The following is a 144179-nucleotide window of genomic DNA, read 5'->3' on the forward strand; positions in this document are numbered from 1 at the left end:
GATAGATAGATAGATAGATAGATAGAGGATATATGTAGCTCCATAATTGCATTATTTATTTATTTTGATAGCCTTAGGAGTACAAGTGGCTTTTGGTTACATGGATGAATTTGATAGTGGTTGTGATGGCTAATACTGAGTATCAATTTGATTGGATTGAAGAATGCAAAGTACTGATCCTGGGTGTATCTGTGAGATTATTATATATAGGATATATATCTATATTTCTTTCTTTCTATCTATCTATCTATTATCTATCTATCTATCTATCTATCTATCTATCTATCTATCTATCTATCTATCTATAGAGTTCTGACACTCTAGGGAACCCTGACTAATACAGTGGTGAAGTCTGGGATTTCAGTGAACAATGTACATAGTATGTAGTTTTTTTTTTTTTTTTTTTTTTTTTTTTTTTTTATCTCTCACCTCCTTTCCAGTCTTCCAGCTTTCCAGTCTTCCACTTCTGATTGTTCAGTGTCCAGTATACCAATCTGTATGCCTTTGTGTAACCATAACTTAGATACCACTTATAAGTAAGAATATGTAGTACTGGGTTTTTAATTTCTAAGGCACTTCATTTAGAATAATGGCTTGTAGTTCCATCAAAGTTGCTACAATATACATTATTTTATTCTTTCTTATGACTGAGTAGGATTCCATGGTGTTTATGTGTAATCAAAAACAATAAACAACAAAGATAATATGTTTAACAGAGAATATTAAAGTTATTTTTAAAAAAACAAACAGAAATTATGGAGGTAACTACATCACTAATCATGGAAATGCAAATTAAAATCACAGTGATATATCATATATATGTGTGAGTGTGTGTATGTGTATCACACTTTCTTTATCTACTCATCACTTGCTAGGCACTTGGGTTGATTTCATATATTTGAAATTGTGAATTGTGTTGTGATGAACATATGCATGCAGGTATCTTCTTGATATAGGGACTTCTTTTACTTTGGGTAGGTAGCCAGTTGTGGGATTACTGGATCAAATGATAGGTCTACTTTCAGTTCTTTGATAAATCTTCATGCTGTTTTCCATAGAGGTTGTACTGGTTTACACTCCTACCAGCAATATATAAGCATTTCCTTTTCACCACATTCATGTCAACATCTATTGTTTTCTGACTTTTAAATAATTCCTATTCTGGCTGGGATAAGGTGGTATATCATTGTGGTTTTATTTTGCATTTCTCTGATGATTAGTGATGTATGCAGTTAACTCCATAATTTCTGATTGATTTTTTTAAAACTTCAATATCTCTGTTAAACTTATTGTTTTGGCTGTTTATTGTTTTCCTGATTTCATGAAATTACTTTTTTTTATTTGTTTAAATTTTGTTGAATTTTCTTAGAACAATTATGTTGAAGTTTTTGTCAGGTAACTTATATAGTTTCCTTTCCTTGAGGTCTGTTATTGGGATATTACTGTGTTCTTCTGATTGTAGTATATCTCCTTGTTTTTTTTTATGTTTCTTGTTGTCTTACATTGATGTCTGTAGATACGAAGAAGTAGAAACGTTTTTCCACTCTTTGTGTACTGGTTTTGTCTGAGATAACTCTTGACCAGTCAACCCATTCAAAAATTCTGGGAAAGTCATCTGGAGTGTCCGGTATATAGCCTTGGTTTAGAGTCTCCAAGTAGTCTTCCCTGGTACCTAGGCCAGCAGATAGATGTGCCTGGCATCAAGGTTCATGGGGTTAGGCCTGGAGTATAAACTGACTGCTTTGGACCGGTTGGATCTGAGTAGGTGTAATAAGTCTGTGTAGATAGGAATAGAGCTTGTATTCATAGCCAGGGTTCACAGACAATGACCTATCATTGAGGTAGACCTTGAGCATGAATACACAGATGCTAACCAGATACTGGGATAGCCCTGGTGCCCACATCCTCTGTGATGGATTTAGAACATGAATCCCCAAGGGCAGGCCTGACATTGGGATGGGCCTGGAGCTTAGTCCATAGGGAAAGGCCTAAAGCCTGAGTTTGCAGGGATGGTCTTGTAGCCTCTTTCTGTGGAGGCTGGTGGAACCATGGGCTACAGGAATGGGTCTACATGCTGGCTCTGCTAGAGCAGGCGTGGACCTTGACTGTGACCCTGGGTTCACTAAACTAGGGGCCATATGGACCAGCCTGAAATTGTGAGGCCAGGCTGGTGCTAGGCAGACATTGTGGGAGCAGATTTGGAGACTGAGATTGCAGGTTGGACTAGAGCCTGAAGTCATGTGGCCTGGTCTAGGGCCTTGGGTTGTATGCACTGGAGCCTATGTCTTTAGGGGCCAATTCAGTGCTCAGGGACTACTGGGATGAGCCTGAATCTGGGTCTACTTGAAATGGAACAGCTGGGCCAGGCCTAGAAGGTGGGGCAGTCTTCCATGTAGCAGGACTATAACCTGTATCTATGGAACTGGCCTAGTGAGCAGACTTGGCTCTGGGTTGTCTTATAATGGCGGGGTGGGCCTAGAGTCTAAGGGATTACTTGTGGCTGGGTAGGCCTGAAGTGTGCATCCTCAGGGGCTGGCCAGGGATTAGGTCTGTGAGTGCTGGCCTCATGACTAGAAATTTGGGGCCAACCTGGTGGTAGGCCAGGCCTATGCAGCCAGCCTTGTGCTGTGAGTAGTTTGGAGCCTGGGGCAATGTGTGCTAACCTAGAGTCGGAATCCTGGGACTACCCCTGGGGCCTGAGTCTGTTGGGACTGGCCTGGTCCTGGGTTGGGACCAAAGTTCAGTGGCATTGGACTAGAGCTGACCTGAAGCTGAGGCCAGCCTGGAGCCCGGAGGCACTGGGGTTGGTCTGACTGAGGGCAGTCCTAGAGACAGAGACTGACAGACCTGATCTATTAGTCAGGGTTCTCTAGAGGTACAGAACTAATAGGATAGATGTATATATGAAGAGTTTATTAAGGATTATTGACTCACAGGATCACAAGGTAAAGTCCTACAATAGGTCATCTGAAAGCTGAGGAGCAAGGAAGCCAGTCCAAGTCTCAAAATCTCAAAAGTAGGGAAGCTGACAGTAAAGCCTTCAATCTGTGGCTGAAGTGAAGGTCTGAGAGCCCCTGCAAACCGCTGATGTAAGTTCAAGAGTCCAAAAGTTGAAGAACTTGGAGTCTGATGTTCCAGGGCAGGAAGCATTCAGCAAGGGAGAAAGATGAAGGGCAGGAGACTCAGCCAGTCTAGTCCTTCCACATTCTTCTGCCTGCTTTAGTCTAGCCATACTGGCAGCTTATTAGATGGTACCCACCCAAACTGAGTGTGGGCCTGCCTCTCCTAGTCCACTGACTCAAATGTTTATCTCCTTTGGCAGCACCCTCACAGACACACTCAGGGACAATAATTTACATCCTTCAATCCAATCAAGTTGACACTCAATATTAACTATCACACCGGGAGACTGGGCCTGTGGGATTCTGATTGGCACTGGATGGGCCTGGAGCTGTAGACTGTAGCCAGTCTCTGGGTCTGTGGGGGTCTTCCCAACACTAAGTTTTACTCGGGCAGACCTAGTGTGAGTGTCTGAGGTAAAAGTCGGTGCTCATTTTTCTCTCCTTTCCCACATGGAAGGTGTGTCTTTCTACATTTTGCCACCTGGGGTTGGGAGAATGGTAACAAAAATGTTAAATTATCCTACTGACTCCCTTTAATTTTTTTTTCTTATTTCTGTGCTACGGTAAGTTGCTGTAATTTCTCACTTTGTTTCCTTAGCTCCTGTAAGGTATTTCTGTGCATGGGTAATTTTTTAACTTGATGTTACTGCAAGGAGAAGAACACTGGGAAATCCTATTCCTCAGTCTTACTGATATCCAGCTCCTACTGAATACAACTCATTGACATCCCTGAAAGAGATGGGGGAAAAACACTGAACTTGGGAAATATATTTTAGGATATTGTCCATGAAAATTCCTCCAGCCTCATTAAGGTGGCCAACATTCTAAGGAAATGCAGAGAACTCAAAGATCCTACATAAGAAGATCATCCCCAAGACATATGATCATCAGATTCTCCAAGATCAAAGTAAAAGAAAAAAATGTTAAAGGCATCTAGAGAGAAGGGGCAAGTTACCTACAAAGAGAACCCCTGATATGAGGCTAACATCAGACCTTTTAGTAGGAAACCTATAAGCCAAAAGAGATTGGGAACCTACATTCAGCATTCTGTTTTTTGTTTTGTTTTGAGACAGAGCCTCACTCTGTCGTCCAGGCTGGAATACAGTGGTGCAATCTCAGCTCACTGAAAGCTCCGCCTCCTGGGTTCATGACATTCTCCTGCCTCAGCCTCCCAAGTAGCTGGAACTACAGGTGCCTGCCACCACGCCCAGCTATTTTTTTTTTTTTTTTTTTAGTGGAGATGGGGTTTCACCCTGTTAGCCAGGATGGTCTTCATCTCCTGACCTCGTGATCTGCCCACTTCAGCCTCCCAAAGTGCTGGGATTACAGGTGTGAGCCATGGCGCCCGGCTTCAAGATTCTAAATGTATATTTATCTCTTTTAACAGCATCATGTATGAGTAAAGTATTTTTTATATTGTATTCTTCTACCAGATTTTTAAATAATTAGAATGTTAGTTAGAAACAATCTATGTTGGATTTTAATTTATTCTTTTCTCCCGAATGCCCTTTATAAGCTCATGAAGATAATTAGTAAATATTAAGTAATTGACATATAGCCAATTTTTGCTATTTAGAAATACAGATAGATATGGATTTTACTTATATTAGTCCTAAATATGATAATCAAATATATAATTTACACATAAAGTTGCATTCAAATATTTTTGGTAATTGTTAATGCCCAGAGCTAAAAATACTTGTATAACTAACTTTATATTTTGTTGCAATGTAATGGTTATTTTGTTCCATGTGGTACCCGACTCCAGACCAAACATTTTTTGTTATTATACACTGAAAGAGAGGGATGAGGAGGTATTTTAAATTTTTTTCCATAATACATTTTAACATATTCGGCTTTGTTAGAAAGTGTTTGCATCCCGTGATTGAGACTCCAAAGCCAAGAATGCCATTGTTTGAGGTTATATTTTGTTCATTTGTTTTTGTTCTGCACACTTTTGAAGCCAGTGTTATCTATAGCTTTGAAAGTATTTTGCCTATATAATTCTTGCAGAAAGCCAATATATTTAAAAAATTATCTCTCACATGGCCTGCCTTGTCATTTTTGTCCATAATTAGTACCACAAATTACTTCCAATTACTTAAAGCTAAGCAAAATATCCTGCCTGGTGTGTTTATAAAAATACATTTAAGATTTATGTGACTTATTTCTATGTTGGAAGATATTAAAGAAGAAAAGGTAAATATTTATATAAAACAGTAAAATATAGACACTAAAATGCAAACTATATTATGGTCAGCAGTCAATAGTTGGTATGCTACTTATTAGCTTCTTTAACAATGTAATTACTAATTAGCTTCTTTTTTCTCTCTCTCTTTATCTTCTTAATTATTTGTTAAACTTTTATTTTAGATTTGGAGGTAGATGTGAAGGTTTGTTATATAGTTAAACATGTGTCAAGTGGGTTTGTTGTACATATTATTTCATCACCTAGGTATTAAACCTAGTAACCAACAGTTATCTTTTCTGCTTCCCTCCCTTCTCCCACCCTCCCATGTCAATAGACCCTAATAACGTCTGCTGTTTCCTTCTTCATGATAATAAGTTCTTATTATTTAGGTCCCACTTATTAGTGAGAACATGTGGTAGTTGATTTTTTGTTCTTGCCTTAGTCTGCTAAGGATAATAGTCTTTAGCTCTGATTTGACAGTTTCTAAACCAAAAAAGCATGTTGTCAAAAATAAATAAATACATACATACATACACACTTTTCTCAGCTCTTACCAGAACTGGTCAAATAATACTCACTAATTATCTACAATTGGTTTTATAAATTCAGTACAATTTCTGTTCAGAAATAAAGGTACAAATTCTTCAGACATTTGGATTAGTGCTTATATGGCTTGGAACCTTTTATTAGCTAATAATTCTGGGAGCTTAAAATACTTTAATGAGTCTTAAAATATAGACACTATTAATTTTTAGTACTTTGACATTTTGAAGATTATAATGCACATGATTAAGACTAATTCAATAAGATAATTACACATATAATTTGCTTAATTGAGATGGATGAGTGTTGGAAAAAGTTGGCTAAATATAGGGATCTCAAATTGAAGATTACGTCTGTTCAGTTGAAAATGTGACCCTCCTAATATGAAGCACAATTCTGTCATTTTAATCTAGGATTAAATTCTGCAACTGTTTCCTTTAGCTGTAATTTTCCATGTCAACAATTTTTTAGCAAATTAACAATGCATCTTTTTATATGTAATTATTATTAGTATTGTTGGCATTCATTATATTTAAACTGTTTATTAATATAAACATATTAGAAATGCCAAGTTTAATATCTTTAATTAATCTATAAATCATACATATATACTTCTTCATTTAATAATTAAGACATAGTTTTTAGAAGACACAGGACTGAGCTACTATGCTATTGTATGTATTTAGTTTAAAGTAAGTATCTTAGGCTGGGGATGGTGTCTCATGCCTGTAATCCCACCAAATTGATTGATAAGCTGAAGTGGGAGTATTGCTTGAGTTCAGGACTTTGAGACCAACATGGACAGCATAGCAATCCCCTGTCTCAACAATAAATAATTAAAAAACTAACTGAGTGCAGTGGCATGCACCTGTAGTCCTAGCTAATCAGGAGGCTGAGGTGGGAGAACTGCTTGAAACTAGGATTTCAAGGCTGCTGTTAACCATGATCGTGCAACTGCGCTCCAGCCTGGGCAACAGAGCGAGACTCAGTATCTAAAATAAAATAAATACTGATAAAATTTTTCTGGTAATTAAAAAATTATATTTTCATTATCTCTTCTATAACTTCTGTTTCTAATTCCTACAGAGTTGTAGACTACATTCAAAATTTGATTATCTGTTCACTGACAGATTGTCTAGCAGGTTTAAACGTGGAAGGTAACCACACAATTTTTCTATGACATACCCCAAATCTCACTATTAACTGAAAGAGAAATTTATCACATTTTCATTGTATAAATCAATATTGAATTATTATTGTTAGCTTCACTTCTAGACATAGTGGGATAATTATGCTAGGTTTACCTTATTATTGTAAACAATGACAGCACTGAATAGATATGAAAGACGACATATTTCAGGCTTTCTACTATAGTTAGCACAGGTCTTAGATTTTTGAGAGAAGGGAAATACATGTCTGAGCTTTCATCCTACAGCATTTTCTGACTGCAGAACAAGGGTGTGAAGGCCAAGTGGAAAACAGCTCTCTTGAGAAGCTGAGGAAATAGAAATAGAAGTTTCAGGATGGTGAATTTTGGAATTTGTCAAGCATTATACCAAAAAGGAGAGAGCTACACCCAGATAAATCTCCAAAATGTCTGTTGTTTCTTCTAGAGACCTCATTGAAAGCTTGGCTATGTGTTATGAGACTTAGAGAAAAAGAAAAAGAGTTACTGCAGTACCAACTGCTAAATAAATATACTAGAGATTTCGTGGTGTTGGAAATTCTAGACTTTCAATCCATATGGAGTAGAGATATTACCTTTGAGATACCCTATATTCTATTGAGAAAGCAAGTCTATGGTTTAGAAATATAGATTCACAGAGCTTTTACATAAAAGGCCAGCTAGCAATTATTTTAGGTTTTCATGGCCATATGATCTCCATACCAACTACTCGGCTTTGCAATTTTAGTGGCAAAGATGTTACTGATAATTCATAAGCAAATAGGCATTGGTGTGATGAAAAAATATATTTTAAAACAAAACCAAACATATAAAAACCAGATTATTTGGCCTGTGAACTTTAGTTTGCCTACCCTTGTTCTAGAGTATTTGCCAAATTCTAGGAGTGAGGACAAAATTAAAATAGAGTTGACCTAGCAAAACATAAAATCAAGTATGACATTACTAATAGAGGCCTCCACTATTTTAACTGTATCTCAAAACAAAATGCAATGCTTTTTAAAGGACAGTAACGTAATACCAGTTCACTACAATGTATAGTCCACAACAATTGGCATAAAATTAACCAGAAACATTATACATGCAATGAATCTGAAAGTATAACTCATAATTTAAAAAAAAAACCATACAAATAGACCCTGTGGTGACTCAGATGCTGTATTTTAAAAGTAACTTAAATCTGACAAATAAATATGTATCTGACAATTGAAAACAAAGGATGCGTGTCATCAATAAAGATATGTAAAAACAAAAGGAAAAGGACACATAAAAATAAAATAGGACTTTTTCACTGAAAATTATAAGATCTGAAATTCTAAAGGACATATATAAATTTCAGAAAATATTCTCTGATCACAGTGAAATTGAATTTGAAATCATTGTTAAATAAGATGGAAATTATTGGTAAATAAATATCAATGATCTCACTAAACATTTGGAATTTATTATTTTTGTTTTAACTTTTAGGTTGAGGGGTATAAGTACAGCTTTGTTACATAGGTAAAGATGTGTCTGGGGGTTTGTTGAACAGATTACTTCATCAACCAGTTATATACCATGGAATACTATGCAGTCATAAAAAGTATGAGATCATATCCTTTGCAGGGACCTGGATGGAGATGGAGGCCATTATCCTTAGCAAACTAATGCAGGAACAGAAAACCAAATTTCACATGTTCTGACTTATAAGTGAAAGCTAAATAGTGAGAACACATGATGGGAACAACACACACTGGAGCCTATCAGAGAGTGGAAGCTGAGAGGAGGGAGCAGATCAGGAAAAATAGCTAATGAATACATTTGGAACTTAATTAGCACATTTCTAAATAATTTTGGGATAAAAGAAGTCGTTATTAGATATTTAAAAATTGGATATATTTTGGACTTAATGATAATATGTAACATGTCAAAATGTATGTGATACAGGCAAAACCATGCTTAGTGTCATAATTTATAGTACATTTAAATGCTGTTAGAAAAGAAAAGATATTTAAAATTAATAATTGGAATTTCTACCCTAAAAACTAGAAAATAAAAGCTAATTAAGTAAATGGGAAAAAATATATAGAAATAATAAAATAAAAGCTAAGTAAAAGGAAGAAAAAATATAGAAATTATTTAAATAAATATAAATTTTAGTTTTCAAGGTATAAACTAGATTCAGTGTAAAAACAACAGCAAACTAAATCTTGGAACTAAAGTAATATTTTTTCTCAAATATTATGTATTAATTTTAATTGAATAATAGAATTATTCAATGACTGGCTATGATACAATAAGTTTAAATTTAATTTTAAATTGTATTATTTAAAAAGTTACTGTTTATGTAATAGATTAGGATATAGACAGGATATATTGGTCTCTAAGTTATTAAATTGTCTTGGATAATTTTATGTATAATTTTTTTCTCAGATTTTTATATTTTTTAAGTTTCTGCTAATTGAAAGAGCCAGAGAAATGTAGAATAATAAACAATAAAAATGGAGTGCATTAATTACAAAGGTAAGGACTGTGGTATCTAAGAAAGCAGGAGGTGAAATTATATGAAAGATGTAAAGCCTTTTCAAGTAAGTTTTGCTGATTCATTCTCTCTCTCTTTCTCATCATCATCGTCATCTATCCCATAATTCACTTGATAGGTGAGGACTGCCGGTTTAGTTACATATTAATGTTCTATTGCTGCTGTAAAACATTACTACCAATTTACTGCCATAAAACAACACAAATTTATTTTCTTACAGTTCTGAAGGTCAGAAGTTTGAAATCAGTTTTGCTGGACTAAAATCAAGTTTTCCACAAGCTGATGTTTCTGGAGTCTAAAGCAAGGGATCTACATCCTTGAGTTTTTCAGTCTCTAGAGAACAGGAGCATTCCTTAGCACATTGCTCCTTCCTCCATCTTTAAAACAAGCAGTGAAACGTCTTCTGTCTTCTCTTTAACTGGTCCCTTCTTCCACCCTTAAATTCTCTCTTTCTGACTTTAATACTTCTCTTATAAAGGCCCTTGTGATTATATTTAACCCCAAAATACAATCCAGGATAATCTTCCCATCTCAAGACCCTTACCATAATCACACCTGCAAAGACCTTTTTTTTTTTTAACTATGTAAGGTAAAATATTTACAGCTTCCAGGCATCAGAGTATGGATATTTTGGGGTGCCATTATTAAGCCTACCACAGGTCACATAATGTGAAGATTATTGGTGATCTAGAAAAAAACTAGGATGAAATTTGATGAGACAAAGTGTCCAGTCTGAAGGCAGATTAAGGAAGAAGGAGAGAAGAATTGTAGCCATTGGATATAGAAAATACTGTTCAGGACATTTGATGAAAACCACGGAAGGAATAATTGAGTACTCATTGGCAGAAGTGCCATTAATAACTTGTTTCCTCTTTTAATTTAAAATGTGAAAAATAACATATTTTGTTGATGGGCATAGGATAATAGTAAAAACACTGATGTAAAAGTAAAAGAAAATAGTTTCTGGAAAGATTTCCTTGATTGAGCAAATGGGGATTAAAGCATGAATAAGAACATGAAAAGTATATTTACGGAAACAGGAAAGTAGAATGTAAGAGACAGATGACAACACATGGATAGATACGAGGTTGACAGTTGAAAAAAGTCTTTGCCCAGTTCCGTCAGTGAAGTAGGACCTGAGTGTTGTTGAATTATTATAGTGGCATGTGAAATGTTTAAAACAGCAGTTCCCAAACTTTTTGGCACCAGGGACTGATTTCGTGGCAGACAATTTTTCTTTTGACAGGGTTGGGGGGATGTGTTGGGGATGCAACTGTTTCAACTCAGATCATCAAGCATTAGATTCTCATAAGGAGCTGTGCAACCTAGATCCCTCCTGTATGCAGCTCCTAATAGGATTTGTGCTCCCATGAGAATCTAATGTTCTTGCTGAACTGACAGGAGGTGGAGTTCAGGTAGTAATGTGAAATCTGTTGATGCAATTTTGACTTCTGAAGAGGATGTACATTACTCATGTGTGCATACTCCCTTTATCACTTATGGTGGGATGTACTAATTAATGCTACTATATTAAATGATCTGGGAATCTAGTATCTTATGTTTTGGGTCTGTATTTCTAATGCGGAAGTTACAAGAGAAATGTATGAAGTAATGGAGTTAAAATGGTAGAAGCAAAAGCATCATGGCATAGTTGAAGTAATGTGGATTTTTGTTGTTTCTGTGTTTGGAAAATCATCTACTATAACAAAGCATCTATGTTGTCATTTTAAAAATAAGAATAACATCTAACACATTGAATTTCTGTGAGAATTTATTGTGATAATCAGCTAACAGGACTATTACACAACTATACCAATCCATTCTCACACTGCTGATAAAGACATACCTGATACTAGGTAATTTGTAAAGAAAAAGAGGTTTAATGGACTCACAGTTCCATGTGGCTGGGGAGGCCTCACAGTCATGGCAGAACGCAAAAGGCACTCTTACATGGTGGCAGGCAGGAGATAATTTGTGCAGGGAAACTCCCCCTTATAAAACCATCAGCTGTCATGAGATGTTCATTATCACAAGAACAACACAAGAAAGACCTGCCCCCATGATTCAATTACCTCCCACCTGGCCCCTTTCACGATAGCTGGGAATTGTGGGAACTACAATTCAAGATTAGATTTGGGTGGGGATACAGCCAAACCATATCAACAACCATGCACAAAAATAAATACAATTAAAACAAACTCTTTTAATATCTGGTCCTTGTTACTGTTGTTGTAAATATGTTTATTTTGTTGTTACTCCTCTGGTGGTGGAAAATAGTAGGTTGGGAATACATACTGTACTAATTTCATATGTATTTTGAGATCAAATATGTATACAGCTATATAGAGATTATATAAATTTATGTATAATATACAAATATGCACGTGTACATGCACGCACATGTACACACACACACACACACGCATGTTCTGTTTCCTAGACTAAGGACTGCAGTTATATAACTTCATGCAGATCTTCGATCAAATTTGATTTTGAAATATTTTGCCCACATACCTTGGGAAGTTGTTTTGGACATCTTGAAACCTTTACTGATGATCTAATCATCTGATTAACCCCTATGACAGCAGTTTTGCTTTTATTTTTCAGCCCAGCTTCAAATCACTAATTAACACAATTAATATACGTATTTAAAAATATCAAATTAAAATTTAAAAATCTCTTTTTGTGTAAATAAGAGAAAATAGCTGGTATCATTGAGATACTTGTATAATTATTTTTATGATAAAATATATAATAAATACACAAATATATCTAATCAATATAAAGTATTTCTTTACAATAAGTGTAAAAATAGCAGCAGAATATTACCAGTTGTGATGGTAGTAATAAATTATGATAAACCACATGACTTCTGCCTTCTTCCTTATGAATAACATATAATCTAAATTATACTTGTTAGAAGTGCATGAAAGCAAGTAAATTTCTGTGTATGTCTGTACATATATACATATATATTGAAATCATATATACATATGGATAAGTAAAGAATAGCATCTTTGGAATAAAAAAGATTCATAGCTATAAACATTGATGAAATGGGCTGCACATTAGACTCTCAAAGGGAAACTCATGAAGCACTATCTTTGAGAGTCTAGTACATAGTCAATTTCATGAAACTTTGTAGTCAGTTACTAAAATACTTTTGTTATAATTTAATCATTTTCACTTTATAAAAATACAAAGGGAGTTGGTGGGACTCAACTGAATAATTGTTTCAATTGAAATCTAAACTCATTTATGTGCAAAATAATCTAAATAATTCCTCCCTAAAAATACACACTATCTATAGCCTCCATAACACAGCATGAGCCAAATAGATTTATTTTTATAGGTTTATCCCAGAATATTTCAAATGAAGAGTAAACTTCAGGGCAGCATGAACACTATGTGAATCAGGAATACACGTTACTCCATATAGTAAAAATAAAAAAAGAAAGTTAGTGAACAATAATATTAATAAGATTTCTTAGATTATTGATTTTTAACATAGTGCAGCTAAATGCTGTTGTTTTGGGAATGCATTTTTAATCAAGCAATTACATATTTTTGAATTTTTTTAACATTTTATAAACATTTCAACCAAAGACACTTAGGTTCTGTTAACAAAGAAATGTTCAGATTGTTTTTCCTCTAACAAACATGAAAACATGTGCGTGAATAAACTATTACTATTTTATGTCTACTTCTTCTTTGATGTTTTAAAATCAATGGTCCATTTTCTACTAAGATGAAAAATAAAACTGAATCAGCATGGAATTTAATTAAATATTTACAAGAGCTCATCTATGTATATTATTTTGTTTTATAAGAAAATAATGAATATTCTAGACAAATATGTTTACTTAAATCATCTTCAATTAAGTGGTGTTGTTATAAAGAAGTAATTTACTTAAAAATAGTTTACTGCTGTTGTGATTTCTAAGGGCACATAGAAATTATTCCTTCTGGAAAGTTTGGGTTTATTTTGAGAACAATATGAAGACATACCATTAAAAACATTGTAGGGAAGCATAGACTGAATTTTCAAAAGCATAACAAAGTGTGTAGGCTAGGTAAGAAATGGGAAGCACAAATCACAATTATAAAACAATGGACTAAGTTGATAGAAGTCTTAGGGGCTGATGGAATGTGAGGTAGAAAGGGAGTTTTTGGTTTGCTTTGATTTTGTGCCAAGGAAAAAATTCAGAAGGAATTTTTGTTTTCATGTAAAAATTCCAAGAGAGAATAAAACCAAAAGTACCTAATAATGCATTCAATTGGGTAAGCGACTAGGAAACGAAATCAGGAAGTTACTTGAAGTTGCATAGCACAGCCAGACTCAGAGTATATGCTCCAAAGGAAGGCTGCTGCTTGCACAGGCAGGGTCTGCCAGGGATACATCACTCTATGCCCCAGTTAGTAAAATGGAAATAACAATGTTAATTGATCATTGGGTTCTTTGAGGATTAACTAAGTTAACACTATTAAACACTTAGAACAGTACATGGCAGATTGAAAACTCTCCTCAAACCTTAACTTTTCAATCCAGAGCACATTGCTTTCTTGACTAATCTGCTGTCAAGCAGAGAAATCATGGGGAGTAGTAGGGGTGTTACTGAGTGCAAAGTCTACACACACAAAGTTCTAGGGATACAGAGCTTAAATTAAAGAAACCATAAAAAATGGCCATGCCAAGGGTGATAGATGGGCATGTGGCATTTGTAGAACATATTGGCCTACATATCTTCAGGAATACTGTTGGTAAAAACTTGTTACTTCAAATCAAAGTTTTAACCATTGCAAATAGATATTGAGAGAACCCCAAATGAAGAAATAAGTACTCTGATCCAAATTAGTAACAAGCAGGCAGAAATGATTTGACAGACATGAGTACATAATAAAATATCAAGAGAACTTTGAGAGTGAAAGAACAAGAGCAAAAAATAGAACAGATAGGCAACTGCATATACACAGGTATAAATCACACTTGTGTGTGTACATATACATACACATAGCATATACTACAATATATTTCCATACAAATAGCTCATAACCTGTTACTGTATTCAGTTAATCACATAGGTGGCTCTTAACCCATTATGGGTGCTGTTCGGTAAGGTTTTGCATATATATTTAAAAAGAAAAAAAAAACAAACAGAATAACCCAGAAAAAATGGTAAACATTTGAGCTCACACTCCATTGATGAGAATACGCAAATAATCAATAAATTATACAATCACTGTGTATTCAGTTAATCGCATTACTGTATTCAGTTAATCACATAGGTGGCTCTTAACCCATAGAAGTGATACGATATTTTGACTAAACTTTCTGCTGCCAGCATACAATACATAATATAGGCAACTCTAATTAATTAACACTGGTTATGGACTAAAGTTTTTGTTTGTCTGTTTTGGTTTAGAAACAAGGTCTCGCTCTGTTACTCTGGCTAGAGTACAGTGGTGTGGTCATAGTTCATTGCATCCTGGAGTTCCTGGGTTCAATGGATTCTTCCACCTCGCCTCCCAAGTAACTAGGGTTACAGGTGCTCACCATCATGCCCAGCTAATATTCTTAATTTTTAGTTGGTTTGTTCTGGTAAAGATGAGGTGTTGCTATATTGCTCAGGCTGGCCTCTAACTCAGCTCCAGTGACCCTCCTACCATGGCCTCCCAGACTGTTGAGATTACAGGTGTGAGCCGCTGCACTCAGACCATTTTTATGAAATAAAGTTTAAAGGGTAATACATATCCTACACATTAATACATACCAACAACCAGGTTATTGTAGAAAATAAATCATAGGTAAAATAATAAGGCAATTGTCTAATAGATCATATTTCCATACAATTATAAATAAGTATAAATATAGGAAGTATAGAAAAAGCTATTACTAACCACGCTGTTTGGTCACAATGATAAATTGGAAATGTTCATTAATGTTGTCTTCTGTGGTAAGTATCTGCTAAATTTCAATTATTTGTGTGATAGGTGAATGAATATTAGAGTTTGGGGCAAAAATACTAAAATTCCCAGATTTTGACAATCTGAGATTATTATTTTTCAAATATATTAAGAACAGAAACATGTCAAGGACATTTTTCAAAAGGTCAGACTCTAGCCTTAGTTTTTCAGAATATATTAATTGTAAAACATCACTAATGAATTCCCTGGTTGACTGAGCAACTGCTGGATATTCTATTGGACAGATGTCTTAGTCCCTGAGAGTTGTATCTGTCTCATGTAAACCTATAATGGGTAACACCCATTTTCTGAACTTCTATACCCAAAGGTAATTAAACGTCTTCCTTGTTTATAGTCTGTTTCCTAATCTAAAAGGCAAACTATCTGGCCAAACATGCAATACCACCTAAACTATCTTCTACCTTATTATTCTAATGACCCCCATGGTTTTTTCACAAAACACTACTTCGTATTTCTTTCATTTACATCTGCTCACCATTCAGTTCCCTAAGCCATAGTCATTGTACATATTTCACCTTAGGATGTATAAATTAGACCTTTTTAGAGTATGGTAATATAAAGGCATCAAAACAAATGAAAGCTAAGAGGTAAAAAGTGTGTGTGTGTGTGAGTGTGTGTGTGTGTTTTGGTATTTTGGAGATGATGTTGGGTTTCTTACAATGAGTCTGGGGTTCTAAAATGTATGAGAAAGTAAGAAATTGGGAGAACATATAAAAAACATAAACTCACAGAATTCTATTTTTTCCATTTGTACTTATTATTATATATTTTATACGGCATCTTTACAACAGCAATCCCTTCATATATCTAATAAGAGTTTATATATTTAAGGTCTGGCTTGCCCTTTCTCTTCACAAAAGAACTCTTCTTGAGAGAGAGGAAAAATGCCTTCTTCCAGTCATCTTCTGACCTTCTAAAGACTTCATCCTGGATTAAAATAACTGAACAGGACTTCCAAGATTTCTCTTACCTCCTTTCAACAGGTACCATACTTATCTTAGAATTGCTTAATGCAGAATGTTTTATAATGTGACCTAGTTATCAGAATCCTTATTTGAATTCTTAAGTACTTTTTATACCACAATAATAAGAGAAAAGTTATATTTGTAAGGGTATTGTGAATAAAAGAGTGGCTTTACCAATTCCCTCCACCCATCTCCACCCAATATCCCACAGTAGGGTGTTTTTACTGAGCTGACATCCTCGGAATGCATAGGTGCTAAGGCAAGAGTCTTCCTCAACATTAGTTGATTATGGCCCTATATTTCCTTTGTTTTCCTACATAATATAGAACTGTAAGGTATATGAAAAATTCCATGTTTAATTGCATAACAACTCAATTGATTTTCAGAAATGGAATGTACTCATGTAATTAGTAACCAGATCAAGGAATAGAAACTTAGCGCACAGAAGCTCACCTTTCTATCCATTTTTTTTTTTACTTGATATAAAAAAATACTAACATAATGTACTGTTTTGCATTTGGCGTTTTTCATTTAACAATGTATCATAAGATTTCACCACCTAACTATGTGTAATTATAGATCATTTATTCTCCTTGATAAACTGTATTTCTCTGTGTGACTAAAGCACAACACATTTATCATTCTTCTGTTGATGGACACTTGGGTATTTCCAGTTTTAATCCATTAAAAATAGTTTTGCTTTAAACAATATACTATATATCTTTTTCAAGAGACTTAATTTTCTTAGCGCATAGTATGCATCTCTAGGAAACTATGTGAACACATTTACTGGGGATGTATCCTATGGAATTGCTGGACCAGAGGATTTGCAAATGCTTACTTTTAGCGGATATCATTGAAAAGTTTTCTAAAGCATTTGCAGTGCATGAGAGTTCCAATTTCATCACAAATTCAAAATTTGATATGATTGTTTTTGTTTCATTTCAGCCATTTTGGTGGGTGGAAAATGATGTTGCGTTGCTGTTTTGCATTTCTTTTAATAATATCTGTTTAACTTGGGAATATTTTCAAATATTTATTGATTATTTGCGTATTCTCATCAATGGAATGTGAGCTCAAATGTTTACCATTTTTTCTGGGTTATTCTGTTTGTTTTTTTTTTTTTTTCTTTTTAAATATATATGCAAAACCTTACTGAACAGCACCCATAATTTCTTTGAAACTATATATTTAAGAAAACTGATTTTGTTAAAAAAAATTTTTTTCTCATCAGTGTTATAACAAAATTAACTTATTTGAGGTCCTGCTAGACTTCATTTCACTTAAAGTTACAGTTTCTAAGAACCTATCTACAATGTTAAGGGAAGACTTACAGTATATTATGTAAATCTCTTGCTGAAAAATTTATTAGAAGTATCTTCTCCCAATTCCTGGATGCCCTTTTACTCTGTTAAGAGTTTAGAGAGAAGTTTTTCATTTAAACATAGTATAATTTAGTTTAAGTTATCATTTTTTCTTATCATTGGTGCTGTCTGAGCCCCTTTCGGAAAGCTTGTCTACTCTATGTTCACAAAGACACTCCCATGTTTTTCCTTTATTGTCTTCGTATTAAGATCTTCAGTTCGTGTGTTTGTGTGTGTGTTTTAAGAGGGTAAAATAAAGATCCAGATACATATTATTTCACAGATAACTATACAATTGAGCCACTAACATATCTTAAATTCTATTTTTTTACAACTACACCACAGTGTCACCTTTGTTGTAAATCATCTATGTATATGTGCATCTGTTCCTCTACTTTATTCTGGGTACTTGGTCAGTATGACTATTCTTGCACCTACACTGTCTCAGTAACAGTAGATTATGCTCTCTGTTAGTTCAAATCCTTCAGCTTTGTTCTTTAAATAACCTTCTCTATTTTTGTGCTGATGGAATTTCATTTGTGATTATTTTAATCTGACATCTTTCCATGTTGAATTCTTCAAACTGTAGTCATTGTGTAACCCTCTCTTTCTTTGCCTTTTTATTTTACTTTTAAAAGTTATGCCTCAGTTGGGAGGTTTTGCACAATTTTTTTAAAAAAATGTTTCTAGATATTTTGTGATATTTCAATACTACTCAAAAGTTTATCTTTTTGTTATTATAAAATTAAAATTTGATTTATTGGTTATTTACTGTGTATCTAGTGATCTGCTCAAACTGGTACGTTCATTTATAAATTCATTTATAAACTTGTTTGTGGTTACTCAGATTATCTTTATTTACAATTCTATGACATACCTGATGATAGTTTTATTTATTCCTGTGTCTTTGTTGTATGTACTTGCATGTTTTCTTAAATTTATTTTTACCTTTACATCAGGTAAAGGCTGTTTGTATTATTTTAAATGGAAGTGTTAGTAGCAGTCATCTTTGTCTCCCTCCCAACCTCAGAGAAAAATATTTCAATAATTAACCATTAGGTATGATATTTGCTGTATTAATTTAATACTGCTTGTTTGCAAATACTCTAGTTTAGACTACTTAAAACAGAAATGTTTATTCTGCGCCTACTCAATCATGATTTTTCCTCTATTTTTACTTGATGTGCACATTGACTATTGAGTGCTTCATCAAAGTTGCTTTCTAGAATAAATCAATAGCATTCTATTTATATATCACTGAAACTAATTTACTAATGTGTTTGTTAGGATTGTTTGCTAATGTTTATGAAAGATTGATCTATCATTTTTCTTTGCATACTTTTTGTCACATGAAATAGTTACTGGTCGTATAAAATTAGATGGGACACATTTCTTCCTTTCCTCCTTCCACAAAATAAGTATGTGCAATTGATACTATTTCTTTCTTAGAATTTTGTGATAATTCAACAATGAAGTTAATTGAGGTTAGACTTTTCTTCATGAGATTTTTAAACTAGATGCAGTTTCTTTAAAATAAGGAGCTATTCTAAGTAATGTATTTCAATGAATTTGTGTCTTCCAAATATTTTGCCAATTATTTTTGGAGAAAAGTTTTATTCTTTTTCAAAATATACTGTCTTATTTACATATTTAGACTCTTTAATGTTTCCATTTTTGGCATTGGTGGATGCCTTCTTCTATATTTTTTCCTAGATCTGTCTTCCTAGAATTTTATTAATATTATTAGACTTCTCAAATAAATAATTTACATTGACAATTTTCTATATTTTGATGTTTGCTTTCTCTTTATCTTCTGTTGTATTTATTGGTCTCTTATATCTTTATTTAGGATTTATTTTCTGTTCCTTTTCCAGAAAAGTGAGATACCATCATTACGCTTTCTGTTACTATGGTTTGACTATTTTTAAATACTTTATATAAGTGAAGCCATGTAGTATTTGTCCTTCTGTGACTGACTGATTTTACATAGCATAATGTCACCTATGTTCATTCGTATTATCAAAAATGGTAGGACTTTTTCCCTATTAAAACTGAATGATATTCCATTGTTCATATATATCACATGTGCTTTGTCAATTAACCTATCAATGGGCGTATGATGGTTTCTACCTCTTGGCTATTGTGAATAATGCTGCAATAAAAAATGGGAGGTGCAGATAGCTCTTTGAGTTTCCCGTTTTAATCATTTTGGATATGTACTTACAAATGAGATTTCTGCATCATATGGTAAATCTTTTTTTAATTAATGAGGACCTTCCATATTTTTTTTCATAGTGGTTGCACTACTACACATTTCCACCAAAAGTGTATAAGGGTTTTATTCTCCCCACACCCTTGCCATCGAATATCTTTTTTTCATTTGATGACAGCTATCCTGAGAGGTATGAGGTGATAGTCATGATAGTTTTGATATACCTTTCTCTGACAGTTAGTTAGGTTGAGCACCCATTCATATACCTGGTGGCCATTTGTTTGTCTTCATTGGAAAAAATGTCTGTTTCAGCCCTTTATCCATTTTTAATAGATGATTTACGGCTTGAAGATATTTTCTCCTACTTAGTAGGTTGCCTTCTTACTCTGTCGATTATTTCTTTGGCTGTGCAGAAGCTTTTATTTTGATGTAGCCCACTTGTCTATTTTTGCTTTTGTTGCTTGTGCTTTTGGTGTCAAACCCAAGAAATCATTGCCAAGACCAGTGCCAAGATTTTTCTTTACGTTTTCTTCAAAGAGTTTACAGTTTCAGGTCTTATACTTAAATCTTTAATGCATTTTTAGTTTATCTTTGTGTATGGAGTAAAATGGGAGTCTAATTTCATTCTTACCCATATCCAGTTTTACCAACACCAATTGTTTAAGAGACTACCATTTTACAATTGTGTGTTTTTGACATCCTTGTCAAAGATCAGAAAACTAGTTTCATCCTGTTTTGTCACATCACATACCAAATTTGTAAGGTGTCTAAATGCAACTAAAAGTAATGTTAAAAAACTGTTGTTAGCTCTCACATGACATTCTCGCACTGACTGATTCTTCTGCATTGGCATTATTTTAATGATGCAGACATTTATTGGGCAAATTAACATACGTTCTTCCATCCATACTGAATTTATTAAAAACATATTTTCCTGTACTATTTTCAATGTGCCATGTTGAAAAAAATAAATTTATTTTAAACCTTTATTTTCTAAGCATTTAATTACATTTTCAATAAAAAATGTATTTTACATGGGATTGAAACATATTTTAGATTAATTTGAGATTTAAAATATTATGTTGTTTTGATGTGATTTCAGAGGACTGTCCTATTTTAGCTTAATAAAGTAATAATCTGTCATGTTTATATTCATAAGTGCCCTTGGTAAACAGGGGAAGTTCTCAGTATCTTGTAGATTCTCTGAGATAAGCGAGATGGGAGAAGAATCTGAGAGATTCAGACTCCTGATGCTGAGTATCTTGGCCATAGAAACATCTACTCAAAGAGGGGATGGAGAGGAAGAAAGGAAACACGAAGCAGAGACCTTAGACTATCCATAGTGTTACATAATGCACTGTGTTGGTGACGCAGGCACATACAGGATCCAGTGGTCTACCTAGTGATGACTCAATGACTAGGCTCTGCAAGATGAGAGATTGTCAGTAAGTGGGTACTTTCTGGATGTTCTTTGTTGTATCCTGACAATTTTCTTCTAAAGTTCTCCTTACTATGGTATATATTTGACTATTTCTGTACTCACAGTGATTTAAATACTAGACTTATAGCTTCAGTCAACATTATTGATATAAAAAGTATTGCTCTGAGGGTTACTTTGTTGAATTGCTTAAGTTGTCAATATGTTTAGCTTCCTTCTAGTCTCAGAATGGCAGAAGTAGTCTATTATTTTCAGAGACTCTTAATGACTAACTTCATTGTATACGTTCTTGATTTATTTAGATAAACTTCAGCTCACTAACTCTTCATTGAGATTTGAAGGATCACTCAAAAGTTAAATGATTGAAGAAACTAATAAATTAAGAAAAGAACTGATGTGGATATTAAACTCTTCATTGTTTAATATAAACTGTTTATTGTTTAATAAAGAGTTTAAATTATGGAAAAGACAGAGTATTTTTCTTTTGTTCTATAAGCCAGTAATTCCCTGGATGCATTTATTTTTCCTGGAGGATTTTATGTAACAAATTGACAACTGTTTTGTTTTGTTTTGTTTTGTTTTTCTCTGTGATTAGGCAACAAAAGTAATTTGGAATATTTGTGCATCCTTTCAAAGGAAAGGGAGGATAACAAAATGTTGCCATATAGTAAGACTACTCAAATTTTTAAAAAGCAAAGGTTTTAGGGAAAAATATATTGTAAATGATTATACTTTTTGATAATAAATAAAATGGAAACCTTAATTTAATAACAAAAATATCTAAAAAATGTTATGACATTTGTCCTCCTCACTCTCAAGGACACTTGGCCTTTTCTCTCTTATTACATGTTGATTAATTCGCTCAGAATCAGACTGAAAAATCACTTTTCCCATGAGTTAATTTCCCTAGTGGAATCCAAGGTCATATTTGAAATCAATTTTTTGTTACATTATGCTATGTGTTGATATAGCTTATATGTCACACTTTCATTCAATTATTTTCTTTACTTTTATGCATATATAATTGTCACATATTCATACCTTTTACAGTAGGGTATTTAACTTTTTTGCAACTATACAGATATAGGGATCAAAGATACAAAGTATAAATTTATGACAATCTAGAATGGTGCTAGTTACTTACATAAATCCAGGTAGTTCTTAAGTAGAGCTTTTGGCAATAATTTGAGTTTATTATTGGGACATAACTTTAGTTCAAGTCTCTATTTCTATGGTTGTTACCACATATGTGTTTATTATTGGGGAGCTTTCATAATCAACTTTCTTAATTTACTCAACTTAGAGAAAAGTAATTATAGAATAGAAAGGTGAGAGGACTTTCTTTGTAATGTAAGTGTTGTAAGTTTATTTTTAATGTAAGTGAAGGTTTATTTTTTTATAACAGACCTTATTTTTAAAGCAGCTTTATACTTATATAAGAATTGATGAGATAGTTTCCATATAGAAAATGCCCAAATATACTAGCACATAGTTTCCCCTACTGTTAACATCTTATAAGATACATTTGTCACAATTAACAAATGTTGATTCAGTATTGTTAACAATAGCTCACCTTTTATTCACATTTATTCTTTACCTAATATCGTTTTCTGTTCCAAAATGTAGTCTTTTAAAAAATTTACTTTTTGCACTTACTTTATATTAAAGCAAGGTATTTCAATCTCATCATGTATATTTCCTGCGTAAGTCCTAGAACCATCTTTTCTCCAAAGATCGCTTGTTTTCTTTATTAGATAATCATATTAACAACCAAGATTTTACACTAAGTGTGCTCATTGCCATTGAAGACTTACTCACTTACACAGCATATATACCTATACATATACATGTTGCATAAATATATATGTAAATACTAATCTATGTATTTACATATTTATAAATACTTCTATCTGTAACCACTTTTAATTTTATTATCCTAACCATGATTCCTTATTAATGTCTCAACTCTAAGCCATTAATAAATGTATCATTCTAGCCTCTTCCCCTTGATTATCTATAAATTTCCGGTCCAACAATGGGAAACCTGGTTTCACCCTGCATTATCCATTGACTTGATTATTCCTAATGGTATTTCAAGTGTGTTTAATATTATTTGATAATTTTAATTTTTTTCCTAATACCATATAAACCTTTTATTCTGAGACTATATGTTTTACTACCTAATCTTTTCAGCTGTTTTTCACTTCTTATCTTTTTATTAAATTTAAGGATTCAGTCTGACTCACACATCTATTGTTTAAGTTTCTATTCTTTTTGACGTTATTTTCTAAAATTATTTGTGTACACATTGAACTGCATCAGGTGATCTCTTACAATCAGTATGTATTCCAATATAATAGGACTTGGAGTAAAATACTTTGCAGAGCTTTGAGCAATTTACAATAATTCTACTATCTCATATATATTTTAGGTGTGTATGTGTGAATGTGTGTGTGTGTGCTATCATCTAACATCCATTTTTGTAAACTGCTGATTATACATTAAAACTCACCAGATATGATAACAACTCTTTGAAATTCAAAGAAAAATCTATCAAATTCCTAATATAGGTTCCTTTAACATGACTTTATGTAAAATATATTAAGAATAGGTAATTGATGGCATATTTTTGTTTGAGACAATATGACTCCTTTTATTACTCATTTTAGCATATACTTTCAGGGATGAGTTTTATTGAAAAATAGATTCTGCCTGTTTTGATTAGGCAATACTATAATGCACTGTAGATTTCGTACATGTCAGATGATTTCTTATTTGAAGACAATAAATATGATCAATGATAGTAAAATCGGTGTTTAATCTTATTTTTTTCATTAGTAGGCAGAACTTCCTTTAGCTCCATTCATGCTTCATTGACCAGTAAGGGGATATTCACAAAGACTCTTGGCTTGATCAAACTTCAGTCATACTCCTGAATTTTCTCTTAGGTACATCTATGTACCTGCTTGTAAAATTTAGTTTGAAGAAGAACACTGCCAGGTCACTTTATCAAGAACTTCCCAACACTTGATATCTGCTCATCCTCCATATCTGATCAAGCATCTCATCCTTCAGTATCCCTCAGATGATGTCTCATTACCGTGGCTTATCTTCAGTACAGATCCTATTAGGTTGGTTCAACTAGAATCCCACTAACTCTTGAGGTTCATGTTTAGTAATTTCCCATGCACTGACATGCCTTACCACTCCCTGCTCCTTGATTGTAAATTTCCAATTCTGTATGCTGTATTCTGAGTTGAACCCAGTCTCTCCTCTACTGCAAAATCCAATGCTATGCAGTAGTCCTGATTAAAATTCACCTTACTACTTGCTTTAACAAGTGCCATTGAATAATTTTTCTTTAACAGTACAAAAAGCCTGATCATGGAACTGATTTGTAATCTGTGACCAAAAACTAGTGAAACTCTTACCAGTGCTTCAGAATCAGCAGACCCATTTAACTAGCTTCAGTACCAAAGTAGACATTTCAGTTGTGACTTATTTTGCATAGTTTCACACTTTCTCATTGCTGCATATTTTAAATTGTAAAAGTTATTTGTGTATTGATACTGTTAAAATATTTTGGAATAATACTGTCTAATATTTGTAAGATTCATATAATTTGCAGATCCATGGTCTAGTATATTTTGGTCACATTGGTATTCATTAGAATTGTCATGTTTTCTGTAGCTATTGTTTATCACAAAATTACCCTCTTCCTCTTTGTAATCTGAACTGAATTTGAGCAGTTGGTTTAAATGGAGGCTGACTTTTGAGAATGAGTCTGTTTATTGGGGTTCTACTGTGTCTTTTTGAATAAATTAATATATCTAAAAGTTACATGGAATTTATGTTATTTTGTACTAGTTTACATGTTATTCATATATTAACACATCTGATCTTCATAAGAACTCAAGGAGTTTGGTTCTATTATTTTATAGGTGAGGATACTGATTAATAGAAAGAACTTTAAAATTATTTAAGATTGCATAGCTAGACAGTGACAAACAAAATTTGACCTTACTTTGGACCTAAATATGAATTCTCTACTTAGTCACTATATTTGCTATATGTCACCTGAAATATGATCTCTTACCTTCTGGTCTATTTCATTTGAAGGATAACAGGAACTTAAAAAAAACCACTGTGAAATAATATCAGTAGATAAACCTGGATTTTTAGGATTTTCACTCATGGAAAAAGTGGTAGTATCGGTATTAGCAGCAAAATTTAGGTATTTCATCTTCACCTTGTTGGTGCCTTTACAAAGTTCTCAAAATATTAATGCTCCTGAAGCTCAGAGGTATTGGTAGTTAATTTTATTATGCAGACTTAAAAACAAATATAAGTAGGATAAAGTTTTGGTGCCAAACATAACTGAAATTTCATAGACTTCACTGGTGGGAGACAGAACATCTCCTTAGTTATGAGTTCTCATGGCACCGGCTTCTGGGCATATGTTTTAACTGAGGATAAATGACACAATTTAACCTAAATAGAAAACTAAGATATATTTAGTGAAGAGAGCTTCCATTGATTGTATGTGTTATATTGTACCATGACCCAAATACTGTTTTGGTTCTGTTTTATATTTCAATAAATTTATTTTTTGAATAATATGATATTTATGGAAAATTTTCAAAGACAATTCAGAATTACTGTACACATCTTGCCTAGTTTTCTCTATTATTAACAACTTGCATATCTATGGCACAGTTATAAAAACTAAGAAACTAATGCTGGTGCACTATTGATTAACCACACTCCAAGATGTATTTGATTTTTATTAATAATTACTTTTCAATTATTGTACTGTTTCTTATCTAGAATCCACTCTAGAGTATTGGGTTTATTTGCAGTTAGTTACTGTGTCTCCCCAGTTTCCTCTGGTTTGCGACAGTTTCTCAGTTGTATCCTTTTTATTTTTCCTTTTACTTTGATAGTCTTGGGGTAAAATGGCCAAGTATCCTATAGAATGTCTCAATCTGAGTTTCTTCAATGTTTTATTTGTTTGCTTATTTGTTTTTTATAATTAGACTGGGGTTATGAGGTCTTGGACAGAATACCACATAGGTGAAGTAATCTCATCATGGCCTATTATAATATCTACTTGATGGCCCCCATAATGTTTCATCACCTGGTTAAAAATAGTGCTTGCCAGGTATTTCTTCTTTAAGCTGCTATTTGTAGCTTTTCTAGCCTTCTCTTTGGAAGTGAATCATTAAGTTTACTCTAACATCAAAAGTGGACAGTGGGGAGATAGGAATTGTGTTCTACCTTCTGGAATAAGAAATATCTGCATATATTATTTGCAATTATTTTGTAAGAAAGATTTATCTCTTCTTTGCCATACATTTACCAAAGTATTCTTTAAACACTCAGATAAATTCATTTTTAAACCATCATATTAGCAATAATTTCTATCACTTGTTGCATTGGTTTCTCAATTTAACCAAGTTAAAAACAAATAATTGTGAACATGATTGCTTTTCATATATGATATATACTTAAGAACATTACTCCATTATTGTAAAATTGCCATTTGCAGTTTTCCCTGTAATTTATTTTGAGAGTGGTATGTGATAATAAAAATACAAAAAACTAGCCGGGCAAGGTGGCGGGCGCCTGTAGTCCCAGCTACACGGGAGGCTGAGGCGGGAGAATGGCGTAAACCCAGGAGGCGGAGCTTGCAGTGAGCTGAGATCTGGCCACTGCACTCCAGCTTGGGCAACAGAGCAAGACTCCGTCTCAAAAAAAAAAAAAAAAAAAAATTCAGTGAAAAGACATTTATAAAACACACAAATAGTATACCTAAAATACATATGACTGAACATACACTTGTGTACACATAACATTACAGTAAAGATATGCATTTTCAGGTGAGTTCTGTAGTGCTGATGCTTACAGATACCCTAATCTCCTCAGGTGGAAAATGTCTGCTTTGTATTACTTCTGATACTACCAAGGTAGAGTGGCGGTAAAATAAATGCTGCTAGAAAATTCAATGACTGTAAACAAACAAAGACCAGAATAAGTCTGGATTTGCTTTATTTTGCCCATGATTTTTGTTTAAACACTGTATATAGATTTCTTTCATTTAAGGATGTTTAGGCTCTATCATATTTGAGAAAGGCACTTAAGTTAAACTGATAAAAATGAAATTACTGTCTCAAAGGCACTGATGCAAGTTTAGCTAGTATATTTCTTGTGCTGATGGCCTTCAGTATAGGATTTTAAGAAATGATAAAGTCTTACTTCACAATCTCTGAAATTTTAGGGAAAGTTTTTATTATTTATCTATCTATGATAATAATACAAATGTGTAATTCTGAATTAGGCTTTGAAAAAATTACTCATTTGTATGTTTTCTTACATAGTTGGAACCTATATGACTTTCTGTTATATTCAGTCTTTAGATTTGTAACTAGAAAAGAGACTAAATAACATTCTTATAAAGAATCAGTTTTAACTAATTCTTCATTAGATAGATAAATAAAGAGTAAAAACCTTTCCCTAAAATTTCAGAGATTAATTGTGAAGTAAGACTTTTACCCAGTGGCCCTTATAAAGACAAAGTTGAGTCAATTCAATGCTCTTGTCTAAACACAGAAGGATGTACTTCTGTTGGTGAGGATAACAAATTATCTGGTCTTCAGATATACTCACATATTAAAATATTTTTAAACATAAAGACAATGAAAGTAAAATTTTTGAAAATTAACTAATTATATAAATGTATTTTGAATGGGCAAAGTCATCTTATTCTAACTTTTAAGTGATGAGAATCCGTTGATTCAAATTTCTTACTCAGAACTCCACTAATGTTTCACCTAATCCTCCCATTTTGCAGATAGGAAGTGCACTGAGAAATATTAAATTAATAACCTCAACTCACCTAAGCTCAGTTCACAAAATACAGTTTTACTTAGTTGAGTTTTAACTTTGGTTTAGAGCCCTAAATTTAATTCTGTGATAGTCTCTATTTGTCAGCCCTTACATGTGAAACGTCTAGGTAGGGTATAGATTGTACAAGCAATTTTACAGAGTAATTTTTGTGTGCGTCATGGGGTTACTGAACCAGTCAGGAATTATAAGACTGCTGCTACATAGAGAGAATCAATTAAAAACAAAAAGGAAGCAAAGCAATGTGAGATAAACAGAGTAGATGTGTATGACATTCTTAAAGGCATCTGTTTTAAGATATCCTGCTGGTAGAAAAATTAAATTAGATTCAAATATAATTGTGACATATTTTAGAATACGAAATGTCATTCTGTTTGTCAGTCAGGCTTATGTTACTTGCTTTCACAGCAATTATTATTTTTTTTGATTCAAGAGTGATCTAACAAATAGTCTGTCTTACCCCTAACACCAATGTTGAAATTTTAAATACTTGATAGAAAATATTAATCTTTATGAAGGTGTTTATATCCTTGGAATGGAAAATTTTTCTCCTCATAGACGAATGGCTGATTGTTTTTCTCTCCTATCTTTGGGGAAATGTGAGATTTAAATTTACTTTTATAATCATGATTTTTCAAATTTATCTGCCTTCTAAGGAAAAAATAATAGAAGAAACTGGGATTTTGGAAATAAATACAATAAAAGACCCATCAGCTAAAGAATGAATTATTAATAATGTGCATTTGAAACGCTGCATCATGTTTATTTGAAACGTAAATGATTCTGTCATAACAGATCATCTGAAAAACTGACAAAAATATGTATCCAAAGTAAGCCTATGTAAATATATTTATAAAATTTATAATGGAAATATATAAATATACTTATATGTATAACGGAGATATTTAGTCACATAATAATGTAAATATGAATTAATTAAAATATTTCAGAGTTGATAAAATATTTTAGGTTTTAAATTTTACTTTGAACCAGTATACATAGCTATCTTTTCAACATTTAAAGGGAAAATATCATTAGCTTAGCATTTTGCAGGTTTTCCAGCTCTACAAGGGGAGAAAAATGAAAACAAAACCAGCATAATTTTATATTTGGAAGTGCAGTGATTAGGACATAAATTATAATTATAAAATAATTAGGTTATATTACATCATATTATTGAAAGAAGGCTTCTAAACCAGCCTGATTGGTGATTGCTTCTTTTGTTTTAACAGTAACACATTTTCAAAACTATAAAAAATAAAATATTTAACATCTTACCGTCTAATTAATATGCTCGTCTTTAATATTTTGGAGACCTCTCACTTGTATTATAACAAACACTGAAGGTGAAGTGTCCAGAGTGAACCTTTTCATGTTGTTAGCTTCGCAACTGTTTCAGAGCACTAAGGCTGATGGCACTTTGCCATCTGACCATCAGTTTTACTTTGGGAGCAATGCAGTGATGGTACTGTTGTCATGAGAGCCTTTCATTTAGTGTTTTATAATTTTATGCTTATATTTTCCCCATACTAATGTATTTAAAATAATTTTAAAACTTTAGTATTGTAAAAATTTGGAGGATTTGTGTGTGTGTGTGTGTGAGTGCAAGAATTTGATATTATGTCAAAAATTGTACAGTCATCCCTGAAGTAGATGTCAATATTAATAGCTGAGTAAATTATTTCATAATATAGACTTATTTATAAAAGACAAAGTATTTCTAATATATGAAAACAGCATGATTATGAATGAAAAAGAGATAAAACATATGAAACTCTCTTCTTACTAAGGTATAATAAGACTTAAAAGAACAAAAATGCTGGCAAGACACACAAAGACAGATTTTCTCATTTCCTTCCTTGGCTTTAGGGAGAAAATGTACTGTACAGTGGAACCCTGGCTTTGGCTGGACCGAAGACCGTATGTTAAATTAATTAATGGAAATTATATTGCTTTTTTAGAAAAGCATATATTCCATTTCCCATCATTTAAACTTCTCAACTCATATATATACAGAGCATGGACAAAACTACACACTGTTTCCTGCTACTAATAATAAGCAACTAAAAGATAATCCCTTAGTAGATAAACTCATCCTTAAACAAATTTAACTCACATTAAGTGAGTAAACAGATGGAGCTGGCATAGTGCCTTAAAGGTCAGGAAATTCAGACTTGGTAGAGCTGATGAGGTGGGAAGGCAAGAATATACCAGAGTCAAGGATTGTCCTGAGAAAAACTCTTTGATTCTATCATCATCTTCAGTAACGATCTTGGATTCTTAATGGAAAGTTTTGAACAAAATCCATATTTCATGATGATATATGATGAAAAGAAGAGCCAAATCATAGAATACAAAAGGGACTGTGTTGATTAAACACCTGCAGTACTTAGTATTTATCTTCCTTACTTTACAAGGTTCTGCCTGTAAAGCCAGGAAAATGGATTAAAACCAGATTTATGAAATAGTTGATAGTATTACTTTGTAATTTTAACTATAGTGTATCATAAATAAAATATTTGGTATTTTAAATTTATTTTGGATTTGAAGAAAGCATATATAAAGTTATTAAAATTAGTGACCAACCTATCGGATTGAATTTTGTTTTAAGATTTCATGTTCTTGGAAACACAAAGTGTAAGTGTAAGGAGTTATTGGTTCTGAAATTGTAAATACAAAAAAGGCTCTTCCCTTTATTTGCTTTGATGTCTCTTTATTATGATTGAACCAATGATTAAAAGTGAAGCTATTGGCAAGAAAAGCAGATGGTTTTTACAGCAAATAATTATATTTCCCCATAAAACACATAGGAAATGGGGATTTGGTGGACAACCTCATGTATTTGGTTTAAAATATTCTGTTGTCAAATCCATTTTACTCAACTAACAGAATAGGATTTGTGTTAGCAATAAGATAATCATCATTCCTTTTCTCATTATTCATGTCCACAATTAGCAAATGCCTTTTTAATATGAGAAAATCAAAGAAGTAAGAAAAATAGTTGAGATGAAAATGTTAGTATTATTATGGGATCTTTGGGTGTTGCTTTTCTGGCCAGAAATCTCTGTGACCGATGGTGCGTTTTCCCAAGTGCTTGTCCTCCACCCAGGAAGAATGAGGTATGCAGACAAGTGGAGGGAAAGCAAGATAAAGAGGAGATTTACTGGGTGTTAGAAAAGTTCTGAGGAGACCTGCAGTTGGGTAGCTCCTCTCTGTAGGCAGGTCATCCCTTCAAGTGTTCAACTCTCGGCAGAGAGGAGGCCCTGGAGAGGCAAGAGACCCTGCCAATTTTCCGTAGGCGAGCCTGTAAAAGGCACCCTATTCTAGTCTGTGGGACTGGTAGCCTGGAAGGTAGGGCCTCACTGGAGACCCATCCCCTTTTTAATATGAGAAAATCAAAGAAGAAAAAATATGTGAGATAAAAATGTTAGTATGACTAATTTTCCTTAAGTTGATTATTTACATATGACTCTTTTATAAACCCATAAACAAATGAAACCGTATACCTTGTGTTTAAGAGAGAACAATCTTCTCCATCATTAGTCATTTATCTGAATTTACTTTTTTCTTTCAGGGTCTACTTTAGCATGCAGTTAAGAATCACAACTATGATGTCAATATGTGTTTCTGGACTTCAGAAGAACTTAATACCACCTCAGTATGTGGTATTGCCTTGTAGGCTATCAGTAAATATTTCATATCATTTTGTTTCTTTGAGTCTTAGAACTATGTCATGTGAAGTATTAAGATAGTCATAGTTCTTCAAACCTGAAGAATATGATATTATGTGAGAGAATTAAACAGTTTTTCCTGAATAATTTTGTCATGATAAAAGTCACTTAAACAGCTGTGGGTGGATCTCATTTCCCATAGCACTACCAGCTCCCGTTCCTTTTCTCCACAATTTTGCTTTGAAAATCCATTATGTATCTGTATATTTTTATCAGTGTGGTTTGAAAAAGTGGCTGGTCATTCTTCACTGATGAAGCATGTTGAAAGTCATTTCTACTTACCAGATTCAGTAACTGGGCAAGAACAAATAAAGTACATAGAAATCAGTGTCTCAGCAAAGAGACTAGTATAATTTTTGCAAACACTGTCACTACTTTGTTTTATTTTCATGTGTACATCTACAAGATTGAACAAGTTGAGCACTTGATGCAAAAAAAATATAATTTGATTATTTTCCTTTCTCCGAAGATTTCCTTGCTATCTCTGTATAGGTTAGATACCAAAGAGTTCTCACTGGTCATATTGTAAAAAGTCCTCCTGTAATCCCAGCACTTTGGAAGGCCGAGGTGGGTGGATCACGAGGTCAGGAGATCAAGACCATTCTGGCTAACACAGTGAAACCCTGTCTCTCCTAAAAATACAAAAAATTAGCTGGACATGGTGGCGGGTGCCTGTAGTCCCAGCTACTCGGGAGGTTGAGGCAGGAGAATGGTGTGAACCCGGGGGGCAGAGCTTGAAGCAAGCCGAGATCGCGCCACTGCGCTCCAGCCTGGGTGACACAGCGTGACTCCTTCTCAGAAAAAAAGAAAAAAAAAATCCTCTGGTCACAGTGGCCCACAGAATATTCTCAGTATATAATTGACAAGGTTTTAGCATAAGCCAAACTTACAAAATTGTGTACATTGTTCTGGAGTACTTTAGGATCCTTTGCAGCAATAGTAAAAGAGATAACTTTGTAATAAGAAAACATAAATTTGTTTATGGAAATTCAACTTTATTCTCTACATTCGCTAATTTCAGGATGGTACTTGGGCAACCGAAAAGAAAATGGGGGTGTAATTACAAAGACACTTCTTGAATAGTACCATCTTGAGGTGTTGACATTCTATAGGCTCAGCAGGGTTCAAAGCTGAAACATTGTTTCATTAAGTGCTTTGGTGGGATAAAGTCTGGTTTTCTAGGAAACAGCTCCTGAGATGAGGTAGTTTACCTCATCTGTATTGATTCTTTTTTTTTTTTTTTTTTTTTTGAGACGGACTCTCACTGTCTCCAGGCCGGAATGCAGTGGCAAGATCCCGGCTCACTGCAACTTCCGCCTCCCGGGTTCAAGCTATTCTCCTGCCTCAACATCCGGAGTAGCTGGGACTACAGGCTCATGTCACCACACGCAGCTAATTTTTGTCTTTTTAGTAGAGGTGGGGTTTCACCATGTTGACCAGCATGGTCTCGATTTCTTGACCTTGTGATCCACCCACCTCAGCTTCCCAAAGTTCTGGGATTACAGGAGCGAGCCACCGCCCCCGGCAATATAGTGTTTCTTACCCTAATCAATAATGAGTCTCAGCCCCTGATCACTTCTCAGGCTGTGGCTCTAGCACTTTTCTCTTTCTGGTTAGAAGTGAGTTGAAGAAGAGCGAGAGAATGTTCAGAGAAACATGGGAGTAACTAATATAATCTCCCTTCTCAAATTATGTATTAGTAGAATTACTTTTTTCTGTTGGCCATGATCAACTAGTACTGACAGAAGTATTATTACTTATATTGTTCATGTTATTATTCATTTTCTTTGATTATTCTTGATGCTTATTGTTAAAGCAAATATTTTGATTATTTTCTATTATTTCTCATTTTCTTGATTTTTGTTACTTTTAAATGTATATTTATTTCACGTACCTAATACATTTAGTTCGTTCTTTTAGCTTCCAAACAAAATTATCAACATAGAAAGATAACACAATTTAAAAAATCTACAGTAGGGCATCAAACAGTTTCTGCACTTGAAATAGCAACAAATGTTAGCATAATTATTAGTATGTTTTTATGTCTTTGTGCCACATACTGTGTGATGAATCACTTCATCACACAGTAGGGTAACTTAATGTTATGTTTAGGCTGAGTGCGAGGAAACTAGTAATATCCAATAAAGGAATGGGTGTTTACATCTGAAAGTATTGGGAAAATCAGGAGATGACTGTATTACCTAGAAACATGGGAGGAAATTATAGGAAAAGGGCAGAGCACAACTAAACACACAAGCAAGAAAGTAAATGGCTTGCTTTGAGAATAGCTAGCAGCTTTTCTTATTAACACCACATGATCAAAGTTATAATGAAAATTTTTAAAATGTAACAATGCAGGTGTTTATGAAAATAAAAAGGGTAAAGAAGAACTGAAAATTTTTTGTCTCGATTGTAAGCCTCCATGAAAACTGTTAGATGTTAAATTTCACAAAAAGATATGGAGGAGAATATTCATTATAGAAAACAATAAAACAGGAGTTAAAGTCCAAAAATTCAAGCTAAAACCTGTTATAAGAAATGGATAAACAGTATTATACTCTATGAATGTATGTCCTTATCTATGCAACTATGTTTTGTAGAATGCAAGTGGAGGTTCTGACACTTCTTATCCAGCCTCCTTTACCCTTCCCCCACCTTTCTTCCTGTCAGTAAAAGGAAAACTCTATTTTAACTCAGAAATATTTTGCTCAGAAAGGATCTTAGAAAAAAATCTCAGAAGTGTTTTTGGTTCAAAAATCTGTTTTCTTAAAAACTTAAGTGTAAATACAGTGAAAAGTATTAGATCCTCTTGTACTTCTGATTAAACATCTTTTTAACTTATAAAACTAATTTGTAATAGTATTCAAACTCTTCAAAATGTTCAATATGCTTTTTTATTAAAATAGATGACATATGAAGAATTTACCATAATGAAAATATCTTAAATTGTTGATTGAAAATACCTCACTAATTATTATGTTACAATGTCTGTGACTGTAAAAATGAGATAGTTTCACTAAATAATTGAAATAGACTTTGCTAGCTCTAACTGATGTGAGTCAATGCATTTTTGTTATTACGAAATAAAAACCCAGTACATTTATAGAAATATAAAAGTGATTTCTAAATTCTGTAATTAAATTACATCTAATGAAATTAAACATTTTATTTTATTATTTTTATCTTAATTGGCCAAATGTTACATTTCTCTAATGCAGTAATAGGTGGGCTAATGGAAAACACCTTATATGCACATATCTGTCCTTAATGTTTTAATTGACAAGTATACATTTTCCAAGTGCTAAAATAGGAAAAAAATGTATTAGAAACTTTGAACCTGGTCCTCAAAGCAATACCTGACTATTTCTGGTAGCCAGTATCACCACATAATTCTGTTGTGCAATGAAACTCTGAAAGTTTTGTAGTTGTTGTTTTTAAGACACTCTAAATCTAAATATGTAGGGTAAACCACTATGCTTCATGGCCAGGGAATTAGGCATACTGGTTAGAAGTCTTTTAATAGTAATAAGACATCTATATATCTCTCAAAATAATACCACCAACTCCCTGGCACACTACTTTCTTAAGTCATCATCCTCTCTTCTACATTAAAAATGGAAAATAAATATTCTCTTTTAAATAACTTCCACGTGATCTGCTCAGAAGTTGTACCTCAACCTGTTGTTTCCTCATTTGTGTTCTTATCTCTTGTGAACTATGGCCCACTTGGTTTCTGGTCACCACTTAAACAGAAGCATCTATCTCACTTTTTGCAAAGGGTGAAGGGAAAGGCAATATAAACAAACCACATTGCATTCTACTGACTTCTACTTTTTCTCCACAGCAATACTGAACAACGCTATGTGAGTGAGTCTGACAGAATAATTAAAGTTTAATTGTGCAATAAGTATATGCGTAATAATTATACCGGGGTGCAAAAAATACCATATCTACTTAGTTTTGAAACTGAATTTAAGCTCTCCCATGCAACTATTCTTCAGGACGGGATGAAATTCATTCTCGGTCATGAACAATGGTTTAAATGAGAAAGATTACTATTTTTTATAATCCTACTTAAGACTCCAGAGGAAAGACTATTCTTCAGTCCACCACACTAGGTCCGCAATGATGTGTCCATTGACCGAGGTACCTTGAGATAGCTTTTCTCTTCCCTTTGACTCTAGCTTAAATTCAGTCATCATTTTAGAGCTGAGGGATGGGACACCTTGAGTGCAGTCTCCAGGAGACAGCACCACAGTCATTTCTGGGGACTCAAGAAAGGATTTGACCCATCAAGTCTTAATTCTCTTCCTTGTTCCTGTCGAACACTTTTTAGACACCCATCCTCCTGCTTGGGCAAATTCTGCCAAAGTTTGTTTTTAAAAAAGACATTAACATCTTAGGGTAGAAAGTGTCTTCCTTGGATTAAAGACATTAACACATCTCTAAGGAAAGAAGATAGAAGTTCATCTCTTCTTCCTTCCACACACCCAAAGCAATGGGAACAAATCAAAATTAATTTATCAGTTATTCTGCCACATACGATTTGTCCCACTATCTAGCATGAAGAAAGCAAAAGTGTATGTGAATAGAAAGGGGAATCTAAACATTTTACCATTCTCATTGATCAAAGACTTGCACAGAGAAATGTAAAATTTTAATTGTTTGTTTATTTTTTACAACTTTTATTTTAGATTCAGGAGGTACACGCGCAGGTTTGTCACAAGAATATTTTGCCTGATGCTGAGATTTGGAGTATGAATGACCACATAACCCAGGCACTGACTATAGTTCCCAGTAGTTTCATTTTCAACTCTTGCCCTCTTCCTCCCACCCCCCTCTAATAGTTCCCAGCTTCTATTGTAGCTATTGTTATATCTATGTGTACACAATGTTTAGCTCCCACATATAAGTGAGAACATGCAGTATTTGATATTCTGTTTCCGTGTTAATTAGGATAATGGTGTCTAGCTACCTTCATGATGCTGCAAGGGACATAATTTTATTATTTTTGTGGCGGCATTGTATTCAGTATGGTATACAAGTACTACATTTTCTTTTTGTTTTAATCTACCTATGATGTGCACCTAGGTTGATTCTATGTCTTTGATATTGTAAATAGTGCCTGTTAAATATGTGAATAGATTTGTCTTTTTGGTAGAACCATTTGTTTTGGATATATACTCAGTAATAGGATTGCTCGGTCAAATGGTAGTTCTGTATTTATTTATTTATTTATTTATTTATTTATTTATTTATGAGAAATCTTCAAACTGCTTTCCACAGTGGTTGAACTAATTTACATTCCTATCAACGGTATGTAAGGGTTCTCATTTCTCTGCAGCTTCACCAGCTGTTGTTTATTTTACTTTTTAGTAACTATTCTGACTGATACGAGATGGTATCTCTCTGTGGTTTTGATTGGTATTTCTCTAATGATGAGTTCTGAGGATTCTTATATGTATGTTGGCTGTTTGTATGTTTATTTCTTCTGTATATGTCTAGCTAGCTATTCTAGCACCATTTAAATATGAATTTCATTCCTCATTGGTTATTTTTGTCAACTTTATTGAAGATTAATTGGCTGCAGGTGTGCAGTTTTATTTCTAGGTTTTCTATTGTGTTCCATTGGCCTATGTGTCTGTCTTGTACCAAAACCATGCTGTTTTAGTTACTGTAGCCATATGGTATAGTTTGAAGTCAGGTAAGGTAGTGTCTTCAGCTTTGTTATTTGCTTAGGATTGCTTCAGGTATTCAGGTTCTTTTATGATTCCACATGAATTTTAGAGTCGTGTTTTTTTTTTTTTTTTTTTTTTCTAGTTCTGTGAAAAATGACATTGGTTGATGAAAGGAATATTGTTGAATCTGCAGATTGCTTTGGGCAGATGGCTGTTTTAAAGGTATTGATTCTTCCAATCTATGAGCATGAAAAGTTTTTCTATTTGCTTGGCCCATTGATGATTTCTTTTAGTAGTGTTTTAGAGTTCTCCTTGTAGAGCTCTTTCACCTTCTTGGTACTATTCCTAGGTATTTTATTTTGTTTTTGGCTATTGTAAATGGGATTCCATCCTTGATTTGGCTTTCAGATTGAAAATTATTGGTATAAACAAATGCTACTGATTTTTGTATATAGTATCCTGACAGTAACTGAAATTATTTATCAGTTACTGGTGCCTTTTGATAGAGCCTTTAGGGATTTCTTTGTATAGAATCTTAACATCAGAACAGAGAGGTTTTTGACATTTTCTTCCTATTTGGATGCCTTTTATTTCTTTCTCTTGACTGATCATTCTGGCTAACACTTTCAGTATTATGTTGAATAGGAATGGGGAGGGTGAGCATCTTTGTCTTGTTCCATTTCTCAAAAGGAATGGTTCCACTTTTTGCTGGTCCAGTATGATGTTGGATGGCTGAGTTTGTTATAGATGGCTCTTAGTATTTTGAAGTATTTTTGTTTGGTGCCTTGATTATTAAGGAACTTTATGATGAAGCCATGATGAATATTATTCAGAACTTTTTCCATATCTATTGAAATGATCATATGGTTTTTGTTTTTAATTCTGTTTATGTTGTAATTTATATTTGTTGATTTGCATATGTTGAATCCAACTTGCATCCCCAGAATGAAGCCTCATTGTTAATGATAAATTAACTTTTTGTTGTGCTGTTGGATTTTGTTTGCTAGCATTTTGTTGAGAATTGTTGTGTCTATGTTCATCAATGTTATTGGTGTGTAGTTTTATCTTTTATTGTTTCCTTGTCAGATTTTGGTATTAGGGTGTGATGTTGGTTTCAGAAAAGAGTTAGAAAGGAGTATTTTCTGTTTTTTGAATAGTTTCATTGAATTGGCACTGGATCTTATTTGTACTTTGGCTATGAATCTATCTGGTCCAGGGCTTTTATTGGTTCCTAGGTTTTTATTACTAATTCAATGTCAGCTCTTGATATTGGTCTGTTAGGGTTTCAATTTCTTCCTGAATCAATTAGGAGATTGTGTGTTTCCAGTATGTATTTGTTTGTTCTCACACCTCTATAAAGAACTACCCAAGACTAAGTAATTTATAAATGAAAGAGGTTTAATCAACTCACAGTTCCTAGGGAGGCCTCAGGGAACTTACAGTTATGGCAGAAGGCAAAGGAGAAGCAAGCACCTTCTTTACAAGGCAGGAGGAGAGAGAGAGAATGCAAGAGGGGAAACGCCACTCTTTAAAATCATCAGCTCTTGTGAGAATTCACTCACTGTCATGAGAACAGAATGAGAGCAACCACTCCCATGATCCAATGACCTCCCACGGGTCCCTCTCTTGACATGTGGAGATTACAATTTAAGATGAGATTTGGCTTGGGACACAGGGCCAAACTATATCATTCTGCCCCAACCCTTCCCAATACTCATACACTTTTCACATTTCAAAACAAATTATGCCTCCCCAGCAGTCCCCTAAACTCTTAACTCATTCCAACATTAACCCACAAGTCCAGGTCCAAAATCTCATCTGAGACAAGGCAAGCTCATTCTGCCTATGAACTTCTAAAATAAAAAACAAGTTAGTTGCCTCCAAAACATAATGGGGGTACAGGCATTGAGTAAATGTTCCTATTTTAAGTTGGAGAAATCGGCCAGAAAATAGGCACCACAGGCCCCATGAAAGTCTGAAACCTGGCAAAGCAGTCATTAAATATTAAATCTCCAAAATAATCTCCTTTGCCTCTGTATGTCACTTCTAGTTCACACTGATGCAAAGGGTAAACTCCCAAGGCATTGGGCAGCTCTGCCTCTCTGGCTCTGCAGGGTACAGGCCCCTCAGCTACTTTCACAGGCTGATGTTGAGTGCCTGCTGCTTTTTCAGGCGTATGGTGTAAGCTGTTGGTGGGTCTACCATTCTGGGGTCTGGAGGATGGTGGCCCTCTTCTCACAGGTCCGCTAGAATGTGACTCAGTGGGGACTCTGTGTTGTAGCTCCAACCCCACATTTCCCATCTGCATCGCCCTAGTAGAGGTTTTCCATAAGGACTCCATTCCTGTATCAGACTTCTGCCTAGATAACCAGGCATTTTCACACATCCTCTGAAATCTAGGTAGAGGTTCCCAAACCTCAACACTTGTCTTCTGCATACCCTCAGGCCCAACATGATGGGGAAGCCACAAAGGGTTGGGGCTTGCACCATCTGAAGCAAAGGCCCAAGATGTACCTTGGCACCTTTTAGCCACAGCTGGAGATAGAGTGGCTGGGACATAGGGTGCCATGTCCTGAGGCTGCAAAGAGCAGTGGAGTCCTGGGTTTGGCCCATGAAACCATTTTTCCCTCCTAGGCTTCCAGGCCTGTAATGGGAGGGGCTGTTGTAAAGATCTCTGGAGATGTCCTGGATACATTTTTCCCATTGTCTTGGCAATTAACATTTGACGTCTCAATACTTATGCAAATTTCTGCAGCCAGCTTGAATTTCTTACCCCAAAATTGTTTTTCTTCTACCACATGGTCAGGCTGTAAATTTTCCAAACCTTTATATCTGCTTCCCTTTTAAACATAAGTTCCAAATTCAAACCATCTCTTTGCGAATGCATATAAATGCATGTTTTCAGAAAAAGCCGGGTCAGCTCTTGAAAGCTTTCCTGCTTAGATATCTCCTTTGCCAGATACCTACATAATCTCTCTCAGGTTCAAAGTTCCACAGATCTCTAGGGAAGGGGCAAAATGCTGCCAGTCTGTTTGCTAAGGCATAGCAAGGGTGAGCTTTGCTGCAGTTCCCAATAATTTCTCAATATCCATCTGAGACCGTCTCAGCCTGGACTTCATTGTTCATGAAACTATCAGCATTTTGGGCAAAACCATTCAACAAGACTCTAGGAAGTTCCAGACTTTCCCACATCTTCCTGTCTTTTTCTAATTCCTCCAAACGGTTCAACCTCTGCCAGGTAGCTATTTTCAAAGTGGCTTCTACATTTTCAGGTCTCCTTATAGCAGTACCCCCATTGCTGCTACCAATTGTCTGTATTAGCCTATTCGCACACTACTATAAAGAAGTACCAGAGACTGGATAATTTATAAATAAATGAGGTTTAATTGACTCACAGTTCCATATGGTTGGGGAGGACTCTGAAAACTTAACAATCATGCTGGAAAGCAAAGGAGAAGCAATCACTTTCTTCACAAGGTGGCAGGAGAGAGACAGTGTGAGCGGTGAATTGTCACATTTTAAAACCACCAACTCTCATGAGAACTCACTCACTATCATGAGAACAGCATGGCGGAAACTGCTCCCATGATGCAATCACCTCCCACCAAGTCCCTTTCTCAACACTTGGGGATTACAATTTGAGATGAGATTTGGGTGGTTAAACACACCCAGGCCATATAACAGAAATATGTCAATTTCCTCTATGTTTTCTAGTTGGTGTACATAATTGTCTCTGAGCACCTTTTGTATTTCTGTGTGATCAGTTACAATGTCACCTTTGTTATTTCTGCTTATTTGGATCTGTTTTCCTTTTTTTCTTTATTATTCTAGTAGGTGATCAATTCATCCTATTTATTTTTTCAAAGACCCAAACTTTGGTAATCTTGATTCTTTGTATGAATTTTTGGTCTCAATTTAGTTCACTTCTGCTGTAATTTTAGCAATTTATTTTCTTCCATTTGCTTTGGGGTTCTTTTGTTCTTTCTTTTCTAGTCCCCCTAGATGTGATAATTACTGTTAATATGATATTTTTCTAATTTTTTGAGGTATTCTTTTAGTGCTTTAAACTTTCTTCTCAACTCTGCTTTTGCTGTGTCCCAGGGGTTTTGGTATGTTGTGTCCTTTTTATTCATTTCAGATAAGTTTTTGATTCTTGCCTTAATTTTGTTGTTTACCCAAAAGTCATTCAGGATCAACTTGTTCAATTTCCATGTAATTGTGTGGTTTTGAGAGATCTTCTTGATATAAATTTCTAATTTTATTTCACCTTATTCCAAGAGTATGGTTGGTATGATTTTGAATTTTTTTGTATTTACTGAGACTTGCTTTATGAGTATGTGTTTAATTTTGGAGTATTTTCTGTGTACAGACGAGAAAAATGTGTATTCTGTGGTTGGTAGATGGAGTGTTCTGCAGATGTCTATTAGGTCCAATTGGTCAAGTGTCTAATATGTGTCCAGAAATTATTTGTTAATTTATTGCTAGATGATCTGTCTAATGCTGTCAGTGCTGAAATCCTGTGCTATTATTGTGTGATTTGCTGATTGTTTTCTTTGGTCTAGAAGTACTTGTTTTATGAATCTAGGTACTCATGTTGGGTGTATGTGTATTTCGGATAGTTAATTCTTCTTGTTGAATTTGAACCCTTTATCTTTATATAATGCACTGTTTTTTTTTTTTTGTTTTTGTTTTTGTTTTTCTGTTGTTATCTTAAAGTATGTTTTATCTACTATAAGAAGATAGACCTCTGCATTTTTCCACAACTCTTTACTTTGAGCCTAGGATTGTCATTACATGTGAGATGGCTATCTCGAAGACAGCACAGAATGAGTCTTGTTACTTTATTCCAACTTGCCAGTCTATACCTGTCAAATGGGGAACCTAGACCATTCACCTTCAAAGTTAACATTAATATGTGAAGTTTTGATCCTATTGTGAAGTTGTTAGTTGGTTTCTTTGTAGTTTCTATTTTGTGGTTACTATATAGGTACTGTGGTGGGCTATGTATTTAAGTGTGTTTTTGGTGGTAGTAGGTATTGTTCATTTGCTTCTATGTTTAGAACTCCCATAAGGATATCTTATACGTCTGGTTTTGTGGTAATGGATTGCCTTGGTGCTTGCTTATCTGGAAAAGATTTTATTTCTCCTTTGTTGGCGAAGCTTAGTTTAGTGGGATGTTAAATTTTTGATTGCAAATTTTTTTCTTTAGAATGCTAATAAATGGTCCCCAGTCTTTTCTGGCTTCTAACGTTTCTGCTGTGAAGCCTGCTATTAGCCTGCTGTATGCGATCTGGTCTTTTTCTCTAGCTGCATTGAAGAATTTTTCTTGAATGTTGATCCTGGTGACTATATGCCTTGGTGATGCTTACTTTGTATAATTTCTTGCAAGTGTTCTGTGGACTTTTCTTCTATCTGGATGTCTACCTCTCTAGCAAGATTAGAGAAATTTTCATGAATTATTCCCTCAATTATCTTGAATTCTTTCCTCAAATATCCAGCTTTCTTGGTTGCTTATTTTTTCCCTTCTCTCACAGGTATGCTAGTAATTTGTAGATTGAGCCACATTACATAATCCTATATTTCTCTAAGATTCTGCTCAATTTTTTGTTCATTTTTTCTGTGTTAGTTTGAAACTCTGGTGTTCAAGCTCTGAAGTTATTTCTTCTGCCTGATCCAATCTGTTGATAAAGCTTTCAAGTGTGTTTTGAAATTTTGTAAGTTTCTCAATTTAAAAACGTCTGGTGATTTTAAGATTTGTATCTTTTTCTTCATTTTCTGGATTGCTTTAGACATTTCTTTGTGTTGATTTTGAAACTTTTCTTGGATCTCATTGAGCTTCCTTGCAACCTGTGGTTTGAATTATTTATCTATTATTTATGAGTTTCCATGTTGGTTAGGGACCATTGCTGGATAACTAATGCCATTCTCTGATGATGTCGTTGCATTTGGATTTTTCATGGTGCCAGTATTATTGCACTGGTTCCTTCCTGTGCAAAGATACTAGCACTCCTAAATATGTAATTATTATCATACCGGTATAATCTTTTTTTTTTTTTACTTTTTCCCCTGTAATAATATCTATTTTTTTTATTTCCCATTCCCTTTCCACCCCTCCCTATGGGGTGTGACTGTCGAGAATGCTGAGTAGAGTATTTTGGCTTTGCTTCTGCAGCCCTGTGTACCTATGTACTTCGGTCGGTAGGTTTTATATTGGGCTGTGCAGTTTGACCCACCAGCCAGCAGATGGCGCATATAGGTAAGAGCCGGCTTTGGCCGATGTAGATGGGTATATACTTTATTCTTGTTTACTGTTGAGTAACCCTCTTTTGCCTCAGGCAATGGGCTGTTTCGTGGAATGCACAGTGGCCTGAGTTCCTTTCTCATCCTTGGGAGGGCAAGTCCCACGATGAGCGGCCAGACCTGGCAGGTCCCCTGATGGCAGCAAAAACACCAACACCCAGGGAAAATCCAAAGTAGCCACTAGGCACCCAGAGGATTGTCTAAGGGTGAGCTGGGAAGCCTTCTCAGCCGCAAGGTCTCTGCATAGGAATGGGGCAGCCAGAAGTACTAATCTTTGAGATTGTTTCAGGTGCCTGTAGATCTTCCTGAGCGTCAAATGTGAAGTGGCCCTCTGCACCAAGATCCTTGCACAGGAGAGGTAGGTCACTCAGGCAGCTGATCCAAGTGAGCTAATATTCCAAATTCCTGGAGATCTGCCTGGGCATGAAGCAGAGAAGGCCTTCCTGCACCAAGATCTCTGCACAGGAAAGGTGGGGTAGCTCATCTTGCTGAACCAGGTGAAAGTGTGTTCTGAATGTCTGAAAACCTGCCTGGGTGTGGAGTGGAAAGAACTTCTCTCTCTCTTTGTTTCGTGGTTTACCCAAAAGTCATTCAGAATCAACTTGTTTAATTTCCATGCACAAGATCTCTGCACAGCAGAAATGTGGTGACTCAGGTTACTAGACCAGGCAGGTAAGTTCTCTGAATGTCTGGAGATCTGCCTAGATGTGGAGTGGAGAGAGCCGCACTGTACGGTGATCTATGCCCAGGAAGGGTGGGGCATCTCAGGCTGCTGAGCCAGGCAAACATTTGCTCTGAATGCCTGGAGATCTGCCTGGGTGCGGAGTGGAGAGGGCCTGACTGCCCCACAGTCTGTTTCCAAAAAGAGTAGGGCATTTCAGACTGCTGATCCAGGCAAGAACTTACTCCAAGTCCCTGGATTTCTGCTTGGAGGTGGACTAGAGAGGGCCCTGCTGCATCACTATCTCAGGAGAGCAGGCTGGGTTGCCCTGCAATGACCCACACAGACTGGTTCTAGGTTGCCCACCTGACGCTGGCTACAAGTGTCATTGCCCAGAAGAAACTACCACTGTAGCAGCTCTCCTCCCTGAGGCCTGTGACAGGGGAGAGCACAGTTTCAGCACTTACATTTCCTGATGTGCTTTCCACAGGTGTGGCTGTGTAAGTGTAGGCACTCCAATCTCTGCTCCAGATTAGGCACTCCAATCTCTGGCCCAAAACTGCAATGACTGAGCAGCCATGCTGACAAGTCACCCAAAGATGTCTAATTGTTTATGTGCCTGAATTAAAAATGGTGTGCTGCTCTTGATCCCGCATCTGGGAAAAATGTCTGCAGCTCTTCCAGGTGCCTTTTCCTCACAGTGTGTCCAAGTCTCTCTGCAAGTTAGCTCCAGGGCTTGAAAGAAACGACATGCTCACTCTTGGCCTGAGTTACTTGGATCCCCACTGGAAAAGCGAGTCGCAGACGGAGGGTCTCTGCCTGTCTACTGGGCTTCACTCACTCAGCCAGACACTGTCATGGAGGCTGTTTACCCATGTTCTCCCCATGACCTGGGGTTTCCTTCAAAAATCTAGTGGATTCCTATTTTCTTTTTTGACTTAAAGCTCACAGAGTTTATCTTTATGGACTATCACACTATTTCCAATTAGCTGAGACATGCTAGAAGCCTCAAATCTATCATCTTGAAAGAAAACTACAATTTTAATAGTACTATTTATTATGAAAGAAAGAGGCAAAGAAAGGTAACAGTACAGTGTAGTAAAATAAAAATTATCTTTGAAATTTCAGATGTGGATTGAATGTGAAATTAGACATTTCTGAACACATCCACTCGAGAGGTTGTTGTATGTTCCTTTCACTTGTTCTACTATAAATCGGGGTATATTAGATTATTAGGAGTTCCATAGTATAGTAGCACAGACTGGGTAGCTTAAACAACTGAAATGTATTTTCTCACAAATCTGGAGGCTAAAAATCCAAGATTAAGGTGTCAGCAGGTTTAGTTTTCTCTGAGGCCTCCCTCTTTGACTTTTACATTGCCAACCTTTCTCCTTTTCCCCATATGGTTTATTTGTCTCTGTTGTTTGTGTCCTAATACCCTCTGCATAAGAAAAGGACACAAGTCATATTGGATTAGGGCCCGTACTGATGACCCCATTTTAACTTAGTTACCTCTTCAAAGACCCTATCTCCAAATACAGCCACATTATTATGTATTGGGCATTAGGGCTTCAACATTTCAATTTGGAGAAACAATTCAACCCATACATGGGAAATGACATTTACCTCATATGACTTTTGTGATGAAAACAGAATAGTATGTTTATTCATTCCTAGTGTTGGAATGGTGTGTTATTTATAACTTTTGGGATATGATCTATAAAGCAGCTAACAATATTTTTTTGCACATATTTAGGTGGATTTGTGTTTTCATTCATCTTGGATAATTTCCAATGAGCAAAAATGCCAGGTAGAATATTAAATTCATGTTTAAATTGAGATACTGCTAAAGTATCTCCCAAGTGTCTATACCAGTTTGTACTATCATCAGCAGCATTTGGAAGTTTAATTTGCTCTACTTCTGTGCCAGTACTTGATACCATTTTTTTTTAATGTTAGCCATTGTAGTGAATATGTAGTGACATATACTTTTGATTTTTGAATTTACATTTATATGATAACTAGTGATGCTGGCTTTTTTTTCATGTGATTATTGGCCATTTGCATAAGTTCTTTGGAAAAATGGTCAAATCTTTGGGGTTTTTTGGTCTGTGTTAATTGGGTTGTCTTTTTATTATCAAATAATATTAGTTCCTTAGATGTCTGTATACAAGTCAATTAAATGATACATGTTTGTCAAAAAGTTTCTCCCACTCTGCAGCTGGTCAGTTTGTTTGGTGTTTGTAACTACGCCTTTTGAAGGACAAAAGATTGTAAACCTGAGGTCTATTTTACCTTTCTTCCCCCTCTATACCTAGGATTTATGTTGCCTAGTTTTAAAATAAAAATAACTTTGCTTCACCAAATATCACAAATATTTATTCCTATTTTCTCCTGGAATTTTAATAGTTTTAATTTTTACATTTATGTAAAAGACAAACTGTGAGTTAGATTTTTGTGTATGGTTTGAAGAGAGTCATGGTTAATTATTTTCCATTCAGTTATTACATACAATTTATTGGAAACCTCTTTTCTGATTGAATTAGACAGCTTTATACATTTTTCCATCTATTTATCCTGTGTACATTATAAATATCATAAGATAGTGTTACTTTTTTTTTTTTTTAACAGCATATGCTTATCAGGAACTAAGGTGCTATTAATAGAGAAAAAAATGTATTATTTTGCATTTACTCAGATGTTTTTTATTGTAAAACTCTTCTTTCTTGTCTGAGGAGTAGTTTCCATTTCACACATTTTTTTCTTCTGTTCTTAGATGCCTTCCTGCATTGTTTCCTATAGTTCAGGTCTGATGAAAATTGATTCTCTTACTTTTCTTTATCTGAAAATATCTATAAGAAATCCTTTCTTGAATGATATTTTAGGTGAATGTGGGATTCTTTACAGATTTTTTTTTTTTTTAAAGAAAGCTGGAGATGTTCAACTCTCTTCCCTTTTTCATGAATTTTGATGAAGAGTTAACAATTAAGCAGACTGTTGTTCCTGTATATCTAACATGTCATTTTTCATTTGTCACTTTCAATATTTGTTCTTTATTTCTGGTATTCAGCAGTCTGAATATGATGTTCCTGAGCTTGAGCTTCCTTCTGTTTATTATGGTTCGTATTTGCTCAATACCTGGGATTTGGAAATTTCCATATCTTGCCAAATTTGGAAAACATTTAGAGAATAATATCTTCACCTGGTTCTTGTTCCATTTTTAAAACTATTTTCTTAGTGATACCCTAATTATACAATGTCCAAGGACCATTTGCTATAATCTAACAGGTCCCAAAGACTCTGTTCTTTATTTTTTATATTTTTTCTATTTGCTATTTACATGGATCCTTCATATTAATCTATCTTCAAATATACTTTCTCCTTATTCTGCCATTTGATTTGGCTGTAAAATTTCCCATTTTCCCCCCAGAAACTGCATTGCCCAGTTCTAGATTTTCCATTTTCATGGTTCCTAACTCTCAGCTCAAATCTATTTATCTGTTGAGATTTTTATTGATCATGCTTTATTTTCATGTATTGCACATAGTTATACCAGATTATTTTAAATCCTTGCAATTTAGTTGAAATATGTGGTTCATCACATGTTCTTGGGTGAGTTTGATGTTATCCTGTCTGGCCCTTTCCCTTTCAGGGTTCCTCCACTCTTTTCAATGTTCATGGTATACAATCTTTTCTTTCTCCATGCAAGGATAATTCTTTCCGCAAGTGTCTCCAACACATTTTTGCATGCATCATGAACTGCTAGTTACAGACTAAAACCTTAAACAGGAGGAGGCTATATATATATATTTCTCTGTATGCTCTCCTTCATGTACTCAGTCCCCAAAGGGCACCATTTTCTTTTGTTCCTTTTCCAGTACAGCAAGTCCTCAATGACATCATTTTCATTTAATGTTGTTTTATTATAATGTTGATGAGGCAAAAAGAAAAAAAAAAAAAGCAAAAAAGCAAACAAACAAAAAAACATTTCTAGCTAGGGCCACTGTTGGCGTGGAGTTTGCATGTTCTCCCTGTGTGTATGTGGGTTTTCTTCAGGTACTCTGGTTTTCTCCCACCTGCCAAAGATGTGCATATTAGATGACTTGGTGTGTCTACGTTGTTCTAGTCTGTGTGAATGTACTTTTGTGTATGAGTGCTGCTGTGATTAAATACAGCCTTGGCCAGTGTGGTTTCCACTCGGAGCCCTGAGATGCTGTAGGTACTTACAATGCACAACCCTGAAATGAACTAAGTATGTTGGAAAGTGAATGACTGAATAAAAATGAATAATTGTAAAATAAATATTTGCCAAGTAAATTATAATCATACAAATGCATGATAATAAACAATGTAGTCTAAAAACTTTCATTGAACCGTCATGTTTTGTTATGGTTTTTGAACTGCTTGGAAGTAGGACGTGCTGCTTACAGTTTTCACCTAGCGAATATTTATTGTTTGATTTAACCCACCACCACTTACTGATTCACCAAAAATTGAGTCAATTATTATTTTATTTGTTTTCTTAAATGCATATATAGCTCACATTTATTTCAATGTTTAATATTAGAAGTGACTTTTGTCTTTATGTAGAAGTTTGGTGATTGTTGTGACCAGAAATGTGCCATAGGAACTTAACAGTTTTTAATATCTATTAGTATAGGGTAAAATCTGATTCTTTAAACATCGTTCCTTTTTAATTCACAGTTTCCAAGAAACTGTCAATGCTATAAAGGAGTTACTATACTTTCAGGTACCTGTTTTTATATTATGTTTCAGTTGTTTTTCTGCAGGGAGTATTCCAATACAGTCACTTCTATTGTGGTCAATTGTAAAAGTTACATAAATTATTTTTTGATATCTGAATTTTATGTGCTAATAAATGCAGAACATTATTACATCTACATAAATAACCAATGATTAACAGTCAACTACTGACTATACTAAGGTATAACTGAACAAGGGAGAGGATCATTCTCCAGATGTGCTAAGTTATAGAAACAATTAAGTGGGCTAAATTAGATTAATAGTAAAAATACTGAGGCAAAATGAAGAATTTTCAGACTACAAGTTTTTGGAGACTGGAAATAAAAGCCATGATAGGATCTAAGATGTCTAGATTATTTTAAGCATAGAAGTACAGAATAGTCTGCAGTCTGGTAATTTGTGTAGTTTTGGGGTGGTGACGGTAGTAACAGTGGTAACAATGCTGGTAGTAACAGTGGTAACAATGCTGGTGGTGACGGTAGTAATAGTGGTAACAATGCTGGTAGTGATGATTATATCATTAGTGGCGGTGGGGATAGTAGTATTGGGGTGCTGACTAAGGTAGAAGTGGTAATGGAAATGTAATGATAATGAAGTCAAAATCTGGGAAAATCTATTTGAAGAACAGATGAGATAACAAGTTTCACAAGGGGATGAAAATTCTTCCTTTTTCTAACATTGTGAAAATCATTCTCTAAAAAAAAAATCCCAAATGATATTTTAATCTCGGTTTAAATAATCTTAAATATGTGGTTGAGCCTTATTTAACCAATTTGACTTGTTTCGCATGAAGAATTGTTTATTTTTTAAGCTCCCACAAAGTTGTGGAAACGTGACTCCCCAAACTAAAAACATGTTACTCAATAAAACTGTATCTGCAATCTTTTACTGGCTATGATCCTATAGCATTTTGTTCATTTTTTATAATACTTACAGTGGTGAAGCACATTTGTTCATTTATGTAAATTATTTGAGAATGAGGATGATGCTTATTCATTTATTTATATTTTCAAAAGGTTTATTCGGGTACACAGTAAGTGTGTATATTTATGGCGTACATGAGATCTTTTGATACAAGCATGCAAAGCATAATAATCATGTCATGAAAATGGGGTGTACATTCTTTCAAGCATTTAATCTTTTGTTACAATCCAATTATACTCTTCTAGTTATTTTTTAAATGTATAGTTAAATTATTACTGACTATTGTCACTCTGTTATGTTATCAAACCCTAGCTTTTATTCATTCTTTCTAATCTTTTGTACCCATTAACTATCCCCAATTCTCCACCTACTCCATAACCTACTACCCTTCCCATCATTTGGTAATGAGTGTTCTTACTCTCTATCTCCACAAATAAGAACATGTGATATTTGTCGCTTTGTGCTTGGCTTATTTCACTTATCATAGTTACCTCCAGTTTCATGCATGTTGTTGGAACTGACAGAGTCTCATTCATTTTTATGGCTGAATTATGTATAAGTATCACATTGTCTTCATTCATCTGTTGATGAATGCTTAACTTGCTTCCAATCTTTGCTCCTCTGAATAGTGCTGCAAAAAACATGGTAGTGCAGATACCTCCTCAATATACAGATTTCCTTTCTTTTGGGTATACACTCAGCAGTAGGATTGCTGGAATATATGGTAGTTCTAATTTTAGTTTTTTGAGGAATCTCCAAACTGTTCTCCATAATGGTTATACTAATTTACATTTCTGCCAACAGTGTTTGAGGCTTTCCTTTTTTCCATATTTTTCTCCAGCATTTGTTATTGCCTGTTTTGGATAAAAGTCATTTCAACTGGGATTAGACGATATCTCCCTGTAGTTTTGATTTGTATTTCTCTGATAATTCATGATGTTGAGCACCCTTTCATATGCCTGTTTGTCATTTGCATGCGTTCTTTTAAGAAACATCTATTCAAAGCATGTGCCCATTTTTAAATCAGACTATTAGATATTTTTCCTATGGAGTTGTTTGAACTCCTTATACACTGTGAAATTAATCCTTAGTCAGATGGCTAATTGGCAAATGTTTTCTCCCATTCTGTGGCTTGTCTCTTCACTTTCTTGATTGTTTCCTTTGCCATGCAGAAACTTTTAAACTTGATATAATCCCATTTGTCAATTTTTGCCTTGATTGCTTGTGTTGTGAGTACTACTCAAGAAATTTTTGTCCAGACCAATTTCCTTTTGGTCTGCAGTCCAATGCTCTAACCCTGAGCTATACCCCCTCCTCCAGACCAATTTCCTAAAGAGTTTCCTCTATGTTTTCTTGTAGTAGTTTCATAGTTCAAGGTCTTAGATTTAAGTCTTTAATCCATTCTGATTATATTTTTGTATATGGTAAGAGATAGCGTTCTGGTTTCATTCTTCTACACAGCCAGTCATCCCAGCATCATTTATTGAAGAGACTTTCCTTTCCCCGGTGTATGTTCTTGGCACTTTTGTTGAAAACAAGCTCACTGTGAGTGTGTGGATTTGTTTCTTGGCTACTATGTTCCATTGGTCTATGTGTCTGTTTGTATGTCAGTACCATAATATTTTGAATTCTGTAGGTCTGTAGTACAATTTAAAATCAGGTTATCTGATTCTTCCAGTTTTGTTTGTTGTTGTTGTTGCTGTTCAAGATAGTTTTAGCTATTCTGGGTCTTTTGTGGTATTTTGATAGAGATTGCTTTGAATCTGTAGATTGCTTTGGGTAGTTTGGAAATTTTAGCAGTATTACTTCTTCTAACACATGAAAATGAAATATTTTTCCATTATTTTGTGTTCTCTTCCATTTCTTTTATCGGTGTTTTTCAGTTTTCATTATAGAAATCTTTCACTTCTTTGGTTAAATTAATTTCTAAGTATTTTATGTTTAACTGTTATAAATGGTATTGATTTCTTTATATCATTTTCATATTGTTTGCTGTTGGCATATAGTAATGCTTCTGATTTCTGTATGTTGGTTTTGTCTCACAACTTTAGTGAACTCATTTATCAATTATAATATTTTTTTAGTGGAGCATTTATGTCTTTCTAAATATAAGATCATATCATCTGCAAACAAAGATAATTTTACTTCTTTCTTTTCTATTTGGGTGGCCTTGTTTTCTTTCTCTTTTTTGATTGCTCCAGCTAGGACTTTCAGCAGTGTTTTGAATAACAGTGGTGAACGTGGGCATCCTTGTCATTTATCAGATTTTAGAAAAAAAATTCAGGTTTTCCCCATTCAGTATGCTACTAACTGTGTGTGTATAATATATGACTTATTATTTTGATATATGTTCCTTTTATGCCAATTTTGAGGGATTTTTATAGTGAAGGGATATTAAATTTTATCAGATGAATTTTCAGCATCAGTTGAAATGATCATATGGATTTTCTTCTTCATTCTGTTGATATGATGTATCACATTTATTGATTTGCCTATGTTGAACCATCCTTGCATCACTGAGATAAATGCCACTTGGTCTTGAAGAATGATCTTTTTTAATGTGTTGTTGAATTTGCTTTGCTACTAGCATTGCGTTGAGGGTTTGAACATCAAAGTTCACCAGGAGCATTAACATGCAGTGTAGTATTTTTCTATTGATGTGTCTTTGTCTGGTTTTGGTATCAGAGTAATACTGGCCTCATAGAATTTGTTTGGAAATATTCCCTACTTTATTTTTTGAAATAGTTTAAGTAGGATTGGTATTAGTTCTTTTTAAAATATTTGTTAGAATTCAATGGCGAGGCCATCAGGTCCCAGGCTTTTCTTTGCTGGGAGAACTTTTATTACATCCTTGATCTCATTATTAGTTGTTGGTCTGTCAAGATTTTGGATATCTACATGGTTCGATATTGGTAGGTTGTATTTGTCTAGGAATTTATCAGTTTCCTCTAAATTTTCCAATTTATTGACATCTTTGCTCAGAGTAGCCACTAATGATCCTTTGAATTTCTGTGGTGTCAGTTGTAATGTCTTCTTTATCGTCTTCGATACCTTATTTATTTTGGTCTTCTCCCTTGTTTTCTTCATTAGTTGATTAAAGGTTTGCCAATTTTGTTTACCTTTTTAAAAAACGTTTTTTAATTGAAACTTGGTATTGATTTATTCATTTATAATTCATTAATTTTGTCTTTTATTTCTTTTCTTCTACTAATTTTGGGTTTATTTTGCTTTTGCTTTTCTAATTTTTTAAGATGCATCATTAGGTTATTTATTTCAAGTTCTTTTTTGACATAGGCACTTATAGCTATAAATTTCTCTCTTAGTATTACTTTCCCTGAATCTCATAGGGTTCAATATGTTATGTTTCCCTTATCATTTGTTTCAAGAAATTTCCTATTTTTTTCTGTCTTCATTAACCCACTGGTTATTTGGAAGCATGTTTTCAAATTTTCATATGTTTGTATAGTTTTCAAAATTCCTTCTCTTATTGATTTCTAGTTTTATTCCATTGTGGTTAGAAAAGATGCTTAATATTATTTCAATTTTTTTCAATGTTTAAGACTTGTTTTGTGATTTAACACATGGTCTATCCTTGCGAATGATCCATCTGCTGAGGAGAAGAAGAACGTGTATTCTTCAGCCATTGGATGAAATGCTATATAAATGTCTATTAGGTCCATTTATTCTATCATGCATATTAAGTCAGATGTTTCTTTGTTGATTTTTCTTGTCTAGGAGATCTTTTCAGTGCTGATGGTGGAGCTTTGATGTCTCCAGTTATTAATGTATTGAAGTTTCTCTCTGTCTTTTGCTCTAATATTGTTTACACATCTGGGTGCTACAGTGCTGGGTGCATATATAGCTAAAATTTTTATATCCTCTTATCATTATATAATGACTTCCTTTGTGTCTTATCTTTTTTATTTTTTGGAATCTATTTTGTTTCATATAAGTATAGCGACTCCTGTTGTTGTTGTTTTTTTTTTTTTTTTTTTTTTTCTATAGGTTTATCGTGTCTTTTTTTTTTTTTTTTTTTTTTTTTTTTCACTTCCAGTGTCATGGGATATCTTTTTCCACCCCTGTATTTTCCGTCTCTGTTTGTGTTTGTATGTGAAGTGTGTTTCTTGTAGAAAAACGATCAGTGACCTTTGTATTTTTTATCCATTCAGCCACTCTTTGTATTTGTATTGTAGAGTTTAGTCCATTTACATTTAATACTATTATTGATACATATGGGCTTACTTCTGTCATTTTGTTATTTTTTGTTGTTTTGTGCCCTTCTCTTCACTTATTCCTTCCTTCCTGTCTTCCTTTTAGTGAATATTTCTTTGGTGGTATGATTTAATATCTCACTTTATATTTTCTGTGCATCTATTGTATCTTTTTCACTTTGAGGTTACCATGAAGTTTGTGAATGCTATCTTATAACCCATTTTTTTAAACTGAAGACAATTTATCACCGACTGCATAAACATACTAACAAACATGTGATAAGAAAACTAATAAAAATTCTACACTTCAATTTTATCTCCCCAGTCTGTAACTTTTCATTGTTTCTCTATGCTTTATTGTGCTATGTCTTGTAAAGTTGTCATAGTATTTTCTGTTTGTTTGTTTATCATTTAGTCTTTCTACTTCAGAGTAGTTTACATACTACATGTACTGTATAATAATATTCTGGGATTTTCTGTGTGCCTGCAATGACCAGTGACTTTTGCATAATTTCTGCTTGCTCATTAACATACTTCTTTTTAACAAACTGAATAACTCCCTTTAGCATTTCTTATAAAACTAGTATAGTGTTGATGAAATCTTTCAGGTTTTGTGTGTCTAGAAATATCTTTATTTCTTATTCATACTTAAAGAATATTTTTACTGGTTACACTATTCTAGAGTAAAATTATTTTTTTCCATCAGCACTTTAAATATGTCATGCCACTCTCTCCTGGCCTGTAGGGTGTCCATTGAAAAGTCTGCTGCCAGATATATTGGAACTCTATTGTCTGTGTGTAAGTGTGTGTGTGTGCATGTGTGTGTGTGTGTGTGTGTGTGTGTGTTGATGCTTTTAGAATTCTTTCTTCTTTTTTGACCTTTGGGAGTTTAATTAGTAAATGCCTTGTGGTAGTCTCCTTTGGGTTAAACCTGTTTGTTTTTCTATAATCTTCTTTTACTTGAATGTTAATACCTTTCTCTAAGTTTGGAAAGTTCTCTGATATTATGCCTTTGAATAAACTTTCTACTCTTAACTTGTTTTCTACCTCCTCTTTAAGGCTAATGACTCTTAGATTTTTTCTTTTGATGCTACTTCTAGGTCTTGTATACATGCTTTATTGTCTTCTTTTTTCTTTTTGCTCCTCTGTGTATTTTCACATAGCCTGTCCTCAAGCTCACTTGTAGTTTCTGATGCTTAAGTAATTCTGCTATTAAAAGACTCTGGTGTGTTCTCCGGTATGCCAACTGCAGTTTTGAACTCCAGAATTTCTACTAGATTCTTTGTAATTATTTCAATATTAAAAAAAAACTGACAGAATTATGAATTACTTCTCTGTATTATCTTGAGTTTCTCTGAGTTTTCTTAAAACAGCTATTCTGAAAAGTCATGTATCTCTGTTTCTCCAGAATGGGTGCCTTACTTAGTTAATTTTGTAAGGTCTTGTTTTCTCACATGGTCTTAATGTTTTTAGATGTTTGTCGGTGTCTGTGCATTGAAGAATTCGATATTTATCGTAGTGTTTGCAGTCTGGGCTTGTTTCAGCCTATCCTTCTTGGCAAGGCTTTCCAGGTATTAGAAGGAACTTTGGCCCTAAGCCCAATAATGCCGTGGCTTTGCACAGTACTTTGATAGAAGTATCACCTTGGTGGTCTTGGATAAGATTCAGAATAATTATCTGGATCACCAGGCAGAGACTCTTTGTCTTTTTCTCTTATTTTCTCTTAAACAAATGGAGTTTCTCTCTCTCTCTCTCTCTCTCTCTCTCCCTCTCTCTCTCTCTCGATCTCTCCTGAAATGTCTTAAACTGGGAGTGTGGTGATGCAAGTACTCCTGTGGTCACCACCACTGTGACTGTGCTGGGTCACACATGAAGCCAGCACAGCAGTGGGTTTTACCCAAGGCCTGCTCTAACCACTACCTTAATACCAGTTATGTTCACTCAAGGCCTTTGGGCTCTACAATCAACAAGTAGCAAAGCCAGCCAGGTTAATGTCTTTCCCTTCAGGGTAGTGAGTTCCCCTAGGCCCCTGGTGGGTCCAGGGATCCTATCTGGAAGCCAGAGATCAGAGTCAGAAACCATAGAAATTTACCTGATATTCTATTCTATTACATCTAAGCTGGCACTCATAGCACAATACAAAGTCCTTCCCACTCTACCCTTCCCTGTTCACAGGCAGGGGATCCTATCCCTGTAGCTATCCCCACCACTGGCCAATGGGGGGTTCTGCCAGGCCACCATTGATGTTCACTTAAAGCCCATGGGCTCTTCAGTCATCTTGTGGTGAATGCTGCCAAGCCTGGGACTTCTCCTTCAGGTCCGTGGGCTCCCCTCTGCCCCAGGACTGGTCCAAAAATGCCGTCCAAGTCCCTAGCCCTGGACTCACTTACCCCCAAATCCTGTTTGTTGTTCTCCTCCACTGTCACTGATCTGGTACCTAGAGTGCAAGACAAAATTCCCTTTAATTTTCCCTCTGCTTTTCTCAAACGAAGTGAGTTCCACTATAGTCACCTCAGCTGGAAGTGTGTTGGGTTACAACTGAAGTCAGCATGTTTCAGATACCAAGGCCCATGACACGCTACCTGATTATCACTGCTGGTTATTCAGGAACCAAGGCTCTTTTGTTAGTGGGTGTTAAATCCTTCCAGGACTGGGTCTTTCCCTTCAAGGCAGCAGATGTCCTTTTTTTCTTGGGGTGTGCATAGAAATGTTGTCAGTGAGCTAGTTCCTGGAATGGGGACCTTATAACTCCACCCAGTGCCCTATTCTACTGTGGCTGAATTGTTATCTAAGGTGCAGGATAAAGTTCTCTTTACTCTTTGCTCTCTTCTCTTTAAGCAGAAGTAAGGAGTCACTTTCCTTGTAGTGGGTTACACTGTCTGGGGTTGCAGGAGTGGTGATGGAAAAACTCCCTTAGCTGCCTTTGCTGATGTCTCCCTACGTTGCATGCCACTCTAATCCACTGACTCTGAGCCCAGCCCAGCACTAGCAGTTACCTATGAATTGTAGTCCTTATGTCCTAGACTGCCTTTCAAGTTTACCTAGGACACTAGAGCACTTTGGCCCTCAGTGCCAAGACATTCAAGTTTCAACCATTGAGATATTCAATCCTCATCTGGCTAGATCTGGTCTAAATGCCTCCTCCATGTGTGGGCAGTGGCTGAGCCCAGCACAGCTTTGCTTTCTGCTGTGACAGAGCAGCACTGAGTTCAATGCAAAATTCTCCAGTCACTGTGCTCCCTCTCCTTCAAGTACAGGTTCTCCTCCCCACCACAAAACTGCTGCCAGGGGATGGGGAAAGGGTGGTATTGATTATTTAAGATTCTATTTCTTAGCCCCTTTGATACATCTTTCAGTGATATAAAACCAGGTACTGTGATTGCTCACCTGATTTTTGGTTGTTTTGACAAGTGTTTTTCTGTGTGCTGATAGTTGTTAAAATGTCGTGTTCCTGGTGGAGGCATAAATGATGTAGGCTTCTGTTCTGCAATCTTTCTGTGTCCTCCAGGACTGTGCTTAGTATTATCATACAGAGCAATTTGAATGATGATGAAATAGAAGGTTTGGAATTTTAACCACTATTTGCAGTGTATAGGTGCACAAACCACCATGGTACATGTAAACTTATATAGCAAACCTGCACATTCTGCACATATATCCCAGAACTTAAAGTAAAATTTTAAAATGTTATATTTCTTACTATATAAATGAAAAAGCTCTAATAATACTGGATCACCCAGACGTGTATTAAAAAATCTTTAAAAGAGCTTCCTCTCCACCTTTACCAACTCAATATTCCTCAACAATCTGTATAGCCAACACAAATAAAGGTTGATGCATCCAAGTTTGGTTCATATGTCTTTCCTCTGAGAATCTTGGGGCATTAACACAGAGAAACCTTTGAATTACTTAGACATGAGAGTCCTATGATGCTGAAGTGGAAAACCAGGAGCCACTTATAGGACCACTATGGATTATTCATTTCTCTTTACCAGCTCACCTTCTATAGACAGAGACATGTAGGAGTAACAATCATAGGACTTACGGACCTCCTTTTTCCTTCCTAATATAGGGATATCTTTTCCTCTTTCTTTCTTTCTGTCTTTTTTTTCCCACCTCACTGTCTTCTACTTTAGAAAAAATTCTCACTCCAAGATCTCAAAAATAATAGTAACAAGTATCCTAGAAGAAAAGTTTTCTTTAGAAACGCTTATTTTCTTTTCTACTTGTTATATTCCTTTCACTGAGCCAGTACAAAATATGGCTACCTGCTCTAAATGAAGCGTATCTGGAAGTGTAGAAATATGCAGAGGAACAAACTACTAATAGAACCTTAATAAATCATTCTTCTGACTACTGAGTGAATATTTGTGAAATCAATGAAAATAAAATTAGTTTAGAGATGGAGAAAAATTCTAATTTTCTTTAAATTGGATAATATTTAGGAAGAAAAAATCCTGGCATTTTCAATAGTTTTCATAGTTCCCTACGTTATCAATCATGTGTTATTTTTGTTTATCTTTGAGAAGTCTCTTATAGTTACTCATGTTTAAAAGTAAGACTGAATTTATTCAAATTTGGCAGAAGAGGGTGGGTTTAGGAGTCCAGTTGATCTCTCCACACCATACTGTGTTATAATCTGGTGGGAAGTTAAATCATCTCAGGGCTGGTGAAAGAAAAGAAAAATAAAAGAAGCTTAGGCTGGACTGAGAGGCTCTGGGGCTTTAAACAAGTTTCAAAATTAGGAAAGTGATGATCTTGTCTTATATTCCATATCTTATCACACCCTCTTATTTGTATTTCTTAATGCAACCTGCAAGCCAAATTACTATTTTAATGGATACAATTAATTCATTACTGTATGTTAAAGCAGAACAAAATTCCTCTAGCCTCTTATTCTGAAGAGAAATAACACTATTTCAACTCAGCCAGTTTTAAGAAAATACCAAATTTTTGTGATTAGTTCTGTGCCTTTTTGTCCTAATAGTATTGAAAATAAATTGAACCCATGTGCTGATCTGTAGCACACATCAAACTCCTTAGACAGCAGGATTTAAATTACTTCAAATATGTCCCTAGGGTGGATCTCAATTGAATTAGTAGCCAGGTACCTACCAAATAATCTCTTGAAAGGCAACAAAATCTTTGTGAAATGGCTTCTCTGACAAATATCTGTCTAAAGGACTGCTACTCAAATTTAATGTGCATATAAAACACACAGAGATGTGGATTTTAGGCCAAAAATTTAAAGCTTCTGTTTAAGTAGGCTTGGAGTGGGACCCAACTCCCTGTGTTTTTAACTAGACCTCAGGTGATTCCGAGACAAATGCTTTGTCTATTCGAGCATCTACCTTATGTGATATTTAAGAGATGTTCCTCTATCCTTTCCCAATCACACTAAGATGTTTGTTTCTTATTTTCTTTTCTCCATCAACTCTTTTTTCCCATAGAAAACATGAACAAATCTAAAACCTGATTTTCATTTTTTTCAATCTTGTATATTTTTAGATGGTTTTCTTTTTACAAGTCACTTAAGCTTTTCTTTTCTACCTTCATTTTCTTCAAAAGGTTTTATGCTATTACCAGAAATGTATTATTTCCCTAATTAAGCAACTTATAGAGTTCTGAATTCACTGTGATAAATAATTTATGGTTAAGTGGAGTATATATATACACACTATTTTTATAAATAAATATTGATAACTACAAAAGAAGGAAAATATAAAACCAGTGACTTAAGCTTCTTTACTAAAAACTAAATATTTCTGAGACCTCTGTTCTGTTCTATTGGTCTATATATCTGTTTTGGTGCCAATACCATGCTGTTTTGGTTACTGTAGTCTTATAGTATAGTTTGAAGTCAGGTAGCATGATGCCTCCAGCTTTGTTCTTTTTGCTTAGGATTGTCTTGGCTATACAGGCTCTTTTTTGGTTCCACATGAAATTTAAAGTAGTTTTTTTTCTAATTGTGTGAGGAAAGTCAATGGTAGTCTGATGGGGATAGCATTGAATCTATAAATTACTTTGGGCAGTATGGCCATTTTCATGATATTGATTCTTCCTATCCATGAGCATGGAATGTTTCTCCATTTGTTTGCATCCTCTGTTATTTCCTTGAGCAGTAGTTTGTAGTTCTCCTTGAAGAGGTCCTTGACATCCCTTGCAAATTGTATCCCTAGATATTTTATTCACTTTGTAGCAATTGTGAATGGGAATTCACTGATAATTTGGCTCTCTGTCTATTATTGGTGTATAGTAATGCTTTTATTTTTTGTACATTGATTTTGTATCCTGAGACTCTGCTGTAGTTGCTTATCAGCTTAAGGAAATTTTGGGCTGAGACGATGGGGTTTTCTAAATATACAATCATGTCATTTGCAAACAGAGACAATTTGACTTCCTCTTCTCCTATTTGAATACCATTTATTACTTTCTCTTGCCTGACTGTCCTGGCCAAAACTTCCATCTGATCTTTGACAAACTTGACAAAACAAGCAGTGGGAAAAGGATTTGCAATGTAATAAATTGTATTGGGAAAACTGGCTAGTCATATGCAGAAAACTGAAATCAGACTCCTTCCTTACACCTTATACAAAAATTAACTCAAAATGGATTAAAGAGTTAAACATAAGACCTAAAACCATAAAAACTCTAGAAGGAAACCTAGGCAATACCATGCAGGACATAGGCATGGACATTTTGTGACAGTAAGTCCTATATCTCTGTTTCTTTATGAGAGTTTTCTGAAGATTTATTGTTTTCATTCCTTTGACCTAATTCCCTTTTTCTCCATGTGTTTTTAATTTTGTGTTGAGATCTGCACATTTGAAAAATAAATGGCCACCTCTCTCAGTCTTTAGAGGCTGACTGTATACAAGGGAAAGTTTTCACCCATCACCCTGGCTCAATATTCTTGCGGCCTGTGAAAACTTTTTCTGGCAATTACAATGTCTCTGTACCTGTGCATGCAGTTTCTGAATTTGAAAAACTTGCCGTTGTTTTCTGTTTTATTTCTTCATTTTTTTTTTAGAAGTTTATAATCTCTTGGATTCTATTGTGTCTATCTTTGACAAGTTCTCTGGTTCTAGAACAGCAAACCATCATTCTCTCTTATCTGTGGCCATTAGACATCCAAAATATGCTGGCTCTCTCTCCCTTAACACCCGGAGCCTAGCGAGGTAGATAGTGGTCTCCACAAAACAGGAATGCTAACCACTCCTCTAACCCACTGAGAGAGAACCCTCAACTGGTATGCCTTTCCCAGATCACACTGAACTGTACCAGTCACAGCATTCTGCCTGCTGCCTTTCTTTGCTGTCAGTGACTCCCAGTCATTAAAAATATGCCAGTTCCGTCAGTGTTCCAAGTAAGGCCTGACAGAAACCAGTTCCTCAGGCAGGCCACTGAAAAGCCTGACTGTCAGACCCTTTGTTCTTTCTCATCCTGACTCAACAGGGACACTTGACAAGCTAGGGAATTCTCTCTGATACTGACCTATGCAAGCTTGGGGAAGCATTTGGCATAGGTAAGTTGAAATTGTTATTCTTACTCATTTCAGTGTGACAGCTCTAGGTTGTGTGGCTTGCCTACAATACTGCAGCCTCTTAACTGGATTCTGGTATTTTCATAAAGGTATTTTGGTTCATATGTTGTTGTTAAATTGGTGTTTCTATGGGACCATGAAGGCTTCAACTTTCTATCTTACCATGTTGCTGAAATCATTCGATTTAGACAGTATTAATTTTATTAGACTCTATTCTAATCAAACTACTCCAGTTATGACTCTTAGTCGTCTCTGAAATATTTTAAAAATCTTGAATTTATACTAATTTTACCCTCTCTTGTCTTTGTGTAATTCAAGTATTTTTGTTTTCATGTAAGCTGATGTTTTCTTTTAATATGAAATATTGATCCAGTTTTGATTGGTCCTTTTTGTTTAATACAAACAAAAAATATTCTAATACAATTTACCACATAGTTTAGGTTTTCTGTGTTTTTAGTTAACTCTGCTATGGAGAGGATATTCAAAGCCCTCATATATATTTTTACTTCTCTCTGGTATATCTATTATTTTCATTTATTTTTGGGTCTCTATCAAATAATAATGCAATGATAATACCATATAACCATCAGGTGCTTTATGGTAAGTACTGCTAAATAGTAAGGTAATACTATCTGCCTTTTTCCTCTTTGTTAGAATTCCCTTTGCTCACTTTGAATACTTCTACAACTACATGCAATTTATTATCATGTTACTGGCTATGTATGTGCACACATATTCACAAATAGAAGTAATTTAGAACTTTTATTAGAATAGTAATTAAATTATAGTTGAATTTGGGGAATGTTAGCATGATTATAAGATTTAGTTTTCTTAGATACAAGCAGTGTATTATTTATGTCTTTATATGCTACCTTTAATTCTATTTTTGTGAATGACCTGCCTATTATCATAGCAAGGACTATGGACACTACATTAGATGGACACTACATTCGATTTATTCATGCCCACAGAAAAACATCGAACTAGCCATTTCTTCCTTTCTCTCCTGCATCATCATTTTCCACATCTACTAGATCTTTCACATAAGTAAAAAAACATTTTCTCTTTATCTTATTACTCCTTTGGTTACTTCATATTTTTTCCTTCCTTTTAAAAAAATATATCCCCAAAAGAATTATTTGTACTCACTGTTATGCTTAATTTTATGGGTCGACTTGACTGAGACATGGGGTGCCCAGACACTTAGTTAAACATTATTCTGGGTTTGTCTGTCAGAGTGTTTCTGCATAAGATTAACATTTAAATTGGTAGACTGAATAAAACAGATTGAACTCGGTAATACAGTTGGGTTCATTCAGTCCATTGTAGGCCTGAATAGAACAAAAGTTAGGGTAAGGGAGAATTAGTTCTCTCTGCCTAACTGTTGGAACTGGAACTCAGTCTTCTGCCCTTGGATTGGAACTAACTCCATCATCTCTTTTGATGTTAGGCCTTTGAAGTTAGACTAGAATGTACTTTCTCGGTTATTCTGGTTCTCAGATCTTCAAGCTGAGACTGAAATTACCAGCTGTCCTGGGGCTTCAGATTGCAAATGGTAGATCATAATACTTCTCAACCTCCATAATCATGTGAGCCAATTTTATATAGTAAGTATTGGATATTTTATCTTTCTCTCTTCTTCTTTCTCACTATTCTTATTCCTTTAAAAAACAGTTTATTGTGCACACTATATATCTCAGAAGTGTGCATATATATGTATGTATGCAATTCAACAGTAATAATAAGCTGAAATTAAAAATCTGATTAAATTACAGCATTTTGTTAGCCCAATATAGATCATAAATGGAAAAGCATCAGCGTTGAGACACTCCATATCCTCGATATCCTGTCTCCAGGCTTATCTCTTTGTTTCAGCTGTAGGACACTACTCCGAATTGTGCTGACCCCTTTTATTGTTTTGTAAGTTTAATAGTTTAATATACCTTCCTACGTAATATAAACCATAAATTTTTGTTAGGCTGGTGGATATGTAATGAAAGCACATGATGTTTTGTTGCTTTTGTTTTCACATATACCTAAGAGCTAAAAAAGTTAAGGTTTTTATTTTTAAGGTTTTGGCCATTTGAACTTTTACTTTTGTGAAGTGTCTGTTCAATGTCCTTTATTATTTCCTTCTTATCAATTTTATTTTATTGTGGTAAGAATATTAAATATGAGATTTACTCTCTTTACACATTTTTAAGTGTATAAAACATTATTTTTCACTTTAAGCATAGTGCCTTATAACAGACCTCTAGAAATTATTCATCTTGCTTAACAGAAACTTTATGCCTGTTGATTATTAACTCCCCATTTTTCTCTCCCCCAGCTTCCAGCAACTACCATTTCATTCTTCCTTTCTATGCATTTGACTATTTTGGGCACCACCTGTAAGTGGAATCAAGCAGTATTTGTCTTAGAGTGACTGACTTGTTTCCCTTAACATGACGTCTTCAGGGTTCCTCCATGTTGATGCATATTGCACAATTTCCTTCTTTTGAAAACCCAAATAATATTATTTTCTGGGATAATGATATTGTTTGATTTTTATTGTTTTCATTTTTACTTTTAGGTCATTAGCCTTCTTTTGTATGGTGTGAGGTACATGGATAATTTCTCTCCCCTCCTCTTCTCTTTTCTTTCTTTTTTCCAATATGGACTTGCCAAAGCCGTTATTTGTCATTAATGTTTTGTTCCAATTCTTTTGTAGATTCATATATATATACACACATATAGATTCTCTTATAGATTTCATGTATTTCAGGAATTTGCATTTTGTACTTTTGGTAAATTTATCTCTTCCTATTCCAAAACCACACTCCCATAATTACTGTAGCTTTGTAACAATTTTGATATTTTTCTTGATATCACATTAGCATTTTATTTTTAGTATAGTAATAAATGATCCAAAGACTCAGAAAGGAAAACAAATTCAACTATGGAAAGGCTCCTTATAAAATTTCTTACCAATCTCTCCCTCTGGATTACAGGAACATTTTACCTATTCTAAAGCTTATATATGGCTTTCTGATTATTAATATATACAAGGTTATTTTATTTATAAACCCCAAATGAAAGCTTTTTAAAAATAATATTTGACTTTCAAAAATGTGCTGTAGCTGCAGTAAATTAATTTTGCATTGCTCCTAAAATGATGAATAGATTATTTTAATATGTGAAATAGTTTTAGTGAACCATAAAAAATATAAATGTCAAATAATTTAGTGACTAGCGTAGTGCATTGTAAAAGATGATTATGATGATAATGACATGAAGATTGCAGTTTGGTATGGTAAAGTGACATATCATTGTCTTTTGGGGTTATCATTTTTGTTGTTTTCTGACAGCTTCTCAGCCAAAACATGATTATAAAAGGAAATAAATAGAAAAATCATTGAGTGGTAAGTGATCATGTGTCAGATTGTATTGTTCTTCAACATCACTTTTTGTGTGTAATAATAGTTCTGGTTCAACTGTTGGCAATTAAAGTATTTTGAATTTTCATAAATGTAACAAATAAAACAAATAGGGGAGAAGGTAAGATAACTCACAGGTGATTAAAAGGAAGTTTAAGGTGTTTAAGCTATATGCTAACTTAAGTACAAATACTTTTTAATTAAGACAATCAAATATTTTGAAATATTGTGTAATTCAAATGTTTAATGAATGAAAGACAAAATCCGATAGTGTAGGAAGTAGAATGGAATATATTACTAGTCTCAGGAGATCATTTCATTTATAATAAGCCAATATTTGGTTTTGTAAATATGAGTAAATTAAAAGCTATTTTAATTATCAAATATATATGATATCTATCTATATATATATAGAGAGAGAGAGTGGGCTTTTAGTTCTATTTTTTAAAGAAGTGTCAGTATACATATTTTGATAAACTATAAAATGCCTTTCATATGCTTTCTCTTCTTCTATACTTTCCTCCTCTGTCTCTTATGAAATTTACATGTATACTTAGTATTTCAAAATGGTCCATCAAGATAGGAACATTGATGTGTTTATTTGGGCAGAGTGGTCAGCATTACAGAAGCCTTCCAGATAGAAAGAATAGAAACATGATATTGATTAATAATAATAAGGAAAAGAAGAATGGTTTGTAGAAAATTATATTGATCTTAGAAACATTATTTGAAAGTTGAAAATACTATTTAGTTTATAAGGTAGCACTCCACTTGTTAGAATAACCAGTTAAATTTCTGAAGTCATAACTACCATTTTTATCCTCACTCCCTTAGCTTTAGCCAAACTGCACTTTTCTCTCCCACCTCAGAACCTACTCATAGCCACTGTTTATTAAAACACCAGTGTTTCCCTCCAGTCACAAGACTACCCTCTTACTCCTTTCAGAACTGTGCTATACATTTATATACATATTGTACAGAGAATTTTAAAAACAGTCAAATCCTTTCTATTCCAGATCATTCTGTGCCAGCTTTACTTTTTATGGTACATATCATCCCTTGTGTTTATTTTTATTTTTTAATATCTGTTTTCTTTACCCCATCATGAGAGTTCCATGAGAGTTGAAAGTTTCTCTTTACTGCTATTTCCTCATTACCTAAGGTATTGCTTGACACGCAGTGAAAGTTCAATACCTCATCAGTAAATGGTGGCAGAATGACCTACAATTGTGTATGCACTAGAAAGGTTTTATGTTACAATGTCACAGAGCTCATGAAATAAGCCTCTGACTTGATACATGTATTAAGGTAATAGCAATAAAACTTTTATTATGAGCATATTGAATTAATGTCTGAGTACTTCAAGCTCTATTTGTGCAATATAATAATTCAATTAAATGCTTTGCTTTCTACATTGCCTTAATGCCAATTTTATCTTATTGTAACTAAGAAATACAGTGAATATAATGTGTAAATAACGAATGCTTAGATTATTATTTTAGAATATATTTCTTGAATTGGTTTTGTGCTTTGCCTCTGGTAACACAGACAGCACTAAAATTATTATATTCTAAAGAAGCTGAGCTTTTTACTTTGACGTAGTCTTAAAAAGATCTAAAAGTATGGCTACTCAGTGTTCTGCCTTGTAGTTCTATCACATGAGTTTCCATGTAAAGGCATCCTTTCATTTATTATAATACCTTTTTCACTGTTGAGATACTCTCTATAAAGATCTAGTAAGTCTCATAAAGGAGAAAGAAATGGATATAAAACTCTCAGGAAATAGTAGTTGGTGAACTACAACTAAAATCCAGCAGTTGATGGAAGAGATAAGAGAAACAAATATTTTCAAGTGAAAACTTTGAAAAGTAATTTCTGAAATACATTGACAATGTTTACTAAAGAAACAAACGAAATTTTCTCTGCAGCACTTCTAATTTTATGAATAAACAATAGAGACATAATAGTCTCTACTTTGTTTTTGATAGTAGACTATAGTTTACATAAAACATACACTGAATATATTTGCAATAAGCTGTTTGTCTGAACAGCCATCTAAATGAGATTTATTTACTATTCCTGAACAAATACACTTTTTTTTTTTTTATTATTATACTTTAAGTTCTAGGGTACATGTGCATAACATGCAGGTTTGTTACATATGTATACATGTGCCATGTTGGTGTGCTGCACCCATCAACTCGTCAGCACCCATCAATTCATCATTTATATCAGGTATAACTCCCCAATGCAATCCCTCCCCCCTGCCCCCTCCCCATGATAGGCCCCATTGTGTGATGTTCCCCTTCCCGAGTCCAAGTGAGCTCATTGTTCAGTTCCCACCTATGAGTGAGAACATGCGGTGTTTGGTTTTCTCTTCTTGTGATAGTTTGCTAAGAATGATGGTTTCCAGCTGCATCCATGTCCCTACAAAGGACGCAAACTCATCCTTTTTGATGGCTGCATAGTATTCCATGGTGTATATGTGCCACATTTTCTTAATCCAGTCTGTCACTGATGGACATTTGGGTTGATTCCAAGTCTTTGCCATTGTGAATAGTGCCGCAATAAACATACGTGTGCATGTGTCTTTGTAGTAGAATAATTTATAATTCTTTGGGTATATACCCAGTAGTGGGATGGCTGGGTCATATGGTACATCTAATTCTAGATCCTTGAGGAATTGCCATACTGTTTTCCATAATGGTTGAACTAGTTTACAATCCCACCAACAGTGTAAAAGTGTTCCTATTTCTCCACATCCTCTCCAACACCTGTTGTTTCCGGATTTTTTAATGATTGCCATTCTAACTGGTGTGAGATGGTATCTCATTGTGGTTTTGATTTGCATTTCTCTGATGGCCAGTGATGATGAGCATTTTTTCATGTGTCTGTTGGCTGTATGAATGTCTTCTTTTGAGAAATGTCTGTTCATATCCTTTCCCCACTTTTGGATGGGGTTGTTTGTTTTTTTCTTGTATATTTGTTTGAGTTCTTTGTAGATTCTGGAAATTAGCCCTTTGTCAGATGAGTAGATTGCAAAAATTTTCTCCCATTCTGTAGGTTGCCTGTTTACTCTGATGGTAGTTTCTTTTGCTGTGCAGAAGCTCTTTAGTTTAATGAGATCCCATGGGCAAGGACTTCATGTCTAAAACACCAAAAGCAACGGCAGCAAAAGACAAATACACTTTTTACATCTCTGTCTAACATGCTTAATTTATATAGTGATATGACATTTTCTGTTAAGTTATTCAGGAATATTGTATTTATATTACAAAGCCTGATATTTTAATGAACACTATTTCTTTAAAATTGACTACAGTAATATTTCCCCACCATATATTTAATATTTCTCTTCTTTGAACTCAGTAAGTTACTTTGAGCTATAATTTTGGTGGCATTATAAAAAGAATAAAACTTTATGTTGTATCTGACTTTTTTGTTTGTTTGTTTTACTTCCTTCTCTGTATATTGAGGTATAAATTACATGCAACAAAACATACATATTTTAAGTATAATCCCAGTAAATTTATACATATATATGAAATACTATCTTATTCTACTGTAATAAGACAATATCATGCAAGTTTATAAGTAGGCTATTTCCAAAACCCCATCAAACCCCTCAAACCCCTTATGATGTTGCATACTTAGTATTTCCACTCAAAGATAACTGATCTCATCTCTGTTATCAAATATTAGCTTTGCTTATTTTGGAAATTCATATAAGGGGAAACATATAGTTTATATACTTTTTGAGTTTGACTTTTTTAACTTAACATTGTGAAATGTATCCATATTGTTTTATATAGCAATTTATGAATGTCTTTATTGCAAGGTAGTATATAATATACTTATCAATTCTCAACACATTTAGATTGTTTTCAATTTGTGGCTTGCTTGCATACTGTCTTAATGTTGTAGGTGGACATGTAGTTCTTAATTTTAATAAAGTATTATTTGTCTGTTTTTCATATTGGTGGATTTTTTTTCTTCAATGTTTAAAAAATTGTTACCATGCTCAAGACCAAAGGACTGATCTTTCCTTCTCCTATTAATATCCTTGTGTGTAGGCAAAATTTGATACTCACTCTGCCAAAATATGGCAAATGTCTCTGTGTTAGTTCATTATGCCTTGCTATAAATGAATACCCAAGGCTGGGTAATTTGTAAATAGATTAGTTTGATTTGGCTGATAGTTCTGCAGGTTGTACCAGCATTGTACCAGCATTCAGGAACCTTTTACTTATGATGGAAGGGGAAGAGGAGCAGGCCTGTCACATGTCAAGAGAGGGAGATAGCCAGAGGGGAGGAACTGTCAGGCTCCTTTTAAGTAGTCCCGTCTCAGGAGAACTCATTACCACTCATTACTATAGGATAGCAGCAAGCCATTCATGCGGGATCCACCCCCAATACCTCCTACTAGATCCCACTTCCAACATCGGGAGTCACATTTCAACACGAGATTTGGTGAGCGGGGACACACATTCAAACCATATCAGCACCCAAAGAAGGAAAGACCACTTACAAACTCACCTTGAAAAGATCCTCCTAACCATGTGTAATCCCAATTCATGTAGTTTACGTTGTTCCTACAGCTGTCAAATGATTTAAAATTAAAGTGGAAATTAAAAAGAATAGCCTTTTCTATTAATTACATCAGGAACATTGAGATTCTGTGACTTGATATAATGTACCCTGTAGTGGAGGTTTTCATAATTAAGTTTTTTCAATGCTAATAAAATAATGACTTGAATATGCAAATTTCAATTAGTTAGACATATATTTTGAATTTTAAATTTTAAGTATTTTTATAATTAACCTTGACATCATCTCCATGAACTGGAAAATGATGAAATTTTCTACATTCATAAATGGTACAGACAAATTGAATCATTTCTTCAAGACTTCCTGCAAACTGGTGGCAGTCTGGGAATAAAACCAAGTTCCTTGGTTTTCCATCTGCTGCATTATAAGGGATTTTACTATGCAATTTTACAAAATAAAATTCAAAAGTTTGGGGAAATAATCTTAGGCATTCATATACTGTTTTCTAATTACATAATCTACCCCTCCATGTATATGTGTGTGTGTCTGTGTGTCCATGAACGTGTATGTATGTACTGTAGATAAATATTTTCTTTACATCTTTATGAAAGGAAACATTATGAGAATTTTGAATATGTGTATTAAAAAATAGTACTTAAGCACTGAAAAAATTCTAGAAAGGAGTAAGACATTTCTTTTCATGGGTTACAAATAATATGTGCTTTTCACAACCCTTGGTGGTTTGTATAAATGGTACAAAAATGCATAATGTGTGTGTTTTAGAGTAGGATCCATGTATTATTTTCTTATAAAAATTTTCAAGCAAGTTGTCATGTTGACAAAATACCTTCAAAGTTCTCATGCTTAAATATAGTTTTTCTTTTTCTATTTTTAAATGTGCCATAATCCTATATTCAGCTCTATTTACAGATATTTCTCTTAGGATTTTCATTTGTCTTGACTCACCACTGCATGTTCAGGGATGTCCTAGCCTCAGTTGTTGGCTGAGTAAATAGATGATAGAAAAAATAAACTCAACAATTTAATAAAATTATAATAAATGACATATTCAGCTTCAATCTTGACAAAATGTGATGTTTGCTACCTTCAATAACATATAGGAATTCATAAAATCAACTACTTAAATTTGAAAGCCCTTAGTGCCTGACAACTCTAGTTAATAGCACATCAGATACAAGCCTGGACCCAAGGCAGAATAGGGCTTTCAAATTTAAGTAGTTGATTTTATGAATTCCTATATGTTATTGGAAGTAGCAAACGTCACATTTTGTCAAGATTGAAGTTGAATATGTCATTTATTATAATTTTATTAAATTGTTGAGTTTATTTTTTCTATCATCTATTTACTCAGCCAACAACTGAGCCTAGGACATCCCAAAACGTACAGTGGTGAGTGATGCAGCCTAGACCATGGTGACCAGATTGTTTGCAGCAGAAAAACTGTCTTTTAAATTTTGATCCTAAGATTGGCAAGGGTGAGGAATAGTCTTCTTTGCCTAGTTGTGACACTTTGGGCAACTTAAGTTTTATACATTGCTTCTTATCTGTAAGATGAAAAACAAGCAAATATCAAATTATTTTGTATAATTGAATGACTCAAGGTGTATAACTTATGCAGTGTAGTTTTTAATACTTTGAAGTGGTTTGAAACATGTTTTGTTCCCTTTCTGAGGCTGTGTCTGTGGCCAATGAAATGCTAATAATAATAATAAATCTGAGACCCTTTTATTTGAATACAATTTTAGGAGTTTTTTTTTTTTTTTCTTGACTATTACACTTTAAGTTCTAGGGCACATGTGCACAATGTGCAGGTTTGTTACATATGTATACATGTGCCATGTTGGTGTGCTGTACCCATTAACTCTTCATTTACATTAGGTATATTTCTTAATACTATCCCTTCCCCATTCCCCCTCCTCACAATAGGCATCACATCTGTGATGTTCCCCTTCCTGTGTCCGAGTGATCTCATTGTTCAATTCCCACCTATGAGTGAGAACATGTGGTGGTTGGTTTTCTGTTCTTGCAATAGTTTGCTGACAATGATGGTTTCCAGCTGCATCCATGTCCCTCTGAAGGACACGAACTCATCCTTTGTTATGGCTGCATAGTATTCCATGGTGTATATGTGCTACATTTTCTTAATCCAGTCTGTCACTGATGGACATTTGGGTTGATTCCAAGTCTTTGCTATTGGGAATAGTGCTACGATAAACATACGTGTGCATGTGTCTTTATAGCAGCATGATTTATAATCCTTTGGGTATATACCCAGTAATGGGATGGCTGGGTCAAATGGTATGTCTAGTTCTAGATACTTGAGCAATTGCCACACTGTTTTCCACAATGGCTAAACTAGTTTACAGTCCCACCAACAGTGTAAAAGTATTCCTATTTCTCCACATCCTCTCCAACACCTGTTGTTTCCTGATTTTTTAATGATTGCCATTCTAACTGGTGTGAGATGGTATCTCATTGTGATTTTGACTTGCATTTCTCTGATGGTGAGTGATGATGAGCATTTTTTCATGTGTCTGTTGGCTGTATGAATGTCTTCTTTTGAGAAGTGTCTGTTCATATCCTTTGCCCACTTTTTGATGGGTTTTTTTTTTCCCCCCCATAAATTTGCTTGAGTTCCTTGTAGGTTCTGGATATTAGCCCTTTGTCAGATGAGTAGATTGCAAAAATTTTCTCCCATTCTGTAGGTTGCCTGTTCACTCTGATGGTAGTTTCTTTTGCTGTGCAGAATCTCTTTAGTTTAATCATATCCCATTTGTCAATTTTGGCTTTTGTTGCCATTGCTTTCGGTGTTTTTTAGGCATGAAGTCCTTGCCCATGCCTATGTCCTGAATGGTATTACCTAGATTTTCTTCTAGGGTTTTTATGGTTTTAGGTCTAACATTTAAGTCTCTAATCCATCTTGAATTAATTTTCGTATAAGGAGAAAGGAAAGGATCCAGTTTCAGCTTTCTACTTATGGCTAGCCAATTTTCCTAGCACCATTTATTAAATAGGGAATCCTTTCCCCATTTCTTGTTTTTGTCAGGTTTGTCAAAGATCAGATGGCTGTAGATGTGTGGTATTATTTTTGAGGGCTCTGTTCTGTTCTATTGGTCTACATCTCTGTTTTGGTACTAGTACCATGCTGTTTTGGTTACTGTTTGTTTGCTTGAGGTCCACACCAGTCCCTGTTTGCCTAGGTATCAGCAATAGAGGCTGTAGAAGATAGAATATTGCTGAATAGAATGTGTTGCTGTCTGATTCTTGCTCTAGAAGCTTCGTCTCAGGGGTGTACCCAGCTGTGTGAGGTTGTGAGGTATCGGTCTGCACCTAGTGGGGGATGTCTCCCAGTTAGGCTACTCAGGGATCAGGGACCCACTTGAGCAGGCAGTCTGTCCGTTCTCAGATCTCAATCTCCGTGCTGGGAGAACCACTGCTCGCTTCAAAGTTGTCAGTCAGGGACTTTTACATCTGCAGAGGTTTCTACTGCTTTTTGTTTAGCTATGCCCTGTCCCCAGAGGTGGAGTCTACAGAGACAGGCAGGCCTCCTTGAGCTGCAGTGGGCTCCACCCAATTCGAGCTTCCCTGGGGCTTTGTTTACCTACTTAAGCCTCAGCAATGGTGGGCGCCCCTCCCCCAGCCTCACTGTTGCCTTTCAGTTAGATCTCAGACTGCTGTGTTCTGTGCTAGCAATGAGGGAGGCTTCGTGGGCATGGGACCCTCCAGGCCAGGTGTGGGATATAATTTCCTAGTGTGCTGTTTGCTAAGACCCTTGGTAAAGCGCAGTATTAGGGTGGGAGTTACCCGATTTTCCAGGTGTTGTGTGTCTCAATTTCCCTTGACTAGGAAAAGGAATTTCCTCCCCCCTTGAACTTCCCAGGTGAGGCGATGCCTTGCTCTGCTTCAGCTCTCGCTGCTTGGGCTGCACCCGCAGACCAGCATCGACTGTCCAACACATCCCAGTGAGATGAACCCGGTACCTCAGTTGAAAATGCAGAAATCACCAGTCTTCTGTGTCGTTCACACTGGGAGCTGGAGGCTGGAGGCTGGAGCTGTTCCTATTCGGCCATCTTAGGTGCCCCCAAATAGTTTATTTTCAGTCCCTCTTTGGTTAGAAAAATATTCATGCATAATTGGGCCCTTGAAGTTCAAACCTGTGTTGTCTACTTTGGTCATCTGTTCATGCAACAAGACAAAACAAGAAACAAAACATGGACATACACACCTTTTTTTTTTCCCCCAAAATAACAGATTCACTTACCATCAAAGCTTAGAAATAATGAAAATGGGAGTATATCTGTGTACAAGTTAATAATGCACATGATTTTAGCAAAATGCTCTTATGGATAACCATCGCATTAAAGTATTTCTCATTAGGCTTGTGCACATGTGGTAATAATAACTAGCATACCTTTGAAAAAGTACCAAGTGCAACTCTCTCAGTGGAGATAAATCATCTTTGATTGACTTTGTCATTTTCTATGATTAGTATACAATCACCCCTGTATACTGAGGGTTGGTTTCAGAACCACTGTGGATACCAAAAGCCATGAATAATCAAGTCTCTTATATAAAATGATGCAGTGATAGAGGTGGTGCAAGATGGGATAATATAAAGCTCCTTCTATCATGACCCTCACAAGAACATCAAGTTAACAAGCATCTACACAGAAAATAAAAATTAAAATAAAAATAAATCCACCTTCATAAAAACCAAAAATCAGGTGAGCACTCACAGTACCTGGTTTTAACTGCCTATCACTGAAAGAGGAACTGAGGAGGTAGAAAAAGCAGTTCTAAATCTCTGAGGCCACCCCTCCCTCACCCTTGGTAGCAGCAGTGGTGAGGTGTAGAGAGTATCCCTGGATACTAAGAGAAAGATAACACAGCAATTATGAGGCATTGAACTCAATTCTGGCCTGTCCTGTTAGAGCAGATTCTGTCCTGTTATAGAGAAGGGAAAATCAGACCAAACTCAGCTGACATCTGCCCACAGTGGGAGCAATGAATCCAGCCCTAGCCAGAGGGGAATCTCTGGTCACAGTATTCCAAACTTAAGTGCTTGCAAACCCCACCACCGATACTTACAGCACTCTGTGTCTCCAAGTAAACTTGAAAGGCAGTCTAGTCCATAAAGACTGCGACTCTTAGGTCAGTCCTTGAGCTGAACTAGGCCCGGAAACAGTGGACTGAGGGGGTGCATGACACACTGAAACACCAGCTGGGGAAGCCAAGGGAGTGCTGGCACCACCTCTTCCCTAAATCCAGCTTGCATAGATCAAGGCCCCGAAAGAGACCCCTTCCTTCTGCTTGAAGACAGGAGAGGGAAGAGTGAGGAGGACTTTGTCTGGCATCTTCGATACCAGCTCAGCCACAGCAGGATAGGGAACATGTTAGAACTTTGAGGCCCACACTTCAGGATCTAGCTCCCAGACATTTCTAGACACACCCTGGGCCAGAAAGTCACCAATTGTCTTGAAGGAAAGGACTCAGTCCTGGCAGCATTCATCTTCTGTTAGCTGAAGAGCCCTTGGGTCCTAGGTAACCAGCAGCAATACTCAAGTTCTACATTGAGAGCATTGGATAAGCCTCTGACACATGCTGGCTTCAGATGAGATTCAGTACATTACCAGCTGTGATGACTATGGGGCAAAACTCCTTTTGCTTGAGAGAAACAGAGGGAAAATTAAAGGTGACTTAGTCTTCCACCTTAGGTATCAGCATAGCCACAGGGGGATAGAGAACCAAGCAGATTTTTGGGGTTCCCAATTCTAGGACTTGACTCTTGAATGGCAGTTCTGGACCTGTTCTGGGCTAGAGGGGAGTTCACTGCCCTGAAGGGTGAGTCCCGGGTCAGGCAGTATTCAATGACAAGTTGACTTAAGGACCTTGGACATTAAGGAAGCGTCTGTAGTAATCTGGCAGTACTCTCTGTACTGGAATGGTCGTGGCTGCAAAGTGAGGCTCGTCTGCCTCTGAAAAGGGAAGGGAAGATTAGGAAGGTCAGCGTCTTGTGATTTGAGTACCAGCTCAGCTGGAATACAATAGAACATCATGTAGACTTCTAAGGTTTTTGGCCCTGACTATTGGACAGCACCCATGGGCCTACTCAGGGTCAAGGGACCTTACTGCTCAGAAGGGAGGGCCCAGGTCTGGCTGGCTTTGCTCCCTGATTACAGAGCCCCAGGGCCTGAGTGAACATAAGCAGTAGCCAGGGAGGGGTTACAGTGGGCCCTGGGCAAGACACAGAATTGTGCTGGCTTCATATCTGACCCAGCAAAGTATTATCAAGGGTGGCCCTGAGGGTGCTTATGTCACTCCACCCCCAGCTTTAGGTGGTTAAGAACAAAGTGAGACTCTGTATGCCTGGCAGAAGTAAATGGGAAAAAAATCCAGATAATTCTCCCAGATCGTGTCCAAAACCATCAAGGTGTTTCCTCTATGAGTCTACAAGAACCACAGTTTTACTATGCTTGGGGTGCCCCTTAAAGCACACAGTGATTAGATAACAACATGTAAGTCCTTTCAAATATCTGGAAACTCTACTAAAGAAGAATGACTATAAATAAGCTCAGAAAGTAAAGACTACTATAAATACCTAACCCTTCAGTGCCCAGACATCGCAGAACATCTACTAGCATCAACACCATCTACGAAAACATGATATCACCAAATGAACTAAATAAGGCACAAAGAACCAATCATGGAGAAACAGAGATCTGCAACATTTCAGAAAGAGAATTTAAAATGGCTGTGTTCAGGAAACTCCAAGAATTTCAGGAGAATGCCAAGAAAGAATTTAGAATTCTATCAGACAAATTTAACAAAGAGATTAGAAGAATTAAACAGAATGAAGCACAAATTCTGAAGCTGAAAAATTTAATAGGCATCCTGAATATTGCATCAGAGTATTTTCATAGTGGAATTGATCAAGCTGAAGAAATAATTAGTGAGCTTGAAAACAGACTATTTGAAAATACACAGAGAAGACAAATAACAAAAAAGTAAAAACAATAAAGCACACCTGCAGGTTCTAGAAAATAGCATCAGAAGAGCAAATCTAAGAGTTACGGGCCTTTAAAAGGAGGTAGAGAAAGAGATAAGGGTAGAAAGTTATTCAAAGGGATAATAACAGAGAAGTTCCCAAACCTAGAGAAAAATATAAATATCCAAGTATAAGGTTATAGAACGCCAAGCAGATTTAACCCAAATAAGTCAACATCAAGGCATTTAATAATCAAACTCCCAATAGTCAAGGATAAAAGAAAGGATCCTAAAAGCAGAAAGAGAAAAGAAACAAATAACAGACAATGATGCTCCAATACATCAGCAAACTTTTAAGATGGAATCTTACAGGCCAGGAGAGGGATATGGCATAAAATGTGGAAGAAAAATAACTATTACTCTAGAATAGGATATCTGGTAAAAATACTCTTCACACTAGAAGAATAATTAAAAGACTTTTCAAGACAATCAAAAGCTGAGGTAATTTTACCAATGTCAGGTCTCCCTACAAGAAATGCTAAAGAGAATACTTCAATCAGAAAGAAAAATTCATGAGCAATAAATAATCACCTGAAGATACAAAATTAACTGGTAATAGTTATACACAGAAAAACCCAGAATATTATAACATTGTAATTGTGGTGTGTAAACTACTCTTATCCTAAGTGAAAAGACTAAATTATAAACCAGTCAAAAATAATAACTGCAACTTTTTAAGATACAGCACAATAAGATATAAGTAGAAACAAGAAAAAGTTAAAAAACAGGGGTTTGAAATTAAATCATAGAGTTATTATTAGTTTATTTTTTTGCTTGTTTGGTTTGTTGTTTATGCAAATATTTGTTAAGTTGTTGTCAACTTACATGCAATGGATACATGAAATATAGAAAGCAATGGATACATTGGATACATGAAATATAGAAAGCACAAAACTAAATGTTACCAGAGAAAATCACCTTCATTAGAGGAAGACAGGAAGAAAAGAAAGAAGGAATATAAGATCATAAAAGAACCAGAAAACAAATAACAAAATTGCAGGAGTAAGATCTTACTTATCCCTAATAATTGAATGCAAGTGGGCTAAATTCTACAATTAAAAGACATATGCTAGATGAATGAATGAAAAAACAAGACTCATTGATCTGTTTCCTACAGGAAACACATTTCACCTATGAAGACACATATGAACTGGAAAAAAAGGGATAAGAAAAGATTTTCCACATCAATGGAAGCCAAAACAGAGCACAAATCACGATAGTTATATCTGACAAAATAAGCTTCAAGACAAAAACTGTAAGAAGAGACAACGAAGGTCATTATAAAATGATAAAGGGGCCAATTCAACTAGAGAATATAACAATTTTAAATAGATGTGCACCTAACACTGGAGCCCCCAGATGTATTAAAAAAATCATTAGAGCTAAAGAGAGAGATAGGCCCCAATACAATAATAACTGAAGACTTCAAACCCCACTTTTAGCACTGGACATATCTTCCAGAAAGAAAATCAATATAGAAATATCAGACTTTATCTACAGTATAAACCAAATGGGTCAAATAGATATTTATAGGACATTGCATCCAAGAGCTGCAGAATACACATTCTTTTCATCACCATTTGGATCATTCTCAATGATAGACCATATGTTAGGTCACAAAACAAATCTGAAAACATGCAAAAAATTGAAAAAATATCAATCATGTTTTCTGACCCCAGTGAAATAAAACTAGAAATTAACAACAAGAGGAATTTTGGAAAGTTTACAAGCCCATGGAAACTAAACAATATGCTCTTGAATGACCTGTGGTAAGTCAGTAAATTAAGAAGAAAATTGAAATATTTATCTAAACAATTGATGATGGAAACACAACATACCAAAACCTATGAGATATAGCAAAAGCAGTACTAAGAGGGAATTTTATAGCTATACGTTTCTACATCAAAAAAGAGGAAAAACTTCAAATGAAAAATTTAATGGTGCATCTTCAAATACTAGAAAGGCAAGGGTAAACTAAACTCAAAATTAGTAGAAGAAAAGAGATAATAAAGATCACAGAATAAATAAATGAAATTGAAATACAAAATACTAAAGTAAAACAAAATGTTGGGTTTTTTTTTTTTGAAAAATTAAGTAAAATTGAGAAATTTTTAGCCCAACTAAGAAAACAAGACAGAAGATGCAAATAAATAAAATTGGAAATGCAAAAAGTGACTTTACAACTGATACTGCAGAAATTCAAAGGATCATTAGTGACTACTATGAGCAATTATATGTCAACAAATTGGAAAATCTACACAAAATAGACTTCGAGCTACCTAAAACTTACTAAGTTGTAAATTGATATCAATCTACATAAATCAAACCACAATGAGATACCATCTCACACCAGTCAGATATGCTTCTAGCTGCATACAACCTATTAAATTGCAAATGATATCAATATACACAAGTCATAAATTACAATCAGATACTATCTCACACCAGTCAGAATGGTTATTACTAAAGCATCGAAAAACAACAGAGGCTGGTGAGATTGTAGAGAAAAAGAACGTTTTTACACTGTTGGTGGGATTGTAAATTAGTTCAATCATTGTGGAAGACAGAGTGGCAATTTCACAAACACCTAGAAGAAGAAATACCATTTGACCCAGCAATCTCATTACTGGGTATATACCCCTCAAAATATAAATGATGCTTTTAAAAGATGTGCGTATATTCACTGCAGCACCATTCACAATAGCAAAGACATGAATCAACCTACATGCCCATCAATGATGAACTAGATAAAGAAAATATGGTACATGTACACTATGGAATACTATACATCCATGAAAAGAAACAAGAACATGTCCTTTGCTGGGGCATATATGGAGTTGGAAGCCGTTATACTCAGCAAACCAATGCAAGAACAGAAAACCAAACACCACATCTTCTCACTTATAAGTGGGAGCTGAATGATGAGAACACATGGACACATGGCAGGGAACAACACACACTGGGGCCTGTGGGAGGTTGGGTGGTGGGGGAGGGAGAGTATCTAAAAGCATAAGTAATGCATGCTGAGCTTAATACCTATGTGATGGGATGATGTATGCAGCAAACTACCATGGTACATGTTTACCTATGTAACAAACCTGCATAGCCTGCCCATATTACCCTGAAATTAAAATAAAAGAAGAAAAAGAGAGAAAAGGATCCAATAAAACAGGGGATAAATTAGCTATTGCCACTTCAATTTTAACTGACGACAGATCCTAAACCCCTTCTGCAACATAATATGTTAAAATATTCAATAAAACATTTTTAAACACACACACACAATGTAATACAACATATCAACAAAATGAGGATAAAAGCCATATGATCAATTGATGCTGAAAAAGCCTTTAATAAAATTCAATATCCCTTTATGATAAAAATCCTCAAAAAACTGGGGATAGATGGAACATACCTCAACATAATAAAAGACATATATGACAGATTCACAGATAGTATTATACTGAATGGGGAACAGTGAAGGCCTTACCTCTAAGATCTGAAACATGACAAGGATGCCCACTGTCACCACTGATATTCAACATAATACTGGAAGTCCTAGCTAGAGCAATCAGACAAGAGAAAAATGTAAAGAGCATCTAAATTGTAAAAGAAAAGTCAAAATTTCCTTGTTTGTAGATGATATAATCTTATATTTGAAAATATCTAAAGCCTCAACAGGAAAACTATTAAAGCTGATAAATAAATGTATTAAGTTGCAAGATAGAAAATCAACATACAAAAATTGGTAGCATTTCTATGTACCAAGAGTGAACAATGTGAGAAAGAACTTTGAAAAAGTAATCCCATTTACAGTAGCCACACATAAAATTAAATGCCTAGGAATTAACTAAAAAAGTGAAATTTCTGTAAAATGAAAACTATAAAACACTGATAAAATAAATTGACGAGGACATCAGAAAAGACATTGAAGGGGACACCGTGGATTGGAAGAATCACTAAAATGTTAAAATGTTCATACTACCCCAAAAAATCTACAGATTCAATGCAATTCCTTTCAAAACAGCAAAAACATTTTTCACAGAAATAGAAAAAGCAATCCAAAAACTTATATGTAACCACAAAAGACCCAGAATAGCCAAAGCTGTCTTAAACAAAAGGAACAAAACTGCAGGAATCACATTTCTTGACTTCAAATTTTACTATAGTGCTTTAGTAACCACAAACAGCAAGTTACGGGCATACAAACAGACCAATAAACCAGAAGACAAGACCTGGAAACAAATTCACACAACTACAGTAAACCCATTTTTGAGAAAAGTGCCAAATACTTACATTGGGAAAAAGATCTTCATTAAAAGGTGCTGAAAAAACTGTATATCCATATGCAGAAGAATGAAATGAGACCATATGCAAAAATAAAATTGGATTACAGACATAAATCTAGGACCTCAAACTATGAAACTACTAAAAGAAAACTCTTTTTGGAAAATCTCCATAACTTTGGTCTGGGCAAACGTTTCTTGAGCAATACCCCACAAGCACAGGCATCCGAAACAATAATGGAAAAATGGAATCCCATCAAGTTAAAAGGCTTCAGCACAGCAAAAGACACAATCAATGAGGTGAAGAGACAGCTCACAGAATAGGAGAAAGTATTTGGAAACTACCCATCTGTCAAGGAATTAATAATCAGAATACACAAGGAGCTCGAACAACTCCATAGGAAAAAGCCTATTAATCTGATCAAAAAATGGGCAAAAGATATGAATAGGCATCATTGCTTGAAGACATACAACAGCAAACAGACATATAAAAAGGTGTTCGATGTTATTGATCCTCAGAGAAATGCAAATCAAAACAAAAATGAGAGATCATCTCACCCCAGTTAAAATAGCTTACATCCAAAGTACAGTTACCTTTATGTACTTTGTGTTATCTATTAGCAAAATAAACATTACTGTGGAAAGACACATGTGAGGCAGAAAGACATACAGTAAAGAAAAAGAAAGCCATTAGATAATGAGAGTGAAGGAGAGGTAGAAAAGTAGTCCACAAAACATGTCATAATATGGGTTTAGCTTGAAGAAAGCTAATGATCAGGAAATACTTAAAAAATTAGAAATCTGTAAAACAGTGTAGAGGAAAAGACTACTGGTGACGTTATGAAACTCATTTGCTTCTTCCTTAAATTCTCATGTTTTATACATATGCCATATCCAAAGAGAAAGAAGGGTTCCAGATAATTTGATGTTTAACCAAATTAATCAATAGGACACATCTAATAAGAAGCAGAGCCAGGATTTAAACCAAGATAAGCACTCTTTCTTTTCCATCTCACTACTTTCCCCATGGGGCCATTATTTGTTCTGAACAAAAATGATTTAAAAATGGCTGACTGTAAAGTCTGATTGGAGATTATATATAGGCCAAAATGGACTACCATTATAGAATTTGCAAATTAATGCATCCGTTAAAGCATTTAGGCACTGTAATACTGGGAAGTTGGAATAATGTATTAAGCCATTATCTTCTTATCACACGTTATTTTTCATTGTATTTACTCTCTTAAGGAAACGGATCGCAACATATACAATTGTTGATCCTATAAATGATTAGAATCAATGTACTCTTTAAGAATATGCTATGTCTTGAATGCCCCCTCAAAAGCCATGTGGAAATATAATCTCTACTGTGGCAGTATTAAGAACTGATTAAGTCATGAGGGATCCACCTTCGTGAGTGGATTAATGACATTACTGCAGAAATAAATTTCTGATAAAAGTGAGCTCACCCTACTCCACCCTCTTGCTCTCAGATGGACTTTTTTGCTATTTCACTTTCATCATCCATGGGATGATGTAGCAACAAGGACTTTATTACATAGCTCCAAGACCTTGGACTTCCTGGCTTCAAGAACTCTAATGAGTATTTTTTTCTTTAGAAGTTACCCAGTCTGTGGTATTCTGTTATATCAACACAAGGTAGACTTAGATTGCAACTTTAAGAAAATTTCTCAATGAACTCCCCAGAAGTTTAAGCAACATTCGTAATATACTAATTTTTTAAATGAAAATTAACAGAATGCTACTGAACCTAAAATGGGGAATGTACATGGGTAATTCGACTAATGGAGCAATAATCTCATACATATTGAAATTTCGCTTGTAAGTGGTTCAAATAACAAAAAAGACACCATATACACACACACACACACATTTGTTCATGTGCACACATACACTTACCTAAATGCAAATAGAAACATAAATTTGCTTATATTTAAAATATTGAAGAATCCACAACTTATTTTTCTAAACACCACTATATCTCATGTGTAAAATAGGTTCTACACTGTGTTTCTTCTCTCATATTTTCTGTTTATCCTATATTATGGAAGTTATGTGAGTGGATCCCTTTGCTAACCTTCTGTAATTCTTGTACAAACTTCTAAGATAGCATTCATTACCTTTTAGCAATTATTTACTTATGATGCTATCTCTCCCATTAGACTTTCAAATTCTAGAGGGCAAGTAAAATTACTTACTTGGAATTGTATTTCTTGCTCATAGCTCATTTCATTTTTGGTTCTATAGAGGTGTTTTGTGGGGCAGAGGGGGGTGTATTTCACCTAAAATTGTGATGAAAATGAAAAATATGTCTTCTGAGAAACTTCTTGTTCATGGCTGCAAATAACAATATAGTTCTGAGTAATTGAAGGGTTTCTAAAGGTGGTAAAATATTGGAATAAATATTATTAGCAGCAAAGACAAATAAATCTAATATGTTTTTAATTATCTGGGCTATGCATTTCAAAGTTGTTGTTGTTGTTTTGCTTTTAAAAAATAAACTAGTGTCGTGCAGTTTTGGGTACCATAACCATAGCCTTATAGTATAGTTTGAAGTCAGGTTATATGATGCTTTCAGCTTTGTTTTTTCCGCTTAGGATTGCTTTGACTAGTCCCAAGCTCTTTTTTGGTTCTATATGAATACATTTTTCTAATTCCATGAATTATGATGTTGGTAGCTTGCTAGGTATAGCGCTGAATCTATAGATTATTTTGGAAAATATGGCCAATTTTTTTTCTCTTTTACTGATTTAAATTTATTACAATTTTAGGAAGTTTTGAGAAGCTTCAGTAATACAGTTTTTATTATCGTAAAAAATATGTAACATAAAATGTATCACCTGAACCATTTCTAAGTGTATAGTTTAGTAGTGTTAAATATATACATATATTTATTTATACATATATTTATTTTTTAAATTTTGTGGATACATAGTAGGCATATGTATTTATGGGGTACAAGATATATTATGATGTAGGCATTCAGTGTGTAATGGTCACGTCAGGGTACATTGGATACGAACCTCCTCAAGCATGTTACCCTTTGTGTTACAAACAATTCAATTAATACTGTTCTAGTTAATTTTAAATACACAATTACATAACTGTTGACTATAGTCACCCTGTTGTGCTAACAGGTCCTATATCTTATTCATCTATTCTGTTTTATGTTCCCATTAACCATTCCCATATCCCCTGCACCAACCCTCACTACCCTTTTCAGCCTCTAGTAACCATTATTCTAGTCCTTATATTGATAAGTTCAGTTGTGCTGATTTTTACATCTCACAAATAAATGTAAACATCCAAAGTTTGTCTCTGTTCCTGGATTATTTTACATAACATAATGACTTCCAGTTTCATCTATGTTGTTACAAATGACAGGATCCTATTCCTTTTGATGTGCCGCTGGATTCAGTTTGCAGGTATTCTATTGACAGAGACAGAGATTAATGAGACAGGATAGAGAACCCAGAAATAATATTGCAACCTTACAGCCATCTGATCTTCAACAAAGTCAACAAAAAAAGACAATGAGGAAATCTATTGTGTCATCACAATAAATGACACTGGGAAAACTGGCTAGTCATACTCAGAAGAATAAAATTGAACCCGTCCCTTTCATCATAGACCAAAATTAACTCAAGATGGATAAAATATTTAAATGTAAGAACTCAAAACTATAAGAATCCTTGAAGAAAACCTAGGAAACAGTATTCTGAACCCTAGCCCTGGGAAATGATTTATGACTAAATTCTCAAAAATTAGTTGCAACAAAAACAAAAATTGACAAGTGGAAATAAGTAAACTAAAAAATCTTCTCACTGCAAAAGTAACTATCAATAGATTAAACAGACAACCTGAAGAATGGGAGAAAATATTCACAAACTAAGCATTTGATAAAGGTCTTATATTCAGAATCTATAACAAACTTAAGCAAATCAGTGAGAAAACAAAAACAAAACAAAACATAAAAACAGCCCCACTGAAGAAATGGACAAAAGACATGAAAAGACAATTCTCGAAAGAAGACATAGAAGCAGCGAATGGACATTGAAAAATGCTCAACATTACTAATCATCAGAGAAATGCAAATCAAAACCACAATGAGATACCATCTTAGACCATCAGAATGACTATTATTAAAAAGTCAAGATACAATGGATGCCGGGGAGGCTGTAGAGATAAGGGAATGCTTATACATTGTTGGTGAGAATGTAAATTAGTTCAGCCACTGTGGGAAGCAGTTTGGCAATTTCTCAAAGAACTTAAAACAGAACTACCATTTGGCCCAACAATCTAATTACTGAATACACATCCAAAGGAAATTAAATTATTCAATCAAAAAGATTAATGAACATGTATGTTCATAACATCCCTCTTCGCAATAGCAAATACATGGAATCAACAACCTAGGTGCCTATCAATGCTAGACTGGAAAAATAAAATGTAGTACATATACATCATGGAATATTATGTAGCTACAAAAAGAACAACATCATGTCTTTTGCAGCAACATGAATGCACCTCGATGTCATTATCCTAAGTGAACTAACACAGGAACAGAAAACCAAATACCATATGTTTTCGCTCATAAGTGGGAGCAAAACATTGGGAACTCATGGACATAAAGAGGGCAACCATAGACACTGTGGACTAATAGAGAGGGAAGGAATGGAGGGGGACAAACATTGAAAGACTCTTGATTACTATGCTCAGTATCTTGAGATGGCAACAATTGTACCCCATACTTCAACATCCTGCAATATACCCAGTTAACAAACCTACACTTGAATTCCCTGAATCTAAAGTAAAAGTTGAAATTTTAAAATAAAAGTAAAAGATAAAAGAGCTACAAGTGTCACATGTGATCGAAATCTTTGTTCCCTAGAAATAAAGTATTTAGTAAATAACCTTTAGGCCATAACTCTATATAAGAGCTGCTTGATGTAGTCATTTTTTAATCATTAACTACACAAACGATCTTGCCTCGATATCTATATGTACTTTAATTCTTACTCATTTTGTGTGACTATTCCATGCAGTAGAATACAGCATGAAATTTGAGAAACTGCCCTAAAAATTGTACAGTATATTATGAGAATTTTTTATACAAATGGTTGTAATAAAAAGTTGGAATTGCATCGTAAGTGTAGTACAAAATTGTAAAGTACTGATTTTGATAAAAGAACTTAATGAGCTCTCCCTTTACTCAGGAGTATGCTTTATGCAACTTGATGTTACTTGATTTCTGTCTGGTAGTATGGAGAGAATTTGAATATGAGTTGGAACAGGAGTGAGTATATTTGAGAAGCTGGATGTATAAAGTAGAAAAAATGCATGGACAAATTCTCAAGGCAGGAATATGTTTTGTGTGTGCAATAACTACTTGATAGTTAATTTGGGATAATAAAAAAAAAATGCCCAAATTGTGGGAAGATATAAACTTAAGGCTTAGTAAAGGAATTCTAAGTAAATAATATTAAAGTGGAGATGAATATATTTTGTAATCTATGTAATCTCCTGCATCATTTAATTTAAAAAGATAGCATTTCAGGTTTGGACAATATGTTATATCTTGCATGTCATTTTGCATAAGATGTACTGGTTCCATAGCTTTACCTTTAATGTAATTGAAGCTATCTTCTTAAAAATGTTTATTTCAAGAAATGAAAATTATAGTTTTCATGTTTTGTATTGTAAAATAGGAATGAAACACTTCTGAAAAATTGTAAATGTACATTTAAGTATGAGCATTTTTTCTCCCAGAGAACTGACATATCTTAGTATTTTTGAAATATTTGAGACTGAGATCTCATTTAATTTCTAGGTCAATAATATGACATTTATATATATAATACTTAGGATATATGAGAACCTATAAGCATATGTGAATTAAAATAATTTCTGGACAAAATTATAACAAGGACAATACATTCCAGTAAAGTCACAAGTAAAATATATATATAAAATGGATGATATAGAACCTCTAACCTTGTTGCCTATTTAAGTAATGACTATTCCCTTTTTCAAAAAATGTGTATTTTTGACATTTATATTTCCATTTGTAATTTTTTAAAAACAATTTTAGTAGTTTATAAGTCTGCCATATCAATTAAAACACTTGATACCAATATTTTAATAACTTAAATATAAAGAAGATGTATACATATATTAATTCAATTATATATAATCATTAATTTAAAAAAATCAACAATGAAGAAACTGCAAATTATGCTTGCTTTCAATGAAAATATTCAGATAATCTAGGAATGGCCTGTACATAACAAATGTTAAGACATTTTGCAAAGCAGTACTGTTTTAATTGAAAATACTAATCTTTGCCAGAGATTTAAATTGTATGTCAAAATTCATTACAGTTTTTTTAATTCAAATATTTTATGCTTTATTTGTTTGCTGGCTTGTTCAGAACCTGCTATAAAGGAAAACCTTCTCTTGCATTAAGGCTCCTGTAAGCAGTAGTCAACTTGGCAGTGAAGACTAGCTCTGACCACAGATAAAGATTAATATTCTTTGTTTCCATGTGGTGACTGGCCTCTTGGTAGAAGGCATATAGTCATTAATGACTCAGCAATTCTATTAAAATATGTTTATTTAGAACTTGATGTCCCATACATGGCTACAAAGTAGACTGAGACTGTAAAGTCCAGCATGCCTGTAATGGGATTTAGTCAATTATAAAATAACTAAAAATACAAATAAATTATGAATAATCCTGAAGTCAAACCTAGCTTAAAATGTTTCATAAATAGCTTAATGAATGGCATAAATTGAAAGCTTGTTTTCACAATAATATTTTATGAGGATTCCATACCTTTGTATTAATCAGGATTCCACCAGAAAAAAAAAAAAAAAACTAAAAGGTAGATAGTGTTATACACATTGGCTTATACTATTGTGGGAACTGATGAGGCATGTTTGCAATCCGTAGGGCAGGCTGCCAGGAAGGACAGGCTCTCAGGGAGGGCAGGCTGGAAACTATGACAGGAGCTGATGGTATATTTTACAAGCATAATATTTTCTTCCTTCACATAACTTCAGTTCTACTCTGAAGGTTTTTCAACTGATTGGATCAGGTCTACCCAGATTATCAAAGATAATCTGTGTTACTTAAAGTCAACAGATTGTAGCTGTTAATCATACTTACACAATAACTACAAATAACACCCAGATTAGTATTTGGTGGAATATCTGGGGATGATGATATCTTGCCAAATTGACACAAAATACTGACCAGTACACCCACAAATATTAAGAAGATGGCAAAGATATCCTCTGGCATTACCCTTTTTCAATATTGTACTAGAAGTCCTAGCTAGTGCAAATAAGGCAAGAAAAAATAAAAGTTATAGGAGAAAATATTTAAAATTCATATGTCCAATAAACAATTTTTATCTAGAAGATTTAGTAAAACCCCTAAAACTTAACAATAAGAAATGAAAAAAACAATTAGTCAAGAAGTATGAACAAACCACTCACCAAAATTGTGCAGATGACATATAAACATAGGAAAGATGGCCATGTCGTCATTTATCATTAGAGGAATGCAAGTTAAAATCACAATTTAATATCTCTGTCCACTTATTGGAATGACTGTAGAAAAATCACATGATGATGCTAATTCCTGGAGCCAATGCAGAATAAGAGAAATCCACATTTATTGATGGTGGGAATGCAAAAATGGTTAAGGCAATTTGAAAGAGAGTTTGTCGATTTCTTATATATTCAGAAATAATCCTACTACAATACTTGGTATTCCTGTTCCTGTGTATTTATCCAACATACTGAAAAAGTTCTGCCTACACAAAAATAGGTATGTAAACATTTTTAGAAGGCAAACCTGGAGTGAATGTATAAACTATGGTACAAATATACAATGGAATAATATTCAATGATAAAATGTTAGCTATTTATTCATGGAGGAACATGATTGCATCTTAGATTAATAGTGCTAAGTGGAAGAAACCAGGGAGAAATGCTGCATACTATATGATTTCATTTATATGGCATTACGTGAAAGTCGAGCTATAGATATGTAAAATAGATCAGTGATTGCCAGGGATTTGTGAAGGTGTGAAGTTTGAGAAGGGGTTTTATTAGAAAGAAAGAACTAATATTTTTGTGTTACTGGAGTGGTAAATATATAACTCTATGCATTTTCAGCATCCACAGACATTTTCAGCACAAAGTGTGAACATTAAAAAATAAACAATACTTGGTATTCCTGTTCCTATGTATTTATCCAACATACTGAAAAAGTTCTGCCTACACAAAAATAGGCGTGTAAACATTTTTAGAAGGCAATTAAAAAATAAAAGTCAAAGTAGGTGTCAGAGAATCCTGGCATGGAAGGTAGACTATAATATCTAACTATTAGAAATACATAATATAACCTAATTAAAGGAGTGTAGAAAAATGCTGTAAAGTCACCCAAGTGATATGGTTTGACTCTGTGTCCCTGCCCAAATCTCATCTCAAATTCTAATCCCCACGTTTTGAGGGGGGGACCTATAATCCCCATGTGTTGAGGGAGGGAGGTGATTGGATCTGGAGGCAGCTTCCCCCATGCTGTTCTCGTGATAGTGACTGAGTTCTCACAAGATCTGATGATTTTATAAGTTTTTGGAAGTTCTTCCTTCACTTTTCTCTCTCTTTTGCCTGCAGCCATGTAATACGTGCCTGGTTCCCCTTCTGCCACGATTGTAAGTCTCCTGATGCCTCCCCAACCGTGCAGAACTGTAAGTCAATTAAACATCCTTTGTTTATAACTTACGCAGTCTTGGGTAGTATCTTTATAGCAGTGGGAAAACAGACTGATAAACCAAGTAACTTTGCAAAATGATGTTTGACTGGCAAGTATAAGACAAAAGACCAAGGAAATTACAGATGAATGCTGTACTTTAGTTGATAAAGTTTGTTTCTCAAAATAAAACACAAAGAATTTTATAAAGGATCTCATTATTGACTCACGGCTACAATATCTCTAACCTTACCTTCTTCTGTTTTATCCATACATTCTATACCAGTCCCATTGGCATTCAAAATTCACTATGTGTACAAATCATGGAGTCATTTCCTGCAGTAACTCCAGGTTCTAATTCTGTCATAATATTTTGGGTCCTTGATTTCCTCTTTATGATATTTTCTAGTTCCCTTGGATAATGTGACTTTTGATTTCTTTCTGTTCTTTCAAAAGTGGAGAGAGCCTCCAACAACTTAACCTGTGCCTTATTTATGAAAAATACGCAACTACAGTTTCTTTATTTATAATTCAATTGGTTTCTTATTATTGGTGTTTCCTGCCCTCTGGCCAATTTTATGTTTTTAAATCTTAATTTGTCTGGAGCATGCTTCAACCTCAAACTCTCATGTTTAGCATTTTCATTGATATTACACAGTAAGTAGTAAGTTTTATTGACATATTTAAAGTTGTATTTGAATATTTAATGTTGATTTTCAAATATGTGCAATTTAAATATTGTAAGGTATTTATTGTATATTCTACTTAGGCATCAAAACATCCATTAACATATTTTACTTCTTTATCTCACATTAACAGTAATCTATTTTCCAATATTTCATTTTAAAATGCGTAGTAACTTAGAAGTACTTTGGCAATGAAACTTAAGAATACAAGTTCTTTTTCTCCTCAGAAAGTTTTACTTAGTCAATATTTGACTACATAACGTGTTAAAGATAATAAGCCTATCTAAGTCTCAGCAGATCAAATTTACTTTCCAATTCCCTTCCCTACATGTGAAAAAATTCAGTACAAATTCTGGATTTTGTCAAGCCTCGAGGCAAAATCAGAATTTACTAATAGAAACTGAAATAGAAAGGTTCCTGGTAACAAATGCCAGAAGAACTAATTCTTTTCCACTACATTAAATAAAAATAAAATCACTCTACTAATGGGATACTTGAAGTTATTATATCAGAAAATAAAACAGTGAATTTTCCTTAATAAAACTTGGGACAATAAAAAATGAAACAAAAAAGAAAAGAACTTCTTGAGTCATAAATTATCTCAAAAATATGCCATACACACCAATTCTGTTTTCCATATCGACAACACTAAATGCTCCCTTTTATTTCAAGCCAAGCATTACATTTTTCATTCTGTCAGACAACACTGTTTCTGTTAATTGTACGTAAAAAAGGACTATTCAAAGCAGAAGGAAAACAACCAAATATACAAATGTAATTTGTATGATAAAAGCTGTAAAAAAGCAAAGACTTATTCAGAAAATCATCTCTGAAATGTGTCTGAATGAGTATAAATAATGATGTTTGGATTAAACCTAGTATGTGTGTCGTGGGGAGGGCATAGTATGGGTACTGTATTACTTGAGCTTAATGTTTCTAGTGTCTGTTTTCTATTACAGACGGTTGTAATAGATAGTTGTACATGTACTATATTTTAACTATGAAAATAAAACTATGAATCAAAAAATAAAGAGAATATAACTATTTCTCTTCTGCATAGTATGAGGTACCCACACATATTAGGCTCTTAAGTGACACATAGTTTTGTGTGTTTTTTTTAAAAAAAGGTTAAAAACACAAAGTCTCACTCCATCACCCAGGCTGGTGTGCAGTGGCACAATCTTGGCTGAATGCTACCTCTGCCTCCCAGATTCAACAGATTATCGTGCATCAGCTTCCCTAGTAGCTGGGATTACAGGCACTTGCCACCACGCCCACTTTGTGGGTTTTGAAAGAGGCCAACAAATGACCTCTCTGCCTGCTACTGAGACTTAATTCATTGCTGTGTCACTACTGCAAAGTGCCTAAAAAAGCCACCAACCCTAGGATGAGACATTGAATTTAGTTATCATCTTTCTCTAAAGACCATCTAAATAAATTCTATGGCACACTTCATCACTATTTATTCTTTTACTTTGAATAAACTATTTTAGAACAATTTTAGATTTGCAGAAAAACTGTGAAGATATCATAATACAGAGTTTCTAATTTCCACATACCCTGCTACAAGTTCTCCCTATTATTAAAGTCTTATGTAAGCATGGTACACTCATTGCAATTACTGAAATGATATTGATTTTAATATTATTATTGTTATTATGTAAATGTCATGCTTTATTCATATTTTCTTTTTATGTTTCATGCATAAGCCCATTCAGTATAGTGCATTGTCTTTAGTTGTCATGTCGCATTAGGCTACCTTAATTTTGACGATTTCTCAGACTTGTCTTGTTTTCAATGACCTTCACAATTCAGAGAATAACTTGTCAGACATTTTGTAGAATATTATTCAGTAGGATTTGTCTGGTGTTTTTCTCATAATTTGACTGGGGTTATGGGATTTGGGGAGGAAAGGCATAGATGTAAAGTGCTATTTTTCTGAACATCATATCAGCAGTCCAAACTATCAGCCTGACATATCACTGTTGATATTTACTTTGATCTCCTGGGTGAGGTAGTTTTGTTAGGTTTCTGCACTGTGAAGGTATTCTTTTTATTCCTTTACCACAATCATCTAGAAGGACATCTCTATGTGTAGCTCACACATAATAATTAGAGTTATGTTCCACTTTCTTGAGAGCTACCTACATTATTTGAGATTCTTCTGCCTGGGAGATTGTTTCTTCTCCTCCATTAATTTATTTATTGAATTATTTATTTTTATATCAGTATAAACTGATCGATATATATTTTATATTATGGGTTGTATTTTAATACAATTTTATTTTATTCTTCAACTTTTTTCAGATGTTTGGACATATTCTGTATTGAATCCTGGGATCTGCCAAACACCTAACAGATTATGTATTAATTTACATATGTTAATTTGGTCTTAACATTAAGACCAACTTTGAGCTATAATTTTATGTAGATTTTTAGATGAAAATATTTAGTATATAATATGTTTGTAACTGATTTCTATTAGTCACGTTTATTATTTTTTTATTTTCCTTCTGTTTTTATTTTTTCTGGTTGTCATTATTTTTTGTGACTCCCTTATCTCATCCCTTAGCATATTAATCTTACTCATTTTAAAAATGATGTAATACGTCTTTGAGAATTTCCAATATACATGTTTGACAAATCTTATTTTGTCATAAATTAACATTATACTACTTCATGGAGAATGAAGGTAATTTATATAAATGAATTCCCAGTTCTTCCCTTTCATCATTGAACATATTGTTGTCACATTTACGTCATTTATTTGTATGCTTTAATCTTTCAATACGTTATTATTATTATTACGTTACAAACAGCGTTATCTTTTAGATAAATTAAGAATAAGAAAATTGTCATCTTTGTTTATTTTTCTTCATTTGCCTTCTTTCTCTGCTACTTTTTTGTTTGATAGATTTCAGTGTCTGGTCTATGTCGTTTTTCTTCTCCCTAAAGAACTTCTTATTAACATATTTGCAGAGAAGTTCTACTGGTGATGATTTCCTTCAGTTGTGAGTGTGTGTGTGCATGTGTGTGTGTGTATGTGTGTATGTGCATGTGCATGTATGTCTGAAAAACTATTTTTCTTTATAGAAGAATAATTTCATTGGAAATATACTTCTAGTTTGGTGGTTTGGATGTTTTGTTTGTTTTTATCAGCACTTTTGATGTTTTGCTTACTCTTACTTTGCTTTCATGCTTTCTTATAAGAAGACTACTCTAAGTCTTATTATTACTCAGTAGATAAACTATATTTATATTTATTTTATTCCTCTGATTTCTATCAAGATGTCCTGTGTCACTGATTTTCTGCAGTTTAAATATTAAATGACTATATGTAGATATTTTGATGTTTGTCTTCTTTGGTTTTCTTTGATCTTCCTGGATCTGTGGGATATTGACTGTCATTAATTCTAACCCGCTGTTACTTCAAATAGTTCTCCTTTTTCTCTTATAATGTAACATATGACCATGCTTTTAATTTCACTAAGAAAACAAACCCGGTAACATTACAATCTTATTTCCCCACCTCAAATTTTACTATCCTAGCTTACCTACAAATTTTGAATCTTACAAATTTTGCCTTCATTCCAGTTTTATTAAAAGTATGGGCCATGAATTGGTAAGAGTATTCTGTCTCTTACCTACTGAATGGCTTCTCCTATAATTAACTCCTGTAGTACATTATCAGTTTCCTCTCTCTCTTCTGAACATTTCTGAAGATATACTGAATGCTGTAACATTCTTGATGAAACATTCAGCCCTTGCTTTCTAGCTACTGCTCTGTTTTGTTCTATGCCATAGAAAAAACTCTAACAAGTTGACCATGCGTCCTACTTTTACTTTCTCACATTTCGATGTTCCGTCACCTTTTAGCATAGCTAACCAGTCAGTAGTTTTAAGCTTCGTGTTGTACAACTAATATTTAATGAATGCCTACTTGATTTTTGTTTGTTTGTTTGTTTGTTTATTTTTTGACAGAGTCTCACTCTGTCACCCAGGCTGGAGTGCAATGGCACGATCTTGGCTCACTGCAACCTCCTTCACCTCCTGGGTTCAAGCGATTTTCCTTTCTCAGCCTCCTGAGTAGCTAAGGTTACAAGCGGGCACCACCATGCCTCGCTAATTTTTGTATTTTTAGTAGGGACGGGGTTTCACCATGTTGGGCAGGTTGTGTCTTTCACATCTCATCCTCCCCTGCTATTTACCCAATATTGATGTCCCAAATTTCAAAATAATCAGATTGCTTTTGGTAGCAATTTGACCAGAATAAGAACAGCTTAGAAGTGTGTGTGTAGAGGAGAATTAAATGTCCAAAAATTCCATTGCTCATAAATGAGGAAGAAAAGATCGTGAGTAAATTGCCCAGTGTTGTCTTTCATATGGCTATACAAGACATGTAAAAAGGCATTTTATGTACTGCCCTAGAGATCTCAAAAGAATCAGTTTCCAAGATTAGCATATCTTTCTATTGCCTTGTCTTCCTTCTCTGTCTCACTATCTTCACTCCTTCACATGTCTTTTATGAGATTAATTCATTAAAAATCTGAAATTCTAATATTCTCAAGGCCTGCTTTTAGGGAAAATCCAAATTAAGTTAGTTATCTTTGGTTTATTTTAGACTGACCATCTACCCTGAAGCCATCAGTTTAAACTTCACCTACAACTCTATTTTCAAAATATCTCTTAAATTCAACCATATCTCATCACTTATACTGTTGCTGTGATAAATTACAAAATCCTTATTTTTTATGGTTGAACTACATGTGCTTGCATTCCTTGGAGTAAATCAGTAGCCATAAACAATACCCTTTCTTCTCTTTTCCCTAGCAAGTTTCTCTTAGTCGTACAATTTGAACATTCCAAAGTCAAAATAAATCAAATCCTTTATTTATATGTAATTTGCCATCACATGTAAGTCTATTTTTTAAAGGCTGGCATGATTTCTTTCATTTCTTCATGTGTGACTTCCCCTCAAAACATTCTTCTTCTTTCTTACTATGTCCCAGTCTTTCTGTTTTTTTTTTTTTTTTCCTTCTATTTTTTATATGTTACAAGTTTGTCCCTGGCAAGGACCATGATATTTGTTGTAATATGTGCCTTTTCTTTTCCATCTTTACTTGACTATTTCTCATGACTTTGTTCTCTCCTCACATAGCCACACACCCCCCCACCGTCCATCCAAAATAAAATATTCCACTCATGCTCTTTGTTTACCCTTCCTTCTTTTTTTTTTTAATCACTTTGTATAGCATTCCTCACAATCTGAAATTATACTCTCATTGTTAGTTCGTGTTTTAATTGTCATCTTCTTTCACTAGCATGTAAATTCCTTGAGGCAAAAACATCATCACTTTAACAGAAGGAATAAAACCTCTGATGTAAAATGTGGGTAAAGCAGCTGAAATCAATCATAAGATACTTTTTACATTTTCAACATATTTTAAGCATAGCAAATATTGTATTGCAAATAATTATAAAGACATTATATGAAGTTATGATGGTAATGAGATGTTATTTGGAACATAAGGATTATAAAACACCGTAAGTATATCAGAGTTGAGTTTCCTCTAGGTAAGTATAAAATATATACTTTATTTGGGGACCTAATTTTAATTGAACTCTGGGGGAAATGTGAGAATACAAATTCCAGTCATTTAAACGAAGATGGTAAGTTTTCAGGGTGACAAAATCTTTAACTGAGTTAGTTGAGTTTAATGTGAAGTCATTTATTGGAAGAAAGTAGTACACAGATCAATAGTGAGTCTGGGGAAAAAAACACATTCTGCTCAAAAGCATATAATGATTTAGCAGTATGATCAGTGCAGAAACCTTTTATCACCTAGGTTATATTTGATTTTATCTCTTTGTTTTGCAAATTTAAAACATGCATTGTGAAATTGTCATTTACATTCATCTTGTGGATGATTAATAACCATTGGAAACATAAATGTTCACATACATAATTTAAACTGATGTATACTATATATTCTGTAAATTAAATGAATTCGGAGAAGAAAATCAATTTACCAATACTAGCATTTGTGTAAAAGACCTTTTAAATTAATATTGACACAACTTTTTAAGAGTAGCTGATGTTATCTTTTAGAAAGCCAGACATTTTGCCTTGTGGCCTGTAAGTACTGATGGGGAATTTTGTAGGAAATAAACCTCATGTTATTTAAGTAACCTTAGAGTCTAAAAAAAAAAAAAAAAAAAAAAAAAAACCAAAATAACATGATTTTGTGTGGAATATAGAAGAGTAAGGTAACAGAAAACAATGATTTTAATATTGTTCTTCTTTTGGTAATGTTAATTTTTCTCTGAATGCATTAGTTTTCTATTGCTGTGGCAATAAATTACTACAAACTTAGCAGCTTAAAACAATACCACTGTATTAGCTCACAGTCTGTATGACAGAAATCAGACCATGAATACAGTGTACCAGGCATTCCTACTTAGGGTCTCACATGGTAGAAATCACGGTGTCACAGATAATGTCTCATCTGGAGCTACAATCCTCTTCCAAGCTCCTTCAGATTGTTGGTAGAATTCAGTTCCTAGATTCACTTTCTCTAAAGACTCAGGAGTTGTGCCTTTTACCTTTAAAGCCAGCAGCAGAAATTTTCAGATATTGTTGAATCTCTTGTGCTTAGAATTCCTGACTTCCTGTCTCTGACCTCAAAATCCAGGTTTAAAGGGCTCATGTGAGTAGGTCAGGTCTGACTGGATAATCTCCCTTTTTAAAAGTCTATTGTGACATATAATGTATCCTAAGTATTGGAATATTACCCATCAAAATCGCCATGCCTGAGATTATGAAGGGCATATCCACCAGAAGCCATCAATCTTGAGAGACCGTCTTAAAATTCTGCCTGAATTCTGAGTAATGCCACCAGACTGAAATACTTGTTTTTCCTTTTCTAATTAGAAACAAGAAATATATTTGATTACATTCAAGCTAAATATTTATTTAAAAACTTTACTCAGGACTTCAATAGAATTTATAAAGGCATATAAATATGTATGTTAAAATAACTCTGCCCTAGAGGAACATTTTTTGATTTGTATGTTTTTATAAGTAAATGAAAAAGAGGTAGTATGGGAGTTATAAAACACATGTCCCTCTCTAATATAAGTATGTAGAAAATGTAATTTCCTTTCCATGGAAAATATTCACATTAATTCCTCTTGCTCACCTATATTTATCATCACACATGACATTCTTTCTCTGTTGTTTAATAATTCAAATAAAAGTTAGAAGATACATTTGCCTCAAGATAAATTCTCCTATCTCCCAAAAGTATGCTCCATGTTATGGAGATGACATACCACTTTTGTTTCTTGACATTCTAAAATTAGGTAGATTCAACTTATGTGGCAGACTATAGTATATCTTATTATGATATTATGACTAGAAAGCCCTTCCTCTAAACATTCTACTTTGCCTAGGCAATTTTTAGACATTTTATTTAAATAATATGCTCATGAGTTAGCCTCAGAATTTTGGGGTGAAAGACCAGAATTATCATACATAATTTGCATCTCCTTGCTTTAAAAGGTGGGTTCCATTTCCCTATCTGTTGAGTTTGTGCTGGATTTGGTAACTGCTTTAACCAACAGAATGCAGCAGAAGTGAATTTTGTGCAAATTCTGGGCAAGGCTCAAGAAGCCCTGCTTTTTTTCTGCTCTGATTTTCTTGCTGCTCTGAGATTACCGGGTAAAAACAGCCTGAAATATTAGGAGAGAAGACCACCTGAGAGCCATCTAGGGTCATTGAGTATTTTTAGCTGCCAGCTAACCTAATAATAAATTAAAATAAAATGCTTACCATCATGTTTGATTTGAATTTTTTATATATATATTAGATAATATGTTTGGCTTGATGGTAAAAACATTGTTTTTGTGTTACATTAGTCAAAATCATAGAAAATAGAGTTGAATCAACAAAAATAACTCATAAACAAAATTGAATCAACATATAAAGAAGGATTAATATTCTTGGTTAATAAGTCAGTCAAATTTTCAGAAACAGTATTTTAGCAAAGAAATACAGCAGATTGTTAAGAACAAGGACTATGGAAGTAGCAGTTCTCATTGGTAATCTTGGCTCTGATACTGACCCGAATTCATTACTTAGTCTCTCTTTCCTTTAGTTTTCTCATCAGTAAAACACTGGCTTCTCACTCATAAGGTAATTGGAAATTTGGCCAAGTTAATACATGAAAATCCATATAATCATTGTTTATTGCCACATAACAAATCATCAAATACTAAGCAATTTAAAAATAATACACATTGTCTTCAAGTTTTCTGTGGGTTATAGACTGACCATGGCTTGGTTGAGTTCTCTGCTTCAGATTCTTATTAGTCTGTAAGGCATGTGTGAATCAGTACTTTGGTCTTACACAAACTCAACTGGGGAAAGAACTTTTTGCAAGCTTTCTCAAGTTAGCAGAATTCATTTCCTTTTTGGCCACAAAACTGAGGCCTTTAGTTTCTTGCTGATGGCCACACTCAATTTCTAGAATCCTTCTGAAGTTCTTTGCCATGTGGGCTTATCCAACAAGGCCACTTAATTTATGAAAATTTATTTCTTCAAATCCAGCAATAGAAAGAGAGTAAATTAACTATCAAGATGGAGTCTTACAGAATATGCTGTAATGACACAGTAGTATCTCATCATATTTGCCACATCATATTACTTAGAAGTAAGCCACAGGTATTATTCATACCAGAGGGGAGAAGATTATTCAATGATGTAAATATCAGAAGACAGGAGTTATTAAAAGTCATTTTAGAGACTACCCACCGAAAGCCCTTACCTCAGTGTGTGGAATACAGTAAATGCAGAATGAATGTGAGCTATCTAACAATTGCTATAAAAATCTCAGAACAAAATTGCAACAGAATATATAGCAAATGAAACAAGAAAAATTTTACTAGTCATTATTTATTCATCTTCCTCTTGTGATTCTTAAAGCATATGTGTACAAATAAATAGTAACCAGTTTAAAATAGTCTAATAGAAAGAAGATTTGGGAAGAGTAGTCAACTTAAAGATGTTGATTCAGTCACTTGTCACTGAGCTGGTAATCAGCAGCTAACATCCTTGGGAGTTTGACACTTACTCATTCTGGTTAAGCTTAAATGCATAGAATTTGTGAAAATGTACCTAAAACAATAGATTTTATAGGAGCTGAAATCCGTTGGTCATTTGGATAAGGTTTAAGATGATCTATGACTCAAATAGTTATCTCTGAAATAAACATTTTATATATTATTTTTTTAAATCTACTCTACATGGCAAAATAACTGAGAATCTGATAACTAGTTATAAGAGGATCGTTGTTGATTTTTTTCAGAATAAGTTTAGAGAGTTTTACCAATTTCAAGTTTTTGGACACATTGTCTAAGATTAACCTGTATTCAGCGGCTTTTTAAAGTGGAATTTAAACATTCTTATTTTGTTTCCTAAGTAAAAGGCATAATTTTTCCCATTTGTACTTGTTTTTGAATTTAAATGAGCAAATTTTTTGATATTGCTGCTTCCTTAATTCATCTTTTAATGTATTATTTATATCATTCTCATTAAGTAAATTCTAAAAGGAGGAAACATCTCTTCAGGAGATATAATAGGGAAATGTATCCGCACTATCCACAGCAGTAATACAGGTACCACTGAAGGTGCTGAATAAAAATCTAAAAACTGATTATTTTTCTTCCCAGGTATACTTCTCAGTAGAAAAACGTTAGAAGTTTAGAGGCATTTGTACATGCTGGTTATTCTTTGTAGCATTAAATGAAGCCCCCACCAGTATATCGGTGATTTCCATGGCATAGCTATGATTCACTTTGATGATATAGAGCTTCCATAGGGAGAGAGACATGGGAAAAGGGGCAACAGCATTTCTAAGTCAAATGGAAAAATGTCTTCAAACATAATTTTCTGTGTTGTGCTATGAATTTCACACTACTTTTAGAAGTATAGCTTTTATAAATTCAGTGATATTAATTTTAAATTCATATTTAAATTAATTTATTAATAAAAATTAATTAAAATAATTAATTAAAAATTAAATTATTAGTGACAGTCCATGAAATTTTATTTTCAGGGGATTTTAGGTATAACCTAAAGAGATGCATAAAAATGATACTATGAAATCATAGCATTATATGCTCTATATAATGAAAAATTATAGTTGTATATATTTAAGGGGCACAAAATGATATTATGAGGTATAAATAAAGTGTGAAATAATTAAATCAAGCTACTTAACATCACCTCAATTACAAATCATTTTTTGTAATGAGAATATTCAAAATTTACTCTCAGCTACTTTGAAATGTACAATACACTGTTAACTACATTCAGCACACTGTACAATAGATCTCAAAGAAAAAGTAAAAATTAATCCTCCTGTCTAATTAAGGCTTTGTACCCTTGGATCATCATCCCCCCATTCCCTCCATCCCCTAGCCTTTGGTAACCACTATTCTATTCTATTATTTTATGAGTTTGATTGCTTTAGATTTCACAGATAAGTGAAAGGAGGCAGTATTTGTCTTTCTGTGACTGGCTTGTCTTATCTGTGACTATTACTTCACATTATAGTGTACAACTTCATCCATGTTGTTGCAAATGATAGCATTTCTTTCTTTTTTCCATGGCAGAATAGTATTCCATTGTTTATGCAGACTATATTTTCTTTATGTATTCATCTGTTGATGAACACTTAGGTTGATTCTGTAACTTGTCTACTGTGAATAACACTACGATGAATATGGGAGTGCAGATATCTCTTGGATTTACAGATTTTAAGTCTTTTGGGTAAATACCCAAAAACAGGATTTCTGGATCATATGGTGATTCTATTTTCGTTTTTTTCAGAAATCACCATATAATTGTCTACGATGGTAATACTAATTTTGATTGCCACCAACAGTGTGCAAGGATTTTCTTTTCTCCACATCCTCACCAAAACTTGTTATCTTTTATTTTCCTCTTATTAGAGTATGGAAAAAAACCTCTTATTTTCTGTAATGTAATTAGCTTTATATAGCCATTATAGCATCTAAAAACTAATTTTAACATAACTTTTTTGACACTATGGTAATTTGACATAAATAAGTAGAAGATCTGAATATGGTTTATTATCTGAATTATGCACATAGGGAAAAATACAAATAATGCTTTTATAAAATAATTGTGAAAAATGATCTAAAATAAATTATACAGATGATCTACTCAATCCACATATTAACTTTTGAATTTGTGATAGCAGAGACTTAGCACATTTCAGCACAATATCGATGAAGAGAGATGACTTTTATCATGTAATACCATCCCATGGTCATACTTGCTGGAAAGTGCTATGCATGCATGCTGGCAAACAGGAAATCTCACAAAGCTGCTCTCTCTCTTTTTTAATCAAATAGATCATGTCAACCCTATAATAAGTAAAGGTTTCAGGAAGAAAGTTAATTAGCACATATGGTCAAGATCCTTAATTTCTTATTATATAAAAACTGTGCTCTGGGAAAAACATAATTATAACTTTGCCTCAAAATATAGGAATGTACACATACACATGGATGGCACACTTCTGTAAGGAGTTTTGCACGTAGGCTCTTCATGTTGCTTATCAGTGAAAGATTGTGAATAGTGATTTCCATAGCATAACCATCAGTTTTGCTTTAAACATAGCCACATGGATAGGTAGGTACATTATGCAGCTCACGAAAACACTTAACTAGAAACAGATGCCACATTGTGGTGGATAGGGCATTTTGTTAGATGAGAATTCACTTAAGTAATATGAGAGTGCTAATTGTAACAGACAGAAGAAAATAAAGAGAAATCATGATAGAGCCATGAAAATAGACTTAAAACAGTGAGCAAGGCCTTCTAAAAACGACAGAAACTCAAATAAAACAGTAAGTCATTTGAACTGGGATTCAAAGGCAATTCAGAAAATAATTCAACACCATCAATCGGATAATCATCCTTGGTCCTTTGGAGATTCTGACCAAGATAATTGCGTTATTAATGTGAATTAGTTTTGTCATGTAGGGGTTTTTCTCTCCTTCCGTGGTCAACCATTTCCTAGTATCTCACATATAAATTCTCAAATGTTAGAGCTTTTAGGCAAAGCAATTTCGTGTTCACAGAACAGGGTATAGATTAGCTTCCTATAGATATGCTTCTGCCCCACTCTATTTTACAAATCATTTTTGTTTATCATTGGTAATCCCCAGTTCCTTAACAGCATCTCCTAGTATCAACTTGACAATTTAGAACTTCTAAATGATGCCAATATTATATTCACTCGTGATATTATTATTGTTTCTTCCAAAGGGATGTCTTCTAAACTTTTCCTAGAAATTTGCCAATGTATTTCTGGCACTTGCATTCCATACATTGTGGACCATATCTTTTTCCAATATTTCAAGTTGTATCCCTGCATTGTGTTAAGACAGGTTCCAGGAACATTAAACTTTGGGATATGGATTGTCTCTGTGTCAACAAACTTCCCTTTCTTCAGATTTATACTTTGTTTTTCTTAGTTCAGGACATTCAAGATCATTTCTAGTGATGCTTTGCAAAGTAATTATCCTAGGCTCAAAGTGGGAGAAAATATTGAGGAGGACAAGTGCTATATGGTAGAGCAACTACACAGACATCAGCAAAGAAGACCCTGCTATCTTCTAACATTTGGGATGGGAATCAGGGGGTCAGTATATTCAAGCTACTTACCCATATGGCCCCTTCCCAACTCTTAGGGCTTAACTACTTTCATATGAGGATCCAACTTGCAAGGTAGAAATATGTTGAGGCCTTGAATACAGGCTTTTCTGAAATTGTGATAGTTTTATAATCAAGTTGTGTGCCTGTATTTTAGCATAGTCTGTCTTTCAGCTAGTATGAGGAGCATCTTTCTTAAACATGTCTGCTTTTATCTCAGACATTAAATTGATAATATTTTGACATTTGTCTCTAAATTTATTTTTTCAGTACAAATTGTTAAATAAAATTCTCAGTTCTTATAATTACTATTTGTACATATCCCTTGAATATTAGGATGTATCAAATAATCCAGTGCTTTTAGCTTTTCTCTGATTTCTGTCTTTAGTGCCCAAAATATTTGTGGAATATAATGCTATCTATAAATAAAATAAACACTTTAATCCTTTGTTGCTAGAATGGCATGCTCCTCTATTACCATTTCCATTTTATTGGTGAGTGCTGCTGAGCTATTCCATCCTGATGAGAATTTCTCTGCGACATTAGTCATCATGTAATAGTAATTTTGACTCAGAATTTTGTGATATGTCAGTGCTGGAAACTCTTTTACCTGGAAAGCCCAGCAACAGGCCAGTTATTTTACTTGAAGGAAATATATTTAGCTGATATCTCAGGTAACTTGCATCAAAGGTAGAGAACACTACTGAATATTGAAAATAAGCAAACAAAAATGATGATTTACTTGCACTCCAAGCAGCAAGAACTATATTTGTGAGGCAGTGATTCTTGGATTCTACAAAAATCTTACAGCAACTGAAAAGTTAGTTTCTCTGTGAATTTTGGAAGGAGATAAAAATGCTCTCTGTCTGCTCTTTTATTCAACGTTTACTGTAGCAGTAAAATAAAACAGGGATTAATATAACATAAAGTAAGAAACTGACTTGTCATTATTAACAGGTGTCATTATTATGTACATAGAAAACTCAGATTAATCTACAAAAAACCTACTTAAATACAACATGAAATGTGTTTGAAAACTCAGTGTTGTAACAATATTGATTCTCCTCAAGTTTGTCCATGAATTCGATGACAATCAAATTAACATCCCAGTCAATGTGTATTATGTGTGTGTCTCTGTATTAGTCCGTTTTCACACTGCTATAAAGTAATGCCCAAGACTGGGTAATTTATAAAGCAAAGAGGTTTAATTGACTCACAGTTCTGCATGGTTGGGAAGCTTCAGAAAGCTTACAATCATGGCTGAAGCAATTCTTCACATGGCAACAGGAGAGAGAAGACGTGTGTGAGAGGGCAGGAATTTATAAAACCAACAGCTCTTGTGAGAATTCACTCACTATCATGAGGACAGCATGGGGGAAACCATCCCCATTATCCAATCACTTCCCACCAATTCCTCTCTTAATGCCCAGGGATTACAATTCAGGTTGAGATTTGGGTGGGGACACAAAGTTAAACCACGTAAGTCTTCTACTCTAAATAATTTTTAAGTATAGAAGAAATCAAAACAGAAACAAAATAACACTCAGAACTAAATGGTAAAGAAAACTTGGCATTTCAAGATTGATTTTAAGTAAATCAGTATGAAGATTTTAATAAAGCAAAGATGCCTATTAACATCATCTCTACTCAACATTGTAAGACGGAGGGCAGGACACAGTAGCTCATGCCTGTAATCCCAGTACATTGGGAGGCTAAGGCAGGTGGATCACTTGAGTCTAGCAGTTGCAGACCAGCCTGGGCAATATGGTGAAGCTCAGTCTCTCCAAAAAAAAAAATATATATATATATATATGTGTGTGTGTGTGTGTGTGTGTGTATAAAATAAAATAAGATAAAATAGCCATGCATGGTCGTGCACACCTGTAGTTCCACCTTCACACGGGCTGAGGCAGGAGGATCACTTAAGCTCCAGAGGTCAAGACTGCAATAAACCATGATCTGGCCACTGTAGTCCAGCCTGGGAGACAGAGCGAGACCCTTTCTCAAAACAGAAAAACAAACAACGACAACAACAAAACATGGTAAGATAATACATCTCCAGCATTATCAAAATGGAAATGCAAATATAGAATTAGGAAGAAATAAATCAAATTGTCTTTATTCAAGGCTAGTATAATTTGCCACCATAAATACCTGAAAATCTGAAAATTACTAAAATTACATAGAAAGCTTAGTAAGGTGGCTATATATAACAACAATAGAAATAAATCACTTGCATTTCTATAGACCAGCAACAAAGTAATATAGAAATCTAATTTAGAAGAGTTGTTATTTATCCTGGCAACTAATATCATAAAGTACAAAGAAATACATTTAATATAATGTACAAAACTTTTATTAAGAAAATTAGAAATCATTTTTCATGAAAGTCAAAGATTTGACCAAATGGAATGGAATATTGCTTTCATATATGAAAAATTTCAGTGATGACAAAATTTCCCAAAATAATTTAAAGACTCAGAATTTTTCCCATATAATTTCTAAAGGAATATGAATGAAACTTAGAATGGCAATCCTTAATTATTATTAAGAATAATGGTCCAAAGATAGACAAAAGCATTTTAAAGAAGAAAATAAGGGATTTTTTCTTCTATTGTATCAAGATTAATTATAATGAAATAGTAATTAACACAAGTAGATTTTACAACACAACAGCTTCCTGCTTAAAGTTAATGTCTATTAATTTCAATTCTAGCAGTCTCCTTTCAATATTCTGAAAGCATGTTATCCATTTCCTTTTTTTGCTATACTAAAGTGATAAAAACCCCCAACTCTCTTCTTTATCCAGGCCTGCCCCTGAGAAGTTGAATCCTTTTTGAGAACTTTTCCCACTGGGGATACATTCTACTCATTTAAGTAATGGTCATCAACCTTAACGAGACTCTAAATATTGTAATCCTGCTATTACAAATTTCTTAGTTCTCTAATTCTATGTAGTGAGTACTAGATAAAAAAAAATCATTATCATTTTCAAGCATTTATCCTATTAACATATCCCTATATCTTTACCTTTCTTAAAGGAGATGTCCCAGTTTCTTAATTCACATAATAAAAACATATTAAGCCATCTTAGCATTCTATCATGATACCCTCATCTTCTTTCAGCCCTATTACAAATGTGTAAGTACCTTTCCCCAAATTTGATGTATTCCCATGTTTGCCTATACTCCCTACCCTTTCACCTCATTCGGGTCCTTGTACTTTAATTGCATCTCTCTTGCTGTCATATCTTTGATTTATCTTATTTTATTAAGTTTTTATAAACAGCATATATATATTCTGTCTCAGATATAAACTAATAAGACAAATAAAATCTTTTTCAACCTCACTCCACCTTCTACACACTCCCCGATATTTGTCCTTTTCTTCAAAACCAAACTTCTGAAATAAATTTTCTATACTTACTATTCCAATATCCTCACAATCAACTTCTCATTGCACCAGATCTTGACTCCATTTTTCTATTTCAACATGACCTTGACTCCATCTTTCTATTTCAACATAACTTTAATTACTCAAAACTCAAATTATATCCATGTCACTAAATTCATTAAAACTCTTTCACATTGTTATCTTTCTTGAGCTCTCAGGAGTTTTTATTACTTTATTTACCAATTATCTTCTATTTGTTAGGCAATTGGGTTATTGTAATACCATAATGATCAAATCCATATGTAATTCTTACCTTTAAAGCTCACGGTCAAGAGGTAAAGAAATATATTAACCTAATAATGATTCAGTGTATCAGAGGAAAGTAACAGAGTACATTATGAATATAAAATAAGGATAGTGGCAGTCTATGAGCTGAAACCTGAAAGATAATTAGGACAAACAGCAAAGAGAAGAGTATTTCAGGCAAACACAGAAGCTTATACAATTGTCAGAGAGTAGAGAAGTGTACTGAAGCTGCAGAACCCAAAGAAGAGCAGTATAACCATAGAAGCAATAGTGACAGGGCACCTGTAGAGAACAGATTAGAATTACTGGAATAAAATCTGCAGTTAAATGTAGTAAAAGATGCAGGTATTAAGCACAGTACCCAATACTTACCTTTTCTGCTCCTTTTCCTCCTCCTATCCTCCCTTTTCCAGTAGACCCCAGTGTCTGGTTTGTGCTTATTTGTGTTCATAAGTTCTTATCATTTAGCTCCCACTTACAAGTGAAAACATGTAGAACTTGGTTTTCTGTTTCTGCATTACTTTTCTAAGAATAATAGCCTCCAGCTTCATCCATGCTCCTGCAAAAGGCATGATCTCAATTGGATAAAGAAAATGTGGCACATATATACCATATAATACTATGCAACCATAAAAAGAGCATATTCTTGATTGAATGCTTTAATCTGGTTATTAAAAATGACCAATTCACACCAAAAAAGAAAACTGTCGTGTTTGTTTTATTAATCTTTAATTTGTCAAGTGATATATCCTTCTTCTTAGAAATCAGAACAATAATGCAGTGCTAAATTTCTGTAGATATCTGAATCCTCATAACATCCTGCTACCTTTGCCTTATGATAGCATTTTAATGCATTCAGCATGTCCCTTCATAACCTCTTTATTTGGTAATATAATATTCATAAAAATAATATACAGCACTAGTTTATATTTTAATGAGGTGTAAGAAATTGTCTTTATGTAATGGAGATCTTAAAGCTACTGTAAAGCAAGCTATTTCAGAAGTTAGGGAACAGAATGGATCTTAGGCTAGGCTAAAATTCTTGAATGACATAGTTTATAAACTTAGTTAAAACCATATAGTAAAAGCAAGAGGAAAGCAGTAGAATAGGATGAAAGATTATACTATCTGAACTCTGGATTATGCAACATTTATTTCTATGTCTATTTCTCTCCACCATATCACTCTTTCCAATTGGTGGTGGTTAAGGTTTGAATGGGGAGTCCAACAGAATGATTGTGCCAACACAAATGTACTTTTTCTATCGAAGAGATGCCAGGGCAAGCAGTCCTGGTCATAGCTGTAACTCACAAATTAGTCTAATGAATAGTAACTGGTAGGTAGCTGTTTCTTGGAAAGAGCCAAGGAGGGGCCAAATTAAAACATAATGGGAGTCAGAAGCAGATGGTGGATTTAGGGATAACAACTGTCAGCCCAGTGGTGCCATAATCATAGCCTATGACTTGATCTTTCCCTTTTGTATCTATTTGAAAGTAGCACTCTTGTTTCTTCCACTTACTTCATCTATGTTTAACATGACTTAAATATTACCAACTTGCAATAAATACTTAAGCATATCATGAATTCTATCTCACAGGCAACTTCTTTAATCATTACATATATATGTGTGTGTGTGTGTATATATATATATAGAGAGAGAGAGAGAGAGAGAGAGATTGCTTGTACCTCATAACACTTCTTAAGTGTTTTATCAGTTCTCTTGTGTTTTTCTAGTCTTTTTGAGCAGGCATGAATATCCTTAAATAACACTTCAAAGACAAACTACATTTAACATAAATTGTATCAAACTCTCTATATTATTTGGTACCTTCTTTTCTGTACATTACATTTGTAAATTATCAAGATTTTTCTATACATATGTATCTGGATCTTACTTCAAATGGTTTATACTTATAAAATTTTGCATCCATCTAGTTAGCTTTTCCATTATATATGATATTTAGACACAACTTTCCTTCTTTCCATCTTTTCTTCCTTCCCACATTTTCTTCCTTCTTTCTACAAATATAAATAATTCAAATAATATCGAAAATTTTGAAATGGAAAGAATGGTTTAAGATGTTGCCCTACTTGGACAATTATACATTACCATACACAGTGGTGAGTCAGAGGTGGTGAATCCATTACTAACAGAACATTTTGTTCCAGTTCCACATATTCAAAATCCCCATGGCATGAAGGAATAAAAGAAGAAAGTCACTGAGTATATTTCAGGGTATGTATCAGAGGAGGATAACTCCAAACCTATGAAATTGGGAACTTATATAAGGTAACTGACAATCTACTTCTCTAGAGATGAAAATAAATTGATGTTTGCTCTCAATATAAAGAAATACTCTCTAGAGAGAACAGAAGGTCTCTAGGTTTATAAACCTCAGAATGTAAACAAATGGCTTCAGGGAAAATTGTTTATAAATCTCTCAGAAGGTCCCTACATTTAATTTCCAAGGCTTGTTTTCCCTTCAATCATCCTTTAACACAGGTTGTCAGTAATCTTTTCTCAGTAAACCATGAGTATGAAGATAGGTGAAAATATGTATTGATCATTGTTTCCTGACAGCTGCAACAGATGTCTTCATAATTTTTTTCCTTGTAAATTGATATTTTATTTGTTGCTTTCTTAAATAAATGGTACGACTAAAAATAGGTTACTTTCAACAAGATAAAATCAAGCTAGGTACATATTTATTCCTTCAATATATCAATTACAAAGAAAATAATACAGAATTACTGTGGTAATTCTTGGGAGAAATGTCATAACCCTAGAATCCTGTATGCATTCAAGCTTTCATTCATAGGTTAAAAGAACAAGAAAGTTAAGAATATTTGAAAAAATATTTTGACGTCTACTGTCTTCTCCAGAAATACTTGATGCAGTAATTGCAATGAATATACAACTTCTGTTTTTCTACCTTATGCTTTTTATTAATTATTCTCAATTCTTGTCAGAGAGAGGTAAGGATAATATGTTTCTTATTCCATAATTTACATAGTTTGAGAAATTGTAGAGCATTATAATAGTACTTTAAGGTAAATGAAAAATATGTGCCCACTCTTTTTGGTAATGCAGTATACAGAAAGGGTCCAAGAATATTATTTCTTACTAAAAATACTCTGGGTTAAAGAAGAATGAGTAACACATCTATGTACTGCTGAAAGAATAAGCTGTGTTAACTCCTAATTTAACTTACTTAATAAGCTCTTTACTTTTCAAACTACAAGTCTGTTTAAATGTACTTTTCAAAATCAAGTTTGTTTAACTCATGAGAAAGAAGTAGAATAATTTACATAGGAGTATGATTTTCTTCTGAAGTTTGCTGATGTCTGCTGTATGTTGAATGTTAGGAAGGATATAAAAAGGACATTTTCAATAGCTCGAAGAATCGATTGTTAGTTCTTATCTAATGTATGGTAACAAGAATTATATATTCCTCATTGTGTACATTTTATTGTGTTATTTCTTCTGATACCAGTTTTACAGATATATGTGGGTAAATATAGCTTTCTCATATGCAGATATGCAAGAGCACCCTTTTTGCATGGATACAGGGAGAGGACACAATGAATAGAAATCAGCATTTTGGCTACAGGTTAGATTATAAAGAATTGTATGGCCTGTGATAGTCAAGACAAGCTACAGTGAATAAAGTACTAAGGATAATTCATAGCAGGACAGGCTTCAGGTGTATTAACTAAGAAAGTTTTGTCTTTGTGGCTTGTTTTCGGTTGAATTGTATGTCTTGTCCCTAAAATTCATGTTGAAGTTCTACATTTTGGTACATCAGTATGTCATAATTTGTTAAGAAGTGGTCATACTGGAGTAGGATAAGCCTTCTGATACAATATGGCTTGTGTCCTTATAAAAAGAAATAATTTGGACATAGACACACACACACATACACACACGGAAGGAGAAAACTTTGTGAACATGAAGACAGACATTCATGTGTCAAAGCTTGCCAAGAAACACAAAATAGTAGGAGAGAGGCATAGAAAAGATTCTCCCTCAAAGCACTTGGAAAGAACCAATACTACCAGCAACTGGATTTCCAGCCTCCAGAACTCTGAGACTCTTATGTTTCTGCTGTTTAAGTAACCTTGTTGTGGTACTTTGTTATGGCAACCATAGCAGTCATATATGACCCCTGTACCTTTTCGTTCTACTAAGAGTCAATGACATTCGTCACCTAATCGGCCCTTATTAATTCACTTCACGGAAGAGGAGCTGATAAAATGACCTCCTAAAAAAGAACAAAGAAGTCAATTTATCTTCTAATCATATGCTTAATATTTTAATATAAATTAGAGTTTTGAAAGCAAAGATGCAATTATTTACGAAGAACTAAGGTCTTGAGAGAGAAAAGGTGAATGACATAATTTCAACTGTCTTTGTTAAAGCAAAATATAATATTTAATCAAAGAGAACTTTCAGTTTTCTCTGTAACAGAGTGCAGGGAAAGGCATTGGTATGTGAGACTGAATTTTTCTGGTTTAAAAGGGAGAGTTAGTATGCTTATAGGATAACTAAGGATAAAGATAGTAGCATGTACTCGGGAGGCTGAAGCAGGGGAATCACTTGAACCCGGTAGGCGGGGGTTGCAGTGAGCCGAGATCGCGCCACTGCACTCTAGCCTGGTGACAGAGCAAAACTTCATTAAAAAAAAAAAAAAAAGTGGCTTAATGGAGGTCACGCTTTTTCATGTGGTTATCTTTAAAGGGTTTTTTCTTTCTTCCTCAGTAAAAAATTTTAGGGAACCTCAAACTTCTGAAACCAAAGATATCTATGGCTAGGTTCCAATGGGGTGGACTATGGAAGTGAATCTCTCATAGAAGAGCCCACTCCGCACCCAGCAACACACCAACTATTGACTGACAGTTGTTGGATAAAGCATCCAGGTAAATACTTAATGGCAGCCTCACAGAATACTGAGCTCCCCACATATTATGAAAAGAACATCCAAATGTCTGTTCTCTACAGTAAGTAGTGGAGAAGTTTCTGAGAGAGAATTAGACAATCTATGTAAGCCTCCAGTTTGAGATGAGAAAAGTGGGGTGATCAGAAATCATGAGGAGATAGGGTTATCACAGAACATTCCAGAATAAAATATACATGCGTAAGTCCATCAGGCATTTTTCATTTCAGCAAAAGCCTGATCGGATAGGTGCTAACAAGTGAGAACCAGGCTTCTCCTCCCCATTGCTAGTTTTATGCCTGGGGGGGTTCACAATAAAGAGAGATGTGAAAATAAATTTCCCAGTCTACAAAAAGACGTTGGTAAAATAGAACTAAACAAAGAAGTTAATAGGTGGAAGTGAATCCCATGTATACTATACATGTATGTACATATACAAGCACGTATATATGTAATTCAGAGTATATATAATTATATTAAAACCCAAAGCCTTTAAACTGTTAAAATAATATACCAGTTATTATTAGAATACCTATTAGATAGAGTACTTTGTATACTTTTACATGTTTGATTTCATTTTGCTTTTTGCAGTTTTGTTATTTGATTCTTGTGAGCTAGTAAGCTCAGATATGATTAATATCATCTGACATCTGAAAATAATTAAACTCTGAAAGGTAGGAATGTTACTTAAAACTGAACATCTAATAAATTACAGTGGTGGAACTAGTACATCACTTTCTGTACAGTACCATAAAATTGTTAGGTTCCATTAGGCATTTTAAGCCGTGGGTCAGACTGAGCCCCTGTTTTAGCTTTCAAAAGAGAAACCAGATCTTTCTCCAAATATAGTGCATTTAAAAAATCTTTTCCAAATATTATTGCAATCAAATTTAGAACTAAGATTATATTATTTGCCACCCTCCTTAACAAAAGGGAAATTATATCTTTTCCTATTAAGTCATAATCCTGTGGAAAGTAGTAATCATATTGCATATTATTTGCTCATATTGTTCAAGTTATTTGGGTTCTTCCCATTAAGGTTTCTTTTGAATGAAATTGTCATCAAGGGCATAGAGTCCAGCACACATGAAGTACCATGTCACTCTGCCCTTAACATCAGTCCTTCAAAGACTGGATGTTTATCAATGTACTAAAAATTAGAAAAAGAGAAGGAAAAGGTAACTTGTTCCTAGAGTAACAAAAAATAGTCAATGTTTATATTTTATTCACTTCAGTTAACAAATATGAAGAAATGTATCTGGAAAAATTACTATGTGTGATGTTATCATTCATGAAGAAAATGATGAATAATTCAATCAATACTAATAATAATATGATGATGATAATAACAGCTAAATTTGGAGTGTAAAAACTATGTCATGTACTATGCCAAAATTTTATGTGAATGGTACAATTTAAATCTCAAAACTCCTATGAGGATGTATCCTTATTATCATATTTTTATAGATAAATAAATTAGTCTTGAAGAAATTAAGCAACATTCTCAAGTGCCCCATAGTCTATTCTTATGGCCAATATTTGAACTTTGATCTGTCTGAAGTCAGACTCCAACCCCTTAACTGATAAAAGTTAATTGCTATATATCCATTTTCACAAATTACTACTTAAACATATTTCTTTATTTTTTCTCAATTTTTAAAATATAACTCTCGAGTAGTTTAGTGTCATAAAAATGTATATTCAATTTAGTCTTTAGTAAAAAGTGGTAGCTGATATCTAAATTTAAAAAGCAATGTCTGTTGAATTCTTCGTAAGTGTGAACTAGTCTTTGAGTTTATGTTTATATCTCAGCTTAAGAGAATAATTCTGATTACTATCCTGTGATAGAAAAAATGCTCTGAAAACTAAATAACTTTATGAAGAGCCTCATATTAGAGACTTAAAGTACGTAAGTTTTGAATACGCAAGAAAACATTATCAAATACCTTAAATTTAATTAGGTCCAAATTGTAAACTTCCTACAGTAACAGGCTTATTCATATACAAGGCCCTGTTATGGTTTGAATGTCCATTCCCAAACTCATGTTGAAATTTATTCCCCAATATGGCAGTAATGAGAGTTAGATCCTTAAGAGATGAACGCATTATGAGGGCTCTGACTTCATGAGTGAATTAATCAATTCATGGATCAATGGATTAATGGATTAATAGGTTATGAAAAGGGGACTGGTGGCTTTATAAGAAAAACAGACCTGAGATAGCACACGAACAAGCTCAACCTCCTAACCATGAGATGCTCTGCACTGTCTCGCAGCACTACGGGTTTCTCATCAGCAGGAAGGGCCTCACCAGAGGCAGCCCCTCTGCCTTGAACATCTCACCCTCTATAACTGTAAGAAATGAATTTTTCTTTATACATTATCCAGCTCAGTTATTCTGTTACAAGCAACAACAACAACAGAGATTAAAGCAAGCACTTACAAACCAAAGAACTATACATTAGTCCCTGGAGTTTTGAAATAAGACCATTAAAAATCTGACAACACTAAACAGAAGACAACAAACCCTAGACCTCAAAAGGGCAAATACAGTGCCTGTCAACAAAAATGATTCAGAAATTCTGAAACTCTGGCATAATGAGGGAGCAGGTGAATCTCTGGAGAATCCAAATCCTGAATTATTTTTAGCTCAAAACCACCACCCAGAATTCTATTCAGAGTCTGCTGGGTGGGTGTTCTCAAAGACGAAACACAGATACACGCTCTATCTAGTGGCTGGAGCAAATGTATGTGTGTGCGTGTGAGTGTGTGTGTGTGTGTGTAGCTATTGATCCATAACATTAAAACATTTCAAAGACATTCACCTGAAAGTTTTCAGTTATGTAAGCCTATCTTCCCTAATATTGTTTTCAATGTATCATTCTGATAAGAACAACTAATTTCAAGTCTCTCTTACAAACATTTTTCATCTTACCTATAATTTTTTAAAGGCATTGAAATGTCTTACCTTTTAAAAATGCCATTTTGTTTTTATTTTCTAGGGAAAGTTTGCCTCATTTACATTAAGTAAGAAAAGTTGCAGCTAAACCTATACTTTCTTGCATTCAAATGATAATAAGGAATGGTAGGTTTTTATCTAAATATGAATTGATTGAGAAGAAAAATACATTTCCTGCTAATCTCAGCAAGCTTTGTGAGACTTGCAGGGGGTCGGGCTATTTCTTGTGACCATCTGTGGACTCCTGTGATGTGTTGTGAACAGTAAATTACATTCACATTGACACTGTTATACCTTCATAAAGCATCTTCCATTCTATGACTGGCACTGAAATTAATTTAAAAGTGTAAGTAACTGTCTGCTTTCTAAAATATATCATTTTAAACACACCAAAACTGCTATGGCTTCTGTTATTCATATTATAACAGAATCTTATTTTAAACTTTTGGAGAACGGCAATTTTATTTGAATTGCATTAACTCTGTACCTAATGAAACAAGGGAAAACTCTAACAGAATTATTTACTCCTTTAGTAGAAAATGGCAATTGATATAAACAGTACTTATTTAAAGCATTACAAGTTAAATATTTATGAGTACCTTGTGGAAATCAGAATTTTTATGATAATTTTGTTTCTTATATACATGATAAGATAGAAAGACCCACTTATATTTCCGAATTCTCTAAACATTTCTTAATTCTAAGTTAATCGGAATATCCTGGCCTATAAACATTTTGTGAAGTACAAATGAATGTTTACTATTACACTATTTTCTTCTGTAAAGTATATATCTCCATAAAGACTACATTTTTATGATTTTAGATAACATACTATAAATAATTAATCTCTCAGTAAATGTGTAATGACCTAGAAAATAGCTTCTGATTTTGAAGACACTTTTAATATTTGAATAATTTTGAAGTAAAATTTCAAAATGAAATTTGTATTGGAATCAAAAGACTGCCAAAAGCTTTCACATAATTACATTTAGAAATATTATTTTCCCAAGACAAAATAATTCTTACTGGTATTTCTTGAAAACATACCTTCCTCTAGACAGTTTGTTACATGGTTGATTTATCTTTCAATAGAATCTCTTGGACAATGTATATAATCAAAAATTAAATAAATAAATAAAACATTCCATAAATGTGAGCCTTTTTTCTATACTGTTTTGAAAGGACATTTCTGGGAGCTTTGTACTTGTAAAGCTATAGTAATATTTACTTAGAATATTGTTGTTCTGAAGAAAACTGGTGGAGCACATATATCTTTGTTCCCAATGGGAAGCTGACTGACCTTACCTGGTGACGAGAATGCTGTCAGACTTCGATGCGCAGCAGAAAGATGACCAGAGAGGAGAGGGGCAGGAGCAGATAGTCTGGCAAATGAACTGGCCTCACCTGCCACAATGAGCATGCAGCTGTGTGAACTGAATTTACATAAATCTTGTTCTTTATGTATCCTAACAGCATATTTGTGCTTAGTAGTTTATCAATTTAGTCAATTGATTTCACTAACTCTTCCACAGTCACCTCGCCACTTCTCCTTTATTTGTTTACTTTGTTTTGTTTCTAATTTTTGTGATAACTTCTTTATTGCTTAATGATCTGGTTTCATTACAGTTAAAAGGGAAATGACAGAAATGAAAATAATCTCGTTTTATTTGGAAGCTAATAAATATTTATCTATACTTGATACAATGACACATAAAACTTGAAATGCTGGCACTCCAGAAAGCCTCAATCTTTCCTTACTGTGACTGAAAATAATTACAAAAATATGGAATGTGTATGCAAAAATAGATGTTAATAAAATTTCCACTTGCATTGTTTTCTTTTCAACTTTTAATGAGTAGTGACCATGCATGAACTCAACATTATAAAAGGACTAACTATTTACCAGCAGGTTAAAAGACAGAATTGTATGCCATTAATTGGTAGTTAGGTACTTGTCAGAAAAGTTGCAGTTATCAATACTTATGATGGCTGAGACTAGCCATACACTCACGGCTGGAAAATACGTTGATATTAGGCAAATTTGATGAAAAGTTTTTGCCTTTGAAATTAATCACCAGGATTATGGGATTTTCTATAGAAAACTTGAGTCTAGTGCAAATCTCAACTCCAATAGTCTTTCTTCAGCTTTGTCACCAATCTCCATTTCTAGAGATTCCATTCCTAAGGAATATCTTACACTCTGGTCTTTCCTCACTAACTTACATTATTTTTGTTTCTCATTTAAACACTCTCATAGTCACACGCAGCAGCTGCAGAGTCAGAATCTACTCCACCATCAAAATCTTTATTTGTAAACCCTTCCCTCCCCCACCATTCTGCTCACTAGTTCTTATAGTCACCTCAGGTTTTCAGTTTATTATTCATATTCTACAATTTTTTGATCTTATGGAGAATTTCAATACATATTCTCCACCATTTTGTCATCATTTATTACTCCATTAGGGCTTTACTTTTCCTTCCAAACACTACTTTGGACTTCTCCACATGAATTGAGTAGGCCTATATTTCCTCATCATTTATTTTGTGTATCAGTAAGGGTTCAGGAAGAGAAACAGAATTGCTAAGGTTTATATCATACATATGTGTGCTTGTGTACATACATATATACATATACATGAATAGATGATAGATAGGGAGACATATAGATGATAAAGTGAGAGAGAGACTGACTTACCATACGAAATTGACTTAAGTGATCGTAGTGTCTGTCTAAGCAAGATCAAACCCTGTGGACCAAAGATCATAGACAGGATGGAACATACGGGCATTAGATAAAGCTATCGTTCACAGTATTCAAGAAGCGATCAGGAGCAGGATGGAGCTCCATGGGCACAGGCAGAAGCTGTTGTACCTTAGTGACATCTGCAAAGTTCTTCATAGGAACACTGAAATTAGTGCTTAACTGAATGACTAGGACTGTAACCTCACCAGATTGACATACCAAAGGAAAGTCAGTTTCTGTAAAGATACCTGTTATTGCTTTTGTAAAGGTTTAATATAATATACTTGCGAGGTCATTTGGAACTGGAGATTTCATTTTAAATTTCCATTAAATTACAAATTTGTTTTATTTAATATGTAGGAATATTAATATTTTATTAGTATCTCTGTGAAGTTCTATGAATTTTTGATTTTCAAGGAATTGCACTATATTGAGGTGAATTTTTTTAATGGTATAATTCATACAGTAGTATGTATAGCTTAAAGGCTAATTTAATGGTATAATTTATATATTATTTTGTACGGTACAAGTTTTCAAATATTCTTGCATTCACTTTATAATGTCTGTGGGAGCTTTAGTGCTGCTGTTTCTTTGTTTCTCTCCCTCACTCTCTCTCTGTGTCTCTATTTCTCCAGTTGTTCATTCTATCTAGTTGTTTATCTTTTTATTGTTATTTTTTATAGAAGCGCCTTATGATTTCGTTTTTCCCACTTTGTAAATTATCTATTATTGCTTTTCTAGATGCTTTTTAAAACCTATTTCCTTCCCTCTGTATAGTGTGTATTTATTTTGCTCTTACATTTCTGACTTCTGAAGAAGCAGCTTAAGTTCTTGATCAATAACTTTCTCTTTTTTTCCTAATATAAGCATTTAAATCCTTATATTTTTTTCACATTGCCTTAGCTGCTTTTCACAAATTTTGATATCTTGTGATTTTATTTTCTTACAGTGGTATTTTCTCATTTTCTTAGCAACTTATTCTATTTGTGAGCTATTTAGAGATGTATTTCTTAATTCCTCACTATGATGAGTCATTTCAGGTAGTATTTTGTTATTGTTTTCTAATTTAATTCCATTTTTATTCATAGAACATGCTCTGCATGGTTTCAAACATTTTATGTTTTAGGATTTATATCCCAGAATGTAGTCAGTCATACTTAAAGTTTTGTGTGTACTTGAAAATAGCATGTATTCTGCAGTATTTCAACATGTATCAGTATGTATACACATTTGTAGTACTATAAATGGTAATCCAATTAAGCTACTACGGAGTTCTAATAAAAGCTGCAAATCCATCTGATATTTTGCTTACTTATTCTGTCAGTTTATTTTGTTTTGTTTTGTTTTGTTTTGTTTTGTTTTGTTTTGACACAGTCTCACTCTGTTGCCCAGGCTGGAATGCAGTGGCGCGATCTCGGCTCACTCCAACCTCCGCCTCCCGGGTTCAAATGATTCTCCTGCCTCAGCCTCCCAAGTAGATGGCATTACAGGCACATGCCACCATATCCAGCTAATTTTTGTATTTTTAGTAGAGACTGGGGTTTCACCATGTTGGCCAGACTGTTCTCAGACTCCTGACCTGAGGTGATCCACTTGCCTCGGCCTCCCAAAGTGCTGGGATTACAGGCGTGAGCCACTGCACCAAGCCTTATTCTATCAATTATTACTAGAAGTGTTAACATCTTGAACTATGATTATATATTCATCAATTTAAGCCTATACATTTGATTTTGTTAAGTCCTCCTGAAGAAGTCTCTTTATAATATTAAATATCCTAGTTGATCATTGTTTTAAAATTTACTTTTTAATATTAATGTTTTTCACTTAATTTTTTCATAATCGGGCTCTACATTCTGTATCTTTTTTTTTTTTTTACATAATCCTATTGGTTTCATTCTATTTAATGTAGTATGCCTGTAAACAGCATATAAACATGCCTTTCTTTTTTATCCAATCTGAAAATTTCTGCTTTCTTAATGGACTGTTTAGGCCACTTATATTTAACATAGTTATTAATTGAGTTTAAATCTAAAATTTGACTAGCTATTTTTATTCTTTTTTTCATTGGCTACCTTTGTCCTCAACTTTAATCCTAATTTTTTATTTCTTATATTTTATTTTTGTTTTGCCTCCAATTAGCTTTTCAATCCAAATTTTATGCCACAGTATTTAATTTGGAACAATGCAGTCTACAAGAACTTTCTGCAATTAAAGAATGGCTTATATCTGTGCTGTCCAATAAAGTTGCTAAAAGCCACATTTGATGAATGATCATTTAAAATGTGATGTGTGACTGAGGAACTGAATTTTTAAAATTTCTATTATATTAATTTACTTTAAATTATAATAGCCACATATGACTAAGGCAGCTGCATTGGACAGCACATATCCAGAGTGGCAATATGTATTCCTAACTTAAAACAACTGTCTAACAGTATACTTTCATTTTCCTCCTTTTTTGTTCTTTATATTATCATTTTATATTTTACCTCTACAAATTTAATGAACTCCAAAATATATTCATATATTTTACTTTCTCTAGTTAATTTTTATTTAAATAAATTAAGAAAAGAGAAAAATGTTATATGTACCTGCCTATTTACCATCACTGCAGCTTTTTGTATTTTCGAGAACTTAGATTTGAAATTTAGATTCATCTGGTAACATTCCCCTTCAGCCTGAAAAATTGCGGTAGTATTTTACTTAATGTAGATCTTTCAGCATTCATTTATCTGAAAATATATGTATTTTATCTTCAAATTTTAGTGACATTTCAAGTGGGTTTATATTTCTCAATTTAGTTGTCTTTTTTCCGCTATTATCACATTTATTTATTTATCTATCTATCTATCTATCTATCTATCTATCTATCTATCTATTTATTTACTTATTTATTTTTAGAGATGGAGTCTTGCTCTGCCACTCAGGCGGGAGTCCAATTGACATGAACATAGCTCATTGCAGCCTAGAACTCCTGGGCTCAAGCCATTCTCCTGCCTCAGCCTCCCAAGTACCTGGGTCTACAAGTGTGTGCCATAATGTAGGCTAATTTTTATTTATTTATTTAAATAGGGTCTTGTTATGCTGTCCAGTTCAGGCTTGTCTGACTCCTGGTCTCTAGTGATCTATCTCAGCCTCCGAAGTAGCTGATATTACAGGTGTACCGTTGATTTTTGTCTCTCATTGCTGTGGATAAAACGTTAATCAACATTCTTGTTGCTCCCTCTTTAAAATGCTCCAGCTCTCAGATTATTTTAAGACGTTCTCTTTATCCACACTATTACGTGCACAGCAGTAATTTTCTCTCTTTTGTTATATTACTTTCAATTTATTGAGGTTCTAAGATTTGTGGGTGGAAATTTTACATCCAAATTTAAAAAGAAGTTTGGCTATTATTTCCTCAAATAGATTTTCTTCCCTAATATCTCTCTCTTTCCTATTAGGACTCCAGTTATAACTTTAAAATGTTTCCATAGAACATTGATGTATTTTTATTTATTTCAGGCTTATTTATATATGGGCTTCAATTTTGATAATTTCCATTGCCCTGTCCTATGTTTATTAATTTTGAACAAACTGCTTTTAAGTCTATTAAGTAAATTTTTATTTTCTCTTGCTTTCAAATTTTTGAATTGCCCTCAAATTCTTTGTTTTATTACCCTCTGTTTTTTCTCTTTTGTGGTCCTATTTATTGCTTCGTATGTCCTTCTTTTACAAGAAATCTTCAAGTTGTTGGCCAGGTTGTTTAACAGTAACTCTGACGAATGCTACTTCAGTATGCCTGGAAGTGGAAATTACAATGTGGATATTTTTAATGAGGAAAAAAACTGACTTTTTAATTTTCAAGTGAGTCTTATGTACTCCCCCACATATTTAGACATATATGTGTGTGTGTATGTGCACGTGTGCCTATATATACTTATATACTTCATATATGTGTGTGTATATATATGTATATATGTGTGTATATACGTATATGTATACATACATATGGTATATATACACACACATATGTATACGTATATATGTATGTGTATACATATGCTATATATACACACATATATATGTGGAGAGAGAGAATATGTATACACACATACCATATTTAGCAAGTTTTTAAGTGCTTTAAGTGTTAAGCTGTGCATGAGAGAAAAGAGCAGAGAATTCAAATAAAAATAATATGAACTTAATATAATTACTGGTAATTTTAGATTTTGTTTCTATTTACTGTTGAATTTTAGGTAAAAATTCAGAATATTTTAGAATAGCTCATCAAATTTCCAGTCAATGATATAACCCAGCCCCATCCCACAGAACATGATACACTAATTCTTTACATATTATAATTATTTGATATATTTAGTGAGAAGCATCATTTATCAATTTTATTTAATGTCTTGTTATATATTATATAAATAATTCTATCAGTATATTCCTGTTTAAAAACGATTTTTGTAAGGCTTCACTAAGTTGAAATTTCCAGACAAAGAAAAACTTGTACTATCCCTTTTTCCCTTAAACTAAATCAAGTAATTCCTAATGCGTTAGTTGTCTACATTTCCACTGAGGATAATTGACAGACACTGATGTCTCCCCTTTTAAGAAACTGTCAAAGAGTATCCTAAGAGGCTCTAGGGAATACAGTAAGCCATTGCTAATGATGTTTATATGTCTAAATATCACCCTAACAATGTAACACTCTCCCATTAACAAAATTGTTTCTAAAATTACCAACAACATTATTCCAATAAATGTAATCTTGTTATTTCATTATGAAAGTGGTATTTTGTATTTCTTTATAAACATTAATATAAAATGTTTTTTTTCTTTCGTTAAGCCATTCATGTATTCTACATAAACTGAGAAAATATTCCCAAGGATAAATATAATTTGTCCTAAAGAATCTACCAGAGCACTTGAGAACAATTTATAGACTAATCTTGATTTTTTCCTTTACCTAAGAAAGAAAAATTTAAATTAAAGCATTTTATAATTCTCAAGTTTAAAAAATATATATTTGAAAGCTTCAATTCAGATATATGTACTTAATATATTACATTTTAACTACATATAAGTAAAGCATCTATGTAATAGAATATATATATAAATAAAATGTAAAGTCCATCTGAAATTACTCAGCTTGTTACAAAGTCAGATGTTTAGTAGTTATTGTTGTAAGAATAAGCTTGATAGTGTGAGCACAGACTAGACTCAAAGATAGATTCATTTATAAAAATAGATTTGAGTCTTTGTTTTGTGCTAGAAAATGAAAAACAAATAGGTATTAGCAACCAATAGTAAGAAAGACAAATAATCTACCACTGTCATTGAAAATGAGCTTGAGTTTACACCCTAATTTTTAGGATAAAAAGGACACAAACAGACAATAGTCAAGGGGCACTAAGAATAATGGGAAATAATCTGAGTAGAGAAAATGCTCCGACCACATATGTAACCAGACTCGTACCACATCATATGTAATTTCTACTAGGCTTCATTCTGGACTTCTTATATGCAAAGTAGTTTTATTTGTACACGTAAGTTTTTATCGAAGTCACCACACACTAATTATTTACATTTAAGAAAGACAAATCACCCAAAGGTCACAGTTAGCTGGCACAGACCTAGTAGGGACAATATAAATACTTGGTAAATGAAAGTTGAGTAAATGGCTTGTTAACTAAATGTGCTATGGGATAATATAATGATGGACTAATATTTTAAATGGCAAAGATAATTTAAAAATAAATGTAAGTAATGTAAAAGTCTTTATTATATATTATATATGTCTTATAAAATGCTTTTTATATTATATGGTATTATATATAATTATTACATATTATTTATAAAAATGTATTCTTTAAAGCATTAAGTGAGCTTGAAAAAAAGCAAACTGAATTGCTGAAACCTGAAATACAGAATAAAGCAGAAATTTCAATGTTAATATACATGCAAAAGGCATGCCCATGGCTCGGGGATTGTGAAAGATGGAAAGCTAAACTGGGGGGGACACATGAACCCACAAACATCAAGACTATCAATGAAAGTGTAAATAAGAAAAGAATCATCACAAAATTAGATGGTAATTGAACTTGGTGTCATAAATTGTACACTGGTAAGTTGAGGAGAAGAAACATCCTCCATAAAAATTCAAAATTATAACCAAGACTTCATGTTGGATTTCTGTCTGAAGGTCTAAAAAAATCCAAGTAGATAATTTGATTTTAACTGTTCACGGATTTGAAAGTTACTTCCAAGATTTTGGGTAAAGACATTCAAATCTTCTACAAAACAGTTTCAACTCCTACAAAATCCTAAGAAAGAAGAGCCCATAATGGAACATTACAAAACAAGAGAAATTAGTGTACATAACCAAGAGTAAACAGAAATATTAACAGCAGAATCAGCTTCTTCTATTCTTGGGTCCACCTTCTTTTCAGGCCTCAAAGTCCCCTATAGAAACCTAGAAGATAGAGTATAAAGAAAGTAAAACTTCTCAATTACCTTTGCTCAAATGTGCCTTACCTCTGTGTATTTTGCTGCCATTCTATTAATGATTTGTGTTGTCATTTTACTCATTTAAAAAGCGGTGGTGGAGGAAAGCCTATTGGGCTGGCAAATATAATCTCTGACTTGACAAAGATTTTTTTTTTTGTGATGAATATATGCCATGGAAAAGGCCCCTCAAATTCCTGGAGCCAATCATCTTTGTCTCATTGATAAAAATGCTGGAGAAGAAACAGGAATACATGTGCAACTCATTATCACTTAGCAAATGCCATTTAAAATGTATATTGATGAAAATATTAATGAGACTCAATATTTCTGTCCATTAGTTACTTTTCTCTCATAAAAATTTTAAAAATTAATGATTATTATCACTGGAATGTTGTGAAGAGTAAATAAATTGACACAAAATATTTAGTCTAGTGCTGGTTTATGGTGAGAAATACATATCTTTGTACCATTATTATTAAGATCTTTGAGACTCAGTGTGTTTTCTGGGCTAGTATTTAGAAGACAAATAGGACTGGGGATGTGAAATGAAGGCACAGCTTGCCTTATACAGGATAGCCCATCAATTCCTCTATTGAAACAAGAGCCCTCTGTCTAATTCCCATTTCTGTGAACTTGTTGGCATCTAAGCCTTCAAAATATGATTAAAAAGTCCATCATATGTGAAATATTGTAAGATAAGTTGCCCCTGAGTAAGGCCAGAAGAATGTTTCTCTAAAAGGCTTAGACCGGATGCAAAAATGTAAATAATTGCTTCACTTGTCGTAAGTAGTGACATGAAATCCCACAGAATTTTACTCTAGGTAAGAGGAAGTGTTACTATATTAATCTAATAAGAGAATTATTAGCATTACAGACATTTGACATTCATTTCCTAAAAAAAATAGCACACAGTTATATTTAACTAAAGAATTTATTCAGCATTCTGCTAAGACCAGCTGTCACACAATGCCTGGCAATGTTGCAAACTCCTATTTGCATGCACATTCACAGATAGTAGGAATCACTCCACTTTTGATAATGGATGTTGCAGTTTTAGTGAAACATCTGTGTTGTCTTGAGTGTGTTATGACTTTTAATCTTTTAGTTAATATTTGTAGATGTATTGTTTCAAATTTGGTTTAATAATTATTTAAGTTTGTTTTAAATGTTCAATCTTTAAATATTTGATTAAATTGTTTTCAATGTGATTTGATTTCCCAGTGGAAGTTAAGGTACCTTATTTTGATTATGATCTGTTTAAATTTACAAAAAAAATATTTCAGCAATATTCTTAAGATACTTGCATATTTCCAGTTGTGATTGTCATAATTAAAGTTTAACTGAAGCTTTTTCATTAATAGTAGGATATTTAGTAGCATACATATCTTTTACCATTATTGTTGTTATTTTTGAGACCCAGTGTGTTTTCTGGGTTAGTATTTATGTTCACAGGATATGAAGTAATGCTTTATGTGTGTGTGTGTGTGTGTGTGTGTATGTATATATACGCATTTATATACATTTCAAAGTAAATGCTAGGAGAATAAAGTTCTGATACAATAACTCTAATTTAAATTTTACATTCTGAAAACCTCCAAAAGAATATTGCAACTACATTTCCAGCTTTGGAGAATTCTGCAAGTTTATTTATTTTCTTTTTAATTTTTTTGTCTGTCTACTTTTACCTATTAATTTGGAAATAATCATATATTCAAAGAAAGTTGTGAAGCTAATCCAGAGAAGACCCTTGTACTGCTCATCTGGTTTCCCCCAGTTGTTACATCTGACACAGTTATGATATCAAAGCTAAAATTTTGACACTGGCAAAATATACATTCTATGCTATTTTATCATATATGTAGATTTGTGTAACCAGCATCACAATCTACATACAGAATTATCCCATACCCCACAAGTGTCCCTGGTGGTATTCTTTTATAATTGAACTTACACTTATTCCCAGGAGACCACTCCTAATACTGGCAAACCCTAATGTTTTTTCAATTTCTGTAATTTTGTCATTTGAAGAATGTGATGTAAATGAAATAATGTATAATGATACCTTTTGAGACTGGCTTTTTTTCACTCAGCCTGATACCTCTAAGATCCAATGAAGTTTTTGCCTATATCAATAGCCCATTACATTTTATTTATGAGTAGTAGTCCATGATATGGATGCACCAGGGTAATTTTTAATCGTTTTCACATATGGAGGAGAATTTTGGTGGTTTCCACTTTCTGACTGTTGCAAATAAAGTGGCTATCAACAATTACATACACCTATTTGTGTGGACATAGGTTTTCATTTATCTGGGATGAAAGCCTAGGAGGGAAATTGCTGGATTATGTGAGTGGGTATGTTTAGCTTCTTAAGAAACTGCCAAAATGTTTTCAAGAGTGACTGTGACATTAAACTTGGATTTCACGAGTAATAAATGAGATGTAGTTTCTCTGCATTAGAAACACCACTAGCCGGGCGTGGTGGCAGGCGCCTGCAGCCCCAGCTACTTAGGAGGCTGAGGCGGGAGAATTGCGTGAACCCAGGAGGCGGAGCTTGCAGATTGCGCCACTACACTCCAGCCTAGGCGACAGTGCGAGACTCCGTCGCAAAAAAACAAAAACAAAAACAAAACAAAACAAAACAAAAAACCACGATTAAATATTTTACTGTTCCTTTTTAAAGCTGTTTTAATTGGTTTGTAGTGATATATCATCATAGTCTTAATTTGGATTTCCTTGATGGTTAATGATATTGAAAAGCTTATCATGTGCCTACTAGCCATTATATGTACTTTCAGAAAAATAGCTGTTTATGTATTTTGCCCATTTTCTACTTGGATTTGATTTTTGAGTTTTGAGAATTTCTTATGTATTCTAGATATAATTTCTATTGTCAGATTTATGGTTTGCAAATATTTTGTTCCAGCTCATACCTTGTTTTTCCTTCCTCTTACCATGATCTTTCGCTGAGAAAAAATTCATCTTGATGAAGTCCTGTTTATCAGTTATTTTATTGATAATGCTTTTGGTGCCCTATTTCATCCAGTGCCATATCTTCACCAAGATCTGGATTCTAAAGATTTTCTACTCTTTTATCTTTTAAACCTTCATTATTTAAGGTTTTTTTTTTTTTTTTTTTTTTTTTTTTTTTTTTTTTTTTTTTTTGAGACGGAGTCTTGCTCTGTCGCCCTGGCTGGAGTGCAGTGGCCGGATCTCAGCTCACTGCAAGCTCCGCCTCCCAGGTTTACGCCATTCTCCTGCCTCAGCCTCCCGTGTAGCTGGGACTACAGGCGCCCACCACCTCGCCCGGCCAGGTTTTTGTATTTTTTAGTAGAGACGGGGTTTCACCGTGTTAGCCAGGATGGTCTCAATCTCCTGACTTCATGATCTGCCTGTCTCAGCCTCCCAAAGTGCTGGGATTACAGGCTTGAGCCACCACGCCTGGTCTATTTTAGATTTTATATTTAATTCTATGACCTGCTTTGAGTTAATTTTTTTTTTTAATTTTAATTTTTACTTTTATTATACTTTAAGTTCTAGGGTACATGTGCATAACGTGCAGGTTTGTTACATATGTATACATGTGCCATGTTGGTGTGCTGCACCCATCAACTCGTCAGCACCCATCAATTCATCATTTATATCAGGTATAACTCCCCAATGCAATCCCTCCCCCCTCCCCCCTCCTCATGATAGGCCCCATTGTGTGATGTTCCCCTTCCCGAGTCCAAGTGAGCTCATTGTTCAGTTCCCACCTATGAGTGAGAACATGCGGTGTTTGGTTTTCTCTTCTTGTGATAGTTTGCTAAGAATGATGGTTTCCAGCTGCATCCATGTCCCTACAAAGGACGCAAACTCATCCTTTTTTATGGCTGCATAGTATTCCATGGTGTATATGTGCCACATTTTCTTCATCCAGTCTGTCACTGATGGACATTTGGGTTGATTCCAAGTCTTTGCTATTGTGAATACTGCCGCAATAAACATACGTGTGCATGTGTCTTTGTAGTAGCATAATTTATAATCCTTTGGGTATATACCCAGTAGTGGGATGGCTGGGTCATACGGTACATCTAGTTCTAGATCCTTGAGGAATTGCCATACTGTTTTCCATAATGGTTGAACTAGTTTACAATCCCACCAACAGTGTAAAAGTGTTCCTATTTCTCCACATCCTCTCCAACACCTGTTGTTTCCTGATTTTTTAATGATTGCCATTCTAACTGGTGTGAGATGGTATCTCATTGTGGTTTTGATTTGCATTTCTCTGATGGCGAGTGATGATGAGCATTTTTTCATGTGTCTGTTGGCTGTATGAATGTCTTCTTTTGAGAAATGTCTGTGCATATCCTTTCCCCACTTTTTGATGGGGTTGTTTGTTTTTTTCTTGTATATTTGTTTGAGTTCTTTGTAGATTCTGGAAATGAGCCCTTTGTCAGATGAGTAGATTGCAAAAATTTTCTCCCATTCTGTAGGTTGCCTGTTCACTCTGATGGTAGTTTCTTTTGCTGTGCAGAAGCTCTTTAGTTTAATTAGATCCCATTTGTCAATTTTGGCTTTTGCTGCCGTTGCTTTTGGTGTTTTAGACATGAAGTCCTTGCCCATGCCTATGTCCTGAATGGTACTACCTAGATTTTCTTCTAGGGTTTTTATGGTATTAGGTCTAACATTTAAGTCTCTAATCCATCTTGAATTAATCTTCGTATAAGGAGTAAGGAAAGGATCCAGTTTCAGCTTTCTACTTATGGCTAGCCAATTTTCCCAGCACCATTTATTAAATAGGGAATCCTTTCCCCATTTCTTGTTTTTGTCAGGTTTGTCAAAGATCAGATGGTTGTAGATGTGTGGCATTATTTCTGAGGGCTCCGTTCTGTTCCATTGGTCTATATCTCTGTTTTGGTACCAGTACCATGCTGTTTTGGTTACTGTAGCCTTGTAGTATAGTTTGAAGTCAGGTAGCGTGACGCCTCCGGCTTTGTCCTTTTGACTTAGGATTGTCTTGGCAATGCAGGCTCTTTTTTTGAGTTAATTTTTAAATAAGTTATGATGAGGAAAGCTTGTTTTTTAATTTTAATTTTTATTTTTTGCTCATAGATGTCTACTTTCAACATTATTTGTTAAATAAAGCTATTGCCCCTCCATTGAAGTGCTTTTTCACATTTGTCAAAAAATTCATGTGGCTAGACTCCTGCAAGGGCATTACTGAACTTTCGATTCTATTATATTAATCTATGTTTTCTCCTCTACCAATGTCATGCAATCTTTGATTACTGTAGCTATATAATGAGTCTAGTAATTTTATAGTGATTATATCTTTGAAAATTATTTTAGCAATTAGTTTCTTTACCTTTTCATATATTCTTTTAGAAGAATCTTCCTTATATCTAAAAAAACTTGTTGAAATTTTGATAAGAAGTTTTCTTAATCTAACTGTAAGAAAAATTGTCATCTTTATCATGTTGAGTCTTCCGATTCACAATCAACGTATGTCTCTCATTAATTTAGATATGGTGTGATTTCTTTCATCAGTGTTTCATAGTTTTCTGCAAAAAAATCCTAGACACTTAAAAATTATACATATTTCATTTTTTAAATAATTAAATAATATTGTAATGTTGATTTTGTTGTCTACATGTTCATTGCTAGAATATAGAAACGCAACGATTTTTGTATGTTGATCTTGTACCTTGTGACCTTGCTGAATGCATTAATTAGCTTTACAAAATTTTTGTAGATACCTTGGGATTTTCTACATGGATATTGATATGCTGTGGTTGTGTCCCCACTCAGATCTCATCTTGAATTCCCACATGTTGTGGGAGGGACCTGGTGGGAGTTAATTGATTCATGAAGGCAGGTCTTTCCCATGCTCTTCTCATGATGGTTAGTAAGTCTCCCAAGATCTGATGCCTCTGTAAGGAGGAATTTCCCTGCACAAGCTCTTTCTTTGCCTGCTGCCATCCATGTAAGACATGACTTGTTCCTCCTTGCCTTCCACCATAATTGTGAGGCCTCCTCAGCCACGTGGAACTGGAAGTCCATTAAACCTCTTTTTCTTCCCAGGCTTGGGTGTGTCTTTATCAGCAGTGTGAAAACAGACTAACACAGACATTCATGACATCTGCACAAAACAGCAGTCTTATTTCTTCTTTTTGAAACTATATGCTTTAATTGTTGGGGTCCACGTGTTTTCCTAAACAAAGGGATGAACACACAAGACAACACAAGACGAGACAAACGTGGCGGCCGCCCCGAACGACAGGCTCTGCTTTATTTTATACCGTCGTTTGTGGAATGTTAGCAAGTCGCCAGACACACTGTTGTTTCTCTGATCTTTCCCTGACTTTCTGAATTTCCAAGATGTTTACATGTAAACACGCCCTCAGGGTCTGCTATTTGCAACTGAGGCCAGTCTTGTAGGCTCCTTTGTCCTCCCTGTTTGCAGAGGAGGAATGCCCAGCTTCGTTTGCCAGAGCGCGACTATAATGTTAATGGGGGAATGACCTGCTCAGTTGTAAAAGCAGATAGTCCTCTACATTTAATTTTTTTTATTGCCTTGTTTCCCTGTCTAGAACCACTTGTGTCAAATAGAATTAGTGGTGAAAGTGAGCATCCTTGCTTGGTTTCCCATATTAGAGGAAAGTCATTCAGCCTTTCACCATTAAATATGATGTCAGCTTCAATTTATGTAGATACTCTTTACCAACACAAGGAAGTTCCCACATATTTATTATTGTTCTGATTTTTTATAATCAAGAATGGATGTAGAATTTTGTCAAAGGTTTGTTCTATATCTGTTGATATGATTATGCAATTTTTTAAAATTTAGCTTGTATATAGATATTTTTGTGTACTGCTAAGTTTTATTTGCTAATATTTGGTATAGAATTTTTGCATATATATTTGTGAGAGATACTGATGTGTAGTTTTTCAGGGTGTGTGTGTGTGTGTGTGTCTGTGTGTGTGTCTTATCTAGTTTTAAAGTCAGGATAACACTGACTTTAAAGAATTATTTGGGAAATATTTACTTCTTTTCTATAAAAAAGTGTAGAATTTGTTTTAATTCCTTTTTAAGTGTTTCATAGAATTCTTCAGTGAATATCAGGGCCAGAAGATTTCTTGTTGGGATGTTTTAAAAATTACGAATTCATGTCTTAATAGTTACAAGGCTATTAAATTATGTATTTTATACTGAAATAATTGTTTTAGTATGTACTTTTAAAAGAATTGGTTCATAGAGTCCAAATTGTTCAGTTCAGATATGTAGAGCTACTTCTATTATTCCCTTACTATCTTTTTGATTTCTGCAGTGTCTGTAGTTATATGCACTATCATATTTCTTATGTTAGCAATTTGTGTCTTTACTCTCTAATTTTCTCTTTTTGTGAGACTTTCTAAAGGTTTATCAATTTTATCAGTCTTTTCAAAGAACTTTGACTTCGAATTTAAATAATTATTTCTCCTTATTTATTTATAGGGGTTTTCATTTACATAGAACTCTCAAATGTACCTACACTACGTAAACTATACTATAATGCCATACTAGCAACACTAATTTGTGAGTCTGGGTGAATACCTCTAGTACCCTAAGTAATTATTATCCAATTATTATCCTGTGTAATGCATCTCAGCCAGATGCATTATACCACATTCTGTCATAATAATGAGGGTCTACATTTTTCTTAATTATTCTGCCACATTTTAAGTCACAGTAAAAAGAAAATATTATATCAATAAATGAGGCTTAATTCACACAGCAGAAAACATGATTTTATAAAACAATTTATATGCAACTCTCTCATTATATTTAACCAATGTTTTAATTTAAAAAACTGCAAACTACCTTTATCTTTTCACGATGGCTTTTTAAAAAATTTCAAGTATTTCTGATGAACAGTAATTTTTTCAGTGTCCACTTAATGTCATTTTCAACATAATTTTAGGGTCATATTAGTGTGTAAAAGTATTTTTAGAATTATTATTAATAATTATTATTCAAGCTAATTACCATTACTATTAATAATAGTAATCATGCTGATGTCAAATTTAGATTGCAACTGACAACTGAATTTAGGTGAGAAAAATATTCATAAATATATTTTTAAATTAACATGACTTCATTTTCTGTAACAACAAAATACGGATATTTAAAAAATGTATTATTGGTTTATATGTTCATTTATATTCTGTGTCTTTTGTGATAAATGATAAAAATAACTCATTTAATTTTTTTCAGAAAACAAATTGAATACAGGCTGGCAACTTTGTGTTCTGGTTTGTTTTTATATGAATTAAAATCATTGAGTCATAAACTCGTGACAAACTGCAATTACAATAGCATGCTGCTAGCAAGATCTGCTATAATTAAGTTTTAAATAACAATAATGACAAAGTAAAATAACAATTTCCATGTTCATCTTGAGTTTAAAAGAACCCTTAACTTTCGGTGCTAAATGATGAAGACTCATTATTTTCAATGGGTTAAATTAATAAGAAAAGAAATCTTGCAGCAATCACATGTAAAACTTTTAGATTTTTGTCTCTGTGTAATAAGCTTTAAGTTTCACAGGAAATACTTATATCTAGTTAGCAGGTTATGATCTTATTGAGTAGTAATAGCCATTAATACTTTATTTAAATTAGAAAAAACAACTTTATTTTCTCCCTAGAGTAAGTTATCATTGTCCACCTTTTGTAAGAATTTAGAACACCATTATGATTTATTTCAAACTGCAAAGTAGAACAGAAATGTTTAAGCAGCTAGTTGATTCAATCAAAGCTTTTCCCATTGACACGTGTTAAAGCAATTTTTTCGTTTGTTGTAGTTGAAAATGAGAAAATTTTCAGATAGATTTGCACTATACTTCTAAATATATGTTCAGTTCACTTTTTAGTTTGTATTTGGAAAAAGTAGCTTGGGGATCCTAAATTAAACCCACACTAATTAAAATCCAAGACCAGCTGTTACTTCCAAGGACACTTGCCAGGGACTATAACCCACCTCAGCTGGGGACCCTGAATTTGTGGGCGTCTTGCCCAAGGGCAGTGAGAGATATGCTCTGGTATCAAAGATTCTACAACTATGTTAATTCTATAACAAATCATTGGCATTAGTATAAAAACATAAGAAAACACAAACAGAGACAGGTTTTTTTAAAGATGAACAATATTCACATTAAGTATTATTCTTCACCAATTAAAGAAATTAATATTATTTGAAATGGTTTTATTTTTATTAGAAAAGTAGCTTTTATTTATAGAAGACTATTATGTTTTTTAGCGGGGTGCAATGGCTCACTCCTGTAATTTCAACACTTTGGAAGGCTGAGGCAGGTGAGTCACTTGAGGTCAAGAAGTTCAAGATCAGCCTGGCTTACATGGTGAAACTCCATCTCCGAGATCGCACCATTGCACTCCAGCCTGGGCGACAGAGCGAGATTCTGTCTCAAAAAAAGAAAATAATATTGTTATTATTCTTTTTTAACTTGAGGCATTTACTAAACCAGACAGTTAAAAGAGTCAAACTAATTACTAAGAAGTGGTTTGGGTAGTTGCTGAATTATCATGGCTATAAGATCTAAATATTTAGGAACCAAAGTTATTTTTCTGTAACTTAGAAGCTTCTTTGTGTATGACTCTCATCTAGCTCTTCTCTGTTCAAAATCCTGAATTTCAGTTTATAATTTTCCTGTTTTTCTTTATAGATTAACTTTCCCTGAATATATTAATAAACCACATGTTCTTTAGTTTCACCTGCTTTGAGACTATTTTATTTAATTTTGAAAGGTTAATCTTTATATGTAATTAATTTGATGTTTCATTTGATATATAGAAATGATGTCTATTTTTGTATCTTCCAATCTGTTTCTTTTTGCTATCTGTCTATGCATATGCCAAAGACACACTTTTTTAGTTATCGAAGCTGTGTGAGTACTTAATATATGATTAATACAGACTTCCTCTTTGCTCCAATGTACCACAGTTTCAGGCATACAACTGCCTCTATATAAATGTTAGAATTTACTTTGTGAGTTCTGGGAAAACTTTGTACTGTTTTAATTTTGATATATTTATTATCATTGATGTTATTGATATATTCTGTTTAATATTTCTGTCAAAAGACATAGTGTGTTACTGTTTTTACTTGTCAATTTTTCTGTTTCAGAAATGTTTTGAAATTTTTCTCACAAAGATATTTTGTACATTATTTCTAAAGGTTAAAACTAGATATTTTAAAAAGACATTTCTTAAAAAGGGATATAATGATATTTTTAAGTATTTGTGCCTAATTCTATGAAAGTCATTCACATTAATGCTATATTTTGCAATATCTTAGTAGTGTTATTTTTTGTTTGTGGGATTTTTTTTTTTTTTACTTGCACATCTTAGTTTTCCTGCCATATCATCTACAAGTAGAAATCGAACCAATTCTTTCATTTTAATTATTATACTTGTAATTTCATTGTCTTTTCTAATGTCATTTAAATAATTCAAAAATAATATCAAATGACAGAGATGACATGAACATGAATATTATAGAAGTTTTATTTATAATTGCCAAACTTGAAAATGATCTAGATGTCTTTCAACAGGTGAATCAATAAACTGCTAAATACTATTCTTCAATAATAAGTAATGTGTCACCAATAAACACTACAACATAGATGCATCTCCAAATAATTATGTTGAAGGACATAAGCTGGAAAAAAAACATTACTCTTTGAATTTATTTACATAAAACTTTAGAAAATGCAAGCTAATCTTTACTGACAGAAAGGTCACTGGTGATTAGCTTGGTAAAAGAAGCAGAACGAAAAGGCTGGGAGCAGTTATTACATAGGGACATGAGGAAAGTTTATCCATTATCTTGACTATTATGATAAGTTCCTAGAAGTATATACACATCTCAATATCTAAATCTGTACACAGTATGTGCAGTTGATTGTATGTCAATTATATCTTAGCAAAAGTGCTTTTAAAAAGAGAATTGGCTATCTCAAGCAAATATAGTGACATTGTATTGTGAGGATTTATCATAAGTAGAAATAAAATGACAACAATAGCATAATGAGTAGGTGGTAAGAAACATTATATTGTTGAAAGATGATTATACTATTTGGTATATATTTTTTTGTAAGTAAACTCAAAGATGTATAACCTCTAGGGCAAAGGTTAAATAAAAGATAATTTATAACTAGAAAGTCAAAACAGAGGAAAAAATGAAATAAAAAATTGGACTCTAATCTACAAGAATGCAAAAACAGGAGAAAGGAGCAATGAAAGATGAAACAAACAAATGTTCATAATATGGTACTATTAGATCCAATCATATTAAGAATGTGTTACATATAACTTACATAAGTACATAGATTTTATACAACTGTACTAATAACACATTGAGTGTGAGTAATATGAAAACATTCCAAGTGAATGGTTTTCCAAATTCATAAATAAAGGATAGCCTTATAGGTTAAAAACCTAGTTACATTGGAAGACAAAAGCTACTCTCTCACTTATTGATTAAAAAAATAAGAAAATCAGTTAGAATCTAGAAGACATGCAAAACAAATCAATACTATTAACCTACTTGATTTTCATGAGACACTTCACCTACCAGCAAAATATAAAGGTTTTCCAAGTAATATGAAATGTTAACAAGATAGACCACGTTCAGACCAATAAAATACACCTTAATAAGCTTAAAAGAACTAAATTATACAAGGTATGTTCTCCTGTTATAGCAGAATTAAAGTGGAAATCAAAAAGTGTGAAATAGCTGAATACCTCCAGATGCTTAAAATCAAACAACACAACTAAGTAAAATATGAATCAAAGAAAAATTCCCCCCAAATTTTAAATTGTTTTGAAATAAATAAAAATTAAGTCACAGCCAAAATTTGTGAGATATCAGTGATTCGAAGAAAAAAAAAGAGAAGAGGAAATTAAATCTAAAGCAAACAGTGATAAACAGATGTGGACTATAAAAGCAAAAATCAATAACATTGAAGGAATAAGAGCAAATAAAATCAATAAAAATAAAAGTTGAAATTTTAAAAGGATTAATAAAAGTGATAAATCTTTGAAGAAACTGAGTAAGAGGAAGTTACAAATAGACAAATCAAGAATGAAGAAAAAAATTACTCCATATCCTACAGGTATTAAAATTATAATAAGGAAATATTGTAGACAATTTATGCCAATTTGATAAAACAGATGAAAAGTTCAAATTCCATGAAAGATACAAATGCTAAAGCTCATTGAAGATAAAAATGTATGTCTTGAATAGCTTTATATCTATTAAAGAAAATGAATTAAATATTAAAAGATTGCAACACAGAAAACTCCAGGATCAGTTTCCTTCCCTGTAACTTCCCTGAAATTGCACCAGACATTTAGGAAAGAAATGACAGCCATAGCACACGAAATACTCAAGAAAGAAGAGAAAGATGAAACCCATTCAAGTTCTTTATAAGGGCAATACTATCCACTACCACAATCAGAGACAAAGACATAGAAAAAAGAAAACTACAAACAAATATCTCTCATGAATATTAAACAAAAAAAATTTACCAAAATATTATCATATTGAAGTCAGAAACATTAAAAAAAGATAATACTTAATGGCCAATTGGGTGTTATCCCCAACAAGATTGATTCAAAATTAATCACTGCATTTGATATATTAACACAATTTAAAAGTAAAGACATGTATTAAATTAGAGTCAACAAACTATTTCTGTAAAGGCAAGATATTAATAGAAGAGATTTTGATTATAGGACCACATATACCTTATTGCATATTCTTTTCTCCTCCTCCACTTCTTTCTTTTTTCAATATTCCTCTGTCTCTGCCTCTGTCTTGCTCTGTCTCTCTATCTCTGTCTCTCTCTGGCTCTCTCTCTCTCTCTCATGTACATGCACCTTTAAAAATGAAAATCTATCCTAGCTTGGAGGTCATACCGAAAATAGGCTGCAGGCCCGATTTGTCCCACGAGCTGTTTGCCAGTCAACCTAAACAGAATTTTTTAAATTGCAAATTTAACACACTCAGGATAAAAACCTGCAAAAAGCTAGAAATAAAAATGTATCTTCTCAATATATTGAAAGTGACCTATATAAAACATATAGCCACCATCATATATAATGGTGAAAGACTAAATTTTGTCTGATATCAGAAACAAAGTTAAAATGTTCACTCTCACCACACTTATTAAATAATTAACTACAATTTTAGTCTACACTGCTTACACTGCTGGTGTATGTTTTCTTAACATGTCCCATGACCTTATTAATTAATTTGTTATTACTAAATAATACCTTAAGACAAAGAAAATAAAAGGCATACAGATTGGAGAGCAAGTTCTTATGAATGTCATGTTCATCTAAATAGACAAATATTCTGCTACAAATTCTAATGGGAGTCATGGATACATTTAGTAAGGCTGCTAGATACATTTAGGACTCCAGTTTTATTTATTTTTATTTATTTATTTCTTTTTTTGTCTTTCTTTTTTTTAATTTTATTTTTTAGATGGAGTCTCGCTCTTGTCACCCAGGCTGGAGTGCAGTGGCGTGATCTCAGCTCACTGCAACCCCTGCCTCCTGGGTTCAAGTGATTCTGCTGCCTCAGCATCCTGAGTAGCTGAGATTACAGAGACCCGCCACCATGCCTGGCTAATTTTTGTACTTTTAGTAGAGACAGGGATTCGCCATGTTGGCCAGGCTGGTCTCGAACTTCTGACCTCAGGTGATCCACTGAAAAAAACTACCTTTGATAATAGAAGCAAAATATGTAAAACCATTAGAGCTGTATCTGACAAAATAACTTCAAGATAAAGGTCTCAATTAATGGGTGGGTATCCTAGATTCATGGATGAGTAGACTAAACATTTTCAAGATGCCAATTTTCTGTGTATTATTCTATCAGTCAAATGCAATTCAACTCATACTGTGGTCTCTTTATACCTATTTGGTCTCACATCCATCTTGGCCATGAACTTGTATTTTAGTCACACATCTCTTTTCAGTACCACAAAAATGATCCTTACACCCTTATGTTTTTCCACCTCTGTATTCTACCTCCTTGCCTGTTAACTCCTCCTCATCCTCAGATCCCTACTAAAATCTCATTTTCTCATTGAAGCCTTCACTACACCTTCAGACCAAGCCACGTAACCTCTTACAGACTCTCATGAAAACCTGCATATTTCCTTCACAGCACTTCTAATTGTTATTTCACATTTAAATTAATATGCCTCTTTACCCCTAAACTGGAAGTTTCCTTAGAATAAAAATTATCTTACTTGTTGTTAAATTTTTCTTCTAATGTAGCACATTGTCTTATCCAGTGTAGGGACTCAGATTAGTTGAAGCAAGGGAAGAATTGAGAAGACAAAATTTGCCCTACATTGGACATATTCATTTGGTGCAAAAGTAACTACAGTTTTCACCATTAAAAGTAATAGGAAAAACAGCGATTATTTTTGCACCAACGTGATAGATACATATACATATATATGTGTATGTGTGTATGTCTATATGTGTGCACACACACACAGAATCTAGGCATGCGTGCATGTGCACACACACAGAATCTAACATACAATCTGATTTATATCTCTGCTACAATATCAAGCTGTCTGTGGTAGAAACCTTTTCTAAAACTGCAATATTATGAATGGAGATTTTGTTCTACATCTTTTATTATAACACAGTAATCAAACTAGATAAAGTAAATTTGAAAATAACATGAAATAATAATGAATGGTTTTTGAATATTTATTAACTATGAAAAGTAAAATACTCTATAAAAATCTGTCAATGTGTTCCCTTGACAGAATTTATATATTTCTGCTGCTGGCTTTACTGAGGCCACTTTAATGTGAAGTCATTTGAATTTGGGGTGGAGATAGATAGTATCTACTCTCCCTAATAAATTTTTACGTGGTAAGAGTAAGCACTCTTGTGGATCCAAAGAAGTTCTTAATTCATTAAAATTTAAATATAACTTTTTATGATTCAAACATTTTATGAAGGCAAAATCCTGTGAGATTATTCTATGGAAACAACTTCTAGGAGCACTGTATTCCTTGTTACCACTACATTTTTTTTCTTCTTTTAAACTTTATATTTTAATGTCAATATGATCTTCAATAGTAAGCTCCTATGAATGAAACATCAACCACTTAACAATCTTTAAAGCAGAAAATTCTTGTTTCACTTGATATATTAAACACATAATTGATCAGTTTTGATGATGCCTGTTACAGGGTTCCAGACAAAGTATTTAAAATTCTCTCAAGACAACAAATTATATTCTACAAAATTATGTTAATGCTATTTCAATGACCACCTTTCAAGATTTGTTACCAGTTATTTAAATCCTTCATCGAATGTATTTGACAGTCCTTTGATCTTTTCACTGTTTTTCTTGTCAATTAATTCAGAAGCCTTTGAATAGCCTTTGAAGGAAATAAGACCTTGGGAACAAAATGAGGTTAATTCATATGTTGATAATTTTAAGGCACATAAAAACAATCTTTAATTTTGGATGTTGCTTGTGAATTCATATTGTAATAAAATATGTTGCAATATCTGGAACAAAATAATGAAAAAATTTTTATATCCTTACATTCATTATATTGGAACTAGTGACTTGATGTTTTCATTTGATTCAATTCTGGAATGCTCTAGGGTTCTCAGAACAACAATATAAGTAATGCTTTCAACTTGTCTTTACTTTTTGTATCTGCCCTCAATAATATAAACTACATAATCAATCAATTCTTTTCTCGATTTGGACAATCATTGACTTGATTTTTATTCCTTGCCTTGTAGCAACTTGCAAGAATTTATTTACAAAATAACAATAAATATAATAAATATTAACAGCTTATTTTGCTTTAGGCTGCATTCTATATTCTTTATACAAATTATGTAACTTAATCATCATGGTAAACACATCAGGTGTGCACTAATGTTGTTCCATATTAAAGTTGATAAAACTAAGAGCTTTTTGGTAACTGCGAAAAGCCACAACTTCAATGTGGCAGATTAAAGGATCATATCACACAATGTGAATCCAATAAGGTATAGCTATCTTATGCACTACACAATAAGCCCTCTCTCTTCCCAAAATGTTACTATATTTATCACTTTAAATATCTATTGGGAACATATGGAAACCTTCTTTCTAATTAATGATTTCAGTTAAATTTTTAAGAAAAAAAATTGTGAATATGTATTGATATTTAAATATTCCCCTGAAATTAAGAATAAGGCATTCCTTTCTCTACTGGAGCTGAAGCTTTCTGTGTTGTCTCATCAAACTCAATAGTTGAGAATTTAAAAACTAGGTTATATCTTTGCTGAAAATTGTGTCTGCCTCAGAAAAATATGGAGTTACTTTATCTAATCATGGTTTTGTAACATCACATTTTTCCATATTGCCAATCAACCCATCGTAACTTTCATACCAGATTATATTGAATTGATCTATTAATCTTCACTTTTTCTCACTTTTCAATTTTCCTTTGACTTCTATATATTACTACTACTTCAATTCAATTACAATTACTTTTTTTTATTATACTTCAAGTTTTGGAGTACATGTGCAGAAAATGCAGATTTTTTACCTAGGTATACATGTGCCATGGTGTTTTGCTGCACCCATCAATCTGTCATCTACATTAGGTATTTCTCCTAATGCTATCCTTACGCTAGTCCCCACCCCCTGACAGGCCCTAGTGTGTGATATTCCCCTCCCTGCGTCCATGTGTTCTCATTGTTTAGCTCCCACTTATGAGTGGGAACGTGCGGTGTTTGGTTCTCTGTTCCTGCCTTACTTTGCTGAGAATAACTGTTTCCGGCTTCATCCATGTCCCTGCAAAGGACATGAATTCATCCTTTTGTATGACTGCATAGTATTCCATGCTGTATATGTGCCACATTTTCTTTAGTCTATCAATGATAGGCATTTGGGTTGGTTCCAAGTCTTTGCTATTGTGAGCAGTGCCACAATGAATATACAACACAATCAAATTAGTTTTAGCTCGTGTTATATACTGAAATGTGTTTCTCAAAATTCGTATGTTGTAGTCCTAGACACTAATGTTAAGGTATTTTGAGATAGGATCTTTAGGGAAGTAATTAAGTTTAAATCAGGTCATAAGGGTGGGGCCCTAATCCTATGGATTTGGTGTCTTTATAAAAGGAGGAGGATTTCCGAAGAGCTGTTTCTCTCTCTGACCACGTGGGAGCATAGCAAAAAGGAGATTTCCTGCAACTAGGAAAAGAGCCCTAACATGAAATAGATTTCTAGCCTCCAGAACCATAAGAAAATTAATGTCTGTTTTCTAAGCCACCCGGTCTGTGGTATTTTTTTATGGTGGCCCAAGAGGGCCAATACAATGAGGAATGTAAAAGTGGTTCAATGTTAGAAAATATATACAAATAAATAACCACATTAATAGAACAACTAAAAATCTATTATGATCAATTAATAAAGAATCAAAAGCAACTAAAAGATTATAACTTATTTAGATAATAAATGTTAGAAAACTAGGAATAGAGAAATTTATTTGACGTGTTAAAAAGTTAAATACCAAAAGCCTTTAGCAAAGGTATCCTTAACAGATAAAAAATAAAAAGGTGTTCCAAAGTTTCGCAAACAGACTTGAATAGCACCATAATTGCTACTGCTTAACATAAGAGTAAAGGTGTTAGACAATGCAATATGTCAAAACCAAACCAAACAAAATAGCAACTATAAAAACAAACCTGTGAGGGCTTTATAAAATCTGAATAAAAGATATAAAATTCTGATTTTTGAAAGATGACATTATCTTCTACTTTCAAAAGCCAAGAGAATCATAAGTTGTTAATCAAATAACTTAGCAAGGTTGACTGATACCAGATCAAGTTATTAAAATTCAATAGCAATTTTCTAAAAATAAGTAAATGTAATTCATGCTGTGATGAGTATCATGCAGGAACTAGTTTATAGTAAAAACATATTAAGAATAGCAAACCATTCACAATAGCATCAAAATAATAAAATCTCTAATAATTAATTTAATTAATATTTCACAATTTCCCAAAAGATAAAAATTTACAGATCAAGAAAATAATATAGAAGCTATGATAAATTTATAAGTATTCTTGGATGAAGTGACTTAATATTAGATATATGCTTGTTCTCTCCAAACAAATTTATTAGGTAACAAAATAATAAAATACTTCATGTGGAAATCAAAGACCTATTTCTAAAATACTTATGAAAGAAAAAAGTTGTATATATCACAGTATAGACTATTCCATTGAGATACACCACACCCCCAATCCCAATGCTTTTCAAGATACACTTCTCCATGTCTGTGCTTCTTTAGAATAAGACTCTTTTTAGAAAGTCTCTTACTTAACTTAGATGGTATATAAGGCACCACCACTTCAAATTTTTCAAAGGTTTTATCATAAGGTCTTATAGACACAGGCTTTAGGCCTTGTTTTAGGCCTTGTTTCATTTTAAGCATATTTTACTGACTGGTAAATTGGAGATGAAAAATACTTTTATTTCTCAGTGCAGCCATTGCAGAATCTTCTGTATTCTCTCCAAAACCTACTTACAAACCAGAAAGTTCTTACTTAGCTCAGCATTATGATTTTCCCTTTAGAGGGCATTTGGAAATGTCTGGAGTTAAGTTTGATGCTATGCCTGGGGGTAATGGTGCAACTGGCATTTAGTGTTTAAGACCAGTAATTCTGTCAAATGTAGACTCTTTAAACCCCTTCCCCCAACATAGACTTATCTAGCCCCAAATTTCAATAGTGCTGAGTTCTGGAAACCCTGACTTTAACTCATCTTTCTTACCTTGTGTCTGAACATAGGAAACAGAATAAACCCAGTCGATATTTCAACATTCTGCATTGGCATCATCTTGCCGATTTCCACAGGTCCATTAAGCACATTTTCTAATTTCCAACTGGCCAAAAATGTTAGATTTAATTGCTCTACTACTGTATGTCATGAATTGCCACATTACAAGCCTGTTTTAGCACTTTCATTACCACATTTTCTTCTTCTGCCCACATTTTAGGCTTTTCTTACAGCAGCACTTCAGGTTCATGTGCCCATTTCTATACCATTTATCTGTCATTGCATTAAAACTAAAAAAATTTAACACTTCAAACAGTTACTCTAAACACAAATCCTTATGCATTTCATAACTGAATTGAATTCAGTTGGACATGTCCTTTGGCAATCTGAGTTGGACTTGCTCAGATATTTGCAGTGCCTTGCAGGTACATTAGTCTGCTCTGCTTCAGTGAGTTGACTTGCTCTCCGTTGGGGTGACTTTGGTGGCTAGACCATGTATCTCAAAATCCAGAAGGCTAGTCCAGGCTTGCTAATGGGGCGTTGTCCAAAATATCAATACAGCAACCTCTAATGTGCAAATATTTGTAAAGTCCCAGCCTGCAACGCATTTCCTATTGTCTCTTTGGTCAAAGCAAATCACAAGGCTAGTTCAGATACAAGAGTTAGAAAATGAGACCATTTATTTTCCAAGTATGGAAAAAATTGAGAG

This window comes from Piliocolobus tephrosceles, chromosome 8, assembly GCF_002776525.5.
Source record: "Piliocolobus tephrosceles isolate RC106 chromosome 8, ASM277652v3, whole genome shotgun sequence".
NCBI classification, from domain to species: domain Eukaryota; kingdom Metazoa; phylum Chordata; class Mammalia; order Primates; family Cercopithecidae; genus Piliocolobus; species Piliocolobus tephrosceles.